Raw genomic sequence first — 125,765 nt, 5'->3', positions numbered from 1 at the left:
CCAAAACAAAAGAGTGAGGTTAGATAGGACATAGACCCGTGAGATGGCGTATGTATAAACTGCTATTGCACGGGCGTGCTCGGGAGGGAAATGACCTCTTCTGTCTGACTCAAAGAGGTTCATCATTTAGGATTTGCTTTGTCTGCATAGAACAGAAAATACATCAACAAAGGGCTGTATAAGATAGAATGTATTCTTCGCACACAAAATAAACTCAGAAGTTGAGAGTAGAGGAGTGCCCCACTGAAGTAATTTATTTATAAAGAAGATTGATCCAGGAGTGACAACAAAACAGGTCCAAGCAGGGGAAATGGAGTCAGGGAGGTAGGGTGAGGAAACATCTCCTTGATGAGAGGTTAAGAGGACAGACGTGAAAAGGACAGGACGAACGGGAGAGATACTGGAGGGAAGAGTCAGAGAATTGGTGTCAGTCCAAAAGTAGGGCACAAGCCGGAAGGAGGCAAGGTAATAGCAAGGTTTGGGAGGGCCACATCTTTGGGGGAAGACGATAAGTTTCCTTCCGGGCAGATGGAGCTTGTGGGGACCGCTTGTGGGGAAGGCTTCCGTCATTTCCTTGCCACCTGAGCCTGGGCTGCTGTGGCAGCCACCCCAGGACAGTGTGGGGACCTCTTGTGGGAGGTTCTGGAGTGTCAGCCCGATTATGCCACCCATGAAATGCTGCTGTGGTTCTCCTGGGAAGGCAAACCTCTCAGCACTGATAAGATCCGTGCAATCAGGATGAGGAAAGGTTGGCTGGAAAATTACCGAAACCTAAAACACTGACACTGTGTACCTACTGAAGAGGCCTAGAAAGAGTCATTACATGATGACTGCTGGGAATCCTCCTCCAAGACCACTCAGTGGACACCCTTTTTTTTTTTTTAATTTGTTTTCTTCTTTTGAAAATAATCATATTCCCTCTAAAAATAAAATGGGAAACATAGGAAAACAGAAAAATATATAATAAAAGCAAAGCAGTAATTTTATCATCCAGAAATCATCTCTAATAACATATTGGTGTATGATTTTCTAGAACTTTATGCGTGTGTATGTGGATAATGGAAATTATGTATTTTTATGCCAAACTGGGTATATATTTTATAATTTTTTCCCAATTTTAAAATGCTGTGATAAAACATTGTGACTATCTTTCCAAGCTAATCAATATTTTTCTTAAACATCACTTATAAAGGTTGTATAATACGCCATCACATATTTATAACATTGTAATATTTAACCTCACGCATATTTAGAAAGCTCCCTTTTTTCTATAATAAACAACACTGTAATATGCATTCATGAAGTTAAATTTTTATAAATGTCTTTCTTTAATTATTCATTATCTTAAATTCCTACAAATATAATTTTTACATCAAGGGGCACAGACACTTTTGAGGCTTTTGATGCATATAATCAAATTTCTCTATAAGAGCTTTTTCTTAAATTATAATCCCACTAGTATCATATGATAGTGCCCGTTTCTTTGCATCCTTATTTGATATTGAATATTTTTAGTATTAAAACATTTGTCAATTTGAAAAGTGAAAATTGGTATCTCATTATTGTTTAACTTTTCCGCTTCTATTACTAGGGCAAAATATTTTTTCGCATTACTATCGGCTTTTTGTTTTTCTTGTGTGGTCAATTGTTTATTCATATCCCTATTCCTTTATCTATTTGGAGGTTTGAAAAAAATTTATAAGAGCTTTTTATATACATAGTGTATTCTCTTTTGCCTGTCTTAAATGTCACAAATTATTCCCCATTTTTCATTTGCCATTTGTCTTACTTCTGGTGATATATATATATATCAAGCAAGACAAATGGCAAATGAAAAATATATATATATTTATATATATACACACACACACACACACACACATATATATATATATATATATATACCCATTTAAAATGTTTTTCTTTGAGAGGGAGGGAGGTAATCAGGTTTATTTATTTATTTTTTTAATGGAGGTACTGGAGATTGAACCCAGGACTTTATACATGCTAGGCACACGCTCTCCCCTGAGCTATTCTCTCCCCCCCTAAAATGTTTGTCTTTTTATGATTTCTACCTTTAGTGTAATGCTTAAAAATCCTTTGCCTACAGTAATATTAGATCTACATTCACCTCTATGTTCTACTAGTACTTTCATGGAGTAGAGGAAATGCACTAAGGAAGCTGAGATAGCATCAGAGGACTCAGGCTGATGGGATGGGTGGCAATAAGGAGGGAGGGGTCAAGTGTGACTGAGTTTTCAGGTTTGGTAGATTCTGGAGAGGGTGGACCCAATGACTAAAACTAGGAATACAGGAAAAGGAACAAGTCTGTTAGGGTAGATAGTGACTTCAGTTTTGCACATGCTACATTTGAAACGTCCTCCAGAAAGCCTAGCAGAAATGCCCAAAAGGCAGTTGCAAGGAGGGTGTGGAATGCAGGAGTGAGGCCAGGGTTTTAAGTAGGGGCACAGAAACCAGCAGCAGACACTTGGTAGGTGAGCAGCATTTTCTTGCTGAGCCCCTCACTGCATTACTTCCTTTCATCTTCTGACAACTTTAGGAGGTAGAAATTATTATTCTCATATTATACATGAGGGGACAGGCCAACAGAAATTAAATTACTTTACTGAGGTCTTACACTTGGGTAGTGGTGGGCCTCGAATGTGAAATCAAATAAGTCAGCCTGGTTGCTGAGTTTAATCTCCTGCCAGTTGGCTCTCCTGGCAGAGGAGTGCGCCAGCTCCAGGAGGGAAAGTCTGAGTCCCGAGGATGGAGAACCGCGCTCTCGAGGCGTGGGCAGCAAAGAAGGGGAGAAGCCAGTGAAGGCATTCGAGAGGGAGGCAGAGGGCCGTGTGTGTGTGTGTGTGTGTGTGTGTGTGTGTGTCCGTGGTGTATGGTGTGTGTGTGTATCCGTGGTGTGTGGTGTGTGTGTGTGTATCCGTGGTGTGTGGGGTGTGTGTGTGCCCGCTGAATGACATTCTAACCAGAATACCCACTGTTTGATGGCAGGGGCTTATATCTTAAATATTCTTGTAGATAAATGAAACCTCACTCCTGACCTCGACCGTCCAAAAATTCTGTCAGTGTTTTACGTATAAATATTTCTTGATTGACACTCTGATGTTGTGTCAGTAACTTTCTGGAGTTATCCTAGACCACACCAGTCCCTGTGTCCAAACTTGCTATGAACGAGGGGCTCATTCACAGGAGAATCTCAGTATTATTAAGCCGTTGAGTTCTCTGCGAGCTGCAGAGGTGGAGTCCTAGGTCTTTACTCTCTACACAGGCCGGGTAGGATCACTCCCACAAACGAATAGCATGCCGTTTTCACTCGTGTTGCCTTTTTGCCTGAGTTGTTGAATACATGTGAGATAAAGCCTTTTATCTTTGAATCATACATTTTCCTTTTCCTCTTTTGTTAGATATTTCCCCGCATATTTAGGACTTTCTAAAATACCTTTTTAGAAACCCTTTTTCCTTACAGCCTGAATATCTAGTAGTTTAGCAGAAACAAAGCTGGAATAGAAGCCTGGACCTGGATTGTATCGCATGCCAAAGGAGTGTGGTAGGGTAGGAAAAGCACGGATTTAGGAATTAAGAGTTCTAATTTTCATTCTATCCCTTTTGGGTAAATTATTTAAATTCTTTGAGCCCCATTTCCCTCATTATAAAGTGGGGGTATGTACTAACAGGGTGGTTGTGAGGGTTAAATAAAATAACCAAGATAAAGGGCTTGGCCCATTGTAGGCGCCCAGTACAAGGAAGCTGGAACTCTGAGTTCATATAGAATCATTTTGCTCCATGTCCTTCTCAGATGCTTGCCCTTTGGCCATTCCGTAGCTCATTTCCACCCATTCCGTAGCTCATTTACACCCATTCCTGTTGGGCAGATGAAGAGGAAACTGAGTCCTAACTGAACCATGTCTGTCCCTTGCAAATCTAACATGTGTAGCTATGGTACATAATTTTACTTGTTAATAAATCTACCACTGGAAATGATTTAGGGCATAATCTGGTTTTCTTGGTCCAGACTCACTTGCAGTCATTTGCTGATGATAATCAATAAAGATCCTATTCTAGTTTTTCTTTCTGATGAAAAAGTCCGACATCAAAATTCTGGTAGACTGAAATGTGTTCATTTCCAGCACTTCCCGTACAGAATCCATCATGGACTCTTTCCAAATAATCTAAAAATTATTGCCTATTTCCAGACAACTGCTGCACCCCAGAATCAATACTGGATGTGACTCCCCTGGCAAGTTAGCACAGGTTTTAGACAAGCCTAGTTGATAAAAGGGGAACTCTCTGAAGATGACAGAGAAATGAGCTGCAGCCTTAACTTGGCAGAACTATTTATTAAAATAGATATTTAGGAGATTTTTCAAATGCTGCTCTTAGTGGTAGATCTCATTTGAGAGCTTTGGCCCTCTGCTTCAGGAATGAACATTCTTTAGGACAGCCCTGGCTAGTTCCTGTGGTTTGGTGTAATTATTAATAGTGCCTCCTTTCACTCTCAAGAGTCCCAATTTGGATGATAAATTTATGGTCTCCTCTTACAGGCTTTTTCAGAGTAAAGTCCATCCCTTTGAAGATTGCATTAATCTAAGAAAAATTACCTTACCTTTCCTACAACAGGTTATTTGGTGCCCTATCTTTCAGTCATGTAAGTATTTCTTCAGAGCAATAATTAAGAACCACATAAGCTAATGAATAACTCCCTATGGCTCTCTTATTGTTGAAAGCAAATAAAGTAACTTCATAGGGATGAGCCTAAGACAGTAGGCCTGGGAGGAAAACACGAGGGTCTCACATTCATGGTTGCAAAGCAATTTCCAATCATTTAAATTAGCTTTTTCACTTAATATGTGCAAGAATGTGTCCCTACCCTGGACAACAAGGAAATAGAGTCTTAGAGAAATTTGACTCTGTGCCTTCTGAAATGGAATACCTTTCACTCTTGAATTCTGAGCACTTGTGGTTCTCATACACTTTTTACAGACTTGAGTCACCTCCCTTCTTATTCTTCAGGAAGGGGTGTGCTGTGGTTTAGCAATTCGAGGGTAGTAAGATTGTCAAAACATTCCCAGAGATGCTCTGAGAGTTACTGCGGAAAGCAGGTTTCCACAGTGCACGGCGGCTGCTGGGAGGAGGAGCCACAGGGCACAACTCCAACCCTTTCTCTCTGGAGGGGAGGAGAGCCGGCTTGTCAGGATAAAGCCGGGCATCCTTCTGGACAGCCTGAGGCAGATGGATTCTCAGGTTGAGACAGATGGGTTCTTAGGAAGCCTTGTAATCTGAGGGTAGAGGGAAGATAGGAGGCAAGGATGGTCTACTTGTTTGCTAATGCCCTTTTCATCTAAAGATGCTCTGGCCTGAATCTAGTTTATATTCTATCCCCACCTACCTGGCTTCCTGTTTGCAGCCTAGTTCTGAGCAAAGGAAGTAAGTGCAAAGCAAAGCCAGGGAGCACAGAAAAGTTTGCCCTCCAAAAAATGTGCTTGGAGAGCCCTTATCTCGGGGGAAAATGCACAGCAGTTGAGAAGAGAACAGAGCCACAAAACCAGAAGGGAACTATGGCATAATGTTTGTTTTGACATGGTCCTTCCACAGCCTTCCTCCCAAATCTCCTTAAGTAGGGGTGGTGGGGGGATGGAGCAAAGGACAGAAAACGCCACCTCTCCCATGATAGTGCCATGCTGGGGTTGGTTAGAATCGGCTGGGGATGTCACTCTTGCTGGAAGATGTCCAGAAGACCCAGAATTCTGATACTTTAGAGTCAGGAGTACTCTCCAGACATCTTGCAACCCACCCCTCTCATTTTACTCAGGGTCTTTCAAGATTTTACTGAACTGTGAACCTGAGGTGCTCACCAAGCCACTTTAGTCTAAAAGACTTAAAAATTATAAACTGAGAGTCATTTCTTTCCACTGTGAAGAATTGTCATGGGACCTAAATGAATGATTCTGGAAACAAACTGCAATACTTCCTGTGCAGCCAGGGAGCTCGCTCACCGTGGCTGGCCACTGTCCCCGGCATGGCAGAGGGATGCCCTGCCCCCGGAGAGGTAGCAAAGCGAAACTGAAGCTTCAGGACTGGTCCTCAATTTTGCATTCTTTTGCTTAAAGAGACCCCTTCCCCTAATTGTCTGAGCTTCAGGTCCCAGAAAACCTGCATCTTGGCCTGCCTGCCTGCACAATAAATCTAAATGTCTGATGCTCCAACAGATCAGAAGAGGAGAGCAGGTGTGGGTGAGGATGACTCAGCCTGGACCCGGCTGGGAAAACAGGCTGGGGCTTGTGAAGAAGTTGGATCAAGCATAGCGTTGAGGGCTGGCTCACATGACATCTCAAACTTCCAGACCCTCCTTGCTTCCACCACCATTAGCGTCTTGCCCAGACCAAACGTGTCTTTCAGCTGCAGAACCAGTGGAGTCCTATTTTTGCCATCATCCTTAATTTTGCCGGCTCTCAGAATGGCTTAAGCACCTCTGGTTTGTGAGTTCCCACCCTCCCCTCTCCCCCACCACCAAGTGAAGCCACGTTGTTGGCCAGCCTTCTAAGGAGGTAGAATACTTGGCCCACTTATTAGATATAATACTCCTGGTGTGTCCCCTTGTGGCTAGAAACCAACCAATTATTAAAAAATGTATTTATTTACTCTTGTCTGTCTTGTCTGCCTATGTTATCCCTTATCATCCTAAGCACAAATATAATATTGGTTAAAAGAGTGAATGAAAAACACAAACGAAACAACCTCTTTGGCATGAAAGACCTAGGTTTGAATTTAGCTTTTCCTTACCAGCTGTTTGACCCAAGGTACATGACTTAAAATGTCTAGGCCTTGGTTTCCTCATTTGTGAAATGGGAAGAATAATGGTATCTATTTTTAAGACTGCTGGGATGATTAAGTAGCAGATAGATCAAAGCGGGCACAGAGCAAGTGCTGGATAGATGCTTGCTATTATTATGATCACTTGAAGTAATCTGATTCCGTTTAAATTGTCTTTCAGTGGCACTCAGAACATTGAAAGGAAAGCATTTAGGGTTCTCCTGAAGGATAGGAGAGGAAGCAGCTAAAAGCCGTGGATGCCCTCAGCATTTTCAGCCCAATTATCCTCCTGGCTAGACCATTAATAGCTGAATAGGTGTGCAGGTACTTGGCGTTCACACTCTCAGGCTTAGCATCACCGGGTCACTGCGGAAGAAAGCCGGCTGGGGCAGCTCAAATGACTTGCCCAAGGTCACTCCCCTTAAAAACCAGGGCATGCAGGACCCAAATCCAGCAGTGTGCGTCCTGACATTGTATTATCCGCCGCCTCTCCTCCAAGCTCGCTCTACCGTGTGGGATGGCGGGGGGCGGGGCCCATGACCTCAAGGGTCCTGTGTTCAGCCAGGCTTGTTACCACCATCTCCCGCAATTCGCTTAACTTTTTGAGACTCAGGCTCGGGAAACTTGGAAAATAAAACCCACACCCCCAGTGTTGTGGCCTAGATCACAGGCGAGAAAAGCTCTTAGGAAACTGTAAGCGCTGTACGAATAACCTCTGCAAAAGACATTGGCACCTGAGCCACGACCCCCCACCCCCTTTCCAGGCCCGGGAATCGCTCTGGTCTCCAACCCTCTCCAAGGGCGCACGGCGCCGGGCAGGACGGAGAGGAAGGAGGATTAACCCTTGGGCTCCTGCCTGGGCGTTTCTCCAGGCGGCGGGGGAGGAGTTCCGCCCCTCGGCCGGGTCCCGTCCCGCCCCGCCGCCTCCGCTCACTCGCGCCCGCGCTCGCCGTCCTGGAGTCTCTCCCGCCCAGGCCCCGGCTGCGCTTCCCCCGCCCGCACTGCACCGCACCGCACGGCAGGCGGGCCCCCAGGATGCAGGTCCCGCACAAGGAGCACCTGTACAAGCTGCTGGTGATCGGCGATCTGGGCGTGGGCAAGACCAGCATCATCAAGCGCTACGTGCACCAGAACTTCTCCTCGCACTACCGGGCCACCATCGGCGTGGACTTCGCGCTCAAGGTGCTCCACTGGGACCCGGAGACAGTGGTTCGCCTGCAGCTCTGGGACATCGCAGGTGAGCACCCCGGGAGGGGATCCGGGGGCGGGAGCGCCTCGCAGGCCGTCTCCAGTCCCAGGGCAGCGGCTTACAGGCCAAGTGGGAGACACCGATCTGGTCGATGCGGCTCAAGAGACTTTTCTGGTGGGCTGGAAACTTGGTTTTAAAGAAAACAAGAAAAGTTTTTCTCTCTCTCGCTGAAACTTCAAGTGCAGTCCCTGACGCTTCGGGGCTGTTGCTTTATCTCCCTCCCACAGCCTCTCTTGGGACCTGTCGGACAGCGCGGGTCTCCCCAGAGCCCAGAGGGAGACTGTCGGAGTTGCATTCAGTTCTAGGTCTCCTGCTCATTTTCCCGGCGCGGCGCGGGCAATCCTGCCGGTGTCCTGCCCGCCCTTCCATGCCCGGGGCCACCGAGGGGAAGCCCCTACACCGGTTCACAGAGGGAACCGGGAGAGTTCCAGACTAGGAGTTTACCAATTCCTGTTTCCAGTCGCTCACTTTATTACAACTTTTGCCACCCCGTTTTCTACCTTTCAGTCAAACAAGTTTGAGGTTCTCTGCTTTGAGAAAACAAGGACCTTTTTTCTGTGAATAATGTGTTGCAGGTAAACTATTATTTCTCTCTCTCTCTGTCCTCTATGGAAAGGAGCTTGGGCATATATATTTAGGGCCATTTTTGTCTAAGGATCTATGACACTAGCCACAGATTTCCTGATTTGGCCCTAAAATTTTCATTGAGAGATCTCAATGAAAATGAGAAGCTTCTTCACAATTGTTTGAAATCAGAATTTGATTCCTAGGGTTTATACTGGGAAGTTAGACCTTGCAATCCAATGGGATGGTGCAAAGAGTGAGTCTTTGGACCAAGGCTGTTTGTAAGCCGGGCATGTCCAACCCCTCATTATAGATCCTGGCTCTGCTGGTCACTGACCTGCTCAGTGAGGGGCTTCAGACAAGTCCCACCAGCTCAGCTGCATCCCTGTTAAGTGGGGAGCGGTTGGACAATGACAGCTCAGGAACCTTCCTGCTCAGAAGTGTTGAGTCCTCTGGGACTCTCTGTGAACCCCACCAAACAGTCCACTTCAGCTCTGCCTATTTCCTGCTCTGTGACACTAGGAACCTTTTAGAAGTGCTAGACCCAAGCTGGCCATTTCTTGTTCGGAATATAGGTTCATTTTAGCTGGTGCATTTGACTGGAAACACTTCATCATGATGTGAAGTGAGAACAAATGTGGAAAATTTCTGAAAGGGCACTTCTGGTTCTGGGAACTCCAGTGCCTCTTTAATCATGAGCTGCCAGGTCTTGTGATAAAACTCTTGGCATGGGAACAGATTCACGCATTTGGTGTCATCTTTAGCAGCTTTAGTAGCACAGGGGTTATCAGAGTCCAGAAGATGTCATCAGCCACTATCTGATTGGGCTTTATGTCTAGAGAATCCACTATGAGTCTGTGCACTTTGCTGCTGTTTGTTTTAAGGTCAGACAGCTCTTCTGGCTGCATTAAAGTCTCTGCGACCCAGGTTTACAATTAGCATACTGTTTGAAAGGGGATGTCGCTGTAGTTTAGACTTTTGTGTTAAATACAAGTAAGGATGTGACCTCAGGCATGTTATGAGGGTCTCAGTGTCCTTACCTAACAGGGACAATAGTAGGATCTAGCAATTAAGAGCTGAAATTCCAGAGTCAAACTACTTCTGTCTGAATCCCCTGTTTTACCCGTATATCCTGGACAATTTTAGGCAAGTTCCCTAACTTCCTATAAATCAGTTTTCTTATCTGTAAATAGAATGTTTTCTCCTAACAAATGAGAGATGAGCAACCAGCAAATGCTAGCAAAATCCATTAGTACTTTCTGTGTAGGAGAGCTGAAGGATTGCTGTTACACTAGCTACCTTTTTTTTTTTTTTTTTTGAACATGTATAAATGCTGGGCAAGAAGAACATGATATAAATATGCTAAGTAAATCTTAATAACTGATAATTCCTAACAATTGAGGAACACATAAACTGCTCCCAAACACCCAGCACCATCTTTCAGCTTTATCTACATTACAACATGCTTTCTTGAGCAATTTCATCCCCAAGCTTAGACATACCTCCTGAGTCATGGTTCTGTGCTGGACTGAAGTTGCCATGGAGGCTGTGGTCACAGAAGCCTGTAAATAAGAAATCTGAGAAGCCTTGAAACGTCAATTCTACAGACACAGTGGTGTGCACCATCTCTGCGGGGAACCCTCTCTTCCCCGGAGCTCTGTGGTCAGTGCTAACCTGTCTTTGGCAATGTCCAGCCCAAAGGCTGTGTGGGCAGAATTAGAAGTTGGGCAGCAAACAAAGCTGGTTGTGGGGAAGCCGGGTCACTGTGGGAAAGGATGAATGGAGCATGGTACTGACGTGTTTCAAGCTGCAGAGCTAGCTCTGCAAGGAGTGAGTTCATATGAAATTCAGCCTCAACTGCCCAGCCAGACTCCAGTCAGCTAAGTGTATCTTACAGCATCTTCACATCAGCCTGTCTGTGCAACCTTAGGAATGCTTCTCTGTCTGCTTTGTGCTCACTTCTGGTGCGTGTCTGGGAAGAACAGGCAGTGAAGTAGACGGCCTCGCCTTGAGAGCGCTGGGGATAAGGATGAGGTAGAGGGGACGTGCCCTGTCCTGATAGGATGGATGTCAGGTCTGTCTGCTGTCGAGGGAATCTGTTCATTTAGACTTTTGATATCCATTTGGGTCAATGGCAAGTAGCGTCCAATTTGTTCAACTCATTCCCATGATGTATGTCTCATAGCCACTTAGACTGGCCAATCTGCTCCTGAAAAGGACTCTGAAAAGTAGCTTTCAGGGCTTGTGAAGGAGGCCTTGAAACCAGCGTGATGAATCCCACAAACCCCACAGGGGACGGCAATTGCCCTGAATCCCAGTGATTCCACTGCAGAGGAGCATCTGGGTCCACTCTGGGTTCAGAAGCTCTTGATAGAATCAGAGAAATTAAGTCACTTTGCCCAAGGCCACCCAGGTAATAAGTGGACGAGCCGGGTTTGACGCAGTTCTGTCTGATCTGGAACCAAGCCATGCTCTTCATGGCCACGGGCCTGTGAGTGCCTGGTACACAGTGGGCCCACTGGGGTTATGCCCTCTTCCTCTTTAAAAGCACTGCTTCTTCAGTAGATGGGTAATCCTTGCCTTCTCTTTCCCATTTCTCATGTGTTTTTGGATATTAATCAAAATTGCTGTGCCGACAGTAGAAGGAAATGGAATTTATTTCTGAAAATTTGATTCTTGATTACAGGGTTTTTTTCTTTTTATAGATTTATCCCCAGAAAAGTAAATAGAAAGTTCATACTTGAAACCCTCCTTTCCTGCCCCCCTCCAGATCTCAGCGCTGTGGTTACTTCACCGGCCCTTTCAGAGAGAACTACACAATTTCGTCTAGAACTCTTGATGCACTTTGGGAACCAGCTGCAGGGATGGGGACAGTGATAGTGAGAGGAACCAACATTTCTTAGGCATTTGTTATTCCTACCATTGTCCATGCATATTTAATTTTTATTTTCCCAGTAAAATAGCTGGTAGTGCTAGAATTTAAAACTTGGCCATTGAATTCAGCCCTCAGGTTCCTAACAGCTTTGCTCTATTTCCCACAATTTAAAAATAGAATACTGTAGGCATGTTCTAAATTATAGCTATTCTGAAAATGTAATACTTGACACTGGGCAAGTCATGAAACCTTGCTGAATCTTAGTTGCCCCATCTTTGAATGGCTGGCTGTTTCATCTTCCTGTGATGTCACATGTTGGAACAACGTTATCTCTGGCGGTCTCCGTCAGCACTGATGTAGTCTCACTGTGCCCAGTTAGTATGTGGCAGCTTACACCAACTTCTTTACCTACTAGCTCTGCGACTCGTGCAGGTTACTTCACGTCTGTGCCTTGGTTTGCTCTCTGTAAACTGGGGACAATAGCAGAACCCGCATCTTAGAGTTAAAAGAATGAGATGAGTTAGTTCATGTAAAGCTGTGCCTGACACATCCTACATGTTAGTATTACTCTTGTTGTTTTAATTGTCCTTATAAACTACTTTCACATACATTCTTCTGCTTGATCTTCCTAGCATCACTGAGAGTATAGACAGAGCAGGTGGTGTCACACCTATTTTATGTTCGAGATGATCAAGAATCAGAGAGGTAAGGGACTCGCCCAAGGTCACAAGAGCTTGCAAGTAGCAGAAGAGACTGGGAGCAGCAGTTCTGTTTAACTCCATCTCTCATGCATATATGAGAGCGATGACCAAGTCTCTTGGTCATCAGAAATCCCAACTCTAGATTTAAGAAATACAGTAGAGAATAAATTAAGTTGGCAGATAATTTAGAGAACACTTTTTCACCATGTGAAAGTTTCACTGCAAGGCTCTCCTAAATAATTAAATTCCCCTAAACAGTTAAAACAAGATCCAACTTATAAGATAAGTATTTCCCTGCAGGGCACATCTATATGGACCTTCCCCACCCAAGCTGTATGACCAAGAAGCATTGGAGGACATTAACTATCCAACAGGCAGAGTGACAGCAGGTTTTAGCCCCAGTCAGACACCGACTCCCCACACCAGTGGCTGTGAGATTCATCCGGGTCACAGTGGTGGGGTTGTTTTAGAGTTTATAAAGTGCTTCCAAGTTGTGAAATTCAACTGAAGGAATGGTTTGGACATGACTGCCTCTTCAATATCTATTTCTAAAAGACTAATTCTCCAAGTTTTAGAAAAAGTGTATTAAATAGCAACCTAAGAGATCTAAAAATGCAGAAAGAGCTAAATTTGGCAACCACGTGTTGGGCAAAAATAATCAAAATGCATGTCAAGTCTGGCCACTTTCTGCTGGACATCTTACCACCTTGTTTCTAGCGTGGCTAATTATAGATTTTTCTAAATACCATGTGGATTAACACACTACGTGCTTACAAGTAAATAATACGTACACTGAGCAAAACAGTGAACTTTCAAAGTGAGGTGAGGAATAGGTGGGAAATGCGCCTCAGGGCTTCTTGCATGGGGGTCATTAGAGAATTTCCGTGTGTCACAGGCACACGGGAATTAGGCATGTGGGACAAGTCCCCTCATCCAGGTTTTAGAGGACAGTCCTGACAGGAGGGCACATAGCAGCCTGACCAAGGAAAGCGAAGTCATTTGAGAGGAGGGAATGCGGCGAACATCTCTTATGTGTACGGCTAGCTTCTTCAGCAGATGTGTGTGTTAAATGTCTGGTGTGTGTTAGGCACTGTGCTAGGTAGTGGGAAAACAAAGAAAGGTAAAGAATTGAACAAGACTTGATTCCTGACCTCAGGAACGTCACAGTTTAATGGGCATGATGGCATGAAAGCAAATCACTGTAACAGTAAGTGAAGTGTGTCGACACAGGTGACTCCAGAACACTCTGGTGAAGCAGAGGGCGTCCTGTCCATACCACATCCATCCATTCTCTGAGATTAAACCTGAGCAGACTGAACAAAGCCTCCAGCTAGTGTGGTATTTCCTGCGCTCTTACCTAGCATCAGTTAATCCCTCTGAGTGATTTCAGAGCCGCATAACTTGAGATGGAAGTTCATCCTCTGGTCCTCTTTAATTCTGTCTCCTTCTCTTGAGGAGCTCATATGTTCCCATGGCTTTAAACTCTATGCCACTGACTCCAAAACCATGAATGTAACCTTGACTTCTCACGAGCTTCAGACCTACGATTATGTCTTCTGGCTGGACATCACCTTTATGCTATATCACTTATATTATAGGATCAATATGCCATAGCTGAGTTGCATTAAAAAATAAGATAGTTGTTTTTTCTATTAGTAAAGTAATGTATGCTCAATATAGCAAAAATGGAATGTACAAAAGAAAACAACAATAATAACAACAAGGAAAACAAACAGAGAATATCTACCATCACCCTCTTGATGGAAGTGGTAAATGACGCTGCTTGTAAATCTCAACTAGAAGTGTCTCTCACATGGTGGGTCTTTGTTATGTTATGTTAACAATACTACCTTTTACCCAGTCACTAAGACTTGAAACCTGTGCCACCTTTTCTCCTTCTTTGAGCCTCAGAGGTTTTCGATCTCCAGGTCACACAGTGATCGTACCTCTCCCGTCACTGTCCTAGACCAGGGACAGCACTATTATTACTCACCTGTTCTGTTGTCACGGCCACATGGCTAGTTCTGGTCTCTTCCTCCTCTGGTTCTTATGTGTACCAAGGTCAAGTTTATCTTCCCAGAACATCACTTTGGTGGTTCCCCATCGCCCATAGATTATATACGTCCTGGTGAGAAGAATTAAAGTGGTAGAGATGAGCTGATTGGAGGGATGATGACTAGAAGGAAGACAGATTCTAAGAGCTATTGAGGGAGGAGTTCATGTGATCCTTGAAAATAAGAAGTAAGTGGAGTCCCTGAGACCTGATCAGGTCAAATGGAAGTCCAGGATCTATCTCACCGTGGCCTTGTCAGAACACAGTTACTGTCATTTAGAGTCGAAATGATACTTAAATATTTTGTTTTATTTTATTGCATCTTATTTAAAAAGTTGTTTTTGAACTTCAGGATTTGAGAGGTATAAAAGCTTACCTGGGAAAACTTACTCATTCACTTAATAAGCATAGGGTTTTAGGGGTGAATAAAATAGACCACTCTTCACTCTTATGGAAATTGATTTTTGGTAGGGCATAAAGATATTTAAAGATAATCATGGAGAAAATTATTTAATCACTGTTTTGGTAAGTGCTCTGAGAGAAATGTCAGATGCTAAAGAAAGTCAAAACAGGGCACCTACCGTAGCCATGATGTGGAGATTAGACGATGTGGTAGGGACTGGAGGTGGTCCAGCACTGCTGGAGATTACAGTGTGAGGAGGGAAGTGGTGAGAAGGAGCATTTGACGAGTTACAAAAGGACGTATATGCTAAGCCAGTGGTGAAGAGTGATAATTCCTTACATTTTTCAATTTATCAACGTAGTCTTTGGAGTTTAAACAGTGCAGTGATTCTGGCAAATAGGTCATAGTATTTCCAGTTTTATAGGTGAGGAAACTGGGCCAAGTATAAATATAACATGGTGCCTGGTACATTGTAGTTGCTTAATAAAAGTCATTTGGTGGTAAATAGCCACTGGGATTGATGCTAAAGTCATCACGCATCTGAAAAAATTTTGAGGGAAGTTATTGTATGGTATGTTTAGACCCCAATTGCTCCCTTTTCTGAGGATTAACTTTGGGAAATCCTGCAAAGCTTCCAAACCATTGAGAACCCTTTTTATTTTTTTTACTCTTTTTGATTCGGAGATGGACATTCCCAGATGGATATGGTGGCCCTAACTGCTCCTGGGGTAGAAATCAGGTTCATTCCATCCAGGGAAGATTCCTGTCTTCTAGGTGGGTGAACTGAGTAGTCTCCATCAGACTTGGCAAGGTCAAGTCTGAGGCTTTGGCCTGCGGTTCCAAATTATTGAGTTCTACTAACTTTTTTCAGCTGTTTGAGAGCTTAAGAAGTTATATGATCCAAAATTACTGTTTGAAAATAACTCAGGTTTCAATTTCACCGTTTCCCACTTCCTTTAGTTTTCTATTCTCTGGTATTAGTCAGATCCTATCTTTTCTACCTTGAATGATAACGCTATCTTATCTTTCCTTTCAGTAGCCATGTCTTCCTCACAACTCATCTGAACAACTGTAGCAGCTTCCTAATGCCCATCCCCTTCCTCAAGATTTCCCACCCATCAGCTTATAATCCACAGAGGTGAGACTTAGCGTGGCATCATCCCGGTTAGGTGTTCTCCAGTTTGGCATCCTTGGGTGGATCCTCAGCACTTTCGGAATGAAAGACTATGCTTTTTAGCATGAAATTCAAGGCCTTTCATGATCAGGCCTCTGTCACCCATTCCAGTTTTATCTCTCATACCTGTGATTCTTGACCATTCTGGGTATCTTAAAGTGGCTTCAGGTCAACTGCCTTTCCCTTCATACTGTGGCTCACACAGTTGCCTCTGGCTAACGTCACTTTCTTCTTTGTTCAGATAGCTCCTGTGGGTTCTTTGTCACTCACCCACCTCACCTCCTACAGGAAGTCTCTTTTGAGTCCACGTGACTGAGGGAGACACTGCGTGTCTGCTCCCATAATATCCCATGCTTACTCCAGATTAGACATCCTCTACTACTGCACTGGAATGCTTTTACCCCCAACCATAGCCCTAGTACTTGGTATGAGTGGATGCTTAATGAGTATTTGTTCAGTAAAAAGTTTCAGTCAACTCTTTCATCATTGTTTTCATTCTAAGACATATCATCAATCTAAAAATTTCTTCAGTAAAACAAAAAAAAAAAACCTTTTTGTTTAGGAACAAAATTAAAGTTTTGTTCATGCTTGAAAGACTTCATAATTTTAGGAACATCGACATATGAAAAATACATATGTTTTCGAATTGATAAATATGGCAATCACTTTCCTTAAGGTGACAATCTGTTTTACTTTTTCACCATAAAAACTGGAGAGTGGGCTTAAAGACCATTCTTAAAAGCTGTGCTTCTTCATTTAACAAAGTCTTCACAATTTGGAGTTGAAATGTCATTCATTTGCTGGTCAAATGGCAAAACTCTATTTTCTTTATGATTTTTTGATAGCTAAAATGAAGTAATAAAGGTAAAACCTTGAGGGCTCATCAAACCAAATCCCTCATTTACGGATGAGGAAGCTGTGCTCTGAGAGGGGGGGCTGTATTAGTTTCTGAAGCCCATACAGCAAGTTAATGGTAGAACTGGAACCAGAATGCAGGCTTCTCTGGCTTATTAACGATGAGATTTGAAGAACTAAAAACGTGGTTTTTAATACCAGATGTTTTGGTGTTCTCTTAAGTACTGGGGCACAAAAATAATTTAATCTGGTAGGCACCCAGCTATGGAAGTTCATGCAATGAAGAAGAGAGGATGGTGGTATGGCATTGGGGTGAACGAAAGTCACCCATGGTCTGGCTTCAAATAACACCCCTAATATAATTTCCCCCAGTGCTCCATTATGAGACCAAAAATGTGGCCATTTGGACTCCTTGCTCCTCCTATTCACACCCTGTGTTTATTGCCTCGCTGCCTTTGTTCCTGCTCTTCTTGCTGGTTCACATGCCCTTCCCTTTGTTTCCACATACCCGCATCTTACCTGATGTTTAAGACACCCCCCCCCCCCCCCCCCGAGAGGGCAACTCCTCTACAAAGACGTCCCTAATTCTCTCCTTCCCCTGGTAACTTCTTCCTGCCTTGAATCCCACACGCCTTTACTCCCGTCTGGCGCTTCTCCCCGTGGCCGTTTATTAGTTTACGTGCCCCTCTCCAGCTATCCTTCCCTACGTTCAGCAGAGCTTGCCGCACGTTGTTATGTAATTTAATGAAATGACTGTGGGGTTACCACAGAAGTGGAGAAGGAGAAATTTCTGTGTAGGTGGAGAACGAGGCAAGGGCCGGTTTCAGAAGCAAAGGGAAGAGAGTTTAAGAAGAAGACAGTCAATCATTTCAAATGTCTGGGAGAAATCAGAATGCTTACCTATTGTCCTGAGTCTCTGCTTTTCGTGGTCTGTGTTATCCAAACATTATTTAGCCTCTCTTCCTCATCAGTCTTGCATAGATCTGCTCTCTCAGGAGGAACAATGGAAAACCCAGCTTCTTGTGTATCTCCTCAGCCTAATGGAGGCAAAGAAATTATCGACAGTGTGAGAGATTCAGACACATTTCCATCTAATTTATGGAGTGAAGTTGAAAACAAATTGATTTAAATTACTAGTTGGGAGGACTGTTTTCCCACTACAATGTAATGTGTTATTAATAGCCACCATTTATTGGGTGTCAGGCGTGGTGCTGCGCATTTTTGTGTATCAATTTATTTACTGCTCACAGTGAGCTGATCCGTAAGTACTATTACTAACCCTGTCAGAAAGACGAGAGAACTGTGCTTAGACGGCGAGACAACACATATATAAGCAAACAAACACATAAAACTTTTCAAAAGTCACACAGACAATAAGGGACGGTGCTCGGATGTGAAGTGAGATTTGTCTGCTTACAAATTCTGTTTTTTAATCACTCTATTCTACTAGTTCCTGCTGTGTAACAGAACAACGCAATTGTTTTCACATGTCACGGATTGTTTACGTTGCATTCGGATGATACACCTTATTTATTTTAAAGGAATATTTATTATTATTTTTAACCTTTCTACTTTGGATAGAGCTAAGAATTGAAGGAACTAAATTCTTTGCACACATCATTGCTTAGACCACGTGGTTGGTTTGACTTAATAAGAACCATCTTAATATACTACTTTTAGACAGGAAAGCCATAGTGCATAAGGGACACGAGTCTCTAGTTTGAGAATTAAAAATAAAAGTAGCTAGGCCACTTGATGGTATTGGAATAAAAATTAAGTGTTATATGGCAGTAGAGGGGTGTGTGTGTGTGTGTTAAACTTAAGAAAACGATCCTCTAGACTAGACTCTAGCAGATGTTCTCAAATTTCCTCAGTTCACAGACCCTTTTGTGTCAGTTATTATTTCATGGTGCCTCTAGGCCAATAGAAATACCTAAAATTCTGTTTCTTAAGCACCAAACAATTTGATAGGGATTATATTCTAATAGCTTAATAGCCACTTGGAAAAAAATGGAAGACATGAATGAAAAGAAAATTATTTTTATTTCATTTTTAATAACTAATTATTCACTGTTGGCATATGCATTCCTTTGGGCCATAGACTAGTGTCTCAAAACTTTGAGTCAGTGGACACCACCACCCTCATTTCTTGTTTCCTGTTGACTTTCACATGACTCTTGTTTCTTATCACACAAACTGCAAAAACCCCACTCCCTTTAAAAAGATGGGATCACATCAAAAGGAAGTAGCACTATCTAATGTTAAAATTGTGGACTGCTTCTGGCTAGTAGTTCCTGAGGTGTCTGATTGATCTTCAGCACCACCGTGCTTGCCTTGAAATTTAAAAAATCCTGTTGTCCCCCCAGCCCCCACCCCCATGAGTTCAGTGAGGCACCCCCAAGCACCTTGGCACACATCTTGGGAATTTAGCTCTAGAGGAATCTGAAAATTCTTTAAGCGTGAAACTCTTAGAGTCTAGGGTCTCTTGAGATTTATAAAAGTATCTTTAAAGGTTACTTAGAGGTGATGTTTTAAATGCTAAGTAGTTCAAAGATAGTTTTTTATTTAATACATTTGCTCTTACAATTCAGTGGATATATTTTTAGATTGCTTGTTCAGTATTTATTTAGGTTGTAATTGGTTTAATTCAAACCTAAGAAACTGACCCTCCTGTCTTGATTCATGCCAACCTGTCTTCTGTGGCTTGCTTTTATTCCCTCCCTCCATCCAGTATTGGACATTGCATTGCCATATGATCTTTTTTCTCTATCCAAGCAAGTTACTTCATTTAAACTGAGTAGTGTCAGACCCCGTCAAAATTAATTCTGACAAAAAATCTGAGATACTGTTGGATACTCATTTACACACACCCTTCTCCACACACACTGCTTTAAACTTAAATATAAATTCAGAATTTAGTGAGGAGGAAGTGTATAGCTGAGTGGCAGTGTGCCTGCTTCACATGCACGAGGTCCTGGGTTCAATCCGCAGAACCTCCATTAAAAATAAATAAATAAACCTAACTACCTCCCCTCCTCAAAAAAATTTTTAAAAAACGTAATGAGAATATTTTTGAAATTTAATTTAAAACCAGACACTGTAATCCATCCACCCTTGCTTTCTGTAATGCTGTGGACCCTAAGAAACCAATGGTTACTCTTTAGGGCATCCTAGTCTCTTGCCCACTTTAGCTTACTTCAATACATTGCATCTAGCTTTACCTTCTTGTTCGACAGAGACAAGACTGACAACCAGCAGTAAGATGAAAGGAGAGCCATCGTTTATAAGGGAGCTAAAGAAATTGTGGAAAGAGCTTGGCGGTTCTGAGCTGGGGACAGATTTTTTTCAGAGTGGATTTTAAGGATGAGTAGGAGTTTAGTAGGCATAGAAAGTAAATGAGTTCGATTCAAGATCTTGCCTTATTGAGTCCACTCCTCTCCCTGCTGGGGGTCCCTCTCCCAAATAAGAAATCAATATTAATTGTTCCTTTATTATGTAAAGAGTACTTGTATTGCCAGTTCCATTCTGTTGTGCAAGTCCATCGAGAGCACAGACTGAGAGCCACTCAGTGTGAGCTCTGGAGGGATAGAGGACGGTGGCGAGGAACTCAACAGTGGGCTCAAGGAGTCTGCAGTGTGACCGGGGACACGGGCTGCCGAGTTTGCAGCACATAAAAATCCATACAAGGCAGGGTCTGATTAGGTGAGGCTGTGATACGTTCAGTCAGCCCTGGGTGTGTGTAGGGGAGGAAGGTATTGAGCGTGAGGCCAAGTAGTCAGAGAAAGCTCCAAGAAGGTAGTTTGGTCCATCTTTGAAGCAGAGGTAGGATTTAGTTATGCACAGAATTAGAGAGGATGCATTGCAGTGTGGGTGGGAGTGCCCTGGAGTGATTGTGAAGGACAGCAGGAAGCAGAGCTGAGCAGAGCCTAGCAAGGCATCCTTTTGGGCGGGACCCTGACCTCAGTCTGAGGATTAGCCTTTAACTTGTAGATCAAGGTGTGCGACCTTAAACATCCCATAGAAGCCCAGAGGGTAAAATAAATGAACTCTTTGCCTGGCAAACACCTGTTTATCTTTCAAGGGCTTCCCTGTAAAACCTGTTCTCAATTCGGGACCACCCAAGCTACTGCTCCCTGTTTCCCTAGGAAATGGGGACAAATCTTCCCCAGAATCCTGGCTCCCACTTTGTTTCTTACAAAACTTCACATACAGCTGGATGGATGTACTGGAACAAGACCAAGTGTGTTAAAGGGTATTTCGAGGCAAAGAAACAAACATGGGATCCTACGTAACTGTCTATAAGAGCCTTACAGTAGGAATGGGTCAAGAGCAATGATTTAATTTAAAATAAAATTATGTATATAATCTTATATTAATAAATTTGAGGAAATAAAGGAGCTTGAAAATATTAAAAATTATATAAATTTCACTGAATTCTAAATATTTTGTTAGCATTATTTTAATAAAATGTATATAGAAACATTAAATTTAAGGCAGTATTTCTGTGGTATCTAACACGGTGAAAGCCGATTTTTTTCCTTTGTTCTGTACCGATCATCTCAAATGAACTTGACAGCATTATTCACTTAATGTAGCCCCTCCATTTCTGAATGCTGAGTTTTCATGACATTCCCATCTGTATATTTATGTATCTTTATTTCACCGTATAAAGATACAACATCTGTATATTTCTCTTCCTATTTATAACTGTTGGAAAATAGTTCAACTTACTTTAAATCTTGTGCGAGTCACATAACATGCTAGCAGTCTAACCTCCAGTTTTTGGCATCAGTTTTAGGCAGTCGTGGGTCCCTGAAAGTTTTTAACTGGCAAATAATAGGGCAAAAACAGGGCTTTGGAAGGTGAATCTGGCAGAGATGTACAGAAATTAAAATACAAGTTAAACCTCCAGTCCTGCCCTCCCCCTGGAACTTCAGACTCGAATATCTGGTCTCGATACCCAGTATCGCTGAGTTCTGCCTACTCAACGTGTCTGTGTAACAGACATCTCAAACCTCACATGTCAAAATCCCATCTACTTCCACAAAACCCGCGCCTCCAAAAGTCTCCTCCAGCTCAGCTAATGGCAACTCCATGCTTTCAGTAATTCGGGTCAAAAGCTTGGGAGTCACGCTTGAATCATCTCGTAATCCATATCCCACGTGTCTCCTCTATCTCCAAATATATCTAGAAAACAACCAGTCTTGAGCATCTTCACCACTTCGGTCCACGTCATTGTCTCCTGCCTTGATCACTGTCTCCCCACTTCCCAGTGTGCGTCCTGCACATCGTCCCTCACTGCAGCAGCCGTGGTTATCCATTTACTCCTGTCAGTTCGGGTTTCGCGTCTGCTCACAATGCTTTCCTCTCTCACCCAGAGGGAAAGGCAGCATCCGTGTCATGGCCCCACACTGTCTGCCGTCCGGGTCACGTGATCTGCCTGCCTCATCACACGCTACTCTTCCCCTTGCTCGGCCCTCTCCAGCCAGCACAGCTCCTCGCTGCCTCCACGCATTTGCCAGGCACATCTGTGCCTCAGCGTCTTAGTACTTGGCCGTTCCCTCTGCCTAAAGTCCTTTTCTCCTAAATATCCATATGGCTTGCTCCTTTACCTCTTTTCAGTCTTTACTCAAATGATACCTTCTCAGTGAGCCTTCCCTATCCATCCTGCTTAACTTTGCCCTCTCCTCCAGCATTCCTGTCTCTCCCTTCCTACTTTATGTTTCCTCCATAGCACTTTTCACCAGGTAGTAGTAATCTGTGTATCTTCCTTTTTTTTCCCCCTGCTTATTTCTTTAGGGGGAGGTAATTAGATTTACTTATTTATTTATTTTTTGATGGAGGTACTGGGGATTGAACCCAGGGCCTTGTGCATGCTAGGCATTCACTCTACCACTGAGCTAGACCCTCCCTCTCTGTTTGTCTCTTTTTACTAGAATGTAAGCTTCATGAGGGCAAGGCTTTTTAATCTTTTTTTTTTCTCCTAGTTGCTGGTTTTTCTAGTTGTGTGTTTCTAGTGCCTGGAAATTAATAGGCATTCAAATTTTTTTGTTAGATAAATGAAAGCGGTGTGGTGAGATGAGACAACTAAAGTGATCTCAGTGGGAGGGGAAAGAAAGTGAATGCCAGAGACATGGCAGAGGATAATAAAGACTTGTTAAGCCGTGAGTAATCACTGGGAGAAGGTAAAGAATTAGGGGTTATTCCTTCACTCAGCAAGGACACCTTATTGAACACTTATTGTCTACACAGGGCAGTGTTTGTCGTGGGGCTGCAGAAAATTGGTTCTGGCCAGGGAGAGGTTAGCACTTTTGTAGCGGAAGATTACACAAGTTTAATTCTAGAATATAAGGCTAGGTGACTTGGGAAAATGGTGATTATTTGACACTTTTCTCTCCCTGGTTTGGTGGAGCAAAGAAGTGAGGAGAGATGATGAAAAAGTTTCAGAACCACTGCCAGAGGGTCAGATGGGCTCTTAAAAAAACGGAGAAAGCCTTGCTCACCAGGATGCCAGCCTGACTCTGATCCTTTTCTGTGGGTTTCCCTGAGCCTTTAAAACTAGCTTACACCATTGTAAATTCAGTGCCCATTTTATCATCATAGCAATTGGGTATTTTTTCTCCAGATCCTTATTTAAGGTTCCTATTTTTAGTTTTATCTTCCTGCTTTTCATACCGTTATTAGAAATAAAGAGCATACATTGGTGGTACTTTTAGTTCTACTGATTGTGCCATGACCCAAACAGTATATATTTGGAACACAGTAAATTGATTCAAGAGATTATTTCTTAAGAAGGTGAGAATGATTATGAAAACATAACATTCCTTTCTAAAACTCATTGCAACAGGTATGCACATAAGCCTGTTAGAATAATGTTAATTTTCTCCATCAGTGAACACCTATTGATTATTTACTGAAAACAAGAGTAGAATATAGAGTCAGTGCATTAGTATGCTGCACTGGTCCATGAGTCCATGACAATGTTGTATTTTAGAGGAAGGAGGAATCTTAATTTCAGTTTATTTCTACCATGGTATCTTGAGCTCTTACCATATCCAAAAGGTAGAGAAATAGGCCTCAGATTTACAACATGAAAACACGACCAACCTGCTCTCCAGGTTTTTGCAATGCCAAGGCAGAGAGAGAAGCATGAATACACAGCAGTGATAAGTGTGAATAGAAAAGGCTGGAGAAAATGCTGTGGGGTTGTGAAGAAGGGGGCCATGGTTCCAGCTGGCAGGATGAGAAGGTCGCACAGATGTGTGAGATTTCAGGGCACAATTATGGGATGCACAGGATTTCACTAAACAGACTGAGAGGAGAGACGGGGAGGGAATTCAGGCTTTGGGAACAGAGATACAAAAAGGGAAGAGAATCCAGGGAGTAATGCAGGATGTGTTTCAGCAAGGACAGGTAGGCCAGTGTGGCCTGGCCGTGGAGCACACTGTAGGAAGTGACAAGAGAAGAGTGTGGCAATGTGGTTGGAACCAAAGGCTCCAACTGTGGAGTGTTCATAAAGGTTTTCTTTTAAGCATATGAGTCACTGAAGGGCTGAAATGGCAGGGAAGAATGGTGATATTTGTATTTTGAAGGTGGATTCTGATAAAAAAATTGAAGTTCTAAGACTTCACCTAGGGAGGGTTTTAAAAAACCGATTCCTGAGCCCCATACAAGATTAATGCGGTAAGAATCTCTGAGGAGGATGCCCCAGGAATGGGTGTTCTATAAACACCTCAGATGATTTCTAACCACCCCCAGCTTTGTTGCGATATCACTAACATATAACTTTGTGTAAGTTTAAGGCATGCCATGCAATGATATGATATATGTGTGTATTGTGAAATGATTATCACAGTGAGCTTAGTTAACGCCTCCATTACCTCACCTAATTACCTTTTTGTGTGTGTGTTTGGTGAGAACATTTAAGATTTACTCTCTTGGCAACTTTCTATTGTGTAATACAGTGCTGTTGACTGCAGTCACCCTGATGGACATCAGATCCCCAGAACGGATACATCTTACAACTGCAAGTTTGTACCCTTTGACCAACATCTTTTGTCCTGTCCCGCAGCCTCTGGCCACCACCATTCTACTCCCTGTTTTTATGAATTCTAGGCTGTTTATGACCTTTTTAGATTCCTCATATAAATGAGATCATACAGTATTTTTCTTCTGTCCAACTTATTTCCCTAGCATAATGCTCTTACAGCTTTTGCCCATGTAGTTGCAAAAGGCAGGATTTCCTCCTTTTTCATGGCTGAATAATGTTCTGTTGTACACATGTACAGCTGGTTCTCCGTATCTACAGACTCCATATCCAGAGATGACAGAGGGTGGAACGTACCAGGTCATTTTATAAGGGACTTGAGCACCTGCAGATTTTCATGTCTGTGGTGTGGAACCAATCCCCTGAGGCTACTGAGGGATGATTATAGTACATTTTCTTTATCCATTCATCTGTTGATAGACATTTAGGAGGCTTCCGTGTCTGGACTATTGTCGATAATGCTGCAGTGAATGTGGGTGGGCAGGTATCTCTTTCAGGTAGTGATTTCATTTCCTTCCAAAACATGCCCATCAGGCAATTTCTTGTGCTGCCAGGATGGCAACTGTATGAAGACCTGTGTTATATTTATATTTATTTTAAGGGATAATGGGAGTGACAACAACTGAGATGCTGAGAGCCCCCATTAGGGAGCTGTCAGGGGTCCAGGTGAAGTCCTGCACTGGAGCAATGTTGATGGAGAGGAAGGGGCAGAGTCAAGAGCCACTTTGGAATAGAAGGGTTGGTAGCATGTTGGAGACCCTTTGGATATGGGGATGAGGAGGGAGTTAGTTGGAAGATGATCTGAAGGTGCTGCTCTGGGTGGCAGTGTGGATGGTGATGTTGCGAACCAGAGTAGGGAACACAGGAGGAGTGGGAGGTAGAGAATGGGATTCCCCTGCCTATTGGGGAAGTTGATTAAAGGGTGTTGCCAGAGGCAATAATGAATTCAGTTTAAGGTGTCTAATCTGGTTCCTTATTTTACCCATGAGGAAACTGAGGCTCAGAATGGTAAAGTGACTGATCTGAGGTCACAGAGCCAGGGGGTTCATAGAAAATCCTCTTGTTTCTATGTCTGTCTAGAAGATTCACTGCTTGGTTATATGACCACTGAGAGCATCTCTAAAGTACTAATTACCAAGTGAAAATATCATTAAATACACACTATGGCTGTGTTGCTTGCGTGTGTTTTTACCTGAGTCCATGACAGCAAACGGGCCACTTCAGGCAGTTGGAACAGAGGACCAGGTGTTGACTTAATGGTGATGTCATAGGGCTAGCAGGCATGAGAGCAGGAAGGGACCTTAGGGATCAGCCAGAACAACTTCGTTTTACAGTTGAGAAAACTGAGTCTCAGGGAGAGAAATACATTTGTCTAAGGCTCTCCGGTAACGAGGAATTAAAATTAAAATCTCTGTCTTCTGGCCTTTCGATATAGTGCCTCCTACAGTGAGGTTATCCAAACTGTTACTGCGGCCATTGTATTAACTTCGTGATTCAGTAGGTTGATTTGTTGTCTAACATCCCTCAAGGCTGAAAGCTGAATCACGAGCTATTATATACACATCTGCAGAGTGTGTTTAGAGACTGAGGGAAATGGGGACTTACATGGTGAATTGGATCATTTTCAGTACACATGCATCTCCTATGACACTTCTTAAGTTTTTCTAGGACAAAAATGTATATATTTGCAGCACAAAGCACAGAACCTGGATCATATTAGCTATTTAATAAGTGTGTGTCAAATAAGTGATTTAACCGCAATGGCATTTTTTGAACTGTAGTCTTTTTTAAAAAGGTAAAGAACCTATGATAGATTCATCAGGTCTCCACTTTGCCCACATGTAGGCTTTCGCTAAGAGCCACATGGTTCTCATTCTTTTATTAAGAAGCAACGGAGAGGGCTGTCAGCTGACAAAGGCAGGATAAAATGTGAGTGCTGGAACTGCCCTGGTCTGAATGTGACCTCTTGCTGGAACACCAGAACTACAAACTTCCCAAGTCTCCTGGCCCAGTGACCTCAATATACAAAGGTCTTTTCTTTCTAGAAACAAATCTTTTTCTCCTTGTTTTTGATCTGACACACATACCCTCACAAACTCAAACACACACACACACACACACACACACACACACACACTGTCCCTATGAAGGTATAAGCCTATAGTGTGCTTTTTTTTTTTTTTTGGCATAGTTTAAAAATGACCCTTTGCCATATATTTGAAATGTAAAATCTTTCTTCTTGAGGGCTGCCTTACTCTACTATGAAAAACGCAGACAAGAAGATTATTGAATAACCCATGACTTTGGCCTTCATCTGATTAGTTCTCTAAAAGGGATCATAAGACATCCTTAAAAAGCCTGGAGGCCTTCAGAGTCCTGAATGATCACAGAGGGCCTTTTTCTCCTCTCTTCCTGAAATGTCATGGCCACCTTGATCAGGATCAAAGGAAATCACTGTATGCATCAGGAACTAAAGAAAAGAAAAGAAATTTAAAACTCATTCAGGAAAAATGAAAGTTCATCTGTGGGTTGTGTGTCATATGAAGAGTGTTATACCACTTTCTTTCATTGACTAGATGACTGTGGGAAGTTTTTTAAATGCTGGTACAACCCATGTAAGAAATATTTTGGGATCGTCATGTCACGTGCTGGCCCTGACAAAGTGCTCTTCTTTTCAGTGATCCGTGCTTGAGCACACACACTCACACACTGGGACGAGCAGCCTTGACCTTCATGCATTTTCATTAAGTGCTTATGGGTCAGTTCCTCTTACAAACTGCAGTGTTAATAATGCCAGTGTGCATGCAACGTACAAGAGAGATTGGGTAACTTGAATTAGAACTCAGCATCCACAAACCTTGGGCTCAAAGTTAATTGTAAAGTGTTCTCACAGGTATGTTGCCCTATATGTTCTTAAGTACACAGCAATTTCAGCATTTTTTAAAGATAAGTTGACTTCTTCAATACACACCTAACTTTGTTTTAATTTCTAAAACTTTGTAAGACTCTGAACACAAAGAAATCCCCAAATCAGCATAAAAGACCTTTGTCTGGCATAATGCTTCTGGAGTTTGGGGTTCAGAAAATATAAGCCCAGTCTTCATCAGCACCTGTCTTCAATAGCTACCAGTGCACAGAGTTACAAGCATAGGATTTTATTCATTTTTGTTGATCAGCTGAAGTGCCTGTAATTTTCTGTCACAAACTCTGGTCTAGAACTCTGATTTCACCACCTTCATCATACTGTCTTTCAGAATTTTTAGCATGCTGGAGAGAGAGAGGGAAAACTCAAGTGCCAACTAACCGTAAGAGAGTATGCTGGGCGCTTTCTGCATGTTAATTCATTTCATCCACGTAATAACTCTGTGAGGTGTATATGATTACTACCACTTTGCAGATGAGGGAGGCTGAACTTCGTGTGTTTAAGAAATGTGCATTTACACCTGCATGCTCACAAGACAGGAAAGAGGAACATTTATGGGAGTTCCTCTTGTTACTCCTTTGTAGTTTGTGTCTGTCTAGTTTATTCCATGAGGAAGTTCAGCTTATTTGTTCCCATTTGAACTGCTTTGCCTCTGGAAATTTAAGTATATCTTGGAAGAAGGACATTTGTGGGCTGTTTTATCTGATGGTCATTGTGAGGAATGCGTCTGCTTTTATATGCTGTTGGAAAAAATAATAAGTGAGAAAAAATTCTTTGATGTTGGAATGCTTAAATATTGAGATGTTAAGTATCCTTTATCAGTGCTTAGTTTATAGGCAAATATAGGTAATTTCTGTGCACTTTTGTAAGATAACTAGAATTCGTATGGATATATGTCAGAAAAGATTGTTTGCAGAATAAATTGGGGAAATTATAAAAATACAACAGCTACAATACAGAAAAACAAAGAAATGTACATTTATAATTCAGTTAGAAAATTAAGAATGAGAGCAAAACTAATTCTAGCTGATTGGTCTAAACAAGATCAATCGATTGATCGATCTATCTATCTATCTGTCTGTCTATTTTTATGTCAGAGGGATTTCCTTATCCCAAGGATTGCAGACTGCTCAAGGGTATCGGCCATCTAGTTCACTGTCGTATTCCTAGCATGTAGCTCAGAGACCGACAGTGATGCATAAATGTCTGTTATCTATTCAGTTGGTATATTGACACTCCTGGTATCTAAACCTGGGGGAGAGACCATACAAGACTATGGTTCAGTACTTGAGAGTATTCAATGTTGGTAAATGACTATGCGCTCTGGATTCAAAAAGCTCAGATTTGAATTGTAACTTCTTAAGCTTTCCATCTGTGTGATTGGAACACGTTACTTAGCCTCTCTGTGGGGATAGTAATTGTACCTTCATGATTACTTATGGAAATCACATCTTTGATGGTTAGGGAACATACAGTAAATGCAAACCATTACTATTACCCTTAACTGGAGTTGACTGTGGATGCCTTTTTAACAGGCTAACCTACTGTCCCCACTAAAATGTACGTTCCAAGATGGTAGGATTTTCATGTTTTAATCATCGTATCCCAAGTATTTAGAACAGTGTTGTTCGGTAGGACATTCTACGATAATGGACGTGTTCTGTACTGGAGTTGTCTAACGCTGTAGCTACGAACCACTTCTTATTATTCAACACTTGAAATGTAGCTAGCTCATGTGACTGAGGAACTGAATTCTGAATTTCATTTAATTTTAATTAATTTAAACTGAAGGAACCATATGTGGCTAGTGGGATACTGTATTAGCACAGTTTTGGAATGTTACCTGGTGCACAGACATTTCAATAGTTATTAAATGAGTGAATCCCCTTGGGACTCAAAGATCAAAACCAGAGCTGCCGATTGTGTGTTTAGTACATTCTTCAAAGATAAGTAATGAAGCACTTTGCTGAGTGATCTGCTCATACTGGAAGCCTTATTCGAATCCCATATGTGATTCAGTTTACAATTGTGATAAGTTTTTGATTTCTATTGCTTTTTGGTGATAGGTCAAGAAAGATTTGGAAACATGACGAGAGTCTATTACCGAGAAGCCATGGGTGCCTTCATTGTCTTCGATGTCACCAGGCCAGCCACATTTGAAGCAGTGACAAAGTGGAAGAATGATTTGGACTCAAAGTTAAGTCTCCCTAATGGCAAACCAGTGTCAGTGGTTTTGTTGGCCAACAAATGTGACCAGGGGAAGGATGTGCTCATGAACAATGGCCTCAAGATGGACCAGTTCTGCAAGGAGCACGGGTTCGTAGGATGGTTTGAAACATCAGCAAAGGTAATGTGACCTTAAAGGGTAAACCTGTTGTAGGCAAGATCCACAAAGAAAATGGCTCTAATCACTGTCATTATAATCATGATAATAATATGTGTTCGTTTAGTGACTTACAGTTCCCAAACGGCTTTAAGCTCTTTCTCATTTCAAAGGGATGAGTGGAACTATTATCCACAATTTAAGATGACTGTGGCTAAGGCAGGAAAGCAACCTGAACATGATCACATTGATAATACGTAATAACTGTGTTCGTTTATTGAGTGCTTATGATGTGTCAGGTATGTTTTTTGTGCATTTTCTCATTTAGTCCTCACGACAACCCTATTAGGTACGTATGATTTTTGGAAAAGTGAAAGACTTGGGCCTCACCTTCAGTGTCACTGCTTCACTCAAGTATGAATTAGTTTACCCCATCAGCACTTAATGTGCTCTTCGGTATATCAGGAATTGTGCTTTGCCCTCGAGATGAAAAGATGGCAAGAACACAGAACTAGCACACTGGGAGTCCTGGAAGAGCGGGGTGAGAGAGTAGATGGCAGTGACAAATGTGGAGACATAGTGTGGCTTGGCTCTGCTCACTCTCCTGGGTGGCAGAGGAGCAGCGGGAAATGGGGCAGCGTCAGGGCTGGAGGATGCAGCGTCCCATGTGGCAGGTGGGGGTTTACACTTCCCATTATGCTCCACACTCTTGTCTGCCATGCCAGGGGCACGGATTTTGCTCTCCTCCCTTTTGCCTTGTTTACATTTTTGCATCTCAATATCAGAGAGAAATAGTTTCATCATGAATTTTGAAAATTAAAAAAAGCATAAGTAAGATAAAAATAAATGTTTTGCTGTATTTTTCTGATATCTTCTGTGCCTATAAATATGTATGTATGTTTTACATTATTAGGGTTGCATTAGGATGTAGTTTTACATCATGAGCTTTCCACTTATTTATTTGTGGAGCGCACATACTAAATACTTGTGGGGCACATGCACTGGGCTAGTTGTTCGGGATTCAGCAGTGAATAAGATAGGCATTGTGTCTGCACTGACGAAGTTCACACTTAGGACTTATGGTGAACATTTGAGGGCATCCTTAGAGAATGGCTTGAAAATATAACTTGAATGGACATCATTCAGATAGGCTGGGGAAGAGCCTCTGACTGGTTTTACCCCGGAGAGTGGGATGGTCAGAGTTGCCCGGGGGACTATGGAAAGGTAGACTGGAGGCAGGAGACCTGGAGACAGAGTGACGTAGTTACTGCCTTCCTGTGGGAAAATGACCAAGCCGCGAACTAAGGTAATAGCTTTAGAGATTAGAAAGAAAAACCTGGTCTGAGAATATCACTAAAGCGTCAGCACCAGCAGGAGTAAGCATGTGCTGGGCGTGGGGGCCATGGACCTGGAGAAGACGGTGCTGGTGCCCCGTGTACCAGCAGGGTCGGGATGCTCTCTGGTTGCAGCCGTTTCTTGGAGTCTCAATGCCTGCTTCTCTCCGTGCTCTAAGCTGGCCTTCTGTTGAGAAATTGTTACTTCTCAGTTCCTTGTTTTCCTTCTTGGGGACTTAGTGTGTTTGTATGTTTTTCCCCTTCTTTCCTTTTAAAATCCCTCGTTTCCCCCATTTTTTAATACTTCTCCTTTTATTTATTTATTTTTTTTACAATGTTGTGTTAATTTCCGGTGTGTAGCATAGTGATTCAGTTACATATATGTACATATTCCTTTTCATATTGTTTTTCATTATAGGCTATTACAGAGTATTGACTGTAGTTCCCTGTGCTGTACAGGATTTTTCCTTTGAGTCAGGACACAGTATCTGTCATTTTCTACTTCCTGGCTCTCATTGAACCTTTTTGGTTTGTTTGTTTACAGTATTTATTGCTGTAAACAGAGATTGATCAAGCAATACTCACAGATTGTGATTAAGTCACAGAAATCTAAGAAATGTTACTTTTTTTTATAGTCTGATTCTTAGACATTAGTCTGGCTTTTTAAAAAAAATTCCAAAATTTGGGTGAATCCATTTATTCCCCTGTTCTTTAGCCTCACATTCAATTTCATTCCACAGCTCCTACATATTTGTTCAAATTCCTTTCTTTCAAAAGAGTCACTCTCCAGCCCAGAAGCCTCCAGACACTGAGGAAAAAGAGTAGAATTTTGGAGAACTCCTTTTCTCCTTTAGTTACCTTCCACCTGGAAGGCACTCTGTATTGAATGACCCGTATTTGTATGAGGAGGGGAGTCTTCCATCATTTATTTGTTCATTCTTTCATTCAACAAATATTATTGAACACCTGCTACGTACCAGGCACTGGGAATAGAGAAATTTATAAAACAGACAGAATCCTGACTTCATGTATAACAATAACAACAACAAAACATAAGTGAAATATATGGGCTGTTGGATAGCCAGTACATGTTAGCAAGGAAAGAAAGAAAAGAAAGGAAGAGGCCTATGAATTGGTGGGCAGGGTTGAAACTGCTTGTGGGACAAAGGACGTCCTGCAGGTTTTCCTTCCCCTCACTCTGACATCCCTTGCACAGCCACTGCAGTGTCAGGCTCTGCTTAAGGGCATGATGTTCATTAACTTAAGGCCTGACTGACCCACTGCGTACTTAGATACAGGGTTTCTAATCCTCTAAATCCCTGCAAGTGTAAACTTTGAAGAGAAGCTTTGTGCAGAGAGAGGGTGGAGGGAATTCCACAACGCTCAAGTGCACCGAACGGCTAATGTGAGCACGAGGGTACAAGGCCTCATTGCAAAAGGTGGAACACACATCCAACATCTCTCCTCCCTCCAAACATACTGCTACTGAAATTGTCCTTCTGAATGTCTTAATCGTGAAAACTGCTTCCCGGGGGCTGGTTAGCGTTCAAAGTCATCTCCTAGGTGCGCAGGAACAGTACTACAGCACTGACAAGCCAGAGTGTCATATGTCAAACGGTTTTTTTTTTTTTTTTTAAAGATCTCTGATAAAGCTCTGCTTGCTTTCTGAGGATAGTATTTCAGCATTTACAAAACGGAGGCCCAGGTCAAACTGCCTGAAGCTAAGACGGTAGCATTGGGAACAGCTGCCAATTCATTCTTCGATTACATTTGGGATCAGGGAACATTTTCCATAAAGATCTTTCTCTTAGAAAGTGAATCTCCTAACAATCAGAGTCCTCTTCGTGTGACATTATAATCAGTCTGGTGATAAACATCTGATTTCCTTATTTTTTTTACATTTCCCGAACTTCTAATGAGCCAAAGATCACAACCTCTGGCTTTGTCCTCATGGACACACCCTGCAGAAGTCCTATGGGTATCACCATCAGCTTGGCCATGCCTGAGGCTGAAACTAGTAGGGGGTTAGAGGAGTCTGTCTGTCATTCAGACCAGCCTCCTTCTTCTGCTGACCCCCACCGCTCAGGGAAATTTACCCACTTGCTCTTCAGTCTTCTAAAGAACCTTTCCACCTGAATTTACATGCCTTAGTTCTGTTGCTGGAATAATCATGGTAGCCTCTGGCTGTGAATTAAGAGAGACAAAAAAATTAAATGTATGCGGACATCTCTGATTTTTTTATATCATCTTCAAATATTGGACCCAAAGGAAAGAAAAAAAAAAAAAAACCAGTCGCTCCTAAGTCAGGTTTTCTTTCATTTTCAGCCTTTGCATTCTTTCCCTTTCTGTGCCGTGTTTAGTTGAATTCCACCCAGGGGTTCACTAGGGCCAGATAATGAGTAACTGGGGTGATCATGTGCCCGTTTCCTGGAACATTCCTGGTTTATGTCCGCTACCTTAGTATCATTATTAATAACACCCCCATTTCAGGTCTGTAATTTAATTTACATTGTTAACCTATAAATCAGGGGCTCCAGTACATCTCACTGTCCACATTATACCTTAACTCTAACAACAGTGATTTTAAGCATTTCTGTGTCCAAGCTCAGTCTTCATAATATACTTTGGTAGATTTGTCTCTTTAAAATGAGCACCCTGGCCTGCTATTGTTAGTATATTCCCAAAATTGAGAATCTGGTCTTTTGGGCCCATCTCAATGGCTAATGGAGCCCCGCGACTTTGTGGCCCATTTGCCTGGTGCTTTCCTGGTGTCCACTGCCTGAATCTCCACCAGCTGCTCCTTTTGGCTTCACTCCATGGCCACTCCCAACCATCTTTTAGGGTTGCTGTGAACATCAAGTGACATATTATATGTGGGGGTCTCTGGATGTGTTATGTCTGACCCCACCACACGCACACACGCCGTATTATCACTGTTATCTGTTCCCGCAGCCCATCCGCTGGTCTGGGTGTCGCCGCCCATCCGTACCTGGCTCTGATGCTTATCATAGCTGCGCTCAGAGGAAGGGTCTGCTTCTGGATCTCAGCCCTTTCCAGGCTGCTCCATCTTGCTATGATGCTGTAGTGGTTCACAGGTGGCTGTGCTCAGGAACAGGACACCAGGAAGATGCCAGTGTAGGTGGGAAATAATGGAGCAAGTAGTACCTACCCAAGTGGTGACAGGAGCCTCAGTCACAGAAAGAACTGCAGTGCCTTATGCTCATGCAGCCTCCACCCGTGCCCTACTCCTGGCAGAGTTCCTTGTCTGTTTCTATCCTATTTACAGTGACTTTTAAGCCTACCCTCTGTTTCAGAATGTTCTGCGATCAATGGGTGCCCTGAGAAGAAGCTTTCACATTAAACTCCACCAAATTTTAGTCCCTTCCCTGAAGTTAAAAAGAAAAATGTTGATGTGTTTCCTGCTGAGGGAAGGAATATACTTAATAGTGTTCTCTGCAAGAAGTTACTTGTTTTTAGGGGGAGGAGTAGGTGTTTCACAGTGTAGTGGATATTTTTTGTGTGATTTGGCTTTCCAGTTACGGTTAAACACATTTGCTACTCTGGGGAATGTCTAGCCATGGGAGGTTCACCTCCCCAGGAAGAGCCCACAAAACTTTCTTCTTTTGCTTTCTTTGCAGCTAGATCCCAGACATATGACCTAAATTGCACAAATCACACTGCTTTAGAAGTGAGCCACTAGAGGAAGAAGGTACAATGCAGAACCTATTTCTTTTCTGAGGAGGGCGAAGGCAGAACAGGCCTCCGTCTTTGGGAGACAGCAGAGTTTGCAGATCCTGTGTTGGACACAGAAACAGGACCACTGCTGGCCCCAGGAACAGTTGCTTTCAAGTTGAGTTTCTGGGAGCTTTGCAGATTACAGGCCCTCGTACTCAGTGGTAGCTGGCAGCAGTGTCCTTATGACGCCTGTTCTATGTGGGATTTGGGTTTTTGGAAGCTGAGGTGCAATCCTGTTTCCCTAGACGACTGTTTCTGTAGCTTCCTGAGTAATTGTGCAAGCTACCCGACCTCCCTTGAATAAGCGATTTGCTGTTCAGCCAGCATCAGCTTCTGTATCTCGCATCTGAGAATCTGGCTTAATATTCACGGTCAATTGCATCGGAGAAAACCAACTTCACTGTCTCCCTTGCTGCAGGTCTTAAGCCTCTGACAGCCTATGTGCACGCTGAATCTCCAGTAATAACAATGGCTGTGTTTCTTGCTGTCTGCTATATGTCAACTTTGTGCAGAAAATTTTGTGTGTGAACTCATTCAATCCTTAGCATGATCCTATAGAGCAGGTATTATTATTATTATTATTACCATTTTAAAGGGAAAGAAAAGTTGAGGCTTAGGTGATTTGCCTAAAACTATATAGTTACTACCTTATTTCTTTGACTCTAGTATATACTTTTTGGCCCTTCCTCTGTTAACATTTCAAAATGAAGACATGTCCGCTAGTCAGCATGGATTTCTAAAATGATGGTGTATCCTGCAAAGAATGGCTTTTTTACTGTCTCTTTCAAAAAGACTATACCGTGCAGCAGTTTGTAAATGTTTTTGGCCACACAGAACACTTAAACGAATGGAAGGTGGCCTAGAATTCTCGTGTAAAGAGAAAGTTTTCTGCATTTTGCTGAGTTTAGTGAGCCTCTTTCATTATCATTATTATTTTTTAATTGCTCTGCAAGGTAAAATATGCAGCAGTTAAATGGCTAGTTTTCCAGAAGCTGCTTGAAGAGTAGGATCACACATCATTTCTTTTTATAGGCTTCTAGAAAATATGCAGTTAGAAATACAATGCATCTATCACAAACTGGAAATGCATAGATCATCGCCCTTGAGTATGAGTAGTTATTCTCATTCATTTTTTAATGGCTTGAGTATAGGACATCATTTTTTAAACATCCTTTTAGTTTTAAATTGGGTAGTAGGCCATCTCTGGTTATCCCAAATTTTTAAATGTCAAACCATGAAAAAATTCTTGAGAGTCACTGGTGTATTCATTGATTCCGTGCAATTTGTACTGAATGACTGTTCAGGTCTGTGCTGTGAACAATGTATATTAAGCCTTTTCTGGGTTCAGAGAATGCTATTAAGAGCCTGTTCTTCTTAAAATGCCAGAATTCCCTACGGGAAATAGATATGCCAGGCTTTAGGCATCCATCTCCAAAGACTTTAGATGGGATTGCAGGATGTAACTCCACTGACTTAATTGGGACACAGCACATTTAACCCTGTATTTTCAGCTGATCTGCTTAGAGCTGGTTGTACTTAGGGACACAAAAGGATGGGCCCAATCTAAAAATTCAAAATCAGAGCAAAGTTAGACGGTGTCATTTAAAGGAAATGATGGCAGTGTTTAATAGTCATGATCATTTAATATAATGACCACTAGTCTGTAGTACAACTATTTGAATTATCACTTCTGACAGATTCTTAATGCCCTGCGTGAAAAATGGAATCATTTGCCGAAACTGAGAATAGCTTAAGTACGAGAACCTCAAAGTCAAGCTACTCATCTGCTTACAGATCAGTATAAATTCAGAATAACATTTTAATTTTTATCTTTAGCTGTTCAGTTCTCCAGAGATTTTCAGGGTCTATGCTAGTAATTTGCTAGATAATCTGAGATCCAACTATGACAAAGACACTGTAGGAAAACAGACCCAGACCCTCAGAGGATATGACCGCGGCGGGTGTGTAGGAGGCCGGGTGTAGCACTTGTCGTCGTCTCCTGCAGGGGTCACATGTCCATCATAGCACAGGCCCTTCCTGCCTCCTGCTTAGACCATCGTAACCGTCTCCAGACCTTGCTCGTGGTAGTCTGTTTGGCATGGTGCTAAAAACTCAGCCTACCCAAGGCAAGGAATCACTTTGATTCCATCACTGCCTAGTTCAAGAATCTTCTGTAAGCTCTACTTCTTGATTCCAATTTAGACACCTTAGAACAGGGGTTAGCAGACTATGAACTGTGGGCCAAATGTGCCCCGCCCCTATTTAGTAAATAAAGTTTTATCCGAACACGGCCATGCTTGTTGGTTCACAGGTTAGCTAGGGCTGCTCTTCCACTACCCCTGCGGAGCTGAGTAGCTGCAAGAGAGGCTTGTGGCTTTCAAAGCCTGAGCTGTTCGCCATCTGATCTGGCCCTCTACTTTATTAAAGTTCACCACCGATGTTTTACAATAGCAATAGCTTCTTTTGAGCCAGGCAGTGTGCTAGTGGCGTTACATGCATTATCTCATCCTTCAAACTGTCTTGGAAGTTATTATTATTATTATTCCTGTTTTACGGATGAAGGGATTAAAGCTGAAATTGGAAAGCATAAATGACTAGCTAAAGATCTCACCGTTAGTTGGGATTTCAAGCCAGATGTGCTAAAAATACACCCAGTCACCCGACCGTGCTATCTTATAGCCTTTTCCAGTCTGGTCTTATTATATAACAAATATTTATTGAACAACCAATTCATGGTTGACCAGGGACTGGGATAGATATGAGACAGGAAGGAAGGGGACAGGGCACAACCATCAAAAGAATGACACAGCAATTAGCACCAAGATGGTAGAAGATGCAACTCCCAGTAGACTTTGAGCTTCATTATATGCTCGTTGCGATACACTAGCTGCTAAATGACACTCCCACAGGCACCATAAAATTTCCGAAGCTAATCACAAAAGGTCAAAAAGTGGGCAGTGGCCCAATTCCTGAGAATCCCAGCCCCATTCCCAAAGCAGTTGGAATAACCCTCCCATTTGTTAGCATATGGAGTTCCTGAGCCCATAAAAACTAACAACCCGGGACTTCATGGCCTTTCTCTTGCCTTTTGAAACGGCCCACACTCTGTCTATGGAGTGTGATTCTACTTTTAGTTTAAACTAAACACCCACCCCCATTCCTCGTGGCCTCTCTGGCCTTCTAAGATGGCCTGCACTCTGTCTGTGGAGTGTGTACCTCTCTGAATAAATCTACCTTTACTCACCTGTGGCTCACTCTTGAATTCTTTCCTGCATGAAGCCAAGGACCCTCACTTGATGGAGCGTGTCCCAGGGACTTGCCTGGGACCTGGGACGTGGCCATTCTCTTGCGCCCACTTTCCTGTGTCAGATAGATAAGCAAAAGGTGGCCCAGTCTCTAGAAGTTTAAAGTCTACTGACAGATACACAGATGCGTGAATGGGTCTTCCAGGAAACGCAGCAAAGCAGAACAGCTCGCTTGGAGTTACTGAAGGGGTGGAATGAGGAAGGGGCCTTTTCCCACACGGACACTGCCAGCCGCTTGCCTTTCCCTCATCTCTGTGCGTTTGTCCATGGTGTTCCCTTTGTATGGAATGCCCGAGGCAGTTAACACTGTTTATATTCCGTTGTGTCCCAACACGTCCAGCTTTGGGTGTGAGAGAGGAAAGCGAGAAAATCCCGTGGGTTTAGCAGGAGCGCCTTCAGCAACGAAGCATCAGTGGGCATAAGCCACCTCACTTTCCGGATGTCTTCTACGTCCCAGTGACTCATGAGAGCAGGCCTACGAGGAGCCTTTGTTCTCAGAGAGGATGAAGGCAGACCTCGCCCCTCCTCTAGAAGAGACCCAGTAAGGCACAAGGAGTGTTTTGTAAATGATTGTTTTCAGTATTCCTCAATTGTCGTTCTTAAGGGAGGGGTGACTTTGTCAATGTCTGGGAGTATTTTCGGTTGTCATAACTGACTGGGGAGAAGAGGGAGCTGCTGACATCAAGTGAGTGGAGGCCAGGGATGCTGCTAAACACCCTGTGGTGCACAGCACACACCTTCCCAACTCCCACTCCCAAAAAGGAATTACTTGGCCCCAAATATCAATAGCAGTGAGGCTGAGAAACCCCAGACGCCATGCTTTCTCTTAGAATTTTCTAAATGCTCTAAGGAGAAGGCACTAAGTGAATAAAAGATCCTGTTCGTTGGTTGGCACCTTTAAGAAAAATTAAGTAGGGTGGACTTTTGACTTTTGTATGTTTACCAAGAAGCTGTTGAGTCTTTGGGTTCAGGCTTCTCTAGCCTATTAAGGATTCCCTGCCTGAGGGGTCGATGCTAAGGACCTCGTTTGACGCATAGCAGAGTTTTGCCTCCTATGGTCCCCACCCATCTAATACTTTCATCTTAATTTTAGTATTTCCAGTTCTCACCTCCATGCCTTTTCACATGCAGTTCCTTCTGACTAGAATATTCTTCTCCCACCTTTGTCTTAGGAAATTCCAGATTTTCCATGTCTTTGTTCTCCTCCTACTCACACCGTACAGCCCCTCAGATTTCCATAAGGGACTTTGTCTCTCCCACCCACGTGCCTGGCACCACCTAGGAGATGTCTGTATGTCGGACCAGCTCATATTACATGGCTCAGCCTGCTCCTCTGATAAATGGGTGCTATCATGGAAAGATGACACAGCTTGTGTGTCTCTCTGAGTGACTGTGTCTTTTTGACCCCAGAAAAACAACCCTTTCCCCAGCTGGACCCAGGTTGTAGGATCACCATGCACTTCTGAACCTGAGATAGGACCCTGAGAAGCACGGAGGGGCACTTTGGCAGAGCATGGCGAGCGTGGGCTTGGGTGCTAGGTAGATAGGGGTCAGAATCTTTCCTCGGGCACGAAACTGGGTGGCTTTGGGCCAAACCCTTAATCATGCCAAGCCTCCATTTCTCATATGAAAAATGGGCTTAATACTTTATAGGGTTGTTATAAGAATCAGTGTTAATATCTGCCAGATGCGTGGAAGATTAGTGTGCAATAAGTGACTCGTCTGTCTAAAAAAAAAATACACATTTATGCAAAAATTGCCCACAATTTCAGAGGCTTCCCAGGCAGTCCTGCCCACTGAAGCCAGGACCCTGTTTAAGCCAGACCATAGTGCCTTCAATTGCTTGATTCCTCTGGCACCGTTAGGAAAATGTGTTAAGAGTTAGGGGATTCCTGAAGAAAAAGTTCTGTGTAGCTAGAGCAGGGATTTTTTGTTGGGGTAGAGTATCAGAATCAGGAAGAAGGGAGCGAGGAGCTTTTTAAACAAAACTCTCTCCTCACGTTTTTGCAGAATGCCTCTGTCGAGGGTGCACTGCTCTCCACCGGTCCCTTCGAGGATCACTGTGTGTACTGAGAGATGTTGCCCCCTGTGAGTGTGCTGCACTTTTGCCTAGTGTGGAGACAGGAAACAAACGCGGGAAAATGATGAGCTTGGTTAGAGGAAGATTGGAGAGTGAAGGGAAGGAGGAATAAGCTCTATTCTAAAGGGCAGAAGAAGGATTTGGAAGGACTTGCTGAGTTTCCTGGTGCTGTCTAAAAATGGGAGCCAGAGTTACAGGCAGGGAGCGTCTGAAATCTTTGTCAAATTTCCGTGTTTGCACTTCTCAAAACTCCTGTCCTAGCCTCTCAATCATAATTATTTCTGTGAAAATCTCTGAAGGAAAAAAGGCCTCTGTGTCTGTCTCTCAGAATCTCAAGGAGGGAGGATGCTCCTGAGGTTCTGTGCTTTCTTGAGCAGCAGCAGCAGCAGCAGCAGCAGCAGCAGAGATGAGCTATGTGGAAAAGTGTAGGTGATGAAGGATGGAAAAAGCAAGCAGAATCCTGGTGCCTTTGGGAAAGAAAATATTGCCTGGGTGTAGTGGGGTGCAGACCTTGACAGAATATGGTCTCTGGTCTTCACTAGTAGACCATCACTCCCGCTCCCAGACTCAGGGAATGATGAGCTACAACCAGACCCTGCTGTCCTCCTGGATCTCTTCCTCCAGCCGGGACTCCTTCCCCAAACTTCAGACTTCCATGTCCCTCTGGGTCTCTACCTAGATATCACCCAGACAACTCTTTAAACTCAATATGTCAGAAACTGAATTCGTTAGCTTTTCTGCAAATCAGATTATCCGATTTGGAGAACTCACGTCCATCCAGACATCCAAGCCTGACACCCACAGAACGGGGTTACTCATCCTTCAGAAACCGCAAGTTCCTGGGCATAGAAAACCCCCATAGTTAGGCTCTTCTCTGCCTCTTCAGGTCTGCCCCTGGTTACTCTGTCCCTGCATTTATCCCCTAGTGATACTAACGTGCATCAAGTCCCCTGTTCACATCTCGGGAGGCCCCCTTCCTGGAACATGCCTCCTACAGTTGTTCACCTGTTTTTCACTCTACCTCCAGGCTCAAGCATCATCTGTCACCGACTCTCAGGTAGTCTCCCTTATCTCTTACCACATTATGCTAAACTTCTTTGTGGGCGCTGCACTGTGAAATCCTCCTGGTTACCCACCAGCACATTGGCTTGTACGTGGCAGGTGATCACTTGATTAATGTTTACTGGATGGAAGAGAAGGGTTTGCTGCACTGCTTTTCAAGCACTTATTTGGAGGATTCTTTTCTCTGCCCTTTGTGGGGGTATTTCTGTCCTTAGAAAACTGTGCAGAAGCAGAAAAATTAATTTACTGCTGTATTTCCCAGGAGGATTCCACATTATGTAAGTCCTTTCATCCAGAAAGCTCTCTAGACACTTCGCACAGCAGGGAGATTGCAGTGCCCCACAGTGCGGAGGGGGAAGGAGAGAAGAAAAATGAAGATGAGGGAAGCAGCCCCCGCTTAGTGCTTTGGGCCCAGACTGGTGAGTCCACATAGCATCCTGCAAGAATCTACCATCAGCCTCTGGGTTTTATTAGCCAGCCTATTCCTCCTTCACTCTCCAGAACAAGAATTTAGCAGTTTCCTTCTCACTGAAATGCTCACAATCTTACTTCACATGTGTCTCTCCTTTGTTTCAAACCCTGTCATTTAAGCCACACACAGTGAATATCGTATTTGTCTTTTTTTTTCACTAGTAAAGAAATGGAGTTCCAGGGAAGCTTTTCAGTGATTTCCACTGGAGAAACCTGGACTTCAGATCTTGTCCAGAATTCTATCCAATGACTTGATTCTTTCTTTTTAATTTTTTTTTATTTTTAATTTTTTGGGGGGAGGTAATTAGGTTTTACTTATTTATTTATTTTTGGAGGAGTCACTGGGGATTGAACCCAGGACCTTGTGTATGCTAAGCACGCACTCTACCACTGAGCTGTCTCCTCCCCACGATGGTGTGATTCTTGAAGAGTTGTACAGCAGGGATGCATGAATTGCTGGTTAAAATTCAGGTGCCTCAGCCCTACTCCAGGTGTCTGGAGGGGCATAGAATGTATGTATTTGGAAAACAGTCCGTTGGTGATTTTAATGTGATCCCTGATTCAGACGCATCGTGTTAGACTTTGTTCACTCAGTCACTCGTTCGTTCATTCATTCATTCCTGATGTATTCCTTGAATACCTACTATGTATTCATGTAGGCACTTTGCTAAGCACTGAGGTGCCGGTGATAAAGGGCACAGTATCCCCCCATTAAGAAGTTCTCAGTCTCTTGGAAGAAAATCCGTATAAACAAATAATTACAATTCAGTGTGAACTTCCTGGTTATTTCTTTGATGGTTTTCTTACCCCCTCCACATTTTTTTTGTTCTTTCTTTATGGAACTTCTAGTTTGCTGTAACTTTTTGAGTTGAGCCAGTGAACCTACTATGCTTTCTCTTTTTCTCATATTTCCAACGTTGCAATTTTTATTTTATTCTTTTATTTTTTGACTTCATTTCTACTCTTCTATTGTAATTTTTAATTTCAGCAGTCATAGTTTTAATTTTGAAGAGATTTCTTATTCTCTGATTGTTCTTTTCTGTAGCATACTTTTCTTAGTTATGAATATAAAAAGTGATACAAATGAATTTATTTACAAAACAGAAACAGACTCGCAGACAGAGGAAACAATCTTATCGTTACCAAAGGGGAAGGCCGGGGAGGGATGAATTAGAAATTTGGGGTGAACAGATACTAAGTTCTCTGATTATCCATATCTCCCTCTACGTATCCTTTAGACCACGATGTGTGCATCCTCTTCTCCATTACTTTCAGAGATCTAACAATGTGTTGAAATCTCTTGGAGGCTGATGCACATTTTCTTATTCTTTTAATTTCTGAGATTCTATTTGAAGTATTTTGTTCCTTTGAAATCATTTTTCCAGAGGTTTGGTAAAGAAAGGAAATAAATATATTCTCTCAGTCTGCCATCTTTAACTGGAAGGTGCCCATGGTCTTTGACCTTCTGGTAATTGTCTACTTTATTTCCAACTCAGTCTTAGTCATTATGTAACTTAATTCATTCCAGTTTATTTTACGATTAGGATTATTTTATCTTCATCTTACAATGTGGACACCAAAGTCCAGCAGGATTTCAGTAACTTCCCCAAAGGAGTACCAGGGCTAGGATTTAAACTCCGGTCTGACTGATCCCAGACCTTCCTGGTGCTTTGTGTCCCAGCTTTCTACTTTTGAAAGGAAAACAAAGGGCAAAGGCTGTCTCCTCTGTCAGAACCACGGTCAAGCCCTTCTGGAAAGGGTTGCTTCCTTGCTTCAGGAGGGGTTTTGCTACTAAGACATGTTTGCCTGCTCCCTCCCTGTGCTACGTCTTTACTTCTTTTTTTTCAGTGTTGATTTGTTTGTCCCTACTTTGTGATCCTTTACCTTCTTTGATGCATCTTGTATGCCATCTCTGGAGCATCCCTGGATCTGTGGCAACAGCCCTGCTCTCTCGAGGCCTTCTGTTCATCTCCCTCTGCTTCGCTGACTAGCGAGGTATTGATTTCTTGGGAGAACCTGCTGGGATTCGGGGGAGGGGGAATCAATCACCCACTAGACTTGAGGGGGAAGCAGCAGCCACCGCCTCTCAGGAGCCTGTCCTCTGGCCTGACGTGCTGGGGCCCTGCTCAGAGACAAGGCGAGCCCGGCGTGTCCAGGGGGATTCTGCAGTGATTAGACTGTTCCAGGAATAAAGCAGCAAAGTCACTGACGGAAAAATCAAGAGCTGCGAACCCATGTCCTTGAACTAAACAGAGTGGAGTCGTCTCTTGAGAATAAGTTTGCCTGTCACAGGTTGCTTCAGGGGAAGGAAGTCCTCTGTTGAGAACATTTCTGATTCTCGGTCACTCTGAATGCTCTAGCCGAGGCACAATCTTTGTGAACCGCAAGGCAAATCATTTAGCTTTCACGCTCTCCGGGTTCCCCAAAATGAGAGAGAGGGTGTCGGCAGTGGGTACCTAGCATTGTGTGTGCAGAGTGTTTCTGAAACATTGGGTGTAAATCCCCTTTTTTTAAAATGTGACCTCAAGGGGCTCATTGTGGCAGCTCTCTCTGGGTGAGCCCTTTTGAAAAGGAAGAGTTCCTTTGGAAAGAGAATTAGCACTGTCTGGTTCATCTGGTTATAAGTGTAGGTCTTATGTCTCAGATTTTTGTAAAGAAGGACAGACATGAGCAGTAAATTCGAATTATGAAAGTCTAAAGAGGTCTCGTGTTACCGCTGCGATAGAAACCCGCCCTCAGTCCCCCACTTATCATGTCGTACGTCTTCTACCGCTGCAGGGAAACACAGGAAAATTAGATTTGGAGAGCACTTCAAAGTCATCTTGTTGTCTAACCCATTATTTTATGGTTTCATTTATTCATTCTACACATATTCATGGAGTGCCTCTTTTCCATGGGACAGACATCGTGTTAGGCTCCAGAACTACACCTGGACAAAACAGAGACAATCCTTGCCTTCCTGGCGCCTGCATTGTAGGGGTGGAGACAGATAATGGAGTGATAAGTAAGTGCGCTATATAGCTTGTCAGGTGGAACTAAGTGCTAGGCAGACAATTAACACGGGAAGGAGTCTAGAGCTGGAGTGGCATATATGCATGGGATGTAGGGGGGAGGTCAAAGAGAGGGGAGCAATTTTAGACAGCTGACCTGGGAAGGTTTCAAGTTTTTTTTTTTTTTTTCTTTTTAATTGAGGCCTAGTCTCACTCAGGTATTTTTTTAAATTAAAGATTTGAAAGAGGGACAGTACTGAGCCATATAGACTTCTGGGAGGGGAATGGTCCAGGAAGAGAGTATAGTATGTGCAGAGGCCCCATGGCATGAACTGATAGCTGTGCTTTACTAGGACAACAGAGATGAGGTAAGAGAGGTGATGGGGACGTGTTCAATCTTTAGAACGTTGTAACAATGTTGGGTTTTGCTCTGCGTGAGATGGAAAGATATTGGGTGTTATCAGAGATGAAATATGATTTGACTTAAACAGCCATTCTTGTGGTTATAGTGCACTTGGACTGTAGTGGGAAAGGTTGGAAGCAGAAGATCAGCTAGGACTCCACTGCAGAAAAGTTGCAGGAAGTAATTAAATTCAGTGTGTATTTCTGAACATACGGCAGACAGGATTTCCTGATGATCTGGATGAAGGTTATGAGAGAAAGAGGATATGGGGATGGCTCTACAGTTCTTGTCCTGAGCAACTGGAAAAGTGGAGTTGCCACTTTCTGAGCTTGGGGTCCTGAGATGTGGATGGGTCAGGGGGGAAAGCGGTCAGGATTCAGTTTTGTGTATGTGAAAATCGATAAGACATCAAAGAGCAGATGTCAAGTAGGTAATTGTGTTTGATTCGGGAGTACAGGAGCAAAGTCCAGGCTGCAGGTAAGAGGACCAAGGACTGATCTCTGAGCACTCCCAGCATTTAGACAAGAAAATGAGGCTACAGAGAGAGGAAGTAGCAGGGGGAATAAGTATTTTGCAAAAGAGCTGAGACTGGAACACAATGGACTCTTCTCAGTGTACAATCCTAATACGATTACATTTTTCATTAGCCTGCGCTTCCATCTTCCTTGCCTGTGCTCTTCATCTCAGGAGTACAGTGGGGAGATGCTAGACAAGGAAAAAAAACAAAGAATAGATTGCATAACATCGGCACTCTCTCTAAATCATCAAATAGCAGATTTATTCACTGTTTCTGCAAGTTAGTGGGTCTGAAAATCAAAGTAGGCAGGTAAGAAGACTAAGTGATCATCTCCCTCTGTGCTGTCGACAGTGCACTTCCTTTTAAGTTGCCAGTAGTTCTTTCATAGGTCAGAGGTGGCTAGGGTATGACTGGAACATGGCTTTCACAGGGTTTTAGAGTGGTTGGAGATATTTAAATTTAACTCTAAGAGCAATTATACAAATTTAAGTTTCAGGTCTATGAAAGGGCCAAAATATTTAGAAACCTTGTAAATTAACTTCATCATGTAGATTGAAAGTCAACTTTTGTGACTTGCCAAGAATGATCAAAATGATAATAGTTAACATTTGTATAGTGCTTTCAAATTTAGAATGTTTCCAACATCTATGTTTCTTGTTTGGCTTTCACAAATCCCCAGTACAGAATGACTTTTCACTCTTTTGTAAGACTTCTCTTTGTTAAGAACTCCAGCCTGTTGTTTGTGTGAAATGGCTTTAGGAGTCCTTCCCACCCTGGTCCCCCTACCTGGATACCCTGTAATCTGTCCATATGCCTTTTTCTCAGTGTAGGAACCAGATCTGCTGACAACATACCACATGTAGATGACCAGAGCCTGGTATAATGAGGCTTTAACATACCTTGCCTGGGTCACATTTTTATTTTAGATAGTATTGTACTGTACTTATTTCTTTTAACAGTTGGATCAAACTGTTGACACATGCTGCACTCATGGTTATCTAAAAGCCCTCCCCACTTTTGTGCAAATAATACACTGCCAAATAAGGTCTCATGCATGTAAGCTATTGACAATTTGAACCAAAGTGTAGGATTTTACATTAATGTTTATTAAAATTTATTCTGAGGCTTTCATCTATGATTCCAGTTTCATTTTTTAAAATAAAAAAAGAATTTTTGGCAGGGGTAATTAGGTTTATTTACTTATCTACTTACTAAATGGAGGTACCAGAGATTGAACCCAGGACCTCGTGCATGCTAAGCATGCACTCTACCACCGAGCTATACCCTCCCCTGTCCAGATTCATTTTTAATCTATTGTTTTGCTTATCAAAGTAAAATTTCAGTTTCAGTTAGGGTTATGTCCATCTGTTACCCCAAAACGTAAAGAACCCAGTTCTCGTCATGCCCGAAAGGCAAGTTTACAGTCAGCAGATGGTGCGTTGTGTAACAAATGGTTTTAAAATATTTATTTAAAAAAAGGAAAAGTACACCTCCAAGAATGGGAGGCGGGCGGATCTAAGGGAGGAAAAGCTGTGGCTTTTGTCTCCCCTTCCCTTATATCCTCACTTAGAGGTGGTCTTTTGATTGATCGGCAGCTCTTGTCCCTGGAATGCTTAGTCATGTTTGGCTCCTTTTGCGCATGTCCTCACCCACGGCGTATACAGAAGAATCCATGGGGTGTGGGGCCCAAACCACAATGTTAATTATAACACAGTGAACGTTGGGTCATGTCCCATTAAGTCCTTTCTGCTACCCCGCAGCTGTGGCTGTCGGGTTTTAACCAGTTTCTGGCTGGCACTCATTTAGAAGAAATAAAGTCCCTTTATGCTGGAGGCGAGTGTAACACCATCTCCCGGACCACCCTCCCTCTCCTCCACCTGTCTGCCCGGTGTTCCCACCTATCTAACTACCTAACATGTCTACATTTGAAAGAGTCCAAAAACATGACAGCTGACCTAGAGGCTGACTTCAGTTCCCAGCCACGTGGCCTTGTCGCAGCATGGCGGGAGGAGGGTCTCTTCCCAGTCCACAGTGGAGCCTTACAGAAGGCAGCAGTCAAGGGAGTGACTGTTCCATCCTGTTTACAGGCCCCATCTACACTCGGTGGTCATGTGCCCCAGGAGCTGGGAGTCATAGGGACAGCCTGGATTTCAGCCTGCCGTACTGGTTTCTAGCCAGGAACACGTCTTCTGGAAAGGTGAAGAGCAAAAGGCATGTAACAACTGAGTCTGCCCCCTCTCTTTTTTAAAGTTTAGAAAATAAGTTTTACTAGAAGCCCCACCCAGCTGCTTCCACTTCTGTTTCATTAGCCTCAACTACCTTTAGCACAGGGAAACCAGGGAAATCAAGTTGGGGCTACCGATACATGATCGGGATTCTGTTAGAAAGGAAGAGGAGATGTTGCATATGCTGTAAATAGAATAGTCAGGGTATGAATGGAAATGCCAAATGGAGAAAATAAATCTTTAGGAAAAGTGGAAGTTAATAATGAAAAAGAAAATCACAAAAACGCTCCCACACAGGATTGATCACTGTTGACATTGTCATATCTCTTAATTACATCATATTATATGCAATTTTTAAATTTATCATGAGAATTTTTTCATGCTAAGCTCTTTGTAAATATAATTTTAATAACAGAATAATATTTATATTAATTATTTTAATATTAATAACAGAATATTTAATATCAGAAGGATATACTATAGTATCTCCTATAATTAATCCTACACTTGAGTAGTTTTCAGTGTTCACTATTAAAAATGATGTCATAATGAGTACTTTTTGCATAAAATATTTTGTACATTTAAGACTATATTATTAGGCTTTATTCTTAGTAGAATTACTGGATCAGAAGGAATGGATATTTTTTATGGTTATTGTTATACAATTTCATATCCATTTTCCAAAATGATGAACTAATTTATATTTGCCAACAATAAGTAGAAGTGTTCGTATCCATATGAGAATACTGTAAAATCCCAATTTCATCATCATGTCAGTTCTGCTTCTTGCCTTTGTGTCTAACAAAAATTTGCTAAGTATGCCTTTTATGACTTCCTCCAAATTTTGGGTAAAAAATGAGGTTAATTCCTCATGAGGTCAGAGGTTTGAGCTCTGTGCCACTGACTTAGTAAGTACTCTTGTTTAATGTAAATAAATAATGAGTAGTCCTTGGGGACCATTTGAGTCAATGAAATCTACCCATTCTACTTTGAAGCCAACCAATAGCCACCTTGTCCACAGAAGATTATGGGGGGGTGTTAAAGGTAAGACGTGACAGGCAGTCTCCTGATCGTCCAATCTGAAATCCTTATTACAGAAGAAAACCAAGTTAGTTTGTTGTTAGGTCTGCCTTCTCTGTGTCACCTGACAACCTCACACCATATTCTTCAAGAACAAGTCTGCCTCTTTGTGACAATACTTTGCTCTGAATAAACCCCTACACTGTCTTTTTCTGCCTTTAGCATTTTCCCAGGCATGTTCTTAGACTTGAGCTTCCTGACCCGATCTGGATGAGTTCAGACCACCCTTGAGTCTGTTCTGAGCTCATATCCCTTCTCCTTCTGTCTTTTGTATGTGTTATTTTTAAACCTGATTTTACCTGAGATATTCCTGTAGTCAAACATTTTTTTTAAGATCTCTTTCCTCTTTCTTCTTCATTGGGTTACTCATCATTGTACAGTTAGAATTTCTGTTTCTGAGCTTCCTCTCCTTTTTTTTTTTTTTCTCCTAGACAATATTTTGGCTTGTTTTTCATATGTGAGGAAAACCGACATAACTTTCCATTCATTCTTATCTATTTCTATCTTACAGTTCATGAAATATTTATAGATAGTGTCTCTCCTTCCTGTTGTATGGGCTTCAGAGGTATTAGGGCTTCTTACACTGTTCATAGTTCAAAATTAATCACTTATTTTCTTTGTTCCATTCCTTTGAATGTGATTATTAAAAAACACAAACTCCTTATGAAGAACTTATAAAAGAACCAGAATTATAAATTAGAAGATTAAAATGATGTGAAATCAAACCACCAATTGATTTCACTGTTAACATTTGGTCTGCTTCCTTCTAATCAGAAATACATATATATTTAAAAGAATTCCACCTACCTCTTTTAAGTCATATTTATCCTTTAAGTGTCAGCCCATAGAACTGACTTACTAGCTATAGACCTAAAGCTGCATATACATAATACCAGAAGGAGGAGGAAGAGAAAAGTAAAAGGTACCCAGGGTCAGTTAAAAGAGGTAAATCGTCTTCTGAATAATATTTTATAATGCAAGAAAACACGTAATACATCTTAAGTTGTTCTCATGAACAAAGTCGATATTTTTAAAGTTTACATTTGAAGCAGAAACGTCCCTTATCTGGCAACGTTATTGTCTTCTTGAATCTATTTAATTCAGTAGAATTCTGTATGAACAAGCAGAAAATCAGAATTGAGGTTGTTTTAAGCCCTAAGAAACCTCTTTTTTTCCTTGAAAAATTTATTAAGCAACTGCTTTAAGCCTTTCTGAAGAGGTACTTCTTTTTAGGTCATTTATGTTTCAGCTCTGCTTTCCTCTTTTTGTATGTCCAATATAAGATCCTGAATCATCCACTTATTGTGCACATGTTGAAGTTATCAGATGCCACTGGATGTGTCTCAGTTTCAGGATGCATAACTCGGTGGGAAAATAGTTTTCTGTTTCTTTTTTGAATCATACATTGCTTGTATGTGTCTAAAATGTTAATGCACACACCTGCATTGGTGTAGATGACAGTGAATGTCCACAAAAAGGGACAGTAAACAAGGGAGGGTTCCTGATTCTTGCCGTGATTCCTCCCTGGCCAGTTCTGTGCTCTCACCCCCGAGCCATTCCCTTCAGCTCTCCCTACAGGTTGCCCCAGTGAAAGTGTTCAGCTCCTCCTTACTCTGTCTCTGAAGTCAGAGTAATCAGCTGATAGTGTCCACATGACCTAAGGAGGCCCCTCCTAGTACCATTTCTCTCCTGGACTTAGAGTTGCTTGAGTCTCAAGTGTGAACATGTGACTGAAGCCAAACTCATCAGAGCCCTTCCCTGAGTTTGGGGATAGGAGGCCCTTTCTCATGGGTGGCAAAGCTACGCGTATGGGTATAAGCCCAGCGACTCTTTATATGCAAAAAGCTGTGAGGCAGATAGAGGAAATTAAGCTGACCTGATGGTGTTGGAAAGTCTGATTTCATTTCCTATGATCTTGGCAGTGGCCTGAATCTTTTAGCAATTCTGTCACTCCTGGGAGCTACCCTCCCAATGACCTAGGCAATTCAATGGGTTTCTGATTTTTTGCAACCAAAAACGTACAGCTAATCATGTAGATGGAGCACCCTCGCTCTAGTAAATGACTGGTTAAATAGACGTCTTACAATTAAGCTCTCAATTTGAGAAATGTTCCCCATTAAGGGAGCATTATTCTTAGGACTCTCACAAGTTTAACTACATTAGTCAAGAGCTGGGGGTAGTCTTAAGAGTCAGCGTCAGTCCTGTACGGAAAAAGGCAGAAGATAAATTCTCTCCTTCTGCACCTGATGAAACCCATGCCACAGCAAAGACTTGATCTGTTTATAATGACTGTACTAACTTGTAGCAACATCAAGGCCAGGACCCAGGTCCCTTAATTCTCTGTCTAAAGCCTTCCTGAGTGTACAGGAACTTCACTATAATAGATTTCAACGTAGAGCAGCTCACAATATTTTTCTGATTTTTAATTGGTATTAGTCCTTTTTTCTTTCCCTTTCACGGGCTGCTTCATTCATAAGTTACTTGTTGAGCATGTACGTGCCAACAGGCCCTGTGTAAGCTGCTGGTAACACTCCAAGCACAAAAAAGTGCCACTTCTGCTTTCAAGAAGTTTACTATCTAGGAAGAAGATAAATTTCTAAAGTCGTTGCAATCGTGCATGTGTGAAGTTACTCTAGGGAACAGCTATGGAAGCACTAAGAGCTCTACCCGACCCAACCTAGCTCAGGTTGGGGTGGGGCGTTGCTCAGAAGAGGCCGCCAGAGGGGGTAAGGTCAGGACCCATCAGGCCCGCTGTTTCCAATTTTGTTATGAACATTATCTCATTCTGCTCTGTTAAAGTCATGTTAAAAACAAATAAACAAACAAAAAACTCATGTACTTCTTTTCAGACAGGTCTCAGAAAAATGGAGGAAGGTAAAAAATGGAGGTAGTACTACCTAGGTAAGGATATAAAAAAAAAAAAACCAAAAGTACAATACAAAATTAGTTAATAAGTGTCTTTATTCACCCACACCCGCAACTGCCATCCACAGCCACTCCCATTTATCCCACCACTACTCCTGATCAAAAGTTGCCAAGTTGTGCAAAGAGGAACACCAGCCCTGTGAGCCAGAGCAGGAGATAAGAGTTCTGTAATCAGATAAGTTTATGAAAACTGCACATTCTCTACTTGGAGATGAGAGGGGGAAAGGAACAGATGGCTTCTCTCCAAGCCTCGCATGCCAACCTGAGTCTGCCTTTTCTTGACTCACATGCTATTGTTGAGGGTCTGCCTCTTCTGCTCCCAGTTCTGCTGTGTTGCTCCCGTTCCCCTCATGCCCTCCCTCCATGATGCTAAACCTCTTCTCCATTTAATGCAAGAAGTTCAATCACATGCCACATTCTGTGAGCGTCTAGGACTCTGAGGAATCCTGTGACAAAGAAACATTTTGAATTATTTTTAACTTAACATTCCTAAAGTTATTTAACCATACAATGCCCTTTTTCTCCCTGTACCATCTTACGAAACTTCAGAACCCACTTTGAGATATTTTACTCTAACAAAGAATTATGTTTGTCCCTCCAAACATTCTTACGTAAAACTTAATAATCATACTTATGCAATGTTGTATTGTTTCCTAAGTGTCGTATTTTCTTTTCAGGATCTCTTGTATGCCTACACTATGGCTGAGTTCTTTCAAATTTCTCATCTCATTTTATACACATTCTCAACAACCTTGTGAGGTTGGCATTATTTTTATCACTGATTACAGGTAAAGGAGTTGGGGCTCAGAGAGAACTTATGGTGGCTTCCCTGAGGTTCCCCAGCTAGCACTGGCAGAGCTAGGAGAATTCTGAGTCTTTCTACTGCACCTATTCTCTTGAACAAATACGCAGATAATAAAAACTCAAAATGACGGGACAATTCTGAAACTGGACGGTGTACCTGAATTTCATCCAAAAGTTCAAAGCAGAATAAGACGAAATCCTTGTGAATCAGTGAGATGTCAGCAGCTAAATTCTTCCAAGTGAGGTATGTTTGCTCTAGATGGGCAGGGGACCTACGGATGGAGATGGAATAAGAATAACCCAAGCAGAGCACACTGAGGGAATGGCCTGTGGCTTAGTTTAGTTGGAACTTAGCCAAGTAAGATGAGCCAGTGCAGATGAGACAGGAGAGTTGAGTCGTGGCCATACTGGTTGGCCCTCAGTGTAGTCATCTGCATTGATTCTGAGTAGGCAATGTGAGCCAATAAAGGCTTTTCTGAGCTGGGAATGGGGGTGAGGCATGACCGTCCCTACACTGTAATTAGAGTAGTTGGGAGACAGTCTGGCAGGAAATCGGAGGACGATTGCCAGGGGAGGAGGATGGAGGCACATGACCAGAGAGGAGGCTACACAGGGCCCGACTTAGGGTGAAATGTCCGCTTGATTGTGAGCAAGGAGCGTACCACCACCAGAATCTCTCAGCAGAGGCAGAGGAGGCCTCGCCTAATAAGATAATCAGATCATGGCTGACTCCAGAGTGTGTTAAAGCCCAGAGTGCGAAGACTTTGATGAATAGTGCCTGGTCCATGGAAAGTGCTCAACGATTATTTGCGGAATAATGAATTATTTCATTTAGTCACATGCTATTTCAATATTACATGATAGGCACTTTAAATGGATGTCTCTCTTTTTTTTCCCTATTACAAGTTTGTAGAATGAAGAAAAGGGTAGTGTTATTCCACATCAGGAAGAGGAAAATTATACAGCGCATGCTTCCTCAGGGAGGTTGCCCAGGCTAGGAATGCCTTGTTGTCTCACTGTGGAATTTAGGAACTAGACAGCAGCGGTAATTAGGGAGGAACAGACGCACATTCTAGGGCCGGGGCTAGACTTCTGGTAGGTAGCCAATGTCGTGACATTCTAAATACAAAAAGGTGATCAAAAGACGGATTTGTTTAGTTTCAACACATCCACTTTCACTCCCAGTTCTTGCTCCTGTATGTCTTCACCCAAGCTAACGTTATTCTAATAATGGTGGCAGAAAGAGTTTCATTTATACTATCTGGAAAAGCAAGGATTTCAAACTCTACTAAAGAGTTGGTTGACATACAATGGAAAAGAATCTGAAAAGAAAAAATATATATGTATGTATATGTATAACTGAATCCCTTTGCCGTACACCTGAACCTAACATTGTAAATCAACTACACGTCAATAAAAAATAATTTTAAAAGAGTTAGTTGAGGGCTGGACTAAAGGCTCATATATAAAGAAAAGATAAATTAGAAGCCTGAAAAGAAATTGTTAAGCTAGAACTGACCTTTCATTCAGTTTCTTAAAAGTTCTTAAGAGGAGAAGATGATATTAAAATAGTTACGTATAATTTAGAGTCACAAGAATATATAATGTTACCCAACTTCCACTTTTGCCCCAAATATGATATTTCTAATCCTGGTAATTCTGTAAGGTGGGTGCTATTATCTCTAAATTCTAGGTGAGGATCAGAAAAATTAAGTCTTTTGTCTAAGTTCATCTAGTTACTAAAGAGTGTAAGCCACCTGAAATCGTTTTTGAAGCAACCAGATATGAAGAATTATTTTTAAAAGAGCAGAGTCAGTACCCCAACGTAGGTTGCTCAACTGCCAAGCCTTTAGCAGCTCAGCTCAATTTTTATAAACTGGTTCAGTCAGTCTTCCTTCATTTCACCTAAAAAGAATGGTGTCTAATTGTAACTGGAAAACAAGATAAGAACAGGCAGTTTGACTTGTGAAGTAAGTTCTGCTGTATGTTTGCCTTTTCACGCCCTATATAAATCACCCACACCTGAAATTATTTTCAGGTTGAAATCTGAACTTGTTCTTCTTATGACGGCTTCGTTGATTTGTTCATTCATTCATTCATTCATTCATTCATTTGTCCATTCATCTACGCAGTATCTTCCAAGTGCCGGCTGCCTGCAGGCACTGTTCTAGACACTAGGCTGAAGCAGTGATGCCCCCAGGAGCCCCCAGAGCTGTAAGGATACAAACAAGCCATCACATATTGACCACTGACAGGTACTGGAATAGAGGGGTGCTTGTTGCAGACTGGGGGAGTCAGAGGTGACGTCTGATGAGAAGTGATCGCTGAAGAATGACCTAAGAGGTGAAGGTGAAGAGAAGCGGACATGAGAAGGGAGCATGTGTTCATCTGAGGCCCTGTATGCAATGTCTAGGTGCTTCATCTGTGTGTGCCATCTGATTCCAACGTGTACCCTATGAAGGGCAGTTGCCATTAGCCTCATTTCACAGGCTCAGGATTTGGACTTGCCCTTGGTTCTGCAGTAAGTGGCAAAACCAAGTTTAAAGCTTGACTCCAAAGCTCATTCTCTTCCTATGACACTCTGCTGCTTCCTGGGACAGCAGTGCTCCAGTCTCAGTTCTCAGACACGGCACATAGCGGTGCCAGGATGAAAGCATTTAATCATAACAGAAATGAATTATAAAACAGATAATTTCTGCTCATAGTTAGAACTTCATAAATATGACTTTGAATTGAGTAAATCCAGCAAACACTTGGCTAAGTAGCTTATCCTATATATGTCTCAGTCTCTTAATCTGTAAAATAGGTTAATAGTATAGCTCACCCCCAGGGTGTACTGAGGTTGAGTGAGGTTATATATGAAGCATACATGCTTAGCACCCATGTTCCACAGTAAGTGTTCATGAATGTTAGTAATTATTACTATCAATATTTTGTGTCTGGTGAGCTATTTATCTCCTCAGACTAATGAATGAGAAAGTATTTTGACTGAAGGCTTCTATATCTTCATTAACAGGGTTTATTAAGTCTGGCTAAATGATATTTTCAATATGTATGTTTTTTCTTTCTTCTCTTTTCAAGACTGATTATTGTGTGCCATTAAATTAGGAGACTAGAGTCAGTAAACATTTATGGAGAGGAATATGACACAGGAGGTTAAGACCAGGGGCGCTGGGCTTGAGTCTGGCTTTGTCATTTAATTGTGCTCAACTCTCTGGGGTCATAGGATGAGTGGCTGAGCGTGGGCTGGAGAATCAGGTGCTGAAAGTTTGACTTGCTAGCTGCGTGACCCTGGGAAAAATTCTAACCTCTTTATTCCTCAATTTATCCACTTGAATTTTCATGAGGATTATCTTCGTTAATACAGGTAAAGTACTTAAAAGGTACCTGGCCTATAAAATGTTATCAGCAGTACCAGCTAATTTTGGTATCATCTGTTAGAGATCTTTTATACACTAGGCCCTGAACTGGAAGCCAGAAGCACGAATATAATAAGATACCATCCCTGTCTCTAAGGACACATACAGCAGGCAGTTACGAGTCAGTGATAAGTGCCAGGTGGGTGGGAAGTGCCAGGGAGCCCTGAAGATACAGTTCATAGAGCTGAGAGAAGGCTACTCAGAAGGGGTAATATTTCTGGAAACACAGAGATGTGCAAGCAGCAAGGTAGCCCGTGTGATGCCCAGCAAGTCACTTCCTTCTCCGTGGCCTTAATTTCCAGATGCGTCAAAAGAGCAGGTCGCATTAGTGATGTCTGATTTCCCTCGCTCTTCAGTATTGGGTGGTTCTCTGTGAGCCTGGAGAGGCTTCATGGCCGAAGTGGGGTTCCAGATGCTGCTACAATAGTGGGAGGCAGATAGGGACAAGAGCTGTAAGGTATGAGGTCCTGGGACTATAGAAAAAGGGGAGGAAGAGGGTTTGAGATGGACTTTGACACCTAGTGCACCAAGGACAGGGGCTGCACTCAGGCTTGGTGAGGATGAGGGAGGCAGTTTTTGGAGCTGGTTTATTTGGGAACTTTCCTGTTCTTCCCTCATATCTTCATGCGGACAGTGGACTCTATCCTGTGTTGAAATCGGTGATAAGATGGCTCCGTCTGTCCTTCCCAGTGTCCTGTAGGTAGACTGAAGTCTGGTAACTTTCAAATAGTAGGGTATCAGTAAGACGTGGTTTGTCTAAATCACACTCTCCACTTCTGTGTTCCTTTCTGGAGAAAATGTGGCGAAGTGCAAAACCATCAGCTCTGGATTTAGGTAGACCTTTGCTTGGGCACTTACAAGCTGTTGGCCATTGACTCAGAAGTCGGCAAGGAGAAGAAAGAGAGAAAATAGAGAACCTTTGAGGACTGGAGTTGGAAGGCAGATCCTGCCCCTTGCCATCCCTGAGACCCTGAGGAGCTCCCTGAATCTCACCTTCCTGTTCTGTCAAATAAGGGCAGTACCTCCCACCCCAGCTTTATTGTGAAGATTAAATGAAATGCCAAAACACCAACTTCTGAGAACAACATCTAAGACGCGGGGCTCAGTTTGGAGGAGCCCCAGTAGGAGCAGTGGGAGGAAGCAGTTGCCCAAAGGGAAGGGGAGTGATCTGGGGGATGAGGGACGAAAGAAGTGCTAGGCAGACAAAAATAAATACAGGTGTGCACTCTGCTTGCCCCATATCAGACGTGAACTGCAGTAAATGAGAGCTAGTAAGAGGTCTGGCCCTTATGTGCTCAGTAAACAAGTGCTGAATCTTAGAGAAAGCATTTGTACAACACCTGCTCTGTGTAAGACTTTTCACAGTGGTGTTACTATCTGGTGGGCCATCGGCTCTAATTAAAACTTCACGGGGCTGAGGAATTCAGTGCCCTGACCTCGGAGCTTCTGGTGCACTGGGTGTTATGTGTGAGGCTGATGCCTTTGGAAAGATTAGAGGATGAATTCTTTGCCAGCTTCTAACTAGGCAGATGGGAAGGCTTTCTGGTAGGGTACTTTTGCTCTCTGGCACCAAGGGTCAGAGATTAAATAATTTGCCACCAGACAGATGTTCTGAAGAACTAATTAAAAAACTGACAAGGACCCAAGACCTCAGATAGTTAGATTTATATGCCTTCCTCTAAGGGAAGATCAGAATCACTGCAGCTTAAAATCACTGTATTAAATGTTATTTCCAGAGAGTTCACAATTGAGATAAAAAAGGAGCATCTTTAAAGGCATTCTTAATTATATGAGTGTGTCTCAAATCTGGATGCACATTTTAAGGGAGGGGAGAATCTTTTTAAAAAAAAACAAAAAACAAAATCCATGCTGGGCCTCATCCCAGACCAATGTCTGTGAGGAGGGCTCTGGTGAAAGATTTTTTTGAACTCTCCAAGTGACCTGAATATGCAGCCAGGATTGAGAACTACTGATTTAGGAATAAAACTATTTTAGGATCTGCCTTAATCCTTGGAGAAACAGTCATGTACTGCATGGGAGCAGGATAGAAAGTGGAGTCGGCCAGTCTTGGTTGGTACGACAGACTGACCAAGCTTTTGTTCTGTTCTGCATAAGTTACCTAACCTTATTAAAGATTAAAGTTTCCTTACCTTTAAAATAATGGCTATTAGTTCTTTAGTAGATTTTCGTGAGGTTTGGATGTGAACATTATTTCATAAATATTGCACCTGCTATGTGCCCGGCGTGGAGTAGACACTCAGAACTCACTCTGTACCTACTACCATTGGTTTTTACTAAAATGCTTTGTTAGGCATCTTAAGCCTGTTTCTCAGGCATGCTTACTGATACAAGTGAAACAATTCTGGGCAGTGCCATAAAGATGAGCACATATCAACCTAAAGTAGTCAGCACAATAGACCATCTTGTCATGTTGCAAATATGTAAATAAATCACAGTCAGGTTCAGTCTAAAGTATCCATGTCTTGGGGTGTACAGCTCAATGGGTAGAGTGTATGCTTAGCATGCACAGGGTCCTGGGTTCAATCCCCAGTACCGCCTCTAAAAGCAAATAAATAAATGAATAAATAAATAAACAAACCTAATTACCTCCTCCCCCAAAAAACTAAAAGATAAATTAATTAAAATAAAATACAAAAATGTGCTGTACACCAGAAATTGACATAACATTGTAAACTGGCTATACTTCAATTAAAAAAAATACACACATATATATATACAAAAAAAAAAAGTATTCTTGTCTTGGAAGTCATAGGATGTATAATTTACCTTTCGGCAAAAGTTGCTCCTGGAGGTGTGACAACTCTCTAGAATAATTGTCAATAAAAATTCCCAGGTACTATTTTGCACTTGAGCAGCAGCTCTGCTTCCCCACAGTCACCTAGAATATGCAGGCTTGGCTGTGTCTACCTGGGTGCCACGTAACTCAGTCAATTATATCGTAATGTAATTGCCCAAAAGGACTGAACTTACAGTTTTATCAAGCAGGGTTTGCTTATTCATGCTCACCTTGGACAGAAGGGGAGAGGAAGTTCGTTCTATATTGCTATTCCTTCTCCTCGCCTAGGCCTTGGCTGTGACTTCAGTGGTGTATAGAAAGGCAGGAGGACCAGCAGTACAAATCGGCCTTGCCTGAGGCCCCGACTGCAACTTCCTACCCTTTTGATGCTGGAAACACATGCCCTGGCCCTGCTGTTCGTTTATTTATTTTGGGAAATATTTAGGGGGACTTGAGCTAAGGGTCTGGCTCCAAGCCTGTGCTCTGAACACTGTTCAGCTAGCCTATTTGTAGTCGGTATAAGGGGAAGACCATGACAGACGTTACTATTTACTCTTGTCCCTGGGCTCACACCCGGCCTTACCACTTACCAGTGTGTGTTTCGGGGCAGCTGCTTACCCCTTCTCAATCTCAGTTTCCTCTGCTGCAAAATGAAGGAGCAGAATACACACAGGACTGTGTTCTCCTGGTGACTAAATGAAGAGAATACATAGGTAACATTCATGGTGCTCTGTTTCACAAGTTCTAAGTGTTAACATGTATTCACTTGGAATCACCTGCAAAGTAGATCTCTTGATTCCCTTTTCACAGATGAGGAAACTGAGGTGCAGAGTGGTTAAAACAGTTTTCCCAAGGTCACGCAGCCAGAAGATGGGAGCCGAGATGAGAGTTTGGCTTCAGGCCTGTGCTGTAAACACTACACGCCATGCTTTTTTATAGGACGCGTGTGGTGACTCTCTTGCTTGCTCCTCTTCCCAGCTTCGCCTTAAAGCTTCCAATCTGAAATAGATATGCCATGGAACCAGCACCATGGTGCGTATCATAGGTGTTTCCTAAATGCTTACTGATAGATTAAATAATAAAAAGGGGTGCTCAGGGTTTGTATGGTTTTGTCTAGTAATGAATTTATATCAGATTGTGTTTACTGACGCTTCCCTTGCAAAAAAAACCCAAAAAAACTCTCAATGACTCGTATCTGACCAACTTAGCATTCAAGGCTCTACAGTGAACTGGCCCCAGATGCCCTTTCCAACCTATTACCCCTTTGCTGTTTGCCTTGCTAGTATGAGCTCAGTCAAGGACAGCTGACTTTGTCCTCTTTATCTTTGTATGTCTCCTATTTAGAGGGCATCTAAATAGTGTTGATTGAATGACTGTGGCTTGGTCATCATGACCTGCTACCCTGTTCCTTTTTGTGATTCCAAAGCAGGCAATGCCACTCCTTGACTCTTAAGGTGCCCTGGGTCTAGAGCCCCATCCCCCATGGCCTCGTGCCCTACTCCTAACCCCTTTGCTTGGTGCGTTAAACATCACAATTTCACCAGCATCATCTTATCTTTTATTAAAATGATCCTCCTAAGCTGCCACTAATTGAGCTTAGGTTTTAGTTGTTTTTCTCATAAGGGTGATGGATTTTCATTCATTTGTTCACACTTCACTTTCCTCATTGGGAGATTTTGCCAATTTGCACGTTAATGAAGGAAAACCATATTTAACTGGCAAGTCGATATATGAGTGGAGAATTAAAAAATACTGTCAAATCTAACTTGTATGTGAAGGAAGGCCTTTTTAAATGCTTAAAACTTGTTCAAGAAAGAGAAAGGAACTAAGATTTATTTAGCACCACTGGGCCTAACACTGCAGCCAGACTTTTGTCCTTGCACATGATCTTCAGAGCAGTCTTGAAAAGGACTTAGGTTAAGAAGAGCCAGGCTGTGATGTCAGAAAGACCTGGGTAGGAGCCCTGGCTCTCAAACCCACGCACTGCATGATCTTGGGGTGGGAGGGAGTCTCTTAATTTCTCTGAACTTAAGCTTTCTGACCTGCCACAGCTATGATGATGCCCCGCATTTGGTATTTGGGGTGGGATGTTGCTGCCTCCTTCCCCGACACACACACAAGAACCCCGTGAGAACCAAAGTATTTGTTCAGGGCTGGGCAGGCACGTTCAAACCACCCAACTGTAGAGCTTCTTTAGTGAGCTGTGCTGGCTCATGAGGCCAAGACCTGGGAGGGCAAGTGAAGCTACACATCCTCACGTTCCTTGAGTAAGAGGCAGTAGGGGACCACGGACCAGGCTTCCAAATTGATGACAGGAACAAACGGCTGGACTCGAGAGCGAAGCATTGGCCTGCGTCTGCCCCAGAGAGCCAAACGCTGCCTACGCCTCACTACTGCCTGAGAGCAGGTAGTTCAGGTGTGGCCCTGCGCACGATGCCAGGAAGACGACGAGTGGCAGGAGGCGTGGAAAGCGTGGGCAGTGACTTGAAGGCTCAGTAACCCACCCAGCATGGACGCTATGGACTGACTTCCAGGGCATGAGGCACACACTTGAGCTGAAGGAAGAAAGGTCACTTCCACCTCTACCCCAACAATAACAACAAAATGAGTAAGAACAAAAAACTAATCCTCGCCTTATAGGGCTTTAAATGGGTCTAAATAAGATCGTGGATATAAAGTGCCCAGCACGATGAAAGTACCAATGACCCCTGCAGCCCATAAAGGGAAGCAATTTTTATTTGATAATTATTATCTTCAATACCCTCCTATAGATAGAGACGAGGAAAGAGAAGCTCGGAGACATGAATTCTGGTATAAAAACGAGGAAAAACATCACCAACAAACAAAAAGGCAGCCAGAACTTGCTTTAGATTTAGAAACCCTCAGAAACATTTTTATGAAGGCTCTATAAATGGGAGACATGTGTTGTTTCTGGAACTCGAAAAGTTACGTCAAACTTTCATGGCACGTGAACTCAGGATTGGACTTGAATGATAGGGAACATGCTAATGAATGTTTATGTCTAATAGCATTAGCCATAGGCACCATTTGGAAACCATCATTACCTCTTACATTTCCCATGGAATAGGATTCTGTGGAATAATCTCAAAATATATCAGCAACTTTGACATGCACACAAAAATTTGGGAGAAGGAGTTATACTTCAGATGGGACAACAAAGCTTCATAGCAAAACAATTTGACCAAAAAAGTCCTTATTGCTTTACACTGAACATAAAGAAATACATCAGAGAAATTCTACAAATTGTGATGACAGTCAAATTTGACTGGTTTTTCGTTTAGTATACTAGCAGTAAATATTCTGTATTTCTCAGTTTTCTGACTAGCAGAGAAAAGGCAACTCAATCTATAGTTATTGAATAAACAATATATTTTAGATTCAAATGTTTGCTCCCTATATTCCCCCAATTGAAGCTGACTTCATTCTTGACACTAGACTCATCTTTCTGGTTTAATAGTTTCCTTTGAAGAATTATGTCCATCTGGCTTGTCTAGGGAATGTCACAAGTAATAAGCAACCCCAAATCTCAGTGTCTTAAAGCAACAAGGTCATAATTCTCACTCTTGCTACACGCATCATCGTGGGATACATGGGTCTTCTTGAGCTCCGTTCACAGACCTAGGCAGGGAGAACTTCCATCTCTGCTTTCCATGGTTGCAGAAGCAGGGAGAGAAGAGCACGGTGAACGGAGCATTGGTCCTTACCAGTTCTATGCGAAAGTGAAAGTGAAACACAACATTTACCCCGCATTTCATTGTCCAGCGACAGGCACGTGTCCAGGCCCAACTTCAAAGAGGTCGGAGCAGCGCACTCCTACCATGTGACTGGAAGGCAGACACCCAGAAATACCTTTGAAACCACTAACGACCACTACACGTGGTATCTTATTATTCCTATTTCACACCAAGGTCACAGAAATAGTACGTGGCAGACGGCAATGATGAACCTAAGTTAGACTGAAGCTTAGGTGTCTTCTACAATAATATGTATGCTGTAGTGTAAAAGTGTGTAAAAGTGTGTAAAAATAAGCAAGTGGCCCTCTAACTTCAATTCAGCCTACTAACTGGGCCCACTAGACACTATCCCTCGTAAGTGACAAAACAAACACATATTTTTACTTCTGTGAAAGACTGAAAAGGAAAGTTCTTTGAAGGAATGAATGAGAGGGAGGGGAACAGAAAGAGTGTGCATGGATAGGGGGTAGGAAGCGATATTTAAATGAACTGCTAAAAATACTGCCCTTTCGTCTCATATAGGTGTCTGCTACAGCATTATTCTAGAATGTTGACTAACGAAACTGTTTTCCCCCTCAGGAAAATATAAACATTGATGAAGCGTCCAGATGCCTGGTGAAACATATACTTGCAAACGAGTGTGACCTGATGGAGTCCATTGAGCCTGACATTGTGAAGCCCCATCTCGCATCGCCCAAGGTTGTCAGCTGCTCCAGCTGTGCCAGGTCTTAGTAGGCTCCTGGGCGGGTGCACGAGGGAAGCAATCCAGTCATCTCATGAGTTAGGTCTCCATGCTTACCATGCTGGGCCAGCGGCTGGACCGGCAGACCCCCAGGGCCAGCCAAGGAGCGATGCCTGTACCTTTCCTATAAGAGAAATAGCAAGCGTTCTTTTTATGTTTTCCCTCCGGCATCGGCGCCCTGTTTACAAGCTTTTAAAATATTTAGTCTGTTACAAAAGCCTGTCCTGTAGCTGCCCACGATTCTGCAGGGCCAGAGTCAGCCCTGCTATTTGCGTCTTTGAATCAGCCAAGGCCTCCGGTCTGAGAAGGAAAGGGGAAAAGAGCAGCCTGGCTGCCAGTGTAAGCGTTGGCTTTCACTTTGTCCCCGGTGTCTTTGTCCAGATTTCAATACATCCTCTGCTGGTCTGGCAGGCCTGTTAAGCAGAAAGGGGACTTTTCTCCAGAGATGACCTCCATTCTCAGCAGACCTCGAGCTGGCTCTCGTGTAGCACTTCAGAGTCATGTACACGCCTCCTGTGCCTTTGTTGTCTTTGTCGTCACTTGCTGTGCCCTGAATGTTGGTCTAACAGACCCCGGTATGTGCCTTTCTGTTAGCTTTCTCTGACTCAAGCTGTGGGACTCTTCTGGACATGTAATATATATTATATATATTTTCACAAGTGAAAAATAAAACATTAAAAGATGCTGTTTCCTTATTTCCCAGAGTGCTTTAAATGTCTTAGTATTGTGAACTTTTTTTTGCCTGTGTGTCCATCGTTCTCAAGACCCACTTCTAAAATTTAATTTCAAAGAAGAGATGGGTAATGGGCATTTAAAGGAACTGCGGGGAACTGTTAAAACCGGGCTGAGTTCAGTGCATCTGTATGTACAGTTCATATTGGTATTTAGGCCAAGAAAGTGAGCAGTGTGTGTGTACTTTTTTGGTTAAGCAGAGGAATATATCCTCATATATTCTGGTCATGAAAGGTGACAGGGCAGTCAATGTCCAAGGAAACAGCTAAAATACGCACGGTGTTATCTTGCTTTGCACACTGGCCATGGTGCAGGTATGCTGCACGTAGCCACTACTTTTTAATGGCATTATTTTACATTAATATTCATAATACACTCACAGGAGCATTGCAACAGCTGTTTTGAGGTGTCCTCCCCATATCATCTTGGCATTCACTGTTTCCATGAGTACCAACCGCACAGCTTCCTTTTATTCGCATCTGTGACCCTTTCCCTGAGGGCACTGTCTGGCCTCTGGAGCACTTGACCCATGAGGCAGGCAGGCCAGGGAATTAACGTCTCCAGAGCAGCCCTCAACCAATGATAGCTGGGATTGGGGGGTATAAACACCCTAGTTTCTTTGTCTCTCAGGAAGGACAATTCTCAGGCGTGCTCTAGGCGGCCTCTCAGACATCCCCAGTGGGATTAACATTCCCACCTGGCTCATCCCTTATTGGCTTCCTTTCCTTCTTTCCTCACTTCCCCACTCCTCTACTGGTGCTTCCTGGGTCACTTCCCAAATAAACCACTTTCACTCAACTCCTTGTTTCAGGGTCTTGTGGGGGAGCACAAACCCAGCCTAAGCTAGTTGGGACAGAGGTGGTTTAGGAAGCAGATCCTCAATACCAGCTTTTGAATTGAATCATTCACCACCCAAGTGGTAGCAAGGACCCCCTTGCTGGTGGATAATGTGGTGGAGCTAACCCTTGGCAAGCTACAGCACCATAAGTACTAAGACTCTCATCAGGCAGATTGGGATAAAAGTACAGCTAGATGGGAGTTTTTACTGCTCTTATGCTTGAAAGACATGAGACTGTGGAATTAGTTAACTTCTATAAACGTCCATAAGAAAAAAAATCACAGACTTGGGCCAGCCAACACTCAACTCAGGACTTTGTGTGGAAGCTTGAAGACCTCCAAGCAATCATCAGAACGACCCTCGTTTCCTTCAGCTACAGGGTAGACCACCCTGAAAATCAGGCCTAAGACTTGATTTTCGGAAAAGCAGAATTGTAAAGGAGGCCAAATTCACATGGCTGGCAAGTCTCCTCCACTAAAACCAAGATCCTTACAGGGAAGGAGTCGGACACTGAACTATAGGAGGAGATATCTGGGTAGATGCTCTTAAGAGCCTTGAACCCAGAGAATCTTCTGAAACTCTGCTCCAGAAAAAGAGGCCCTTCCCTTTCCGAGGAGAGAACAGCCAATTACCACGTCAAAAGCCCTACTTCAGCAGGGTGTTTTACAAGGTGTTTCCCATCTCAGGTTCTGCTCCCATCTCCCCTCATTGCTTCTGGACAAATAATTAGGACCAAGTCTCAGTAGGACCTGAGTGGAAAAGGATGATCTACGTTGCAGGGTGAAATGGATTATTAATCAAATAAACTACAGAACCTGGCTGATAACTGCTAGTAGGAATCTGGAGAACATTCAGAGGAATTGGTCTTGAGATGCTGGATCAGGGAGGACAGACTGTAAGACCAGATAATTGATAATCTATTGCTGTGAGAGCACTCTTTCACGAGTTAATGTTTAACATTCTGGCAAGTACACCTGGAGCTGATCCCAATGTGCTACTGGAATAGCGCTTTGAAACTTGGAAACAATGCTGGCCTAAAATAAATGATGTGGAGATGCCAGAGTTACCTTGGCAAAGTACTGGAGAAGAGTTCCAAGATCTCAGAGAGGTGGGCACGTTATAATAAATTTATTTTGTAATGTCAGAGAAACTACCAGCTTGATTATGTTCCTCGGGAGAGCCCAGAAGACATTCCCCCTTCACTAAAGCAGTGAAGAGTGACCCCAGAAGAGGGATGCCAGCTTCAACGAGAAGCTCAGTGATGGTTGTTCTCTGTAGACCAGGTTTGAGACTGTAAATATATTGTTGTATTTTGCTGGGAATGACACCCTACATGGTTCAGAGTCAAGCTGTGCTTGGACTATTAAATGGCGTGAGTGTCCTTAGTGCTGAGTCCTGGAGAGCTAGCAATATCACTTTCAATAATCCATTTAAAAAAGTGGCCTTCCCTTTATACAGCTTCTGGTTCTGCAGAGTTAGAAGTCTTCATATTTCTACCAGGGGACACAGTCAATCCACAGCTTCAGCTGCTGCCTGATTGTTCTTGGAGCCTCATGCCCACAGGCCAGCAGGCAGAGAAGGCAGTTACTGCACAGACAGGGCTAATTCATCCTGATCATGAGGAGGACGTAGGGTTGCTGCTAAATAATGGAGCAGGGAGGACTGTGTCTGGAAGTCACGGGACTCCCTGGCCTGCCTCTTGACGTGTCCCTGGTGAGAACCGAAAGGGCAACGGCAGCAACAACGTCCTGATGAAGACAAGTAACCAGGGACTCATCCTCTCGGGGATAAAAGCCTGCATGATGCCACCACATGATGAACTGAGACTAGAAGCAAGCTGGTCAAGGCAAGGGAAGTGTTTAAAGGAGGGAAATGATGAATGTCAATTACAGTTTCAAGATTAACTGCAACCGTCGAGACTACAAGCCTCCCGTTGTAAGTGCCCACGTGTTCTCTCTTTTTTGGAATTATGACAAGTGACCTTCTTAAAAAAAAAAGTCAGTGAAAGAATGGACTTAACGTGCAGGATGAGTGAGTCTGGGTAGTGCACGGTGTGGACTATGGTAAAAGCAGTGGAGGAAGTGCCCGTATCCCCCAGGCGTATGACCTTCCATTGCAAACCCCTAAAATCCCCTGTGCCTCTGCCTAAAAATGCTCCCTGGATGCATGGAGCATGTTTGTCTCACACAGACAGGGCGGAGTGCTACCGAGTTAACACCTCCAGGAGAGGCCTCATCTGAGACTGACCTAAACTGGTAGATAAATACTCCAGCTTCCTCACCCCTCTGGTGGGAGAAATCCAAGCCTTGTTCTAGTCACACTCTCAGAGGTCCCCAGTGGGACTGAGGCCAAGTTTCACACTATGGTAATCCGCTCATTAGTACAAATTTTTGGTGTCCTTCCCTTCCCTGTCTCACCGGTCTACACTACTAGTGCTTCCAAAGATCCCCTCCCAATGAAGAGATTTTCATTTTTGATTGAGCTACAATTGCTGGTAGCTCTTAAAACATCTGAGCATCCAGACAATAGCTTTCATTACCATGGGATCTCTAATCCCCAGTTTTTCTTTCTAAACATCCACTGAAATGTGATGTCTAAGATACGTATGGTAAGATCAGGACTAAGTGTCTCCCGACCCTCGCCTACCACAGAAAGTTGTAATGTACAGTCTTCAAAATAAATGTTCATTGATTTCTTCATTCCCTCAGTGAATATTTACGGAACATTTACTGCTTCCCCAGCACCTGTCTAGGCATCCTTGTGGAAATACGCACTAAGTCGAGGTCTCAGATCTTCAGGTATTAATTTCAGGTAGGAGACTCATTCATGTAAACAATTCACCACGTGTCAAGAGAGAAGTCAAATGTTAAAACCAAGGCATCCCTTCTAAAAACATGATTTGTTCCTAAATGTAGGGACTGCAGCTCTAGTTGTACTTAAGGAAACGGAATCTATGTTCTTACCATCTTCTTCCTGGAACACTGGGATCTAGCCACACTAGACTATTTTGTTCAGTTAGCTCTTCTTGCCTTTTGCAATATTCTTTTCCTTTCTTTGCCTGGAAGTCCTGCCCGTTCTTTAACGATCAGCACCAAGGCACAGCCTTATAGCCTTGTCAATCTCTGTAGAGAATGCAAGTTTTTTCCCCAATTTGCACAGCTCTTGATTGATTCTATCACCAAACACTCACATGCTGCATCACAGCAATACATCAACTCTTATTTATGGAACACATACTATGGGACAGTCACTGAAGTGTAACTTTATCTTTATTATGTCATTCAATTTCCACAACAACTCTGCTCCTCATTTTATATATGAAGAAACTGAAGTACAGAGATACTGAGCAACTTGGTAAAGTTCACGCAGAAACCAACGGGCAAAGCACGGATTCTGACCCAGCAGCCTAATTCTAATGTCCATGCTCTTAACCATTATGCTAAACCATCTCCTCTTAGATTTCTGGAGGGGGCAGTATTCTGAATACAGAGCAGACTGCTCAGCCCAGGAAATGGCAGTCGAGCTTACCATATGCCGTACACTGGTGAGCATTTATCCTAACGACTGTGAGAGTTGGTGCTGTCATGAGATAACAATGTATGCAATGTATAACACTTAGCATAGTGCCTAAAACATAGCAAGTCATTGGTAGACATGGTTATGATGATACATTTCTATCTGATGACACTATTTATTAAACTGAAGTAGTGTGAACAATGCTATCAGATAAAAACAGCAGATACTTTTGGAGGTGTCAAAAGTGGAACCATGGAACTACTGTACAGCACAGGGGAACTATATTCAATAACTTGTAATAACCTATACTGAAAAAGAATATATATATATAAATGAATCACTATGCTGTACACCAGAAACTAACACAGCATTGTAAATCAACTATACTTCAAAAATAAAATGGAACCATGGTAAATCTCTAGAGACAGAAAGTAGATTAGGGGTTGCCTACGTTTGATAGGATTGGGAGTGACTGCTAAAGGGTATAGGTTTTCTTTTGGGGGTAATGGAAATGTTCCAAAATTGATTGTGGTGATGCTTATACAATGTTCTGAAAATACGGAAATCCATTGAATGGTATACTTTTAAGTGGGTGAAATGTGTGGTATGCAAATAAATAGGAAGAGAAAAGAAAATGTGAAAAGAAAAAAGTGGGGCCATAGGAGAAAGTGTTATGAGGCTTTTGCTTCCCCCAATGCGCTATTTTAGCCCCACTGTGCAGTACAGTCCTGGTGTTTTCCATAGGAAAGCATCTTAGGAGGTGCCTTTGTACCACTACTGTCATCTGCCTAGTTATTCATCACTTCTCCACCCATGACTTGCACTCAAATGTTGGAACTAGCATTATACATGGATTTAAATTCAGCTGCATCTGAGCTTTTTCTGTCTGAAAATATTTTCGGCTTTCTGGGATCTCCAAGCACCAGAAAACTCCCCAATATTTTAAAAGAGCATGAGAAATCCCAATTAACAGGTCAGAAGTGCTGATGGACTAAGCCAAACTCTCAAAAATGAGGGCAAATGCCTTTAGGAAGGGGATACACATTATTTTACTGCATTGATGAGTCTGAAATTTTCCATTTCAACAAACCAACTTATTTCATTCAATTTGATTGCTTTTCAGAATATTTATCCCCAGGCAAAGGCCTTAGTTTATTCCTAAGTGCAATGAGCTCACTGAAACTGTAATGGTAGACATAAGACTCTGGAATTCAAAATTCCAGCTGGCCCAGATTATCCTTTCTATTAGGACAAACTTTTCTTTCAAAAGAGCTTAAAGAAACCTGATGATAGTTTTTTTTTTTTTCCCAACTGTCAAATATCAGAGAGTTGCTATTACTCGAAATACAATACGATGTGTTCTGTACCTTATGCTAGATGTGTAACATCAATCAATTTGCATTCAGTGAACTCCTTAATCAAACAGCTATCAAATGACTGCTCTGAGCAAGTTGCTGTGTTTGGTGCATTTGAGCAGACCACATGTCAAGGTCTCTACTAAAATGCATAGTGCTTAATATATGCTAGTTTCTCTGCCTTCTTGGTGATAGCTGTTGTCATGGAAACATGAGGAATAGAAGTCATGGGTCCCTGCTCTTTAAATTTGCTCTTTCCTTGGGGAGAGGGGGGTGGGTTAACAAGACAGGCAAAAGATACTGTTACAGATCAAGAAAAGATTGTTTCTGTTTCCACTAGATAACATTCATCATTTTTATTTTATTGTTATAATAAATATTAATAGTTATCATTTATTGCTCAGATTCTGTGTCGTATCTTTTTCCAAATGTAATGTCATTTCATCATCACTATCACCCTGTTGGGATGGGCGAGTGAGTTCACATTTTATGGATGAGAAAAACAGAATGATAAAAACCAGTGTCCACAAGTATTGTGATTCTGGCAGGAATTCGAGTCAATGTATCTGCCCTTTTGCACCCTAATCAGAGGCCTTCATCCCTCTTGGTCAAAATGACAGATCTAAGGACATGCTTGTGATCCAACTGAACTATGCAGAGTCCTCACCTATGCCTACCCCGACTCCCCACCAAAGCTTTAGGAAAGGGGACCACTGAAATGGCTGCATTTCTCGCTTCACGTTAGATGTGACAGTTAGGTGAGCACATACCAATACACAGAGAAATGAAGAATCAGACAGTGGGAGGGAGGAGGACAGGGAGAAATGGGAAAACTCATCAGACTCAGATTGTGTTTGGTCCAGCAATGTGTGAATCCTGATTTCACCTTTAACTCACCAGTTTACATGAAACAATAAATTCCTCTTTGGTCTCTTTGTTCATCTGTGCAGGGTATACAGTTGATTTTCTGCCACCTGTAACTCAGACTCTCCTGACTCACATGCCCACACAGCCATTAAAAGTGACTGGTACCTATGTATCTGGATACATCGTCCTCAAAGTCCATGTTCTTCTTTTTATCATTTTTTATTGGTTTATAACATTATATAAGCTTTATGTATACAGTATTATATGTATACTTCTGTGTCCACTACAGCGTGCTCCACACCAAAGGTTTAGCTTCCATTTGTTGTCATACAGTTGGACCCCCTTACCCAGACCCTACCTCCTCCTTCTCTGATAACCACTGTATCTATGTGTTGGTTTTGTTTGGTTTGTTCATTTATTCTTTTATTTTTTTAGATTCCACATATAAGTGAAATCATATGGTATTTGTCTTTCTCCATCTGATTTATTTCATTTAGCATAATACCCTCAAGGTCCATGTTGTTGTAAATGTCAAGATTTCATCTTGTTTTATGGTCAATTAGTGTTTTGTTGTTTTTATACACATATAAAATTAGTGTTCCATTGTTTTTTATATATATATATGAATGAAAAAAGATGTGGTGTGTATATATATATATATATATATATCTGTGTATATAGATATATATTTATACACCACATCTTTTTTCATTCATCCATTGATGGGCACTTAGGTTGTTTCTGTATCTTGGCTATAGTAAGTAATGCTATGATGAACATAAGGGTGCAGATATCTTTTCTAACTAGTGTTTTCATATTCTTGGGATAAATATCCAAAAGTGGAATAGCTGTATCACATGGTAGTTCTATTGTTACTTTTTTGAGGAGTCTCCATACTGTTTTCCATAGTGGCTACACCCATTTACATTCCCACTAACAGTATACGAGGGTTTCTCGAGGTCTATAAAGTTTATTCACAATAATAGCTCCCACTTAAATAGGAGATTTTTATAGGCAATGGAGGCTTTACTTCAAACATTCTACTAGTAGGGAACTATGTAAAGAAATGATTGACGGAAGAACAGGGTTCTATGCTACTAGTAACTAAACAGTATCCCCTAGAGTAAACAGGCAAATAGTGACAAGGGGCTTACAGGATAAAAACAAAGCAGACAAATGCTTTTTGGGAATAGAAGACATTGTGAAATTAATATAGAGGAAGTTCTAATGGGCATACCATACCACATGTAGTATTTAAATTAATATTTAAAAATTAATATAAAAATGCTTTAATGGGATGGTGTTTACACTCAATAGTCAGGATATAGTTATTCTTAAAATTCCATAAAGTAAATTCTGGGAATCTCTATTTTAGAGAGAGATGGATAATATTGACAGGGATCCAAAAAAGATGGAAAATGAAGATTTTGTGAAAATGCAAGATAATGTGGGATCATAGAATCTCCCAAAAAGAAGCATGAGAAGGAATTTGATAAATGACTTGAGTACTGGTTAATTTTAAGAAAAGTGATATTCAGGTATCCCCTTTGGCAAAGGAAACAAAATGAAAGGACAAGGGTTAAGTTACATCTAGAAGTGCTTTGTTTAGACTTTAAGTACACAAAGAACCACAGTGAGTATATGGGGGAACACAATCACTTAAATATGACAAGCAAATGAAATAATGCTAAATCACAGGCACCGAAAAACCATCATAGTGAATTATTATTTAAAACACTATTTATTTAGTACCTACTACTGTATATGTGCTACTTAATCTTCATGGCAACACCACAAGATCATCATTATTAACCCAATTTTACAGATGAGAGTCAACCTAATTTTAGAAATCAGAGATATTTAGAGACTCTCCCCCAGATCTCACAGCTAGCAAGTGACAGAGCCAGCACTCAGACTCAAGACTGGCTGACCCAGAAGACCTGTGTCACCATGATTCCATGTGGCCCCTTCTCTAGCACCCTCCACTGACTAAGACTGACATTGTGCTTGCTGGCAGAGGAGAAATGTTTACAACATCTAGAACCAAAAAGCAAGGAAAAGAGGGTGGATTTGGAGCCCAGAGGCAATACATTGATAAGTGGCACCGTGTTTTAATTAGGGTAAGTCATGATAACTGAGGGAACAAAGAAGTCTAAAATGTTAATGGCATATAATAAACGTTGGCTTCTCATTGAAATCATAATCTGGTGCAAGTCAGGTGACTTTGCAAAGCTGTTCTTCAACTAGCAGAAATTAAACTATCTCGGCTCCTTCCCTCAGAGGCTTCCCTGCAAAAACACAGTCCTTTGTTTCTAGATGTGCAAATGGGAATGAGTGAGCACGAAAGATCAAGGGGTGTGCTCTAAAACCAATCCTGCACATTGCATATGTAACATTTACCCACAGTGGACTGACCACAACTCAGTCAGAGGACTCCACCTATTTGTAAGAGCAGCTGGGAACTGAACTAGAGGAAAATGGAACAGAGAGTAAACATGTAGGCTTGTCTCTACCGCACTAGATTTCAAATGCTTGCTCTGTCTGTTATTAGTGGTAAGTTTGTGCAGCTTGTGGTACCGCTCAGAGTCTTAATTAACTCATCTATAATATAAAAATAACATTTATCTCAAAATAATGCCATGGGATTTAAAGAAACATTATATAAAGCACTAAAAAACAGAGTCAAGACAACTTAGATATTCAGTAAATGTTAGATCACTTAAATCAGTTGTCATCAAGGGTAGAAGAGGGAAGGGGATACAGATTGGAATCTCAAAGAGGGAAACTATTTAACCTTATAGTCTTATATTTGGCACTAAAACATCTATTATTTTTTAAAATACTTTTCAAATTTTGCTTTTTTGCGAAGGGGACGGTAATTAGGTTTATTTATTCATTTTTAGAGGCAGTACTGGGGATTGAACCCAGGACTTTGTGCATGCTAAGCGTGCACTCTACTATCTGAGCTATATCCTCCCTTCCTAAGACTTTTTACCTTTAAGTTATTTTTTAATGAAGTATAGTTAGTTATATTGTATCAGTTTCTGGTATACACCACAATGTCCCAGTCATATATATATATATGAATACACATATATGAATATATGTGTATATATATATATTCATTGTCATATTCTTTTTCATTAGATACAAGATATTCAATATAGTTTCCTGTGCTATACAGAAGAAATTTGTTTTTTTTAATCTATTTTTTATATATAGTGGCTAACATTTGCAAATCTCAAACTCCCAAGAGGAAATAAATAAAATAGAGGTTAAAAAAATATAAAAAATCAATCAAACCAAGACCCTCCTAATAATTTTGTAATAGGACTCTCAGAAGATGCAAAAATCCTTGTGGATTCGCAGCAGGAATTTGCAGTTGGAAGGGCCTGGAACATGGGAGTAATGCAAGAAGGTAGAAAGGGGGTTGGTAGAAGGTCGTATCAGAATCTGGTGTGTGTCTGTGAGAGTAAAAGAGAGAAGGAAAGAGAAGAGAAGGATAATGTAATATTGACTGAAAGGGCATGTGGTAAGGAAGGTTGAGAAATATTGTTCTAAATGCCTGTTAGGTGACCTACGGAGTTGGCCTGCCTGTATCATCACGCCCATGTGACTTAACTGGTACACTTGAGAGATAGTTTGAGTGTGAAGTTTGAGTGCTTTGGTTCTGAAATGGTATTGCCTACTTTCAAATTCCAAACTTATTACTCAATCTTCATGTGACCTTGAACAATCTACTTAATGTCTCTGTGGCAGAGACTGCTGGGTGCCACCTGCTGTTCTCTGAATGTTTGTGTCCCTCCAAAATTCGTAAGTTGAATCCTAACCCTCAAGGTGATGGTATCAGGAGGCGGGGGACTTTGGGAGGTGCACAGATCATGAGGGCAGAGCCCTCAAGAATAGAATTATTGCTCTTTTAAAAGAGGCCCGAGAGAGAGCCCTGGCACTTTCTGCTTTGTGAGGTTACAGTGAGAAGCCGGCCTTCAATGAAGAAATGCATTCTCAACAGATGTTGTATTTGATGGCACCATGATCTCGGACTTCCCAACCCTCAGAACTGTGAGAAAAAATGTTCATTGTTTATAAGCCACCCATTTCATGATATTTCTGTTGTAGCAGTGCAAATGGACTAAGACACCACCTAGTAACTTTCCTTATATACACACACACACACACACACACACACACACACTATATATATATATATACACACACACACACACACACTATATATATATATATATACACACACACACACTTTTTTTTTTTTGCTGGGTATTTGGACACTCATATACTTACTGCCTTTTCCAGCTATCTTTGCAGGTGGGTATGGCCATGGGATAAAAATTTGGCCCATATGAAATCAACAGAAATTATGTATGTAACTTCTGAGTGTCATCTTCCAAAGGAAATAGTGTTTTTCCTTCCATCTCTGGAATTTAGAAATGGAGTGGGGAGCTGGAGCAGTCAGCTTGAACTACAAAATGGAAGCTTCATATTGAGAATAAAAGACTAAAAAGATAGAAGGATTCTGGGTCCCAGCTAATATTGACTTGCCCTATGAATAGAGAACCCCCTGCTTGAATATTTTTAGGACAAAAGAAAAAAAATTCTATACTGTTGAGACTATGATGTTCAAGGTGTCTAATAAAGTCTACCACGTGTTCTTGGTAACAACACTCTATTCCTCTGCTCTTTTTTTTTTAATTTGTAAAATTGAGGTGATGATCATAATACCATACTTCACTGTTCTTTCTTGTAAACCTTCAGCAGTCACTGCCGCATGGGATGCTTACCTGGCATTTACTCTGTGCCGGGTGCACTTCTGCGTGCTGCTCATGGAACAACATGTCTGGCACAGAGTAGGTGCAGATGTTTGCTACTGTTACTTTCCTACTTTCTCCGTGATCCCCAAACTGATCATTCCAACTTATATGTCATTCTAGCTTCTCTGAATCTCATGGGAATTACGATTAGTATTCACTGTCCAATTATTTCTATATGAGCAGAAATAGAAATAGTATATAAATACAGTAATATGGATTATAAATATAAATAAATACAAACATTATTATATTTCATTATTGATCACCTGATAACCAGCTGTTTAAAACATTAGCAAGTTTGTGTCGATGAGAGTCATAACAATTTTTTTTGCGGTATGAAAGAGCAGCAATCTCTTTGTAACATATTTTCTCTTAGAATAAATACTAAATATGTGTATTATAGAAATTCAGTAAAACTAATATAAAAGTCATGTATGATTCCATTACCCAAAGCAACCGGCATTTTTCTCTGCCTAAATGGAATTGCTCCTAATGTGATGTTTTGTGACCTAATTTTTTCTCTTAATAACTGGTAATAAATACCTCTTAAATTCATTAAATATTCTATATAACATGAATTTTGAGGGCAAATAAAAATTCTGTTGTATTGCTATATATCATGTGCTTTTTTTTTTAACTAAGCCATTAATGCTGGACATTTAAGTTATTGTCAGTAGTTTGCCTTTAAATAGTGCTACAAAGATAAAATTTTATGCACACCCATGAGCAATTCCATAGAATAAATTCCTAGCAGTGAAACTGCTGAATCAAAGGTTATACAGAATTTTAAAGCAATCTTAAAATTGCTTTTGGAAAGCATGTACCGATTTCTACTCCCGTCAGTGATGTTGTGAAATATGCAGAGAGCACAACGAGTTATGATTGTATCTCCTATTTATACTCACAAACACTGCAGAGCCCCTGCAGAAGGTCTTCCAGTGTGTGTGTTTGGGGGAAGTGCAGTAAATATAAGAAGAGAAGAGGAAGCTTTGCAGACACCAGAACCATGATGTCAGATTACAGCAATGTCACTTTCAACTGGAGATCAGATTAAATTCAAAGTTTAGTCTCTTCTCTCCCCCTCTTCTGCAATACCCTTGAGAAAGATCAGTTTGCTCTCTAATAGTTGAGGAGAAGTGTTACAGCAGTAAATAAAAATAAATTTAAGAGAAAACAGCAACTATTCTGTCTACTTGAAAGATGAAATCTGCAGGCTCTTGCAAAACCTGCTGGCCCAGAGTATTAGTGAACTAATTAGTCAAGTCTTTGTGTTTTATAGTTAGGATCATAGTACATCTATTCTACCATAAGCGTTATTACAGTTTTGACTACTGAATTATCTTGTTTTAAATTCCTGACAATAAAATGTACTTCCCAAAATACTATTGAGGTTGTTTATACATTAACTTCACGTAAACTAGAATTCTAATAACAGAATAAATACAGACATGACAGTTTCCCCCCAGAAATATGCAGTCTTCTATTTTAATTAAAAAGAAAATCAGGTTCTTTGATATGTTGGATTAGTAAAACAGAGTATGAGATACCAAGGACTACTGGACTATGGATTATAATTTTAACATGCCGTTAAAAAGTACATTCTTACATTCTTTCCTTGTCCTTTTAAGTTTACTCATGCTCTCACTACCCTCTTTCCTTTTTTTTTTTTTTTTTTTGTTGTTCCCTCAGAAGACTGCTAGTCTCCCATAAAAGAGGCATTCCATAAATACTTTCAATTTACCTTGACTGACCTTAAATCAGAGTTTATGATATCTGTCAATTCTGTGCTGCCCTCATCCTTGGGGATTTGGGGTAGAGGACAGGGTGAGCTTTGTACTTTTTACTTTGTGTGTGTGTGTGCTATTTATTGTTAAGGGGAGGCAGCAAGTTGCCCATGATTAATTACCTTCTAATAAAACAGTAGGAAAGAAATTCCGAATCACGGAGTTGCTGAATGGTTCCAATGAGACAGTCTATTTGAAGTAGAGTCCCTGAAATGCTGAACTTAGAAAATGTTTACTATTATTATTCTGCTATGAATTAAAGTTCAAATTATCACAAGGCAAAAGTCACATCTTGACCCTATGTATCAAGGGTCTGTTCTGGGGGAACCACATATTCAGATTCAGAGAGATCAGACCCCAACACTCTTGCTCTAAGATGTCAAGCACCACAGGTGTTGGAGGAGGCTCATCTGGCATGTCTTAACATATGTTCCGATTCAGTAAGCTCCCTGGAAGGGGAGCCTTGGGTTTGATTCTCTTGTTGAATCCCAGAGGTGCTTTTGTAAGGCATTAGTGAAAATAGAAAATCCAACCTTCTTTATACATTCTCCCCAAAAGCTATGTTGCTTCAAAAACATAGAGTGGCAATATCTTTAGGTTTTTATTCAAGCCACGCATTTTCCTCCAGTTTCCCCTCTCCCACCCCATCTGTGATAACCACAAATCTGATTTCTTTTTCTATGAGTTTGGTGGGGATCTTTTTTTTGGGGGGGGGGTTCCACATACAGTGAGATCATACAGTATTTGTCTTTCTTTGATGTATGCCTTCAAGGTACATTCATGTCGTTGTAAATGGTAGGATTTCCTCACCTTTTAATAGCTGAATGATATTCCACTGTGTCTGTATACCACAGCTTCTTTACCCATTCTTCTGTAGATGGACACTAAGGTTGTTTCTGTGTCTTTACTATTGTGAATAATGCTGCGATGAAATGGATGTACATAATTTCTTCAAGTTAGTGTTTTCATTTCCTTACGATATATTCTGGGAAGTGGAATTGCTGGATCACATGACAACCACTTATTTCACTGATAAGAAAACTGAGGCTCTGAGATTTCAATGTAACAAGATATCACTAACTCGGAAACATAATCAGAATTCATCCTCCTCCTCCAGAAGCTCCATCGGTTCTTTTCTAATTATTCAGTCCTTCCACTAGTGTAGGAATTTCTTTAAATTTGGACGTGGTACCAGTTGGCTATGAAAACGTAGAGCCAACAGAGGGAATGAAAGGACGAAGGAGCTCAAATCCTTTGTGTGGCATTTAATGGATTTGGTCCTGGTGTGTTCATCACACCCCCACTATACTTTTGTGAGTGACAGAGCTGAGACCACCATATGGCCCTCAGGACTGTGAGGGGTCAAAGCAGTCCTGAAACATCCTGGCTGTGCCCTATGGAGGGTTCTAGTTTTCATCCTTGGCTATTCTTTTCTCTGTGTTCCTGCAGAACACGGCACATATGTTACTCACAATCAAAGACTGTCTTACATTCCAAATACAGACTCAGTGTTTTTTTCCCAACAATTTACAAGCTCTTTGGGGCACAGATGGAGTGCTGTGCTTCTTCTGTTCTTCGCTCACAGTCAGGTAGGTGCTGAAAGTATGCTAATTGTCTGACTGAGTTTGCTCAAGCTGTGCATCTGGAATTGAACCCCAAACAGTCTGATCCCTGTAGAGCGACAGCCATGGGGCTATTGAGGTATAGCCTGGAAAGCCATGGGCACGGGAGTGGAAAGGAAAGTCTTCTTCATTGGTAAAGCCATGTCTGTTTTAATTTAGACAGTCCAGTATTTGAGGTTTCTGCGTAGAAAATGAAGTTTTGAAATATGGGGATCCAGATCTTTTTTTCTCTCTCTCTTGTATCTTATTCTTTTAAAGAATTTTTTCTTTTTAAAATTTTTCACAGGTAAAATTCTGTTTTTTATTTAAAAAATAAAAAATAACAGACAAAAAGAACAGGCCCCTCCCCCCAAACACCCACACCTAGTCACAGTACTGAAAGACACACTCTGTTGATATTTTGATACATATATTTCTAGACTATTTTCTCTGTATATATATATTTCTTCTTTTCTTTAAAATTTTTTTAAAAACATGGTATCACCTTAAATGATAGGATAATCTCTTCTACGTACAGAACATTTTTTTAAATACAGAGCTCCCTTCCTCCCTCCTTCCCTCCTCAGTTACCTCCTTTCTTTATACTTTATTATTTTTGTTGTAATAGAATTCTTTCTTCAGATGCAATTTGTTTATTCAGATATTGAGTTGCTATGGATAAGGCAGTGAGCAAAGCAAAGTCCCTGCTCTCATGGAGGTTGCAGTCTAATGATTAATAGTGAAAAATAAGCAAATAAATATATGACATGGTAGGTGTTAATGGGTTTCATGGAGAAAAATAAGAACACGTAAGAGGGAGAGAGAATGTTTGTTGGGGTACTGTTTGTATACATTAGTCAAAGAAGTCTTCTATGATGGGGCAACAATTGAGACCTAAAGAAAATGAGAAACTAACCCAGGAAAATGTCTGAGAGAAGAATTTCAGACAGAGAGAATAGGAAATGCAAAGGCACTGAGAAGCGTACGTCCTTAGACTATCCAAAAAACCTCAAAGAGGCCCGTGTGACTTGAAGACACTGAGCAAAGGGAGGAGAGCAGTGACCGAGGTAAGAGAGGTCGTGGGGAGGGAGAAGGTGATGTAGTACTTTTTACCCTGACTTTTTTTTTTTTTGCAGTTTGCAAATAAAGCTTTAATTGTTTAATTATGCATGGCAGTTGAATAGTCATCATGCTGTATCTGTTAAACATGACTGAGAACACTGCATTCAGCATGACATAGTCTCATTCTAAAGTCAAACACTTCCAGTGAGATACAATTGTTTTTCTATTTCCTTTTCTACTGCTTAATGTTTTTACCGTCTCAATGTTTCTTTTTATTTTTTTACTGAATGAGTCTTTAAATTCTATAGTGCTTTACAATTTTGAAAAATTTGATACACATGATTTCATATAATCCCATAATAACTCTTCCCCCCTCCTCCTTATTTTGACTTTTAACTGGACTAGATTAAGGAATGATTAGAAGATACTGAGAAGAAGAGTGGCATGAGCTAATTACATTTTCGGACGGCCCCTCTGGGTGCTGAGTGGAGAAGAGGTTACAGGCTCAGAGGGAACAGCAGAGAGACCGGGTGGGAGATTCCTACGATAACACAAGGGAGTGATGATGCTGGCTTCAGTCAGGCTGGCAGTGGATGAAGGTTTGAGGAGAAATAAATGATATGAAATAATCTAAGAAAGAAGGCAGATGACTTGAGGAAAAAAATATGTAAATGCCTGCCAGCACAGAGAACTCCTTTGAAGTTGGTGGTTATGATTTTAACACGAGGTCAGTACGTGCGGGCTGTGCTTCTTATTCCCAGACGCACGCTGCTCAGCAGGTTCAGGTTCAAGTAGGAAGAGGTGTAGCTTCAACCTGAGTTGGTGATTTAATGGTGACCAAGGACAAGAGGGGCAATGGGAATGAGAGTGTGTGTAAGAGAGCTGATACAATAATTGACCATGGGTAAGTTGGTAAGGGGGAAAGTGAAGACATGAAGAGTGGAGGGACAGTAAGGAGGTGGTAAGATCAACCTACTGTAGGTACAGATGGGGTTGAAGGATTTTTTTTTATGGAAAGTGAGACTCGTTATTGGTAATGGTACAGGCAGGGCAGACCTCAGAGGTAAGTGGCTGAGATAGGTAGAGGAATAAGATCATTAAAGATGAGGTCCATAGTATTAGAAATTTTATCCATGTGCATACTGAAATCACAAAATAATTATAACACAGGTGGAATTAAAAAGTGGTGGTGAGCCACATGACAAAATCTTTTAAGTAAAGAGGAAGAGAGTAGTTCTGAAAGTTCTGTGTCTCTCCAGGAATGGGAGAAAATGGAAGTATACTGGAAAGAGCACTCAGCCTGACTTCATTCATTCACTCACTCACTCAGCCTTCATTGAGTCCTCCAATGTGTCAGGGAGTGGAGATGCCGACATGTCTAAAATACAGATTCTGCTACCAGGGCCTCTGGCTAGTGGAAGAGACAGAAAACAGATTGTTAAAACTGTGTCCTATGTGATCAACTGGCAATGAAAGCAATAATATAGGAGTGGAAAGAGTTGGAGTTGGAGAAACCTTCTCAGGTAAGGTAGCAAGGAGCCCTTAGAAGGATAAGTATATCCTTCAAGACAAATAAAGAGGGTGAGACATCGGGCAGAGACAGAGAGTGTATGCAAATGAAGTGAAATGCCAGGAGAGCTGATTGGCAGGGCACCCACTGTGCAAGTAGTACAGAAGCTGTCGAGCAGGGTCTGAAGCACGAGTTGAAACTATGGTAAGAACGTCTTACATTGTAAGCAGTTGGAGGCACCACTGGTTTTAAACAAAGGAGTAATCATCAGATCTAGATTTTAGAAAGCTTCTGGCTGTAGTATGGAAGACAGATTGAACTACCATCAGTTTTAGAACACTGTCTTTACCCCTGAGAGAAACTCCATAACCATTAGCAGTCACTCCCAATTGCTACCCCTCCCCATCCCCTAGTAATCAGTAATCTACTTTCTATCTCTATGGATTTGTCTATTCTGGACATTTTTTATAAATTGAATCATAGAATATGTGGTATTTGTGACTGGCTGCTTCATTTAGCATTCACATATAAGTTTTTTTTGTGTGTGTATGTGGACATATGTTTTGAATTCTCTTGGATACATACCCTAGGAGTGGAATTTCTGGCTTGTACAGTAACTTTATGTTTAGCTTTTTGAAATGCTGCCAAATTCATTTCAACATGGTTGTACCATTTTACATTCCCACCAGCAATGTATGAGGCTTCTAATTTCTCAGCATCCTCACCAACAATTCTTATTGTCTCTTTTTGATTATAGCTACCCTAATGGATGTGAAGTGGTAATTTATTGTGGTTTTAGTTTGCATTTAACTGATTTCCAAGGATATTCAGTATCTTTTCATGGGTTTATTGACCATTTGTATATCCTCCTTAAAGAAGTATCTATTCAAATCATTTGCCCATTTTAAATTGGGTCTGTTGTCCTTTTATTATTGAATTGTAAGAGTTCTTTATACAATTTTATATAAAAATCCCTTATCAGATACAAGATTTGTAAACCTTTTCTCCCATTTTCTGGGTTATCTTCTCACCTTCTTGATAGCATCTTTTGAAGCATACAAGTTTTTTATTTTGATGACATCTGATTCATTCATTGTTCCTTTTGTCTCTTATGTGGTTGCTGTTTTATAGAAGAAGGCCTTGCCTAACCCAGGGTCCTAAAGATTTATTCCCTTTTTTATTTTTAGTAAGAGTTTTTACGCTTTCAGTTCTTATATCTAGGTCACCATCATACATTTTTAGTTAATTTTTGAGTATGATGTGAGGAAGCAACCAACTTCGTTCTTTCGCATGTGGATATACAGGTGTCCGAGTAACAATTGTTGAAAAGATTGCCAGAACATGTTTTCTGAGAGACCAAGCCCCAAGAGCTGAGACTTATTGCGTAGCCAGCCTCCCCGCCCTCAGAGGCCACTGCCCTCTTGTGGCTTAAGGGGATGCTGCTGCAGGGAAATGTTGGAAGACTAGGAAAAAGGGGGGTAATGGGATATAAAACAGAGCACTTTGGAAGTAACCCTCTCCATGTTTCCCTCCTCCCTCTGGGTTCGGAGGGTGCAGAGAGTACTAGCCCAGGAGATAGATGAATATGGAAGAAAACGAACACCAAAATGACCACCCACCATTTGGACACAGTAGTGGAGCTAATGGAGCAAATTCAAGCTCCAATGATCTCCTACCCCACTAAGATGGAGATGTTTCCTCTAAGTAGGAGAGAACAGTCTTGGGCCCACAAAGTAAAAGAGACCTCCTGGGTTGGGTCCTTGCTGTAACTATTTCTTTTTCCTGTTCCTCTTGCCTGCCCCAATTTGGCCCAGTTTTTAATTGCTTGTATTCTGATTTTGGAGTTTTAGGAATACTTGAAATACTCTGAAAACAAGTCCTTTTATCACTTTTATGGGCTGCAAGTATTTTTTCCTAATATGTGGCTTACCTTTTCACATTATTTTTTAGTGCTTTTGGAAGAGTGAAAATTTTAAATTTAGTTGAAGACTAGTTTATTATTTTTTCTTTTATGTTTCATGTGTTTTGTATCCTAAAGAATGTTTGCATAACCCGAGTTCATAAAATTTTTTTTCTATGTTTACTTAGAGTTTTAGTTTTTATTTTTAGACCTGTGATCTATTTCAAGATAATTTTTGCAAAGGATGTGAAGCAAGAGTGGAGAGGAAGCAAAGCAAATTTGTGACAAAAAAGTCTTTGTTACAATAGACAATTAAAAGAAAGCACTTTGTAAGATGTAATGTTGCACATGGATGACAGAAACCCTGCTGATGCTGCCTGAGGAGGTGGAAAGGGTTTCATCAGGCCAGGTCACCTGGTGTCTCTTGGTGGGGAAGAGTGTGGTAGAATCCCTCTACTGGTGCCCCTATGTACACGAATGTTCATAGAGGCTTATTTGTAATAGCTGAAATCTGGAATCAACCCGTATGTCCTTCAGGTGAATGTTTAACCAACCTATGGTATAGTCACACCATGGAATACTATTCAGCAACGAAAAGGAACAAGCTATTGAAACACACAACAGCTTGGATGAATCTTCAGGGAACATGCCGAGTGGAAAAAGTCAGTCACAAAAGGTTACATACTGTATGATTCCAACTACATAACTTTTATAAAGTTATCTTAGAAATTTTAGAAATGGAGGACAGATCAGTGGTTGCCAGGGGTTAGGAATAAGCATGGGAAAGGTGGAGGTGGGGGAGGTAGGAGTGATTATAAAAAGGCAACGTGAATGATCCCTGTGGTATTGGAATTGTTCAGTAACTGAACTGAAGTGGTGGATGTACAAACCTACATCAGTGATGAAACTGTACAGAATTTAACACATACACACAAATAAAACAGGGGAAATTGGAAAAAGATTGGTGGACTATGTTATTGTCAATATGCTGGTTGTGATATTAACTGTAGCTTTTCAAGCTGCTACCATTGTCAGAAACTGAGCAAATTTTACAAGGGATCACTATATACATTATTTATTATAACATATGTGAATCTGTAATTATCTCAGTAAAAATTTCAATTGAAAAATGAGAGAATCGAACCAAGGATTTTAACAGACATTAACTTCACGAAAGCTATTACATATGGCATATAAGTACCTGAAAAGATAGTTAACATCAGTAGTTACTAAGAAAATGCTAATTAAAACCATGTGAATGTGTTGGAGAGGATATGGAGCAACAGGAACTCTCATACATTGCTGGCTGTGAGGCAAAATGGTACAGTAACTTTGGGAAATAGCTACGTAGATTCTTCATAAAGTCAAATGTTCAGCTGTCATATGAACCAGATATTTCTAGGTATTTACCCCAATTGAAAAAAATCATGTCTAGGCAAAAAATTGAATGTAAATGTTCATACCTGCTTTATGCATGATAGCACCACTGGGAACTGGGAACCCAGCTGATAAACAAAGCACAGTGTATCTATAGGATGAAACATTACTCAGCAATATACAAAATAAATAAATGCATCAACATAGATGGATTTGAAAATCATCATATTAAATGAAGAAAGCCAGACACAAAAGACTACATACCTGTAGTCTAAATCTAAAAAATGCAACAAACTAGTGAATATAACAAAAAGAAGCAGACTCACAGAGGTAGAGAACAAATTAATGGTTACCAGTGGGGAGGCAGGGGGCAATACAGGGGTGAGGGAGCGGAGGCACAAACCATTAGGTGAAAGACAGACTCAAAGATGTGCCATACAACAGGAGGAATATAGCCAATATGTTGTAATAACTGTACATGGAAGGTAACGTTTCAAAACTGTATAAAAAGTTAAAAAAATGTTTTTAAATGCTTAAAAAAAAACAGACTACATACTGTAGTGATTCTATTAAATGACATTTTAGAAAACACAAAACCATATTGCCATGAGTCAAATCAGTGGTGACTGGAGGCTGAGATGGACTGCAAAGAGACATGGGGACTGCAGGGGCTGTTGGAAATGTTCTATGTCTTGATTGCAGTAGCAGTTACATAACTGTAAGTGTATTTGTCAAGAAGTATAAAACTATACCCTTAAAATGGATGGGATGTGTTCTGTGTAAATTATACATCAGCAAATCTGATTTTAAAACATCTTCAGGAAAACCAAGAGTAGATTCTCCCACAATTAAACTGGAGATTTCTGAACTTTGTCCTATTGGCTCAGTTTGCTTTAAATCTCAGAATTGGAAGCAATCTTAGGCATAGATATCTGGGGCACTATCTTGACTTACACAGAATGAGATTGGGGTTTGAGATAAAAGGCTTTTCCCAAGGTCTCACAGTCAGTTAACCAGAAGCCGGGACCAGAAGTCACTCCCCTGAATTCCTAACGTATGTTCTGAGGCTCTTCATTACGCAGTGGCCTCCTCTGAGTGTACTGACCGTGCCTGTCGGTCTCTTCTCTTGACCTCGCAGCTCCTCTTTCTCCCTGCAGTCCCCTAGCTTAGGCCTTTTGTATACGGCACAGAATGGTGCCTTCATTTTTGAATTAGTATCAGAGCCTGAGAGACAGAGGCTGACAGAAAGGACACTAACAGGGGAAAAGGTTAGTGCGTCATCATTCACTGTACAACCCGAACCACAATTTCACTGCATACAAACGAAAAGGAAGGTGTCTTATCTGTTCTGTTTTTAAAATTCCAGTTTAAGCCAATCAATTTAATTTCAGGTATTGCAGATGTCAACTCTAGAATTTTCATTTGATTGTCTTTTATAGAATCTGTTTTTCACTAAATTTTTCACCTTTTTGTCGCCCCTTTTCTCTTCCTTAGTCCTGTTAATCATAGTTAATCTAAAGTCCCCATTACCTCACTCCAGCAGCTGAATGACTTGTGGGTCAGTTTCTGCTCCCTGCTTTAATCTTCTGTTGTTTTTAGTTATACGGTCTGTACTTTGTTGGTTTGATTCATTTTTAAAGAATTCTGATTGCCTATTAAAAAACAAAGGACTCCAGATGATGTTATGTTTCACCCTTTCCCTTCTTGGCCTTTGGAGTAGGGGGCTTAATCCAGTCATGAGCAGTTTTGAGGACATGCTGAAGTGCAGCCCTATTAAGGGTTAATTTATCCCTGGTTCTCCCTGCCCCACTAGGGTTTTCAACTGGGAGTCTGATAAACCCCTTACTCCTCTTCCCTGTGAGTACAGAAATCTCATTTTCGTTTTTGAGACTACCGAATCCCCTGCTCAGCTCTTGAGGCTTCCCACGTGGGTTTTAGCTCCTGCACCCAGTAGCTGTTAGACAGAACAAGTCTCAGGGAGAAAGCTGGGCTTGAAGCCCCTAAAGTCTTCTCCAAATTACTTGCCAGTTTTTCTATGCCCTCCACAGACTCAGAGCATGAATTGCCAGCCTCCTGTCCATGCCCTGTCTCTGCACAAAATCCTCCAGTGGTTTCTTGTCTCACTAAGAAAAATGAAAGTCCTACAATAGCCTAAAGGATCCTACATGAAGTGACCTTCTGTTTTTCCTGACCTCACCCCCTACTACTGTGCTAGGTTAATTCCCTCCAGCCATCCTTGGCACTTCCTTGTGCTTTGAGCCTGAACAGATATACTCCTGCCTCAGGGCTTTTGTATTTACTGTTCTCTACGTTGATCTGTTCTTTTCCTAGATATCAGCAAGGCTGGCTCCCTCTAAAATATCTCTGCAATGAGACCTTTCTGAACCTATTTAAAATTACATCCTCAGGGGGTGGGAGAGGATAAATTGGGAGTTAAGAGATTTGCAGATACTAACGACTATATATATAAAATAGATAAAACAATAAGTTTCTACTATATAGCGCAGGGAACTATATTCACTATCTTGTAGTAACTTATAATGAAAAAGAATATGAAAACAAATATATGCAAATATATGTATATATATGTGTGACTGAAACATTATGCTGTACACCAGAAATTGACACATTGTAAACTGACTATACTTCAATAAAAAAAATAAGATGAAATAAAATAAAATTACATTCTTCATCCCTAACTTTCCTTATTCCTTTTCTCTGCTTAATTTTTCTCCTTAGCACTTCTTGTTATCTGAGATATGACATGCATTATACATTATTGAATTTCATTGATTCTAAGATGCAAAAATTTACATTTTCATCTTACTTTATAACATCTCTGAAATCAAAATGCCTCACAATTGCTAGTGTCTTATTTTAACCGATAGCATTTCCTGTGGTGGAACATTAATGTTTTTAAATATCTGAAAGTTACCGACCTCTTAGAGTCAATTAAATATTCAATTAAATATGGCAAAGTTTATTATCTATTTACCCTCACTAGAATATAAATTTTAAGGGTAGTATTTTGTCTCTCTTACTTGATACATAATCTAGCTCCTAGAATTGTGTTGATAATAATAAGTGTTCAATTAGTACTTATCCAACGAATATTGAATAAAAATGTGAAATGAATGAATGACTATTGCAGAAGAAAGCACAGGGAAAGTGTCTGGCAACAGATCAGATGTGGAGAGTAATAGTTTGTGTGGCAATAGAATTTGAATTTCTCAGTTAACAAACTGCAAAAGCTTACTAAATTTCAATTGTGTTACTTAAATAATTACTTTATTGTGTTATTTTATGTATTATACCAAGGATGAGCGGATGGAACAATAAGAAATAATTCCTGCCTTAATATGGCAACTTTATGAATGAGTTAACCAAACAGAAGTAAACAACTCATATGGCAAGTTGAGAGAGAAGCAAAAATACTATTATGTATAAAGCCAACGTTAGAGACGTGGGCTATTCAGGTGTATCTTCTTCTTGTTAAGACTTACTTCCTTGGATAGCTCCTTACCTTTTCCCAATGAAGCCCTGCAGTTTCTGTGCCAATGATCCAGGAAGAGCCACTAACGCTACATCATTCATCACAAGCCAAACTCTCAGTGAGGAAGGAAAATAACCATTGTCCAAGGAGGACATGTGAAATAGGGGTTGATGTGGTCACTTTCTTTTTGGTCCCTGCACCAAGTAAATGGTCCTCTACCTTAAGAGCTTAGATGTTAAGGTTTAAGATATTAGGATTTCTTAGTTCTGTTGTGTGTCTTGGTGAGACCTGGCAGATTTTAGCCCAATCAGTGGGCCTTGGGCCTTTCAAAGAGTTGGGTATCAGGGCTACGATATAAGCCTGGGTATGATTCCAGGTCACAGAGTTGTTGGATAAACCAGTCAAAATGACCAGTTCTGTGGCTGAACTTCCTTCTAGTAAATAGTACATTAATAATTGCTCTGTTCAGATTTTCTACTTCTTCATGATTCATTCTTTGTAAGTTGTATGTACTAGGAATTTATCTATTTTTCCAGGTTGTCCAATTTGTTGGCATATAATTTTCATAGAAGTCTTTTTTGATCCTTTATATTTGTGTGCCATCATTGGTAATGTTTCCTCTTTTTAAAAATAAAGTAATTTATTTGAGTCACTCACTTTCTTCCTTTCTACTAATTTTGGCCCTAATTTGTTCTCCTTTTTCTAATTCCTTGAGGTATCAAGTTTGGTTGTTGTTTTTGAGATCTTTCTTTTTCTTAAAGTAGGTGTTTATTGCTGTAAAACTTCCCTCTTAAGACTGCACTGCTGCATCCCATAAGTTCTGGTATGTTTTGTTTCCATTTTCATTTGTCTCAAGATTTTTTTTTCTTTTGATTTCTCCTTTGACCCACTGGTTGTTCAGGAGCAACTGATTTTTAATCTCCACATATTTGTGAATTTTCTAATTTTCTTCCTGTAGGTGATTTCCTGTTTTATACCATTACGGTTAGAAAAGGTTGTGATTTCAACCTTCTTAAATTTATTAAGATGCTGGATGTCTCTGAACATTTGATATAGTTCTGCCTTAAACTGTGTGTCCTGTTAATAATGGGTACGATACTGTGTGTCACTGGGGTAGGATCTGTATTTTAAAATTGTTTTTAACATTTTCATTTTACTAGCAAGGAATCTTTATTTCATTTTATGTTTTGCAATTCTAGACACTAGCACATATAGCTGAGTCTTTCTTTTTATGGTATCTGATAATACTTATCTTTTAATTTGGTTATTTAGAATATGTATGTATAATAAAATTATTGATATATTTGCATTTAAGTATAACATGCTGCTAATTATTTCTATTTATCTCTCATTTTTTCTTACTCTTTGCTTTTTTCCCTTCAATAATGGAATGTTTTTATGATTTCATTTTATCTCAAATATTAGCTTAGTAGTTATGTCTCTTTGCTTTAAATTTTTAGTGCTTACTCTAACATTTACAACATACATCTTTAACTTAACAATCTACTTTTAAATTATATTTTACCACATCCTATATGGTTTCAGAAACTTACAACAGAATACTCCACTATAATTACCCCTATTCTTTTTTGCCACTGTGGGCATACATTCTACTTTTACATATGTTACATCTTCCATAATACATTCTTGTTTTTATTTACTTTAGATAGCCAATGTTTGTACAAAGGTTTATAATATTTTATTGCATATTGGACATTGTGTTTATATGAAAGGTAAGGTTATATGTAATTATATTTATGCCCTGTAATGGACTTAATCTCTTCTCTCAGGTTGCAAGTCAGAGGTTGAGGCATTCTAATTAGGAACTAAACTAGTTTGGGTTCTGTAGTTTCTACCATTAGTCTCAGTGTACCAGAGCTTTCAGATCCATCCAGTTGTGTGTTTAGTGCAGGGCTGAGGTAACGGAAGTGTATTTTGTCAGCGTTCCTGACCTGTCCTCAGCTTGCAGCAGTGCCTGCACCTGCATGTCACAGAGGGGTTATCTCTCCCTGCTCTGATCCCTCTCAGTGGTGCACTGCTATTGCTAGTTCCTTAGGGCAAGATTGATGTTGCGGAGGGTGGGGAGGAGGCTCAAATCTCCTTCTCTGACCTCAGGTTTAAGAAATCCTTATGAACTTCAAGGTGGGGGTAAGGTTTTTTTCAATGTTCCTGCCCTCTCAATATGGCCGTCAAACTCCACCTTTAATTTGTGGTTTGTCTTAGTTGCAAAGGGTTTCCTGCTGCCTCTGCAATGGTAGCAGAGCTGTGCCTTGTATTGGCGCAGGATCCTAGAGAATCCCCTGCTCCCTTCCCAAGGTTACATGGTTTCTTCTTCTGCCACTGCCCCAGATACAACAAGTCTTGCTAGACTCTGTGCACGTGAGGGTTTTCCACCCCTTCACCACAGGCAGATGGATTTTGTTTGGAATAGAGAAGATGCCTGAGCCCAGGTGGGGGTGTGTGCATGTATGAAGTTTTCCACCCCTCTCTCAACGAATTAAAGCTTTTGCCTTCTATGAGGGACGCGTCCTGGAAGGCAGGGAAGGTTTCGAGCTCACCCTTCAGTGGCAGCGGTCATGACTTGCACGCCTGCACCACCCAGCAGGCCTGTTCCCACTCTCTTGCCGTATCTCCATCTTTCTCTGAACATCCAGTCAAGGCCCATGAGAAAGAGCTTGTAAGTGTTTGCTTGTGAACTCCTCCTGAGTCTTTTGGGCTCCCAGTTACTTTAAACTTCCATGCTAGCCCAGATTTGGCCTTTAAAAATTCATTTAAATTTTAGTTGAAGTTTTCTTACCAAATTTATGGCAGCCACTTCTTCCTGCCGTGTTCTATAAACAGTGACATAGTTCATGTGTCCTCTCTCTCCTTGAAGGAGCTTGTCACTCTGAAATTCAATCTGTCTTACTGTCCTGAAATCTCAGCTATCGGATGCGGTCAAGAGAAGTTATAATTCTGTATATTGCTTGTTTTTTTTCTTGTTGTTTGGGTGGGAGGAACATTCTTTTCCGGCTCTCTCTATCTGGAGTGAAAGTGGAATTTTGTTCATTGTACTCGTCTTGATATCCTGATGTCTGGTAAGCAGAAATGACTAGTATGCTAGTATGTCTTCCTTGATCCCAGTCTTCAGTGGTTTTTTGTTTGCTTGTTTGTTCGTTTGTTTTTGTTAAGTTCCCTCCCTCTCTCTGTCTCTTTTTCTCCGGTGACATTAAAACTTAGGAAAACACTGCCTTTTATACAGAAGACATTCAAATTTTAATTTCTGGGGAAGTTTTTTAAATGGATCAGGACCACGTTGCCTCCTAGTGTCCTAGTCAAGACAGCCCTATGTGAACTGAGGAAATTACCTCAGTATATTTATTTTCATCAAATTAGAATGAATTGGTGCCAGGGTTAAAGATCTTTTGACTTGAACTGGTCCCCCAAATTTCTTGATTTTATAGTCTTAATATACATAGCAATACTCTGCCTAGCACAGTTTGATGAAAAAGGTTGATTTGCCATTTTAGGGGAAGTATAAACTTAAAACAATATAAAGTGCTGAGCTGGGCCAATGTATTTCTATAATAGCTTTACAAAAATTTTTGACTTTTAATATGAAGTGTCACTGTATTTGGTTTTGATCAAATATTAATTGAATGAAAAGGAAGAAATTTAAAACTTAACTAGAATGACCTCTCATAGGGTCTGGAAATCCCCAATTCTCTGTTTCAATCACTAGTGTGCATCCTAGCCTTGAAATTTACTATTTTAATACAAGGTTCCTTAAGGTTATATAAGTTTTTCAGTTACTGATTGCTTTATTTCTAGATCACAAAATCAAACAATACCTCCATATATAAAAGAAATAATAGAATTTTTAAATAGCTGTAAAATACTCAGACTGCAGATGGTATGTTATCCGAAGTCAATATGACTCAGCAATACCAAAATATTTTACGCACACCCACCCGTGACTTCAGATGTGTATACTATGAGTAAGGGGGTATCCGCCTAGATCTGACATCATACCACACTTTCCAACTTTAGTCTTGGATCACATTCTCTAACCTCGAATCTGAGTACTGCAATTTCAGCTGGCCCTTTTGTTGAATGTTTTGGGAGATGTGGGACCTGATTTAACCCAAGTATTCATTCTCTGATAAACAGTGGGAAGATAGTATCATTTGAAGTTAAACTAAAATTTTAACTCTGATTTCTCAAAAGTCAAGTGGGGAGGGGAGTGGAAATAACCTCTCTGAGGAATAGGTGAGATTACACGTGGAAAGCACCAAGCTTAATATGTTGCCATTTTAAGACCGAATGTTATTTTCCTTTCCCTTTATGTGGTTTTTACTATAGGGACCATGATGGTCTATGAGAACAAGTATAGCTCTAGAGCTGGACAGAGGTCTGGTTTCAGCCCTGTCACTTGGTAGTGCTTTGTGGTGTTAGGAAGCCACTTAACTTCCCTCAGCCTCTGTTTCCCCATTTGTTAATGGAAGTCAAGGAGGAATACTGTCTATCTTAGAGTATTGTGAAGATTAAATGACATAAACTCTTGGCATAGTGCTGGTATCTAGAAGGCATTCAATGAATGTTAAAGAATATCTTGCTTTTACATAGCTATTCTAAATTTTCTCCATCCTTTTTCTTAGCCTTTATATACAACTCATCCCTTGTCAGTTTGGACATTTCTCCTCTAGTGTCTTCCATGCATCAGTCTTCCCAACTGTAACTTTGTGTAGAAATATTAATAATAATAATTGGTACAACTTTTTGAATACTTACCAGATACCAAAATATTATAAGCACTCTATATACATTATTTTATTTTAAGTTAGTCTTCCTAAAGGGAAAATTAACTTATAATAAAAGAAATCAGTACGGTGGTTGCCTCTGGGGTGAGCCAGGCAGGAATTAACTGAGAAAGAACACAAAGGAACTTTCTGAAGTAATAAAAGTGTGCTATATCTTGATAGAAGTTGATATGCATTTGAAAAACTCATCAACGGTACATATAAAATATGACTATTTCACAGAACACAAATTATACTGCAATCACAAAGTGAGAGGGAAAATTAATCTTAAAAACATCCTGTGGAATAGAAATTTTTATATCTACTTTTGAGATAGAAAACAGAGGACCTGAATGTTCAAGTAATTTATTCAAGTTTATATTTACTGGTGGCTGCACCGAAGTCAAATCCAGGTATGTTTATGTGCATAGCCCATACACTTAACCAACAGGCTCCACTTCCTCCAGTGAGACTGGTGCAGCCTCACATGTTTTGCAATTCAGACTGCATTATTTTATCCTTAGTAACTATGTCACACAGACTGAGACAGAGCAACATGCTTAAAAATATCCTGCCTTCTTACTAAGGATATGAGTTGCACAAAACTCCAGAAAGAAAACATAACTATTCCAAGATGTTTTGGTAGGATGGTGAGACCCAGGAGGCATCCATTGGAATCAGTTTCTCTCCCTCTTTGGCATGCATTTCCAAGCATTCTGGCATCTTTTGAGAGTACTGTTTCAGCTGCAGTAACCTCAGGCAGCACATTCAAGTGGTAGCTCACTAAGTCCTCTGGTATGAAAACTGCGGCCGATGTCTGCTGTGCAGTGAACCAGCAAGGAGTCAGGAGTATCTCTGAGACAGGGCTTTAGCGATCAGGTAAACCTGTTGTCTCACTGTCTGTTAGAAAGTATATGTTTAAATTTCCATATCAGAAATGTCAGCAAAAGTCTCTGACTGCTTCGGTGATTACAAAACAGAGCAATCTGCAGTGCCCGAGCAGGGCTTGGGTCACGTCAGGGTTATTTCTTCCTTAAATGAGGCAGCAGCTTCTAAATTTACAATGGCCTTGTTTGATACTTCCCATTAAAATGCCCATAAAAAGATACAGAAAACTGAAACTGAAACGTAAATTTTGAAAAGTACAATTGATCAAATCAAAGGGACATTTTCCCTTTGTGTCATGATGGACATAAACTGAGAAATGTATTATTGTGCTATGATCTCTGTGGTTCACCCTCTGAAACCCAACAGTAAAGCAAAGCACTTCATATATTCATTTAATTCTCACAGCAATCTTACGAGGACTTCACTATTAATATATCCATTCACAGATTAATGAAACGTGTTGGCTGGGTTTCTTGATTTTCTCAAGGACAGACAACACAATTTTGAGTGGGAGAGCCAAGATTCAGGCCTTTTTAGCTACCCACTTTCTCCCACTGCCAAGTATCCTACCCCTTCCCCACTAAAACTAGAAAAACATGTTGATCTAACTGACTGTCCCTACCTGTCTTTGAGGATGCATTGATCCAGGTCAACTAGAGCTAGGCAGTTTCCCCATCCCTTTTGATGTTCTTTCATCCCTCAACATCCCTTCAAAGCCCAGAGTCTCAGGGCATTGCAGACTGAAGCCAGAGCATTAAAATCTGGGTCTAAGGCAGGAAGAATATTAGCAATATTAGATGCCAGGACATGTGCTCTGTCTTATACTAGATTGACCAAATAATTGTAAAAAAAAATCTTAGTTTCTACTGAAATTGTAGAACCTGCTCTTGTAGGCATTTATTACAGGAGAATCAATATTTGTAAAGCAAGCCTGTACCTGAGCACCACAAATGGGTCTGGGAGATAAACACAGAATTTACCCTTCCTCTTTGCATCTGAGGGGGAAATGATGCAAACCTGTTAAATTTTGGCCTTGACAGAGCTTGGCCCCTTTAAAGATTACTAAGGAGACAGTGAAACGATAAGGCAAGAATCAGGGGGGCCCAGGAACAGATACTATAGCATAAGGCAAGAACCCATTTCCCAGAGACGTCAACACATCTATGAAAATTATTATTTACAAGAACCAGAAGACTTCTCCACTGGATTGTATGAGCAGGAACACCCTGTTTGTTCTTTGAGGAATTCCCAGCACCAAAGACAGTGTTTGGCAAATAGCAGGAATTCAAAAAATGCTTGTTGAATGTTAAACAAAGTTGAGAAAAAACCACAAAGAAATATGACCAATTAATTTTTCAAACTGTCTAGTTCAAAGACAATTGCAAGAACACAGTAACTCAAATTATATAGCATTCTTGTATTATTACTGGGAAAGCTGCTTGAAGATGCATGCTTCTATCCAAAAGTGAATCTAAGATACTTAATGGTAGCTGCTTCGACAAACAATCCTTAAATCTCAATGGCTTAATAGAATAAGGTCTATTTCTCATGTACGTCATACCTTGATGTGAGCAAAAGGTTCTTCTATGCTGCTCTCTTCCACATGGCAACTCAGGGATCCAGGCTCCTTCCATCTCAGCATGTTATTCATCACTTCCAGTAACATGAGTGTGAGAGAGAGAGAGAAAGAGCACATGTGTAAGTTCTTATTGATCATAGCAGCGTCAGTGCTAGAAGTGGCATTCATCACTTCCTCCCACACATTGTTAGCTAAAAGCCAGCCATGTGGATCCAGTGTAGTGAGAGGAGAGGATGAGAATGTACTCTTCCTGTCTGTCCAGTAGGGAGAAGTGGAACTTATAGGCATTGAGTCACTCCCTGCTACATCCATCCTTTTGAGAGCCAAGTATTTACTATATTTTTTTCTGTCACACAGAGAATATACTCACCTGGTCCATACGGCAATAACCCAAAGTCCCACCTGGTTACTACCCTGAAGGCATATCAAAATTTAGAACATCCACTGATGAGTTCCCTCTCTGGGTCCCCCGTGTGGGTCTTTACAGTTATCTGGCTCCCAGTATAGCCATTTATAATGGCGGAACCTGCCCAGGATAACCAAAATAAGCAGTCTTATTCCAAAAATTAGTATTAAAATTATTGATACTAAAGAAAGATAACAGATGTAGATTACACTCCAAAGCACCCTTTCTCAGTAGAAGAATTTTCAACAAATGATTGAAATGATGATGTAATCTTAGCATCATCCTCCATTCCCCTCAACTCCCTCTCCAGAGGAAACAACTGAGATATTCTCCAATCACTGATCCATCATTCATCTTAAATTTCCTACCCAAGAAACTCCACTGACAGTTTACTTTTGCTTGGAATGCAGAACTTAGGGTATGAAAATAATGCAAGCTATCTAATAAGACTAAGGAAATAAATGTGTTCAGATTCTTTAGGGGCATAAAGTATGTGATATTCAAGGCTAAGCAGATAAAAATATTAGATTGAAATATTCTTAACCATAAGTGTACCTATATTACAGTGGAAAAGTTCCCAGAATTTTTCAAAAACAGTTTTAGAACATCATTTAAATTTTTTTTTTTTTTGGTTTTCTTCAAATGTTTGTGATCTTTCTAAAGCTGTAATTCCAAGAACATGTTCACAAGTCACTTGCCCTGCTGAAGATGATTTGTGAAAATATGATTCTGTACTCAAGTGAGATTGGAAGGCAGTGCTCCCTGTAGTTTTCCTGTGAAAACTAACATAACACACCCAGTAAATAAAAGCTCTGATAAGTACTGCAGTAAAAGCATCTGTTTAATGCTTAATCACAGTTTCTCCAACTTACTCAAATACAAAATTTTCTTTTTCAGGCAACACCTATTCAAAGCCCATAGACAACTGCTCTAAATATTTAAAATTCATAGTATTGTCAACATACTGGATTATCACCAATGAAACTATCATTTCAGTGGATCCTCCTTGAGACTCTATATTTCAGACACTTTTTTTTCCTCTTTATGGCAAAATAATTATAATTAATTATTTTTGTTCTCTATCTCTTCAGTATTTGCAACATGAGGTCAGAAACCACATCTCTCTTTTTTCATCATCATGTCTTAGTGCCTAGAACAGTGCTAAATATATAGTAGGTGTTTCATAATGTATTCTTAATTTTTTGCTGAACCCAAATATCTGAAAGCAAAAAAAGTATTTGGAGTCCTCTTCATAAGAATCTTACCTGGTGCAGAGATGCTGCTGGAGTGCCAGTATTGGCACTTTTCCATATATTTGTCAGGAATAATGTACATGGTACTCCTTCTGGCTTTTGCACTGAAATCATCCTTCCTCATATGATCTCGTATTTAGGAAGGCAGAGAAATGTTAAAAAGTGGTAGAGGTCAAGGTTGCCACTTACATTAAAAGCTTTTTAACAGTACTATCATTATTACTGCTGCCACTAGCTGACATTTACTGAGCATGTTGTATGTGACAATCTTTAAGTCGCGTGGCAACCCTATGAGTTTGGTACTATTATTCTCACCATATAACTGCTGAGAGAATTAAAGTTAAATAAGTTTCTAATAACTAGAATTTGACCAGCCTCTGTGACTTCACAGTCCTTCCATTACTGTAGACTTAGGGGAAATAGATTACACCTGGAGTTGTGGAATTTTAACTTTAGTCTGTCTAACACTCATTCAATACATGAGGCACGTACAGTCCAGAGGAGCAGGGACTTGCTGAAGATCACCAAGCTGACCAGTGGGAAACCTGGCAATAGAAGCCAAGGTCTCTGGATTCTTAGTCCAGTCTGTCCACGTTGCACATTTGTCTTGCTCAGGGTAATTAAGAGAAATTATATAAACAGCTACTTCTTAGGGAAAACAAGAGCTACCTACTTTCCATAAGGAGCCTGATGTGCTCTGGGAGACATGAGATTTCCAAAACAGAAGTAATTACAAATAGATACAACCAAGCTCTGTAAAGTTATATTTAATTGCCAAATCTATTTCTTTAAATATTTTTACTATACTTTTCTCTATTTATTGAAATTTTCCCCTCTTTAAATTATATTTAGTAATGGAAATATATGAGGATATATTTATCTGGCAATTCCAAGGAGGTGGGAATTTGAGATGAAAAAAATTTCTAGAACAGAGAAACTGAAGAGGGCACTTAAACAAAGATCCTGTTTTGTCTCATATCCATATACATATTATATATATATTTTTACTAAGATGAAAAGAAACTATCTCATTTTAATTTTTAAAATTTGTGATGGTGGACATGTTTGTCTTATATTTATTGGCCAATTGCACTTCTTTATGTGAAATGCCTTCTTGTATACTTGGTCTTGTTTCTGTTGAGTTAATCATCTTTGTCTTCTTGATTTATGAAAGATCTTTATATATCAAAAATCTTAGGCCCTTTTCTGTCATACGTGTTAGAAATATTTTTCAAATTTGTTATATAAATTCAAGTCATTTTCCCCCAGTACATTAAGCACTTTTTAAGGCATCTGTTTAAATGATAAAAAAGATCTCCTCACCAAAACTATAAAATAATTTCCAAAAGAAAAAAAAAAAAGACCCTGTTTCAGAGTGGACTAAATCAAGTCATCCTGCATTCACTAAAATGAAGACTTGCAGCCATATGACGATGGCAGAAACGTGAGCCTGATGGCTTACTCTCACTGTGACACCCCTGCGTGGTGCCAGATGGGCTCCCGGTGGAGTGGCTTGGCAGGTCTTTCTCATGCGCTGCTAGTCATCACATGAGAGGAAATCAGGCCTCACACCTGTGCTGAACCATTCAGAGCAGTCCTCCAGAGCCTGCAGAAATGTCTCATAAACACAAAGGGCAGAGAAATCTCCAGAGTGGGCTCAGTCTATGAACAAGGTAGGATAAAATATTGCGTTTGAGGTCCCACCCCAACCCCTGGGCAATTAGCGTTATGTAAAAAACAAAGGGTCTTTCCATTGTCCCAACGTTCCTAATTTGCTCTAGTTTAATGCATTACCAGTTAGAAGCACTCTTCTTTTTGAGGCAAACACATATTGCAATTTAATTCTTAAATGATTATTAAACAAAGCAATGTCTTCATTTCTGATACACAAACAGGCTAATGTCTCTAGACATCTGGGATGTCTTTTCCAAATATGCATGATTAATATTCTCATTGTGCTCAGCACTGCAACTCCTGCCTAATTTGCCATTTTCACTTTACTTCCGAAGCTTCTGCCAACCGCTTGCACGTGGGTCTTTAGCAGCATCTGTGACTCTCCACTGTCAGTGATCCCTTGAACACTGGTCAGAACCAGACAGAAACGAATGGCTGTCCCGGCCTTTCCTCCCCACAGCTGCTTGATCTGAGGGAGGCTACTTGATTTCTCTCAGCCTCAGTTTCCTCATTTGCAAAATCAACATCACAAATTCATTGTTATAGCTGTGGTGATTACTATCCATGTGACCATCCATCATTATAGGGTACTGATGATGTTGGACAGATCAGTAAGCAAACAGCAATTCTTTAACAGCTCCCTCCTCTGTTAAAGTAAATTATTGTCCCCACAAGCAATCCCAATTTCTTTCTCTTGATGCTAGAGCCTTTTTATTAAGCTTCTTCTGGTAAATGCTTCATGCACCTTTGCAGCCCGATAGTCCCCAACACAGTGCCTTATGTCATTCGACATTTCAACAATTTTTCAGGGGGAAGGACCACTTAGGTTGGATGAATGGTTTCCCTTTGTCTGTTGTAAGGCAGTGGTTTTTAATGCAGGGACATTTGGCAACGTCCAGAGAAAATTCTGGCTGTTACAAATGGAGACTGCTACTGGCAGCTGGTTGGTACAGGTCCAGGATGCTGTTAAATAGCCTAAAATGCTAGGACCTACAAACAACAAAGAATTATCTGGCACCGAATGTTAATAGGACCAAGGTCGAGAAACCCTGATAAAACAGAAAATACGGCTTTGGAGACAGAGCTAGGTTCCAGTCCCAACTCAGCGGTTCTCTTGCTTTGGGATCTTGGACAAGTAGCTTGACTTCTCTGCACTCCCAAAGTTCTGTCCGACACAATACAAGAACCTAGTTCCAGAGAGGTAGGTGAAAGCAGAAATTCTTATCTTAACAAGACCCAGAGATCTTTGGATCTTAGTAAGACTCAGGGATTTAGCTATTCTTTGGAGACTCAGAGTAGGGTGGTCCTGATCAAAAGTGTGTTTACAGAAAGAGAAGGAAAACGAATGCTGTGCCTTCTCCCTTTTGTGGCCACGCTGAACAAGTTTTGCCTTTGCCTCTCAAAGACAGACCACTTTAAAAGAAGCTGAGTCACGCCAAAGCACTAACAGAGATGTCGATTCAGTTGGTTTCCTAGTTCAGTGAGTATCCACACAATTCAATGTTTGCTTAATTGATTTCATAGAATCACAAAGACTTACTTTTACAAAGATTATTACAGTGAGGCCAGAGCCTCCAAGGAGACTGTGAACATGCAGAGAACCAGGGCACAGCCCAGGGGGCGGGCGGCGTGTGTGCACCCACTGCAGCCCCCCAGCCCTTCTTCAATGCCGGCTGGCAGTAAGCCAGGTCAGGCTCTTGAAAATGTATCGACTGTGTGTCCAGTCTGTCCAGATGTGTCCAGACTCACTGGCAAAATGACGTGATCTCAGGCATGCATTGACACCTGTGGCACCTGGACCAGCTCTGGGGTGGCTTTGCTGGGGGAACACATTTTCCATGCAGAAGAGCCCTGCTGAGGGTCTGCAGTGGAATGAGACCAACCCAGGGAGGTGAGACGTTCAGAGAGAATCACCAGACCCAACACTGACCATCCATTTGAAGTTTCAAACAGGAAGAAGGAGTTCCATCTTTAAGGGAAGATCAAAAACCTCTTTGAAAATACATTTTTTATAAATGTTGAAGCATGTGGGAAATAGGAGTTGGAGGGCCTCTCTGGGGGCCCTGCAAGCAAGAACGCATTTGTTCACTGCAATAGACTCAGGACCAAACACGGTACCTGGCACGTAGGAGGCGCTTCATAAATGACTACTGAATGGCCCCACAGAAACCCTGAAACAGAACTGAGTGAGGCTAGTTTACATTTGACTCTGACCCCTGCAGGGAAACCTCTGGGCAGAGACCAAAGCTGCCTTCTCCTCCAAGGGGTTTGTGGCCTGTGAGGAAGCCTTTGAGCTGCAAGATTCAGGATCACTTTAGGAACATTTCTGAAAGATAATGCTTTTTTCAGGAAGTGAGGCTCAAGTTTTCACACAAAAGAGGTAATTGCAAAATGAAGTGGATTCCTTTTCTCACCTTGGCAGAGGTACTGGAGGAAACCTCCATTAGGAATGAACAGAAATTATAAACCAGAGTGAAATATAACTAAACTCAACTGAAGGAATAGCTAGTTAGGAGAGTTAATGATTTTTCCCTTCATAGCATGTGTTGATAACTAACATGTGTGAAATGCTTACCACTTTCCCCATCCAGAGCTAAGCACTGCTCATGCATTTTATTCTATGCTCACAACAACCCTATCATGTATGATACAGGGGATCCTATTGTTATCCCCATCCTATAGATGAGGAAATCGAGGCTTGAGGATGGTAAGTGATTTGCCCAAGGTTGCAGAATTAATAGTGAGCAGTTGGGTCAGTATGAGTCCAGAACCTGGGTTCTTAACCACCATGCAATCAATGCTGCTGTTACTCAGCGAGCAGCTTCTCAAAGTCACAGATGCTCCGGGCATATCAAACTGGCTCTGAGAAAACAGTGCTTATGCAGGACTACCTGAAGCTTACTTACACTGTCCATTTGTTCCCCTAGGTACTGGAAAATCTATCTTTAGATTGCAAATGGCCAGCAGGAATGTCCCTCGATTTCATGGTTATGGCCTTTTTGTTGTGTGCTGTATTTACAGCAAGGATGTTCTTGTGAGGATTGTTAATTAAATTACACAGTGTTCCCTATGTGAGGCCCCAGAGAAATGATTCTCTGGTTTTAATACCAGAGATAATTGTGCTTCCTCTAATGCCTTTGGTTTGCCTTTCTCTTTTGCACATTGAATCATATATATATTAATATTTTCTTCTTTGTTTTGGCTGCCAAAAATGTACGGCTGCTCACCCGGAAATTTATAGGACCTTGTACTGCAGGTAAGGACCTCTGGCTGAGGCAGAGATTTGCCGAACAATATTTTCCATTTAAGACAATGCCCCAAGGAATTCCCTGACCTCCTGTAGTTTCCATCTCCTGTTAATGGGAAGAGTCATGGTGATCGTCTTGCAGAGGGTGGAGATGAAAAGCAGTTAAAACATTCCAAGTGCTGAACTAGGGCAGGGGTTATGCAGACACAGAAGACATGTCCCCTACCCTCAAGGAGTTCATAGCTTAGTGGGGAAACATGCACATTTAATTTTTATACAACTGCATCCAAGTTACGACAGAAACACAGAGGAGAGCTCCATACTCTGCCAAGGGAAATTAAGAAAGGAGGTGTCAATTAGACAGGATCTTGAAGCACAAGGAAACAATGTTAATTGGATACTGCATGCTGTGCTCTTTAGTTTATTGAATCCTCATCACAATTCCAAGGTCAGCTATGCCCTCCCCCATCTTTAGAGCGATTATGAAAGTGGAGGCACAAAGAAGTCGGGCGTAAGTGTTTAGGGCCACACAGGTGCGAAGCCTTGAGGCCAAGATGTCATCCTAGGCCCATCTTCAAACTTGTCCTTTCCCTCAGGCATTAGGGCTCTTCAGTCTAATGAGGCTTCAAAGTGAGAACATGCACTTTATATTTGTTCTGGGAAGTGGGAAGGCAAATTCCACCCAGGAATACCAGGTGGCAGGTTCATGGTCACTGTTGTTATTTCCAGCACCAGCCAAGTGCCTGGCATAAAAGAGTGTTGATTGGTTGAAAGAAGGAGGGAATTCATTAATCAAATAATTAAATATTTTGCCTGTCCTTGAGTATCTCATCAGATGACTTACAAGCTTTTTCAGGGAGTCCCAATCCAGAGGAAAGCTAAAAAAAAAAAATTCTGTGCAACATTCTTAAAGCGGATCTTTACACGTAAGCTGCCGTCCCCTCCATACACATACACAAAGAAGAAAAAATGACAAAAATTCTGAGATGGCACGGAAGAAGCAGTAGGAGGGCCTTCCAAACATAGCAAAGCAAAACAAAGCAGAAACAAGCAGATACTCGTGATTAGATCATCCAAGCCCTCTCTTTATCAGCTCACTGCAGCGGTTCCTTCTTTCAAGATTTCTGGCGCCTTCTCTTCTAAGCTGCTGCAGTCTGAACGTCAGATTTCTCACTTGGAAGGTTCTCTGCTTTGTAAACTTCCACTGTCTTTTATTCTCCCCAGGAAGCTGCGTGGTTTTTACCTCTTACTCCTCATAATGAAGTCTCCCCACTTCACACACTGCTTTATGTTGTCATCCTAATCATTACATTTTTAAAATAAACCACATGTTTAGGACCCTCTTACCCTTTTTGGCATTATTTTACTTTTTCTACCATAATCATCTTCTCATACTAAAGCTTTCTCCCCACACTTTGCAGACAGGAAGTCTTCATACAAGTGGTTGCTATTTCCTAGTCACTAACCATTCAGAAAGTGATTCAAAAACATCCTTTCATACCTATCTCAATTCCCAGAACATTTTAGTGGTAATCATGTCCTACGTACTAACATTATTCAGGGCACTGTGTATCTGTAGCTTTATAAACATAACTATTTAAAATTAATCCAATATGGGTGATTTATAAATGATCACATCTAAAGTAATACTCATGGTAATCAACATCTATAGAGATTTATACTTTAAAGAATGCTTTCATATCAGGAAATCCTCACGGTCATATGACGTAGCAATGATCTTTAACTCACTTCATAGATGAAGAAACCAATGCTCAGAGCAGTTTGTCCAAGATCAAATGGCCAGCGTAGGTCTTTTGTCTACATATTATTCCCTGCATTATACCACTGGGGTGAAATTTAGTCAGACAATCCTGACTCAGGGAAGAAGATTCTCATCCCAACTGTTTTGTTCTGGGAGGATGATAAACTTTAAAGGAGATCTCCTGATAACTCCCCAAAATCATGTGGTTCCGTGACTTTGCACAAGCTGTTCCTCCTGCCTGGAAAGTCTGTTCCCAGCTCTACCCTGAAAAACTCTATGTATCTTTGTGTTCAGACATCACACACATTTCTCTGTGAAGCACATCTGTCCTCCTGAACAAAGTCAATGGCCTCCTTTGTGCTCCTTCCATTCCTTGTATTTCTTTCCATTTCCAGATTCATCACACTGGGATGTCTAGTGAGATTTCTGTCCCCCAGGTATACTTTAGGCAGCTGAAGGGCAGCGCATGTCACATCCAGTAGGTGCTCAGTGAACCCTATTTGAGCTGAACTATCAGCTGGGTTCTTAGCCTTCAAACTGTGTTTGAGGCACTCCCAGATGATATCTATTACCCTTTTGCTTTTTTCTAAAATTCATACTGATATTCCAGGTGACCTACTTTGCTTCACTGAGGTGTTTCAAAGCCAGGAAATTGAAGCTTTATGTGTTTTATTTCTCCATTTAATATATAAAGCTTGGAGGCTGTTGGAATGCAGAAAACTACCCGGCAAAAGAATCAAATCAAAGAGACCTGGTTTTATCCTAGCCTGGTTCTTCCAGCCTTACAGAACACAATGGAGATGGAAGACGTCTCAAATGAACATTGTTGCTACTCCATCTGCAAGCAAAGTGCTTCCTCCCAGATACTCGAGCTCTCAGAGGCACAGCCTGGTATGCGAGAGACGCTTTCCATGCATCAATTCTTCCAACAGTCAGGTGAGGCTATATGATATCTTCCTTCTCCAGCTGATGAAAGTGAGGTCAAGACAGAGGCATAATGACCTGCCCAAGTTCACAGACAATGGAGATGTGAGAGTCACAAAGTGGGCATACTTTATACTATAGCAAATGGTCTAGTATCCTTGCTCTGTGAGCAGCAATGACATAAGAATGGCTTCTCATCTCAGTCATTCATTCAGATTTTTTTTTTCCCTGACCAGTGGCTTTGCTGTGGAGAGAAAATGCTTAAGCCCTGTCCTCTAACAGTGCACCTGGTTAAAAACTAAATTTGCTATTTGTCCTTGGCAAACCTCTATGTAATTAAAGCTTTTGATAAAACTCATTTAAATTCTCTGGTTTGGTCTCATGGCCCCAACCTCCTGATCTCATTTGGTTTAAACTTTTCTTTTCTTCACCATTGTGCCTGAAGCTCCTGCTGGTTTTTATAAATGCACTTTTCTCACTGGACACTGCTGACTGGTGACTTTCATGTTTGTTTGATAGTTTTCTCAGAGGTAGTGGTGCGAGGCATATAAAATTCACATTAACTTCCCCCTCCTTTTTTTTCTTTTCCTTTTTTCTTTTTTATCAGCTAAAGGCCCAGCAAGTTGAGAGACCCCACACACTGAAAGCATGCCTTGCTGATCTGCAGAGGGGCGACCTCAATTCTCTTAGGCCACTGGATATTTTCATCTATATAAGAAAACCGGCTTTCAGGAAAACTGCCTGGAGCAGTGTTGTTAATGCAGCATTGATAGGTCGGTGTCAGGAACTTTTGAGAAAGGAGGAAATTACGAGGGCCAATAATACCCTTCTTGACATTTTAAAAAAGAGAGTTATCTGTTTGGAAAGTTCAAATGCACACCCAGGGAAGCATATGAACAGGATCTGAATAAACTTTTGAGTAAAGAAGACGTAGGTTTGAAATCCAGTTTGTGGTAGTGGTTATGATTCAGCACAAGCATTTAAATTCATAGAACTGTACACCACAAAATTTGCAAGTTTTCAGACATGATTTCTTCAACTTTTTTTTTTTTTTTTTTTTTAGCTCCAAACTCTTTCTCATCACTTTCTGGGACTCTGATGACACAAATATTAGAATTTTTAAAAAATTTCCTACAGTTCTCTGAGACTAGTTTGTTTTCTTTCTTCTTTTCAATCTTCATTGTTCAAACCTGGTTATTTCTATTTCTCTATCTTTTAAGTTTTCTGACTTTTCTCTGTTCTCCTCTATTCATTTCCATTACACTGTTCAGTCCAACTAGTGGATCCTTCATTTCTTTTTTCCAGCTTTACTGAAATATAATTGACCCATAATGTTGTGTAAATTTAAGGTATAGTGAATTCTTTATTTCTGTCATTTTATTTTTTAGCTATAAGATGCTCATTTAGTTCCTCCTTACATCTTTCAATTCTTTGCTGAGACTTTCTGTATTTTCATCCGTTTCAAGGGTGTCCATGATTGTTTATGCGAACATTTTATAATAGCTGCTTGAAAGGCTGTCAGATAATTCCAACACTTCTGTCATTCTGGCCTCAGCATCTGTTGACTGTCTTTTCCAATGTAAGTTAAGATTTTCCTTGTTCTTCATATGCTGCCTAATTTTTAAACAGGATTGTACCCCCATTTAAATACTATGAGGAATGTTGATATTTTGTTTTGGGTACAGGTTCAGGCTACAAGTCAATTCTGCCTTCTGTGGGATTGTCCACTGCAGTTCTAATGTCAGTTGAGTTTAAAAAGCCTTTGCTGCTCTCTGTCCTGAGTGTGCTCCACCTAGTGGCCAGGCTGTGTCCTGGGCCTTGATGTCTGTTGGTTCAGTACTCAAAGGACTTTGGTTTGCTGGTTAGCATCGGAGCCGTGCCTGCATAGCTTGGGATTTAGTCCAGGAGTTTATATACAATTTTCATGGGGTCACTTTCCGGAGCTTCTCCCTATTCATCTCCTTGGCAGTTTCCAGTTTCCTGGGGCTTACTTTTTTGGTCCTCCAGCCCCAAAGCTGGGGTCTTAGGCACCCTAATTTACTACAGGGCTAGAACTAGGGTAAAACAAATTACACACATGCCACAGGTGCAAAATTTAAGGGAGTGCCAAAAATCCATAATAAAGATAAATAAAAAGTTAATGTATCATTAAAAATAAAAACTAATGTAAAAACTCATAATGAAAAGAATATTACAGTTTTAAATAAAGACAGTATCTGGCCCTGCACTTCAGAACCCTGTCTCACTCATCTCACCTTAATTCCAGGCCTGTTCTGTTGTGTGTTTCCACCACCGTACCTCCATCTGGCACCCAGTAGCAGGGAGACTGGTGGGGAAAAAATGGTAAACATCACAGTTTGGTGGCACTTTGAATTCTGATCTTCCTGCTCAGCCTGTCTGCTATCATTTATTTTTCAGGGTCTTAGAGCATCTGCTCTGTGCATTTTGTCCAGCTGTCGTAGCTGCATGTAGTGGGAGAGACAAGGTGGAGGGTGCTGACTCCATCTTAACCAGAACCAGAACCAGAACCAGAGAAGACTATCCTTAAATTGCTATAATGAGTGAGGCTGAGAGGCAAGAGATGGGCAAAGGAAGCAAATCCTAGGGGGAAAAAAATTAGTAAAAGTTTCAAAAAACAATTCTGTCACATTATTCTTCCTGGTAGATCTTTGAGTACTGGAAAATAAAATTAACTTTGCAGACTTCCCAGGAATTATTCAATGTGCTCCTTTCCTTTCCTTTATCCTCCAGGGGAGAGTACACACACGTGTGTGTGTGCATGTGAGCAGGCTATATATACATTTATATCCCAGAGAGAGAGGAAGAGAGAGAGAGAGGGATGGGAGCGTGGGAGACTTAGATAAGGATGTTAACAGATTTAGGTAAAGGTTCCCCATGTTTCCCTCAAAATTAATGAAAGAGAAAATATTAGAACTGAGAACTGCTGAGTCCCTGTCTCAGCTTCCTCTCTCCTTCCTGTTTCAGGGGAATTGTCAAGGGATAAACCTCTCTCATGGGTACAGTATTTGCTAGCACTGACCATGTTGCAATTTGTCCTATTTATAAGAAAAAAGGACACGTAAAAGGTAGGCCACTGGTTTTAAGCGGGTAGATCAAGCTCAGCGCTGCCAGTCCTTTAGCTATTTGCCCATCTAACTTGAAAAAAACGGATAATATATTCAAATGCCCTGTTTGAAGTCTTCTGTTTAGGATTTCTGCTGATTTTGCTCTTGGGCACAGGAGTTTTATTTATTGAACCTGGGCAGCTTCAGACGAAGAATGTAAAAAGCAGTGCAGAACGTATCCAATATTGTTTGATCATTGAATTTGATCGGAGAATAAGAGCTGGTACAAAAACTATTGAGCGCTTTTTAACTTCATGGCCTCTGGACATTTTGCATCCATTGCAATGAAAAAAAAAAGTTTTTTAACCTATGTTTTGGCCCAGAGAGTGGGTTTTTCTGTAGTTCTGGAAAACCCTGAGACATCCCTCGTGTATTTTTGCCCTCATCTCCTTTCCTGCCTCCATCCTGCCAGTGCTGCTTTCTCACCCTGCTTCCTTCCTTTTCGGAAACACTGATTTAGCACCTTCTTTATGCCTGTCACTTTACCAGACACCTGGACCATCGAAAGTGGATGGCATAAACACTGACCCGGGTAGGCACATCACCATCTAGCTGAGGAAAGGCACGATCGCGTGAAAGAGCTGAAACAACCCTGGAACAATATACGTTCAGATGTAGAAATACCTCAGAGAGGTGGTCCTTCCAGAGTATTTCTGATCTCTTAAGAGTCAACCAGTGTCTCTCAGATTTTTTTTTACTTTTGCACAGGCTTCCTCTTTTCCAAATAAAAAAAAAAAAATTCTCTTTTTGCTCATTATGTGATTGTGTGTGTCGGGGGGAGGGGAGGTCAGAAAACTTCTATTTAAAAATGCATGTTACTTGTGTTTTAACTACTTGTTGCTACCCTAAACTTAGCTATTGCTTTATTAAGTTGAATTTTCTTCTATTACCTTCTGCAGAAACGTTTCTATACACAGCCTCTGAGCTGAGTCCCGTGATGATTACTCATCACGTAATAAGTCCTGAGCCCTCCGCCAGGCATTCTGAGGGCCACAAAAGACCCCCTGAGTGTCCGAGCTCACTGAGCGCTTGCTTCCTTCCAGGCAAAGCTGCCCCCTGAGGTCTCAGCTCTCTCCTCCGACTTGCTATCTAGTAATGCCGGCAGCCAGGATTGCCTCAGGTCAGCAAACCTAGACAGCTTCTGTCTGCTCCCAGTAATTAGGGTGAGGGAGCTGACAGACACCTCCCTGGGAATTACCAGTCTCCCGTGGACACCCCCTGGCCTCCCCCTACACTGCGCCTGGGAATTAGCCTCCCTCCAGTTACATCATTCAGAAGGGAGGGTGCGCCATGGTGCCACCCTCTGGCAGGACCAACGTGGGATGCTCGGAGGAAATCTGGGTAATGAATGCAGGAGAGAGCCCTCAGGAATTTCTTCAGGCTACTGCCAGGCTTCTTCTGCCCCAGCTTCTCAACACATCCCAAAGAAGCAATTAACAGTGGTGGAGGAGCAAGGCTGTGTGCAGAAGGTGGCTGCTCAGTTTAGCAAGGAGAGGGTCGGGGCTGTCTCCCACGCAGAGAGAGCCACAGCCCGAAGAATTTGTTATCTGGGACAAAGCTGACTTTTGCCTTCTCCTGGGAATCCTATGACCTAGGATTTGAAAGAAATATTTTTTTTTCTTGAGAAGAGACAAATATTGAACATGGATGTGATGAAAAGGCTGTTAAAATTTTAGAACCTGGGCTAGCTTTTCAATTTGTTTGAAGGGTCTATTATATGTCTCCCTCAGCTCCTACTCCCTTCCCTGAGTTATGGTTTTTGGTGGATTTAGTTTCCAGGATTGGGTTCTCCATCTTAATAAGACAGGAATAAAGGCCCCTGCCACCTGCTGGCTTGTAACAGCTCCCAGCAGGATTGGGGAGGGGCTGAGCTGTCAGGTGTCAGGCAACAGCTGCGCTCCGGGAGCCCGGAGCCTGTCATCCGGACACACCACAGCCACAGGAGAGCAGCGGCATCATGAAAGCCTCCAGAGGAGAAACAAGTTTTGGAAAACACATTCATATTTTTTTCGTTATCTAGGTTGTTGGAACGGGGACTCAGAAACACATTATTTTCAGATTTATTCAAAAGCCAAAATTTTTCTGAATTTCATGGGACAGGCATGGGTCACCAAGCTGTATGACAATCAAAATCATCAACAACTAATTCATTCATGCAATTCATCTCTCATTTAACAAATCTTAGATAAGCTAATGATAGTCCATGTGCCAGGCTCTAAACATTAAATCGTGAAAGGTTCACTCCTTATGTTCAAGGCACTCTGAATCCTTTGGGTAAAACATGCAAAGAAACTTATAATTTTAATCTGTTATAATGTGTACGGTGACAGAGGCATTACTCAATGGTACAAGAGTATAAATGAAGGACATGAAACCAGATGGTGGGAGGTAAGAACAACTTGGGCAAACAGAAGAGTCATGCAAGGGAAGGAAATATATGAGTGCAAATGACTCGCTCAGCTCACCACTGTGTAGGGGAGGGGCAGGGAGTGAGACTGGAGAGGCGGTAAGGACCAGTCTTTAAGGACTTTGCCATGCTAGGGAGTACGGAATTTAGTCTGAAGTGGACATTTATATCAGACTATTAAGTAGATGTAATGATATGTTCTACTTTACAAGCTTAGAGCACAGGTTAGGTCCCAACGTAAGAATAAAACCATCCATAGAAACGTTTGGGAGATTATACTGATACCATCTGTGGAGGGACAGATGTGAATGAGAACGGAGAGGGACTTGCAGGGAGCCCCAGTTGTGTCTTCCACATTTATGCTTTTAACAAAAAGTTCTGAAGCAAGTTTGCATAGCATTAGATAAGATAAAACTGGTGATAGGTGTTTTTGTTAAAAATAACTTTTAAAACTACTAAGAGTTAGAGCTTTGTAACATTCAGATACTCCCAAGTCTCCATTTGTTCAACTTGGCAAGTGTTACAGACTGAATCGTCCCCCCACAAAATTTCCATATCGAAGTCCTAACCCCAAGTACCTCAGAATATGACTATATTCAGAGATAGAGCCTTTAAAGAGGTGGTAAAGTTAAAATGAGGTCATATGGGTGGTTTCTAATCCAATGTTACTGGTGTCCTTATAAGAAGAAGAGACAAGGACACAGACGCCCACAGAGGGAAGACTGTATGAAGACAAGGGGTGAAGATGGGCATCTACACGCCAAGGAGACAGGCCTCAGAGAAAACCAGCTCTGCTGACAGCCTGGCCTTGGACTTATAGCCTTCAGAACTGTGAGAAAATATCTTCTGGTTGTTTACACCATCGTCTGTGATCCTTCGTTAGGACAATTCAACAAACATAACAAGGATTTCAGAGCGTCTCTTTTAGGGCTGTCTCAATACCCAATAATTGTCTAAGAATTGTCCCCCTGAGGAGTTGTCCAGCCCAGAGAGGTCAGTCCTGCTTCTCGGCTAAAAGAGAACTCAGAAATTAGACATCACCACAGGCAGATGCTAGCTTTTTGACTGCTTTCTTTTGCTGCCAAATGGTGCAACTGAGGGCTGCTACCACACTACTGAATGTTTCCTGTTCACCTGCAGCAAAGACCTCTTTGCTGGTCTGGATCATACACCCTGGAGCATTCTCTCCATTCAAAGGTGCTCAAGGTGGGACTCTGAAGGTCAGAGTTCTTTAGTTTATTTTGAAGGCCTTAATATGGTGCCTAACGTTTTCCTCTGGGATAAGCCAGAGGAGGGTGTCCAGTGTCAGCCACATGCCTATTCATTTTTTTGGGGGTGGGGGATAATTATGTTTATTTATTCATTTATTAATTTATTTTAATGGAGGTACTGGGGATTGAACCCAGGACCTCATGCATGCTAAGCAAGTGCTCTACCACTGAGCTATACCCTCCACCCTCATATGCCCATTTTTACCTTCATTTAGGCCCTACTGTTGAGTCAAGGCGGCCGGCCGTCTCCTCCATCCCTCTTGGTACCCTCCACATCAGATCCTTTCCTCTGTCAGTGGGTCTTTTGTGGGACCTAATCAGTTCAGGAGTAAAAAGGAGATAGTTTTAAACTTCTAATAGAAACAGGTTGGGATCTCAATTTGTTTCTCTCTGGAGGTTCCTGTCTCCCTGTGCACAATAATCCGCATTCTCCCCACACCACAGTTCCGCCTATTTAGGGTATTAGGTACCTATTTGACTAATATTTGCCTAAGGGACATTTTAAGTCAGTCTGTGCCAAATAAATAGATCTGATTTATGATGCTCTGCTGTTTCACCATAAAAAAAAAACTGAAATTTTTTAAATGGTGAGTTTTCTTGCATAAACCAAAAATAATCTCTATAGTCATACAAATGAAAAAGTGAAATGATCCAAGCGTTCTAGTTCCAGTATGTCTTAAACTGTCCCTAACACTACCTTTTAAATGTAAAAGTAATGGATAGGGTGTGTTGCCAAAATGGTGGGATAGTAAGACCCTGACCACACCTCCTCCCACGAACACACCAAAATGAGAGCTATTTACAAAGCCCCTATCTATGAGAATAACCTGACGACTAGCAGAAAAGATTTTCACAACTAAAGATACAAAGAAAAAAAACCACAACAAAATGGGTAGAAGGGGCAGAGATGCACTATAGTTAAGACCCACATCCCTGGGTCGGTGATCCCGAAACAGGACAATAGTCACAATTGCAGAGGTTGTCCCCAAGGAGTGAGAGTTCTGAGTCCCACATGAGGCTGCCCAGCGCGGGGCTCCTTCACTAGGAAGATGAGCCCCCAGAACATCTAGCTTCGAAAGCTAGCAGGGCTGGTGTACAGGGGAGATAGAGGATAGTAGGAAACAGAGACTCAGCTCTTAAAAGGCACACACAAACTCTCACACCCACTGGGTCCCGGCACAGAGACAGTAATCTGAAAGGAGACCGGGTCAGACCCACTTCCTGATCTTGCAGAACCTCCACAAAAGGCATGAGGCAACTGGGACTCCGCTGGAGACACAGATGCTGATGACAGCCAATTCGGGGTGCTTGCTGTACATGAGGACACGGGTGCTGGCAAGCACCACTCTGGAATCCCTCTAACTTATTATGCACCTACCAGCAGGCTGGCACCAGCTCTTGGACCCCACCGGCCAAGCAACCAGCTATACCTGGACACAGCCACGCCCCGCAGTAGTCCAGCAGTCCCTGCCCTAGGTAGCACCTGACCGCCTACCAGACAGGGATTGGGGGAGGCAGGCCTGCCTATCAACGAGCCCACTGCAGTCAGCCCACCACAAAACGGCCCACACAGTGCGTATCGGGGGCACCCCTAGAGCACATGGTTCCGACTAAAAAACAAAGGAACACACAGAAAAATAAACAAATGCCTTCTCTTCCCTTAAGGTTCAGCTAAAAAAAATTCATTTATGTGTTCCCAAATAAACTGATTCACGGTTTGGTTTTTTTTTTCTTTCATTCTTTATTCTTTTTAAGTTTGTCTACCTTACTTGTAAAAGTAAAGCCAGGGGCTCTTCCTTTTTCATCTTAATAACCACAAAACATAGCACAGTGCCTGCATATAGCAAATAAATAAATGAATGAAACAGATTTGTGGAAAGTATTGCTGATTGCAATGTACAACATTTCTTGGATTTGACTTTAATGTTTCACCCACTAAAATCTGGAAAACAAAGTGAAAATGATAAATCATTTAAGCAAAAAATGATGTGTCTGGGCTAAATAAACAAGAGTAGAAATGGAGAATAACAGATTTGAGACACAAACAATTGGCAGGGCTTGGTGTTTAATTGACTAAAATATGTAAGGGGAAGGAAATGAGTCCCAAATTGCTGACAGGGAAAACTGAATAAAAGTTGGTGACTTTTTCTGACAAAACACCAGAAAAAGAAAAAGTTTAGGGTGCTCAGAATTTTTTTTAGTACTTTCAAGAGTGGTGCAACGTATTGTGCTATTAATGAATTCACAATCTTGTTGGGAGTTGAGATGCATATCTAAATTAATAAAGAAAATAGAAATGGCTTAGAAAAGATACCAAATTTATGGGAAATGAACATTATGGGGGAAAACACACCATTTGCTTTCCAGAGAAGAATAAAAGTCAATGTTGCAATTGCTGTATGAACTGGAACCAACTACATCACTACTGAGTTGAGTTCCCAAATGGCAATAAATATTTTTGTTGATGTGAGATCCTCACACAAGGAAAGCTGTTGATGGATTGCCTTGAGCTCACTAGGCATTACAGAGAATTCTTTCTGCTTGGCAGAAACCCAGGTTACACTGGCTTTGCACAGAATGAAATTTCTTGGGTTACATAACTGAAAAGGCCAGAGATAGTGGGACAAAGAGGCAGAGTTTCAGGCAAGGCTCTTAAAAAAATAGCATTATTAAAATAAAAGGGCAAGTCATGGATTGGCAGAAAGTATTATATATTCCCTCTCTCTCTACACACACAGTATTCCATTTTATGGATGTAACACAACTTGTACATAATTTCACCATATATTTTATGTGTTTTAGTGATTTTTTTTAGCATCTTTGTGAATGAGTATTCTTACAATTATTTAAAAAAAAAGTCAAACAACACAATATACAAGGGCAAAAGACTGAGACAGACACTTCACATATCAGGTATCTGGTAAAATTACATATAAATTGTTATATTCATATAGTGGAATACTGAGCAGTAACAAGAAATGAATTACTGATACATGCAGCAACTTTGGTGAATCTCAAAAGCATTATGGTAAGTAAAAGAAGGCAGACACAAAAGAATACACACTTTGTGATTTTATTTATATGACATTCTAGAATAAGAAAATTAACCAATAGTGATCGGTGGTTTCCTGGAGTCAGGAGATGTGACGGTGATTTATTGCAAATGTGCACCAGTGTTTGTACGATAATATTTTATAGTTTGATTGTTATATGGTTACAAAAGTGCATTTTCAAGACTGCTCAAACCATATGCTTAGAGTGAGTATATTCTATTTATTGTATATGAATTATAAATCAGTAAAGTAGTATTAAAACGCCAAAGTAATAAAGTTATGGTTCCTTGGAACAAACCACCAAATAAACAAACCATTATCCAACTAGTCAAAAAGTAGAGTAAAAGCATCCTAAATATAAATAATATTTAAAAATGATGGAGAGAAATAACTATTATAAAAAGATAAAATTAAAATCATGAGGCTATTTCACATACATCTATACTTGAAATCCTAAGCAAAAATGCAATTAATCATAATTAACCCTAGTTGTAGCAGAAAGTTTAAAAAGACTGATTACCTTATAAATCACCCAAACTAGTCAGTTACATAGGGAATTTTACCAACGCTTTAAAGACTATTTCTACTTAAATTGTTCCAGAGTATAAAAGTAAAAAAAAAAAGAAAAACTTCTACATATTTGTCTAAAACAAATGTTTATAACTAAATCTGATAAAGATGACACATTAAAGAAAACTAGAAAAGCTGTTTTCTTTATGAATATTGGTTCATGAATCCTAAATAAAGTATTTGCAAACAGAACTCTCCAACAATACATTAAGAAAATACATCATCATGGCCAAATGATATTTATCCTGGGGTCACAGAATGACCCAGTATTAGGAAATCTATTAATATAAATTATTACATTGAAAGTTTGGAGGCAAATAGTCATACATGTGTCTCCACTGCTATAGTTTCAAAATTCAACACAAAAGAGAAATAAGTGAGATTATCTGTGTATCAATTGATAACATATCCACACAGAACAAAATTAATTCAGGTAATTGGATCATATTATTTTGAATGTACATCCTTAATAAAACATACACTAAGAAAAAAAGAAATACAAAGATTATCTTGAATTTTACTAAGTTGTGTTGGTAGTAATACTCGTTTAGACAGTTTGAAACGACATGGTGTGACAAAATAGATGGGTAAGTCTGGAATGGGAAAAGATAAGGAAGAGTACTGCGGTATTGCATTTGAATTTCTGTTAGCATGAATGATTAATTATATGTAATTAAGCCACAGAAAGGGTCAGAAGCAGTGCCACATTTCCTCCCGGATCTTGGCTTCTAAACAGCATTCGTCACAAAAAAGAACCTGGGATCCTTGGTGTCATAACTGAATTCATACCTTTAGCAGAGTAAATCCACAATGAACTGGAAATATCTTGCTGTGGTGGAGAGAAACGACGTGTCACAAATTGCAGGTGCATACCAAATGGCCCAGAATCCAGCTCAACTGGACTTGACTCCTGATCAAATTTGGGATGATTTGATTAGTGAAAATAAACAATGAAGATTTTTGCTTCTAGCTATGAAGGAGTAGTTTTGTATCTAAAGTTCCAACTAAGTGTAACTATAAAACCTGGATTTTGAAAAATAGTGGTGTGAGATCATCATGGAGAAATCAAGGCAAACAGGATTTGAAGAGCCATGATCCCAGAAAAGAAAGAAATATATTGAGGTAATTCTATATCACCATCATAATTTCCTCTTCTGAAATTTGTCAATTTGCTTCATAAAGGATAAAGCAGGAAGAAAACTTGCAGAAGTATTACTAGGGACCGCTCCCCCCACAAAAAATGGAGTTCAGGACTCCTTGTCAATCATGACTGAGGTATTAAGAACCATGATTGAGGTATTTCTAGAGAAAAGAAAAACATAAGTGAGTGCAAGACAGTGTCTAATTTTATTTAGAGGAATTTTCTGAATCCTAGGCTGTGTATAGATACAGAGGGCAAAAAGCCAAGAAATCAAGCAAAAAGCAGGTCTAAGGTGTTCAAAAGCTAAGTAGAAATTTCTATAGCCTCACAGTTTGGAAGATAAAAGTTGGAGTTCAAGGAGGTGGGGCCCTGAAAGATACCCAACTTTCACGTGAAACCGTTAAACCCCATGCTTTAGATGCTAGGTGCAAACCAGAAATAGACTAGCCCAAACAAAACCTGAAACATAATTTAAAAATATTTCAATCTCTGATTTTAATCAAGGTTATATGACCCTACTCTAACTACCTACCATATTGAAATTAAATTTTCTCTGGAGAAAGCCAAGGAGAAAACGCAGATTACAGAAACAAAGCCAGAAGGGATCAGATATCAGAACTAACAGAAAAACTGTAAACAATTATGAAGAATATATTCAGGAAAATAGTGAAAATATGAAAACCAACATCAGATTACTCAATTCTATGAAAAAGAATCAAATAAAAATTATAAAATTGAGAATTAAAATTTTGAAATTAAGAGTGCAATGGATAGGTTTACTTGGCTGTGGATAATTTGTAAAAACTCATTGATCTGTGTATTTATGATTTGTGTACTTTGGTGTATGAATGAAATACTTAAATAGAAAGTGTTATAATTAAAACAGGAAAAAAATGTATAAGCAAAGAATGAAAGTAGTAATGGACTAAAATCCATTGATATCACTAGTACTACTACTAAAAATGAATCAGTAGTGAGACTCTAATAAAAAGAAAAAGGATAGAAAACTGTCCTTTACAGAATGCCAGCTGATAAATGTGGAAGTTTGTAAAACACCATTGTGCAAACACCACTGCAGTAACTGATTCAGAGAAGTCACCAACGGGTACTAAAACCATTGGGTGAAAGTTAACAGCGAAACAGGATATTCATATGCTTGTCAAAAATATTACTTGAATTAAACACTGAGGCAACAAATCAGGCTAATGTATATTGCAAGACATTTTACAAGACTACTGTTTTGGGCATTCATTTTCCAGTTGTTCAATGCCTGTATATACAAACACAATTGATTTTTGCGTTTTGACCTTACTTTTCCTGTTATTTGGTGCTACTTTTTAAAACAAAATTTAGCCATTATGATAGATACGTAGTGATATCTTATTGTGGTTTTAATCTGCAGTTCACTAATGGCCAATGATTTTGTACATTTTTTCATGTGCTAATTTGCTATCTGCATATCTTCCTTTGATGGAATGTCTCTGTTCATGTCTTTTGCCCATTTTCTGCTTGGACGATTTTTCTTTTTACTGTTGAGTTTTGAGAGTTCTTTACGTGTACTCTAGATATAAGTCCTTTGTTATATGTGGGGTTTGCAAATATTTTCTCCCAGTCTGTACCTTAGCTTTTCATTCTCTTACAGGGTCATTCACAAAGCAAAATTCTCTCTCTCTCTCATTCTATTTATCTATAAAGATCTATCTATCTTTTATATGAATGAAGTTGCAAATATAAATACTTGAAGCCTTTGTAAATAGAAAACTTCTACTCATTTAAAAAATAGAATTAGACAAGTGATGACGGATTCATAATGAATGATAAAACAGCTTAGAATTAGGAGTCTTATCCTGAGATTTTTTGTTTTTGTCAACATTATATAGAAGAAAAAGAATCACAGAGTAAGTAAGAGAGAGATCTCTAGCTCAAAACCTGTTTTTGTCACTTATCGGTTCTGTGATATCTTTTGCTCTTTAATTCTTCACCTGTCAAATGGAGTACCTCACTTGTGGTAATGTTGTGAGGATTACCTAGGGTCTTACCATATAAATCACTTAAAATAGCATGTGATGTATGGTAAGTACTCTGTAGAAATTAGTATTACAATTGCTAATAGTATTATTAGAGGCTCATACCAAGGTGTCTGCTTTTATTGAAAATTATTGCTCTCTCCAAGTTTAAAGACTAATTTTCTGCCCAACACATTATTTCATCTATGCAAATTTTACTTACCCTGTGAAAATTTCACATACTCTGGATACAAATGGCCAAAGACAAATTAGTGGGTCCTCGTCAGTAGGTTTGGTTAGAGTCCCTTTTTGAACAAGACCTATGTGCAGACTCCTTTATCTCTGCTCTCTCTTATTTATTGCTTATAAACATACTAAATGATAACCAGCACTGGGCATGTTCTGAGAATGAGTACATAGTGGTGAGGCAGAGAGAGGTCCCTGCTCGCAAAGAGCTATGTGTGTGGAGGAGACAGATTACAAACATTCAAATACATTTATGTTAATATCAGGTATGGATAATTCTAGGAAGGAAAAAAACAGAAAATTGGGGTGTTATTTTAATAGGTCACAGAAGACGCTCAGAGTTACATTTGGGCAGAGACTGAATGAAGTGAAGGAGAGGGTCAGAAATATTTGGTGAAAACACTGTTCATAGAGAAGACTGTAACATATAGAAACTGAAGCAGGAGCACACTTGGGGGTATTCAAGGAACGGGGGGGTGGGAGATGAGGATGTGGGAGAATATGAGTGTAGAGAAGGGACTAGATTTTTCTCTGTATCATTATTTGAACTTTAGTTGGAAGCCTTCTGAGTGTTATTAGCAGGGAATGACATAGCATATAATTTACATTTTAAACACATTACACTTGTTGCTCTAGATTTGGAAGGGAAGAATGGAAACAGAACAGTCAGATATCTGTTGCAGGGGACCAGGTGAGAAACATCATGCCTTAGAGCAGGGTGGTGGTGGTAGAGATGGAGAAAAGGGGTTGGATTCCGGGTATATTTCAAAGGGAAAGCTCAGGGGATGTGCTGACAGACTGGATGTGTATTTCCATGAAAGGAAAAAGAGAAGTCGTGAACAACTCTAAGGTATTTGGTCTGTGCAACTTGGGGAATAGTGGTACCATCTATAAAGATGGGGAAAACTGGGCATGGAGCAGGTTTGTGGGTGGTGGTGTAGGTGGGAAATAAAAATAACTGTTAGTCGTCCAAACAAAGGTGTCAAGAAGCTGTTGGACACATGATTCTGAAATTCAAGGCAAAAGTCTAAGCTACTCATATAAATTTGGAAACATTACTGAATAGAAAGTGTTCCGAATGATTTATGAAACTATCCAGGGCATGAGTATAATGTGGTCAGAGAAGAGAGAGGAGGAACAAGGCATGCATTGTAGAGCACTCCAGTTTTTGGAGATGGAGGAGATAAAAATAATTCAGCCAAGGAAACGGAAAAACAGTGGCCAGTGAGACAGGAAGGAAACTGGGGAAATGTCTTGTCCTCTTAAAATAAAGAAAGTGCTTCAAGAAATGAGAATAATTGAGTATGACAATGTTACTGTTGAGTGAAAAAATACGAAGGCTGAGAATTTGCGAGTGTATCTGTTTTCTGCTAGGGACAGATCTGTCTGGAGCAGGTTCATATGGGAAACAGAGGTGAGGACAGGGAGACAATTTATGCAGACAGCTCTTTTAAGGAGTTTTGCTATCAAGGAAAACAGAAATGGGGTGATTGTAGAAGAGGGATGTGAACTTAAAAGGAGGATTTTCTTTTAAGATCAGAGATACTTCACTGTTGGAATGGCAGGGGAAGAAATCCAGCAGAGAGAGCAAAAATGATGATACAGGAAAGAGAATGGACGCTGCTAGAGAAATATCTTTGTATGAGACAGAGGGGATTCAGTGCTAAAGCAGAGGGGCTGACCTCAGAAAGTCACAAGGAGGGCCAGCAGAGTAAACATACACAGAGGCGGGTGCACTGCTGGGATACAGGGGGAGGACAGCAAAGTTCTCTTCTCTGTGCTTGCGTTTTCTCCCTGAAATAAGTGGCAGGGTTACTGGCTGAGAGGAAGGAGTGATCACAGATTGAAGATCTGAGAAGAAAGGCAATCATGTGGAATTGCTGTCACCTTCCTCTCCACTGTTCAGCCACATTTAAAAAACTCATTGGCCAATTTAATTTTAATATAGAAAAAAAATGAAAGAAAGATAAAGGTCTGGGTAACACGTAGAGAGAGACTTAAGATTGCCCAAGACTGTGGAAAGCAGGGGTCCCAGAACAAATGCAGATTTCAAGGGAGGTTGGAAAGGAGACAATGTAAGACCAGGGTGTGTAATAGTTAATCAATAGATTCAGAATCGTTGCACGATAAGAAAAAATTGGATATACATGCCCCTTGAGACACAGGTGTAGTTTTATGTGCACAATTTCTTTATTGTAAGTAAAATGCCATAGAATGACAGAACTAGTTCTATAACCTGAGAGTTTATCAGCTTCCTTGTTTTATATATAATATGTATGTGTTTATATACACATTATTTACGTGTGTTCATATATGTTCTCCTTATTACCAATCCAGGAAGATGATGAAATCCTGGAATGGATTTTCCCCACAGAAAAATGGAAAGAAGCACCTATGTACAGTATCACAGACAAAGAAGTAATCAGGGACCAAAGGGTAAGAAACCTGATCCAACCCCAAAGCGTCCTGAGCTAACTGACCTTCCCTCACCACTGCCCTTGTGTGTTTTATCCTCTCTGCCTGCGGTGCCCATCTTTGTTTTCTTGCCTACCAAACCGCTGCTTCTCTTTCAAATTCGAAGGTAAGCTTTGTCTCGTCTGTGAAGTTTTTTTGTTTGGGGTTTTTTCTTTTTTGTTTAAAAAATTTGTTTTTTATTCTTAACAAACCCTAGGGGGCTTTTTCCTCCAAGTGTATTCCACCGTAGCATTTATCACTTTATAACTGTCGGTTTGCAAGTCTGTTTAACCTTTGATGCGGCAGATTCCTTGAAGGCAAGGACTATATCTTTTCACTTGTAAATCATCATTACCTAGATTAGTGCTTTGCAAGTTCTGTATGAATAAATAAGGAAAAATGAGATCTAAAAGAGTGTGGGTGACTCACTCAAGCAAGACAGTGCCCATGTAAGGCAAGACCATGGTGTTTTTCTTGCCTGAGTTAAGTCTCTCTTTGTTCTTCCTGTGTCCATCCACTCTTCAGGAGGAAAGCATTTTACACCAGGAAATGGCAGAGCAGCGATGGAGCTGAGGGCCCATCCAGAAGGACTAGTGCTCCCCCTCGTGGCACCTCTGGGAGGTGATGGTGAAAATGACCATGGGCTCACAAAGCCCTGTTAGGAAGCAGGAGGGATCTTTAAATGGGAGGAAGAATTGTATCCCTCCACCTGTGCTTCCCAGGAGGGAGTTAATGAGAAGGTGTTTCCTTTCTCTATGAGCAAACACTATCTTCCTAAAAATGACCTTAACTATTTTCACTAGAGTCCACGGGCATCTGAGTAGGTTCTTAAGGCAGATACTCTCATATGTATTCTCTAACCTAAGTCCTCACCACCCTGCTGAAGCAGGTTTTCTCATTCCAATATGACAGATGAGAAAGCTGACATTCAGAAAGTTAAAAGTGTGGGTAGCTACAAAGCAAGTTAGCTTTCCTTGTTACCAGAATTATATGAGCTACCGCAGAGGCAGAAGAAGCTGGCAGCTCAGGTACAGAAATCCAAGCTCCTTTTCCTACACAAGGACTCCCAGGGGTCAGAATAGTAGGTCAAGACAGACAAGTGGCCAGCAGGGATTCTAGTACCTGGAAGAGAGGTGGGAGACAAGGGGAACAAAGGCCCCGAAGTCCAGCCAGAAACATTTCTCTTTTTTAAGACTCAAGACATTCTTTTAACCAAACCAATAGCTTGGGGACAAGCAACAGCCCACAAGGGACCTTTTACAAGGACTGAATGTCTTTATTGGAAGAAGCAATATTAGCTTTGACTTGATGGATGCTTTCATAACCTACTCTCCCCGCCTTCTGGAGACTCTTCCCCTGTAATAGGTCTGCTAAACAGCCAAACCACCACAAAAACATGATGAACACATTTTCATATCCTGAACCCCTGCAAGGCAATGATCAAAATAACAGCTAACACCTATTGATCACTCATTATGTGCTAAGTGCTTTACCAGCATGATTATCTCATTTTATCTGCACAGAATACCATATTGTATTGACCAGGGGTTTAACTGACTTGCCCAAGGTCACAGTGAGCAGCTGGTTGAGCTGGGATTGAAAGCAAGCAGCCTGATACGACACTACATTGCCCAAAGGACTAACATAAAGAGGTGGTGCCCTGAGGATCTGGGGAACTGAGTCTTCACCCATAGGGCACACCTGAGGTGGCAGAAGAAGCTAATGGCTGAAACTTCCTCTTTCCCACTCTGAATACCTATTCAGATGGCTGAGGAATAGCCCATGATCTAGCCAGCCCTGTGTTTCTTAAGAAAAACAGTAGCAATTAAAATTCTTACCAAGAGTTAACACTGTGGGGAGAATTTATAAATGACAAAATTTTCAAAAACAACAACAAAAAATATATATATAGGCAACTGGGTGCAACTTGGCCCTTTGATTTAAGGTTGATATATTATTAATCACTCGTTTGCTTCAACTGGCATTTTTACTTTCAGAAATCCCTGGATGTTGGCTTTTTACAATTTCTAGAGGTTGCCGTATCTGTCTGTCTTCTTTCTCACAGAAATTCTGCTGGCCCTGACGGTAGTGCCTTGTTACCCTGGTCAATGCCCCTGGCTCTGGCGCTGAGCGTCAGAGGCTCCAAACTGCCCCCTCCCACCGTCACTCCAGTTGCTATGCATGTAATAAAGCCCAGCAGGGAGTGAAAGGACTGAGGGACACACCTCCCGGAACCATCTATGTGTCTGGTATCAAGCTAGCTTTGTCAGCAGGGTGGGTATCGGGATGGTGGGGGGAGATGCGGGGTGGCCACTGCCTCCCACAGGGCTGGCTACCACCCAGAGCACTGATGCTGCGAGGATAATGCAGGACAACTCTGAAGTCAGAACTTCCACTTAGGGTCTCTTACCTGCGGATAATAATACCCACCCAACAGCAATGCTGTGTGGCAAAGTGAGTATCAGACAGGTCATTCCCACTCTTGTGATTTTAGGATACAGATTAGGGGACACTGTGAGGCAGACAGTGGGGCCAGGCATGTCTGGTTTTTCATCCTAACTTACACCACTTAGCAACTATGTGAAGTTTTAAATTTTTTTTTCAAATTTCTGACCCTCAGTTTCCTCATCTGTAACACAGAGTAGAAACCACCTGCCACATCAGTACAGAAATAAGACAGCAGCTTCTGTAAGCCCTGGCATGCATATTCCAACCCCCACCGTTTCTTCTACTACTGGTATCCTTGACCACTGACACTAAAGAGCAGGGAGTGGTGGGGGAGAGATTACCCCCAGATGTGCGCTTATCTTCTCCCTCCTGCTTAATAATACGGTAACCATAGCAACTACTGCTGCAACCACCACTTCTAACACGGCTGCTTTTACCACTGCCGCTGCCACTGCTCTCCTGGTATTATTTACTGGGCATGACCAGGCAGCATGTGGAAAGGGTACTGTGCTATGCACTTTACCCATGTCATTGATTTTAATCTCAGTATGTCTGTTTTCTATCAAGTCTTTGTTGCATGGCCTGGAAAAAAAGCAATTCCATTCCAGCCCAGAGGTGTTGGCAGGCCAGGGCCAGCAGACGAGGCCCTCATGAGAGAGCCATCAGCTTGGGAGACTAGGAGAAGAGGGCTTGGCCACGCATCACTCCCTTTATCAGCTCGGCCCCAGCACCTCGGATGAGTCCCTCTCTGACTGATTTCACAGCTCACCCTCCTAACTGTTCTGCGCTCCTTTCTTAAGTGTTTCACTGCAGCATTTTTGTAGGCAAGCATAAACCTCCAAACCCTTAGGTTCTGAGTCAGGTAGGACAAAATCTCAGCATCGCTTTTCATGCTGTTAGTCATTCTCATGCATCTCCTTCCCTTTTGTTTCAGTCATTCTAACAAAACAGAAACAAAAAAGTAACCATGGAGCCACATCCTCGGATGCTATTAGTAGAAAATAAAACAACATCCATTTTTATTCTGTTGAACATGTACTCGCTCTAAACAAAAGAAATGGATGAACTAAAGCAAATAAAGTATGCTCTCCTCAGCCCTGCTTTAGACCGATAAGCAAAGACAATTAATATCAAGGCTGATGTTTCTTTGTTCCAGTTTTCTATCCCTGTTCCTAATTGGCATTCTCAAAGGCATCTGAGATTCGGTAACTCTTTGAAGATGTCCTTCTGGATTATTTTTGGTACTCAGTGAAAGTTTATTACCTATAGGTATTCTGAGATCAAGGAACCCCAACGTATGAATAGACTCACCGGATGTCAGGACTGGAAAAAACCTGAGGTATGAGATTTGTCTGGGGCACCTCACTCTCTAAGTAAGGAAACTGACGCCCTGAGAACCTTGTGACGGGTGTACTTTGGGAGTTCAGAGGGGACCTTCCTCGTAATACAATATTCACCTCTCTGTGTATTTGGTCCTTTGAAGTTACTTATAAATTGTACATATTGAAAAAGAGGTTCCCCTCTGAGTTTTAAAAAGCAGATGCTTCCAGTAGCCCAGTAGAGTGACACTACTTTGATCAGAGTCATCTGGCCTCTTCCAACGCTCACTGGGCACAGAGGAAGGGTGGAAAACAGAGTGGAGCAGCTACACTAAATTTGAAAAAAATTAAAAATAAAAAGTAAAAGTAAAATAAATCAAAACAAATGAAGAAGTAACTAACTTTTTTCAATACAAAGGCGCTTTCAGAACCTTACTGCTTCCTACCTAGATGGCTGGGATTTGCTGTGTGTATAATTCCTGCCTTAGGGCCTGGGTCCATGTAACAAAGGACACAGATTACTTTGGGGGACCTGTTAATTCTTCATCCCTCAAGTTTCCCATCCAGAAGCCTGAAAAATATGCTGCCAGATACACTAGCTGTCCAGGCCACAAAGTATCTTTAACAGAAACCTGACGGCAAACCCACTAAGACCCAAAGTCCCCTTATCATGCCCGGCTCCCCCCACTGCCCTCCCTGTCAGTTACCAGC

General features: G+C 41.1%; 1 protein-coding gene across 1 annotated transcript; it reads left to right on the top strand.

The window, feature by feature from the left end:
• The first annotated feature begins 7,735 nt into the window (after window positions 1-7,735).
• RAB38 (RAB38, member RAS oncogene family) lies at window positions 7,736-64,334 on the top strand. Its single transcript, XM_010973380.3, has 3 exons — window positions 7,736-8,065; window positions 29,739-30,019; window positions 63,477-64,334. Exons 1-3 carry the CDS (start codon window positions 7,864-7,866, stop codon window positions 63,627-63,629), a joined length of 636 nt encoding a protein of 211 aa, XP_010971682.1. The 5' UTR covers window positions 7,736-7,863; the 3' UTR covers window positions 63,630-64,334.
• Window positions 64,335-125,765: the final 61,431 nt, after the last annotated feature.

The sequence above is a fragment of the Camelus bactrianus genome, chromosome 10 (genome assembly GCF_048773025.1).
Source record: "Camelus bactrianus isolate YW-2024 breed Bactrian camel chromosome 10, ASM4877302v1, whole genome shotgun sequence".
NCBI classification, from domain to species: domain Eukaryota; kingdom Metazoa; phylum Chordata; class Mammalia; order Artiodactyla; family Camelidae; genus Camelus; species Camelus bactrianus.
This window is presented reverse-complemented; position numbering and strand designations above follow the sequence as displayed.

Coding starts and splice junctions, on each gene's coding strand:
- RAB38 (XM_010973380.3), top strand. CDS start 7,864: ATGCAGGTCCCGCACAAGGAGCACCTGTACAAGCTGCTGGTGATCGGC. Junction 8,066..29,738: donor GCAGCTCTGGGACATCGCAG/GTGAGCACCCCG, acceptor TTTTGGTGATAG/GTCAAGAAAGATTTGGAAAC. Junction 30,020..63,476: donor GGTTTGAAACATCAGCAAAG/GTAATGTGACCT, acceptor TTTCCCCCTCAG/GAAAATATAAACATTGATGA.